The sequence below is a fragment of the Peromyscus californicus genome, unplaced genomic scaffold (genome assembly GCF_007827085.1).
Source record: "Peromyscus californicus insignis strain IS unplaced genomic scaffold, ASM782708v3 Scaffold_7__1_contigs__length_154581171, whole genome shotgun sequence".
Taxonomy (NCBI): Eukaryota; Metazoa; Chordata; class Mammalia; order Rodentia; family Cricetidae; genus Peromyscus; species Peromyscus californicus.
This window is the reverse complement of record NW_026294595.1, coordinates 131794969-131916864: the sequence shown is the minus strand read 5'-3', so window position 1 is coordinate 131916864 and position 121896 is coordinate 131794969. Positions and strand designations below refer to the sequence as shown.

General features: G+C 46.9%; 3 protein-coding genes and 1 long non-coding RNA gene across 9 annotated transcripts in view; 2 read left to right on the top strand and 2 right to left on the bottom strand.

Moving 5' to 3' along the window:
- Positions 1 to 10028: 10028 nt before the first annotated feature.
- Manbal (mannosidase beta like) lies at positions 10029 to 39568 on the bottom strand. Its single transcript, XM_052723877.1, has 3 exons — positions 39454 to 39568; positions 27286 to 27493; positions 10029 to 10883 (listed from the first exon to the last, which is right to left on the bottom strand). The coding sequence occupies exons 2-3, from the start codon at positions 27433 to 27435 to the stop codon at positions 10776 to 10778; spliced, it is 258 nt and encodes an 85-aa protein (XP_052579837.1). The 5' UTR covers positions 27436 to 27493; positions 39454 to 39568; the 3' UTR covers positions 10029 to 10775.
- A 125-nt stretch (positions 39569 to 39693) lies between these two features.
- LOC128101087 (uncharacterized) lies at positions 39694 to 58093 on the top strand. 4 transcript variants are annotated; one of them, XR_008214989.1, is made up of 4 exons: positions 39694 to 40361; positions 40761 to 40843; positions 52568 to 52884; positions 53234 to 58093. It is a non-coding gene; the product is annotated as an uncharacterized LOC128101087 (long non-coding RNA). The 4 variants fall into 4 exon arrangements; XR_008214988.1 differs by having other exon boundaries at positions 39794 to 40843; XR_008214991.1 differs by lacking the exons at positions 39694 to 40361; positions 40761 to 40843 and adding an exon at positions 49458 to 50141.
- A 16203-nt stretch (positions 58094 to 74296) lies between these two features.
- Positions 74297 to 78906, top strand: Ghrh (growth hormone releasing hormone). The gene is made up of 4 exons (XM_052722756.1): positions 74297 to 74396; positions 74662 to 74766; positions 76785 to 76904; positions 78888 to 78906. The coding sequence occupies exons 1-4, from the start codon at positions 74317 to 74319 to the stop codon at positions 78904 to 78906; spliced, it is 324 nt and encodes a 107-aa protein (XP_052578716.1). The 5' UTR covers positions 74297 to 74316.
- A 4935-nt stretch (positions 78907 to 83841) lies between these two features.
- Positions 83842 to 121896, bottom strand: part of Rpn2 (ribophorin II) — a 53009-nt gene continuing 14954 nt past the window's right edge. The window contains exons 5-18 of one of the 3 annotated variants that reach the window (XM_052724984.1): positions 118163 to 118238; positions 117037 to 117171; positions 114707 to 114883; positions 111942 to 112063; positions 109855 to 109963; positions 100777 to 100868; positions 98858 to 98972; positions 94410 to 94604; positions 93242 to 93328; positions 91591 to 91686; positions 89617 to 89692; positions 88005 to 88134; positions 86619 to 86666; positions 83842 to 84209 (exon numbers count right to left, since the gene is read on the bottom strand). In XM_052724984.1, coding sequence (XP_052580944.1) covers positions 84197 to 84209; positions 86619 to 86666; positions 88005 to 88134; positions 89617 to 89692; positions 91591 to 91686; positions 93242 to 93328; positions 94410 to 94604; positions 98858 to 98972; positions 100777 to 100868; positions 109855 to 109963; positions 111942 to 112063; positions 114707 to 114883; positions 117037 to 117171; positions 118163 to 118238 — 1471 coding nt within the window. In that variant the 3' untranslated portion in view covers positions 83842 to 84196. The remainder of the gene's footprint in view (positions 84210 to 86618; positions 86667 to 88004; positions 88135 to 89616; positions 89693 to 91590; positions 91687 to 93241; positions 93329 to 94409; positions 94605 to 98857; positions 98973 to 100776; positions 100869 to 109854; positions 109964 to 111941; positions 112064 to 114706; positions 114884 to 117036; positions 117172 to 118162; positions 118239 to 121896) is intronic. The other 2 variants (XM_052724985.1, XM_052724987.1) reach the window with 2 other exon arrangements.

The window sequence follows — 121896 nt, the reverse complement described above, 5'->3', positions numbered from 1 at the left end:
GGTTCTGCCTCCCGAGTGCTGGGATTAAAGGCGTGCGCCACCACCGCCCGGCCGGAACTACTTGTTTTAAATAGGATAAATAATGAAATTTTTTTGTCTGAGTTTATCAAATGTTACTGGACTGGACATTGTTAATATATATTAATGGAGTTTTTATCTGAATCTGTCAAATGTTAATGGACTAGACATCGTTAATATAATTCTTGACTGTATATATTGTATATACTTATTGGATATAGTTTTTCTTGTATTAGTTATAAGCTTTTTTAAATGTTAGACAAAAAAGGGGAAATGTGGTGGTATTGTGTTCCCCAAAATATTGTGCACCCTAATAAACTTATCTGGGGTCAAAGAACAGAACAGCCACTAGATACAGAGGCTAGAAAATGGTGGCACTCACACCTTTAATCCTAGCACTCGAGAAGCAGAAATCCCTCTGAATCTCTGAGTTCAAGGCCACATTGGAAACAGCCAGGCATGGTGACACACGCCTTTAATCCCAAGAAATGAGCCTTTAATCCCAGGGAGTGATGGCAAAAACAGAAAGATATATAAGGCATGAGGAACAGAAACTAGAAGCTTTTGGCTGGTTAAGCTTTTAGGCTTTTGAGCAGCACAGTTCAGCTGAGACCCATTCGGATGAGGACACAGAGGCTTCCAGTCTGAGGAAACAGGATCAGCTGAGGAACTGGTGAGGTGAGGTAGCTGTGGCTTGTTCTGCTTCTCTGATCTTCCAGCATTCATCCCAATACCTGGCTCCGGATTTGTTTTTGTTAATAAGACTCTTTAAGATTCATGCTACAGAGAAGTGCTTAATGGGCACACATTTTTTCTTTCTTTCCTTTTTTTTTTTTTTTTTTTTTTTGGTTTTTCAAGACAGGGTTTCTATGTGTAGCTTTGGTTGTCCTGGAACTCAATCTGTGGACCAGGCTGGCCTCGAACTCAGAGATCACCCTGCCTCTGTCTCCTAAATGCTGGGATTAAAGGTGTGTGCCACTACGGCCTGGGAATAAACTGTCTCTTAAGTAGCTGTTTTCATGGTATTATATCACAGCAAGGAGACAGGTAACTAAAACATCAAATTGAAATCTTAAACTTTGACCCAAACTTCCTGTTCTTCAGCCCTTTTTTGCTCCTCCCCCTTAGCATATACCTCCATCTCACACCCAGAATATTTTACTTACTTTTCCTTCCATGTGCTCCAAGTAGAACATGAGCTCTTGGAAGAAAGGATGGGGCTGGTGAGACGGCTCAACTGGTAGAGTGTTTGCTGTGCCAGCGTGAGGACCCAAGTTCAACCCCAGCACCCACACTGGGGGAAAAAGAGCCAGAAACACCTGTAACTCCATGGCTGGGGAAGTGGGGACCAAGGGAGAGGGGTTGGGGATGAATCTCCAAGCGGGCTCGAAAGAAGATGGCTTCGCACATTTGGGGTATGAGCAAGAGTGGAAGGTGTCCCACCCCGACAACACACCGTAGTGACTAAGGCTCTGAGGTGCAGGCGTTTATGCTCATGACTTCGCTGTGTTGTCACAGTAACACTATGAGGTTGCAATGTGATCACCTCCTCCATTTCACAGATAAGGACGTGGAGATGCCTGTCATTGAGCTTAGGTTCCAAAAACCTGGTGCCCACTCTCTCCATGCTGCTGTTCTCTTCCCTTTTCCTGGAATTATCCAGGAGGGCTTCTGCTGGGGGAGAGGAAAGGCTCAGAAAAGTCCAGGCAGGCCTTGGACTCACTATGTAGCTAAGGATGACCTTGGACTTTTGATCTTGCCTCTATCTCCAAGGTGCTAAGATTACAGTCCTAGGCCACCAAACCATGCCTGGTTTTAGGATTTTTTTTTTCATTTCTTAACTTATTGAGGATGTAGCGGGAATCTTAAAAGGTCTTATTAATAAAAAACAAACCTGGAGCCAGGTATTGGGGTGAATGCTGGAAGATCAGAGAAGCAGAACAAGCCACAGTTCCTCAGCTGGTCTTGTTTCCTCAGACTGGAAACCTCTGAGTCCTCATCCTGAATGAATCTCAGCTGAACTGCTGCTAGAAGCCTGAAAGCTTAACCAGCCAAAATGCTTCTAGTTTCTGGTCCTCACACCTTATATACCTTTCTACTTTCTGCCATCACTCCCTGGGATTAAAGGCTCACTTCTTGGGATTAAAGGTGTGTGTCACCATGCCTGGCTGTTTCCAATGTGGCATTGAACTCACAGAGATCCAGAGGGATTTCTACCTCTGGAATGCTAGGATTAAAGGTGTAAGTGCCACCATTTTCTAGCCTTTGTATCTAGTGGCTGTTCTGTCTCTGACCCCAGATAAATTTATTAGGGTGCACAATATTTTGGGGAATACAATACCACCACAGAGGTCAAATTCACATACCATAAAATTAAGCATCTTAAAGTGTACAACCTGGCATTATTGTGTATAGCCACTGCCTCTGTCTAGCGTCTCAAGGAAAGGATGGTTTATTTTGGCTCACAGGTTCAAAGGTACAGACCATTATGACAGAGATATCATGGCAGATGAAGCTTGAAGCATCTGTTCATATTGCATCCACAATCAGGAAGCAGAGAAGGATGAATGCACGATGCTAATCAGATCCTAACAGGGAATGGTGCCACCCACAGTGGGCAGGTCTTTCCTCCTCAATTAATGCAATCAAGACAATTCCCAGCAGCCGTGCCCAGAAGCACATCTCTCAGGTGACTCTAGAATAATGGTTTTCAATCTTCCTAATGTTGTGACCCTTCAAAACAGTTCCTCATGTTGTGGTGACCCCCAACCAGAAAATTATTTTTGTTACTTCATAACTGTAATTTTGCTATAGTTATGAACCGTAATCTAAATATTTGATATGTGGCCCCTGTGAAAGGGTCATTTGACAACCCCCAAAGGGGTCACAACCCACAGGTTGAGAACTATTGTTCTAGAACCTGTCAGGTTGAAAATTCATGGTGAGAAAGGAATACACCTCACTTCCTTTAGGCTACAAGCAACCAAAACCTAGTGTTTCAAAGTCCTTAAGATTAAGGGTCCAAAATGGGTCTCCCTGGATGAAAATCAAGATGTTGGTTTTCACCATGAAGAACTTCCTCTATAGGGTGCCGGGAATTCTCTACCTCATCTTATGACTTCCACAGTCAGCCCACATTCCTTGCTCATGACTCCAACTTCTGCTTCTGGGTCATACCCTCTCTGATTTCAACTTTCCTTTCTCCCTCTTTTTCTTATACCCTTGTGATTACACTGGGCCACTTGGATATTCTAGAATAACTCCCCATACTCAAATCCTTAACTTGATTATACCTGCACTCCCACCCCCTGGCCCAGGCTTGGGGATTAGAACACAGATATCCTTGGGGCGCCATATCTAAAGGGACATGGGGCTGAAGAGGCTTGAGCTGGGCTTGCCTGGCATCTCGGAAGATGGAAAGCCATAAAAATGGAGGAGAGTTGGGGAGAGGAGGTGATGTGCCTCTTGCAGCCTCTGTAGGTTCCACTGAGAACTTTGGCCGTTCCCTGAGTGAGACGGGAGTAGGTGAGAGACATGATCTCACTAGTTTTTGTTTGTTTTTAACTCTCACATTTATTTATTTATTCATTCATTCATTCATTCATTCATTCGTGTGGAGGGGACAGGCACATACATGGTGGAAGTCAGAGGACAACTTGCTGGAGTTGGTTCTCCCTTTCCACCATGTGTTTCCCAAGGATCAAATTCAGGTTAGCCTCGGAGCCAAGCACCTTTGCCTGATGAACCATCTTGCTGGCCCAATCTCACAATGAGGAGGCTGCTCAGTACCCAGGCTGAGATGATGGTAGACCAGACTTCAACAGTGGCAGGAAGAGGTGAGATTTTTGAGTTGCAGGGAGATACTTCAGGATCAACAGAGAGGGGCAAATCAAAGATGACGCCAAGGTTTTTTTCAGATGTTTGGCTCATTAGGATATAGCTTTTTGCTAGTATAGCATGTGTTTACCATGCACAAAGCTTTTGAGTTCAAATCCTGGCAACTCTTGCTCCCCCCCCCAAAAAAAACACTTTCTGTATTGGTATGTTTTCTAGTACTATAACAAAATACCCAAGGCAGGCTACTTTAAGAAGAAAAGAAGTTTATTTAGCTCACATTTTGGAAACTGAAAATCTGGGATTGGGAGATGTAGAGGGAATCTTAGAAGGTCTTATTAATAAAATCAAACCCAGGCAGGTATTGGGGTGAAATGCTGGATAGTCAGAGAGACAGAACAAGCCACAGCTATCTCACCTCGTTGATCCTCAGCTGGTCTTGTTTCCTCAGACTGGAAGCCTCTGAGTCCTCATCCAGAATGAATCTCAGCTGAACTGTGTTGCTCCAAAGCCTGAAAGCTTAACCAGCCAAATGCTGAAGCAGCCAAATGCTTCTAGTTTCTGGTCCTCACACCTTATAAACCTTTCTGCTTTCTACTACCACTCCCTGGGATTAAAGGCTTGCTTTCTGAGATTAAAGGCGTGAGTTACCATGCCTGGCTGTTTCCAATGTGGCCTTGAACTCACAGAGATCCAGAGGGATTTCTGTCTCTGGAATGCTAGGATTAAAGGTGTGAGTGCCACCATTTTCTAGCCTTTGTATTCAGTGGCTGTTCTGTTCTCTGACCCCAGATAAGTTTATTAGGGTGCACAATATTTTGGGGAACACAATACCACCACAGGGAGGAATAGCTCTTGCAGCCCTTGTGGGTTCTGGAAAGAAAAATTGGCCTTTATTCCAGTAAGATGGAGTGAATGAGAGATACAATCTCTCCGTTTGGCCTTTGCATAGTGCTAATAGCTGGTAACGTCATGGCAGGAGCATACTTAGGAACAGTGGGATCACCTCAATGGATATGAGGCCAGAGAGGGCTTCAGGGAACCGGCTTATGCTTTTCTAACTTGTTTCCATGACAGTTCATGAGACCAACATTCCCTTATGAGGGTGATGCCCCCCAAGGCCAGAGCAAGCTCCCATTTGGCCCATATGCTAAAGGGAGTTTCCATCACATCCCACACCACCATACCAGGTACCAGGCTTCCACTACAGGAGGCCTTAGGAGACAAGCCACACACAAGCCACAGGATCCTTGAAGGCTCGAAGAGAGATTTCCCATGTTCATGGACTGGAAGAATTAACAATACTGTTAAAATGTCCACACTAGCCAATGCGCCCTAGAGATTTAGTGTAATCCCTTCCAAAATTATTTTTTCACAGAAATATAAAAAAGCATAATGTCTTCAGAAAGAACAAAGCCAGATGCGCAAGTAAAGCCAGATGCACACCCATTTCAAGCTGAACGACAAGGGTATAATAAGCAAAATGGGATGCTACGGGTATAAAACCAAACACATGAGCAGGAGAACAGAATGCGAGCCCAGAAATAAACCCAAGCTCATGTTGTCGATTAATCTTCTACAAGGGCACCAAAAATGCACAGTGGGAAATGAATCTCTCTGCAATCCATGGTGTGGAGAGAGCAACATGCGAAGAAGTGAAACTGGACCCTCGCCTTACATGATATACAAATTTGATCTCAAAGTAGATTCATTTTGGTTATGTGTATGCGTGTGTGTCTGTGTGTGGGTATATGCATGTGAGTGCAGGTGCCCTCAGGGGCCAGAAGACAGCATCTAGATCCTCTGCAGCTGGGGTTGACAGCTGTCTGACATGGGTGTTGGGGACTGAGCTCAGGTCACTAAGCCCATCTCTCTAGCCCATTAAAACAGGTTCCAGACTGAGACATAAGACCTGACAAAGGGAAACTTCGAGAAGGAGGAAAGTCCCTAGACATTAACCTTGGCCACCGGTGTTTGTTTGAGACAGAATCTCACTACGTAGCCTTGGCTGGCCTGGAACTCAGTGTGTAGACCAGGCTGGCCTCAAATTCAGAGATCTGCCTGCCCCCAGCTCCTGAGTTAAAGGTGTGCACCGCCACGCCTGGCTTTTCTCCTCTTTTCTTTTTTGGAAAGGACACTAAAAGCACATGGTGCAGAGACAAAATAAACAGGTTCAACCTAATCAAACTAAAGGTTCATGAGAAAGGAAACAAGACGGAAAGTCACTCTACATGAGGGAAGAAAAGAGTGGCAAGTAATACTTAACACAGGGTTAACGTCTAAAACAGTATGCATACAACCCAGTAGCAAAAAAGCCAATTCGTCTGACTTAATAAACAGCTCAATGACCCGAACAGACACTTTTCCAAAGATGGTCTCCACATGGCCAACTGGCATGTTCAAAGTCCTCAACTCCCGTCATCAGGGAAGTATAAACAAGACCAGGAGCTGTCACCTTGCACTTGTTAGGATGGCTGTCTCAAGGAAAAGCTAAGTGTTGGCCTAAGTGTTGGCAAGCACACGGAAGAGTTAGAACCCTGGTGCCCGTCAGCAGGAATGTAAATTAAAAATTTTTAAAAAGGCTCAAGAAGTTAAAAATAATCTAGGCATGGTGGCACACATCTTTAATCACAGCACTCAGAAGCCAGAGGCAAGAAGATCTCTGTGAATTTGAGGCCAGCCTGATCAACATAGTGAATGAGTTCCAGGACAGCCAGGACTGCACAGTGAGACCCTGTCTCAAAGAAAGAGAGAGGGGGCTATATAAACAATAGAATAACTCATTTTAACAAAAAGACAGGCATTGTGGTGCGTGACTATAACTCCAGCATTCAGGAGGTTGAGGGAGGAGAAAGGGAGGAAGAAAGGAAGGATTTAGCCATTTGCAACAACAGAAAGGGTACTGGAGGATGATGCACTAAATGACATCGGCAGACATAGGATACTATGACCTCCCTTGTCAAACTTAAAATCAGAGAGCCTTTAATTCCAGCATTCAAGAGGCAGAGGTAGGCAGATCTCTGTGAGTTCGAGGCCAGCCTGGTCTACAGATTGAGTTCCAGGATTGTTACACAGAGACACCCTGTCTCGTAAAACCACAGAGAGAGAGAGAGAGAGAGAGAGAGAGAGAGAGAGAGAGAGAGAGAGAGAGAGAGAGAGAGAGCGCTCTCATATTGCTCCTCTGCTCTGGAAATCCCAGGTAACTCAGGAAAGCTGGAGCCTAGACAAGAGCTCAGGGAGCAGGTGTCAGGCAGAAGGTGGAGGCTGGAGCATCTCCAGGGCTCTCTGATTAATGGGAACCAGGGACCTAGGAAAGATGGTCAGAAGCCACCAGAGCCTGATGCTGCCATCTCTTCCACAGTATAGACGGGAGGAGAGTATTGTTGTGGGAATTCATTCTGCTCAGCCAATGGCTTTGAGGTAACAAGCCTCAGGGTATGGTCTTGTCTGAGTATGTGACTACTTAAGAGCAGAGAGGAGGGTCGTGCAAGCTCGCTTGGGGGTGAGGACTGGGTCAGGCAGTGTGAAACCACAGGTGGCTGGTCCCCTTCTCCCCTGAGCAGAACAACAGGACTCTGCAACTGAATCAGTGGCAGCTTCTCATCTCTATTGTGAGTATATTTTATTAATCTCACCTGTTAATAAACCTGATTTTACCCAAGAATTCTGTCCCACATTATCTGGCTCCCAACATGGGGCTTGAACCCATGACCCTGAGATCAAGAGTCTCAAGTTTTACCAACTGAGCTAGCCAGGCTAGCTTACACCACTATAGTCAGAACTTTGGATAAGCTTTACCCATTACTCTGAGACTGGCTACAAATGTTACAGCTAGTCCTCATGAGAATTAATCATTGTTTTATTTTTTTACAGGATCCCACAGAGATACCATCACCCCCTAGATAGCAAGAAGCAATTCTAAGAAAAACAATGCCCCCTCTCCCAACAGGTTTTTGATTTTTGTCAGGGTTATGGATAATGGTCATCTGTAAGGGATTGGTTATAAGTTGTTATAGGGTTGGGGGTGGGACAATAAAGTTTAGAATGAGGAATCTCTTTTGGAATAGAAAAAAGGGGGATAGACAGGCGGATCTCTGTGAGTTGGAGGCCAGCCTGGTCTACAGAGCGAGATCCAGGTTGGGCACCAAAACTACACAGAGAAACCCTGTCTCAAAAACAAAACAACAGCCGGGTGGTGGTGGCGCACGCCTTTAATCCCAGCACTCGGGAGGCAGAGCCAGGCGGATCTCTGTGAGTTCGAGGCCAGCCTGGGCTACCAAGTGAGTTCCAGGAAAGGTGCAAAGCTACACAGAGAAACCCTGTCTCGAAAAACCAAAAAACAAAACAAAACAAAACAAAACAAAACAAAACAACAAAAACCCCACAAGATTTAGATTCCTCAGGATAGGATAGCTATTGGAGTATCTCTGTAACTTGCCAATTACCTTTGGCCTGGACATTTAATTTGTGTTTCTTGTCTGTTGTTGTTTTTTTTTTTTTTTTTTTTTTTTTTGGTTTTTCGAGACAGGGTTTCTCTGTGTAGCTTTGCGCCTCTCCTGGAACTCACTCTGTAGCCCAGGCTGGCCTCGAACTCACAGAGATCCGCCTGGCTCTGCCTCCCGAGTGCTGGGATTAAAGGCGTGCGCCACCACCGCCCGGCGTCTGTTGTTGTTCTTATTGGTTGTAGTTCCATTTTTGTTTATGTTATTACCTTTTCTTCTAGATAATACTTTATAATTGTTCTTATTGTATATAGCTTTGTGTTGGGATTTGAACCCTTTTATTTAGACAAAAAAGGAGAAGTAGGAATTAGTTCCGTTCAGCCAATGGTTTTGAGGTAACAAGCCTCAGGGTGTGGTCTTGTCTGAATATGTGACGGGTTAAGAGCAGAGGGAGAAGGGCTGTGTGCTCTCTTGGGGGTCAGGAGACATGAGGGAGCTTGTGGTTGGTTCCCATATCCCGAGCAGAACGGCAGGACTCGGCAACTGAATCAGTGTTGTGAGTGTACTTCATTAATCTCACCTGTTAACCTGCTTTACCCAAGAATTCTGTCCCACATTGTGGTATGGAGAAAGCACATACCCTGCCACCTAGGATGGTCTCTGGAGCACCTTTGAGGCAACCTAAGGAGTTGGACCCTAAGGTGGAATTGTTCCTGGGAGGTGGATGTTCTCTCCCTCAGGGGACACATCTACAGTGGCCTGGCCCCACACCCACCCTAACCCCCAGCTCTCAACTCCCGCCTGTGGCCAGCTCCTCACTTGCACTCTGACAGGCATCTGGGCTGCCCCTGGGTCTGAGATGGGGCCCCTGTCTTGGGCTCCCATAGAACCCGCTATGACTTACTGAATGTCAGTCTCCCACGAGGCCAGGTGCACCCGAGGCTTCCACAAAGGCCCCTTGTTTCTGCGGCCTGAGATCTATGGGTTTGAGAGGTGACTGTCGAGCAGAAGCCTTCAGCGGAAGCCCTCGCTTGTCTGCACAAGGTGGCTCTTTGCCAAGCAGAATCACTGAACTTCCTGAGACCTGAGGTTCTGGGAGGCCTTGTCAAGCCCCTCTGCACAGCAGAGCACCTGCCCTAGTAACACTAAATACCACACCAGGATAAACGCCTGCTAAATTGCATAGCCAGGATCCTGGGCTTGGGATCCTGTTCTACTGTCGAGTTTCAAGTGGCCTGGACTAGCACTTGAAATGGACAGGTGCCTGTACCTAAGTCCCTTAGCACCCCCCCCCCCCATGACTCTTGGGAAAGGGTCTGGCAAGTGAATGAGCCTGTTGTTCTGACTTTGTGGTGTTTGGGGTTTTCTGGGCAGCTGACTCAGGGCATGTGATCAGAGCTGCCTGGAGTCTTGAGGCTTTCTACCATATTGTATTGTATTTCTCACATCCCTAAGGGCAAGCATGGTCCTCTCGCTGTGCTGTAGGAACCTATGGAGTGAGAGGGGCCTGGGCCCTGTGGAAACTAACTCAGGTGTTCCCAATGACTAAAGACATCATAGAGCCACTGACTGGACCCTTTCTGAAACCCTGTTCCAGAGCGGGTTGGCCTGGAGGGCTTTGACCACAGCTGCCCATTCTGCCCACACTGCCCCATTTCTATGGGGACAGTGTTCCCCTCATTCTCAGGAGAGAAACCCAGGCTGTCCCTTCCCCTCCTCAGCAACAACACAGGCTCAGCATGCAAGACAGTTTATTGGCTTTACTTCACATAATTTTTCTTCGTTGGTCAGGGAATGAAAAATGCGGGGGTGACAGGTCAGAGTCAAAGGCACTTTGAATGTTAGAACGGGTGAAAAGTGGTTGTCTGGAAATGACAAGTCCATTTCAAAGGCTTACGAAGTCTGTGCCCAGGAAATCTGGCCTCATTCGGCTACCACCTTCCCGTGCAGGTACCACCGGGCCAGGCCTTCTGCTGTCCTGCCGTCCCCCAACATCTTCAGGACCTGGCTGCTGCAGTGAGTGGGCTGAACACACGTGAAGTTCTGTGCATACAAAAGTCACACACACACACACACACACACACACACACACACACACACACACAAATGTGACACAAGTAATGGGAGAGGGTGTGCTTGTAGCCTTAGGTAACAATTCCACACTGCGGTGTGACTCCTCTGGTCCGAAGACCACTGGACCGAGGACTAACATGAATAATTGGCTCTGTGAGCCTGACCTGACTTCGAAACCCTCCAGGACAGAGTTTGCTCTCGGAGAGTCTCTGTGTACCAGAGTGATGGAAGAGGAAGTGGTGGTCTGAACAGCTGGAGCCTAGGGACTGATCCCTGTGGTCAGAGGGAGTTTCAATCTTCTCAGACCTCGAGCCAAGGACAGAGACAGTCCGTGAGAGGAAACAGGATGCTGGCTCCCAGGAGGGCTGCCCCCAAGGCCAAGGCCACGGGCTCCTCAGGCCTCTGCTTCTACCGCTTCTTCTTCGTCTCCTTCTTCGGCCTCTTGTTGATGGAAGGCACGGCAGCCTTGGGCTTCTTCGGCACCTCTGCACTTCTGGGCTCGGACTGCTCGGCCTCCTGTGTGGTGATTTTTAAAAAGACAGAGTCATATTTAGAGAAATCCACCTTGACCAACGGGATTCTGTCAACTGAAGCATGGCACAGAAACACAAGGGAAGGATTTTTACCCAGACTAGATTCTGGACGTGCACAGCACCAGGTGGCATCCGGGCTCCTTTACCTCCCAGTTCAGTGGTCTATGGGCCCCTCAGTCCCATGTCTCATGTATAAGCTGGGAACAGTGACAGGCACCTGGGGGAGGTGAAGTCACAGGAGCACCAGCAGGGTTGGTGGCACCCAGTGGCTGTCAGGATGCCTCATGCTAGGAAGCATTAGTGAGGGTCGGCTGTGGGGAGGCTGCTATGGCTGACACTCCTGGAGATTGCTCTCCTCCCCCTAGTCAGCCACGGAACTTGGGCTGGGGGTGGGGCGAGCAGCTGGCAGGTGGGCTACCACTACACTGTGTTCTGCAGAGTCTGGCAGGGTACCCCGGGGAGGGCAGAGGCAGCCTCGGGCCAGAACCCCAGATTCTCAGCAACTGGGACAGTTCCATTCTGTCTGTTTCATACCCTGTGATGATGCCCTTGTAAGATTTGGCTGAAACAAAGGTTTTGCTGCTGAAAAGAAAAAAATAAGTTCAAAGTCACAGATCTAGGTCTGGCTCTCACTGTGCAGACAAAGAAAGTGAGCCCCAGGAAGGGGCAGGCCTGCCCCGGGCTACTGCGCTTGTACCAGAGCAGAATCAGGAATGCTCCTATCTGGTGTTCTTGTATCTCCTTTGGTGATAACAAGCCTGTGTGGTAGCCCAAAGGACCCCAGAAGCAGGTTAGCTGAGGGGATGACAGCCACGGCCTGGGCTTTGTCTGCAAGCTGTACTTGGTATGCAGTGTTTATTCTCAAAAATCCAGGGAGGGTGGGGGGTGGGGTGGGGGGTGTGGCATGGTGGCTCGGCAGGCGAGGGTACAGCAGTGATCTGGGTTTCATCTCCAGGTCCCACACAGTTCAAAGACAGAACTGACTCCTAAAACTGTTGTCCTCTGACCTCCAAAAATGTACCGTGGCATGTATCCCCCGCAAAACAAACCAACAAACAAGTAAATGTGATAAAAAATAATCCATGCCAGGCTGGTGAGCTGGCTCCGTGAGGAAAAGCACTTGGCATGCAGTTCAAGTTCAAGGCCCTCCATGAAGGTGAAAGGAACTAACTCTGCAACTGTCCTCTTGACATCCACACACACACTTGGCACCTGTGCACCTACACACACACACATACACACACACACACACTCTCTCTCTCACACACACACACACACACACACACACACACACACACACTCTCTCTCTCTCTCTCACACACACACACACACACACACATCATGCACAAAAACACACAACTGAATGACTTCCCACGAAATCTGGACTCCCAGCTTCTCTTGGATACTTTATACACACAGTGACGGTAGCTGTGTCCCCTCGTGGTGGCAATGGCTCAAGAGCACTGTCCTTGTATTCACAGACCACACCCCAAGGTGCCAGCACACCCCAGGGTACAAGGTCTTACTGTGTAGCCTTGGCTGGTCTGGAATTCAATATGGGGAAAGTTGCTGTTTGTGTGTTTTACCCCCTTGGTCTATTTTTTTAATTTTGTGAGATTTATTAATTTTATTATGTGTTTTGTGTGTATGTATGTCTATACACACATGTGTGCTTGGTGCCCCAGGAGGTCAGAAAAGATTGTTGGATCTCCTGGAACTGGAGCTACAGATGGCTGTGAGCCACCATGTGAGCGCTGGGAATGGAACCCAGGTCCTTTGAAGAGAAGCAAGTGCTCTTAACTGATGAGATATCGCTCCAGCCCCCAGCCTCCTTGATCTTAAGTTAAAACAGAAAAATTAAAAAGCAGACTAAGGCCCCATCCTTGCTCTGGAAGACAAAGAGGATCCTCTTGAATGAAATAGGTGCAGTAAAGAAACCAAAATAGCCGCTACGTGTGGAAAAGGGAAGGTTTATTCCAAACCGCCAAGGCTGTCTGTCTCTCAGTGATTTCTTCGGACCAGACATCTACTTGTTGCAGAGGTGCTTAGCGTGCATTCATGTGTGCTCCCCGTGGGGTGCTGCAGAAGGTCAGTACATCCAGCCACTGGAGGGGAGCCTCATTTCCTGGCAAGAAGGCCAAGGTTCTGACCCTGGGAACTTGCAGGCAAGGTACAGGGAAGCACAGGGGGCAGTCACAGTGTGATCGGGTCCTCAGGTCCTACAGGGGTAGTTTCCACTCTAGGCTGACAGGAGTGACTCAACAAGTGAGTGATTTCATTTCTCTTCAGATGTGTGCGGCTAGGAAAAGCCAGGGAGGAGCGGACTATAGACCCGACAGCCTCACCTTGAAGTGACTGAGGGAAAAAAGAAGCCTCCATTGCCCGGAGTTTCCGGGCCTGTGGATACAATTCCATCGATAATGGAGTGTCGATCGAACAGCTCACCAGGCCAGAAAACTGCTGCTCCCATCAGGCCCAGGTCATGGGATCTGTGCAGAGGCAAGGGAGAGGCACTGAGCGCGCACTCTGCCCTGTGCGGCTCGATGCGGCTGTGCGCCTGTAAACTGGGACAGTGTCACTCAGCACTCTCATTCTTCCCTTGCAAACAGTCAGGGGAAGAAAAGCACCAAGCTCTGCTCGGACCCCGCCTGGGAACTGTCTCATCTGACCTGCCAGGAGCTCTCCTCTTTCTATGGCTCAGCTAGACTAAGGCTGCACAGAACAGGGACCAGGTCAGCCTCACACTGGAGCTCTGGCCCTTCCCTGAGGCATGGAGGTGAGCAAGGCAGTGGCCCGAGAAGAGGACAAGACACCAGATGAAATGGGGGGTGGGGGGAAGCTGTCCACAAGGGCTCAACTGCGCCAAAGACACGGCATCTCAGATGCGTGGCAGGCAAGTAGAACTGTGATAGGAAAATCAGTCTGGGAGGGGTGGCTGGGAGACAGCTGAGCTAGTAAAGCACTTGGTGTCCAAGTGTAAGGACCTGAGTTCAGATCCCCGGTAACCATGTAAAAAGTGGGGTGTGGCAGCACACAGCTAGTATCTTAGCATTAGAGAGGCAGAGACCAGATGCCTGGGGCTTGAGTACATACACACACACACACACACACACACACACACACACACACACACACACACACAAGCCCCAGAAGCTCATTCTAGAAACTCTTTGGCAGGACTTTACAGGTCCTTCCCATTGGTTAGTCTGGCACACACTTGCAGCCTGGTGCTTGTGGGAGCATGATGATGCCCTCACCCTGCTCACCACACAGCACTCTCAGGAACAGATCATTAAGTAAAGCACACCTGCCCCCCAAGCCAACTACAAGCTCCTCCCAAGCTGCAACCACATGGCAGCAGAACCAGAGCTGGCTGTTAGTCTGTCCCTGGATGCCAGGACTGGGCATGTGCTTGTTCAAGTTAACTATCCAGTTATGGTGGCCCTGATGGGTGTGGAAACTCAAGGCCCTCTACAGAACTTTGCACAGAGCTCTCTGGGCCATTCTCCCAGAGCTCAGGGAAGGGTTTTCAGGTCTCCGAACACCGCAGGCTTCAGGCTGGAAGTGGCATCTCCGTGGGCGGCACATTAAATGCCACCACACTCACTATCTATTCTGGTAAGTTGCCCAGGAAAGCACGTGGTCAAGTAGAGCCGCCAGGGAATTTATAAAGTGAACACAGCAGAGACATGGCTCTGGGCTGTAAATCCTGGACGACGGGAATGCTGATAGCAACTATCCTCCCCACACATCACAGGGCCTGAGAAGGAAGTCAGTACCCCTGGGAAAGGCAGGATCTGGAGACAGATGGCTCCAGAGACTCACAGCGTCCAAGTCTGCTACGCCTCACTGTCCTCTGTGGGGAAGCTATCTGCTGAGTCTTCACTAACACCACAGACCTGGACAGACACACAAGCCAGCAGAGATGCCTACCCTCCAGGTGCTGGCAGCTAGCTGGCTGCTGAGATGACCGCTCAGCCAGCATCTAAACCATGAACTCACGGGGAGCTAGCTACCAGATGCACTCTTACTACCCACTACATGAGTCACGCAACAATGCAAATACCCACTCACGTAGGGCCAACTGGATCGACATTCTGTGCAGAAGCTGATCCAAAAGGCCTGGGAGGCAAGCTCAGGCCAGATGAGGCAGAGGAGCAGCCACCCACACTTCCTCATTACTCCTTTTCTCTTTCTTTTTTTCTTCCTTCCTTCCTTCCTTCCTTCCTCCCTCCCTCCCTCCCTCCCTCCCTCCCTCCCTCCCTCCCTCCCTTCCTTTCTTTTGTTTGTTTTTCAAGACAGGGTTTCTCTGTGTAACAGCTCTGGCTGTCCTGGAACTTGCTCTGTAGCCCAGGCTGGCCTTGAACTCACAGAGATCCACCTGCCTCTGCCTCCTGAGTGCTGGGGTTAAAGGGTATGAGCCACCGCCTTCCAGCTTTCTTTTCTTTCCTTTCCTTTCCTTTAAGACAAGGTCTCGCCGGGCAGTGGTGGCGCACGCCTTTAATACCAGCACTCGGGAGGCAGAGGCAGGCGGATTATGTGAGTTCGAGGCCAGCCTGTTCTACAAAGTGAGATCCAGGAAAGGCGCAAAACTACACAGAGAAACCCTGTTTCAAAAAACCAAACCAAACCCCCCCCCCAAAAAAAAAGACAGGGTCTCATTATGGAGCCTTGGCTGGTCTGGAATTTGCCATGTAGATCAGGCTAGCCTCGAACTCACAGTATCCACTCCTCTTCCTTGAGAGGGCAGGGATTAAAGGTGTGCACAAGCATGCCTGCCTCACTACACTTGGTTGCTGCCTCTCACCTAGGAAAACCTACCCAGTGAGGCCCAAAGTCAGCTCTGCCGGAACTCTTTGAGGAGGGCTGCCTGGGCTCGGCAGAGCTGACTGCAAGAGCTGCAAGCCGAGCCTGCCTGCCTCCAGTTTCGGAGGTAGCAGATTTTACGTGAGCTCCCCAGGACTCCATTTTTTGCAGGAATAGACCTCCCCTCTTCGCAGCTCCCACCCACGGACCACTGCTGTCCCCAGCGGGCCAGCCATACAGTTCCTTCTCAAGGCCTTTGAACTTGACCAAGCAGGAAGGCAGCCTCCATGGGATGCTGCAGCTGAAGGAGAGAAAGCCTGGGAGCTGTCATCTCACCACAGGGTCAGGGAGCAGAGGAAGCAGGCCCTATTGAGGGCCATGAAGACAAGAGGGGGCCAGAGGGGAGGCAGAGGACACCTTAGGAGTCCTGGGTTCCCAGCCAAGCAGCAACTACATCTCAGTCTCTCTACAGTACATAGAAACTTCAAGCAGCGTAAGTAGCTGGGGCCAAGTTCAGGCCTTTCTGGAATCTTTCCCTGCAGAGCCCAGTAACTTCTTAGGTTTCAAGTGAGCATGTTAAGTCAAAGCGAGTTCAAGGCCAGTCAGGGCTACAGGAGTAGACCCAGTTTCAAGACCGTGACTCCCACTCACACAGAGAACTAGAAGAGATCATCTGCCTCTGCTCCCTGAGTGCTGTGACTAAAGGCGTGTACCAACCACTATGTACAGCCTAAATCTTATTAACGTTATTTACTATGGGTGTGTACATGTGTGGGTATAGTGTGGCGGTCGGGGAAACTTTACGGAGTCAGTTCTCTTCTCTTCTCTTCTGCCACCGCGTGGGTTCTGGGACTGAAGAAGTCATCAGGCTTGGGGCCTTTGTCCCTGAGCCGTGTCACCAGTCCCCAGGATCCTTTTTATCATTCCCCCCATACAACCACACTTGGCTTGAGAGACAAGTGTATTTGCTGTCTTGTCTAAGGACCTGCTATCTCACAGTTTAGAATCCAGCCTACAAGAAAATACTTGGGTTGTGTGGCCGTGGCCTTGGCCTTAGGGGCAAATAAATGTTTTCTCAGGTCTCAGCTTAATGAGGTGTCAATGAGAAAGCCTTCCATCTGGCTTAGAATTCAAGAGACTTGGCTTATGTTGGCCAGTGGGCTCTTGTTCTCCTCTGAAAAGGAAGGGGGTGGGGTGGGAAGCATTTATGTGTTCTTTTTTTTCTTCTCTGATTAACCCCCAAAGAGCTTTCAAATAATCTGCTAAGTATTGAAGCACTGAAGTCATAAACCAGTTGCAAGAAATCAGCTTACTGGAACAAGAGGAAAGACATTCTTTTGCTTTTCAAAGGCTTTCCCATCATCTGAAGCCAAAAATATTATCTTCTGACCCAAAAAGCTACTAATAAACCTTGTTTCCATATGCCAACCAAGAGGATAGTTTTGCCCTAAGCAGACCAGCAAAGAGCAGCATTGTTCTCTGGGTCCCTTATCCCACTTCTGGCCCTCTGCCGCCTCCCTTGCATCCTCTGCAACCAAGCAAGCCCTTCCCTGCTGCCCTCAGGCCGTAAGGAGGCTCTACAAGCTGTCCCCACTTTCCCAGGCTCCCTTCCTCCCTAACCTCCCTTGTCCTCTACTTAAAGCCCCTTCTTCCCCTTAGGGCTGTTAGGAGTGGGGGCGGGGGGGGGGGGGCTGTCTCATGGCAACATACAGAAGAAAGTTGTAGCAGAATCCCTAGTCCCAGGGGCCATGTGCTGGCCTAAGGCAGTAAGTGGGTTCATAGCACTTTTTTTTTTTTTTTTTTTTTTTTTTTTTTTTTGGTTTTTTCGAGACAGGGTTTCTCTGTGTAGCTTTGCGCCTTTCCTGGAACTCGCTTTGGAGACCAGGCTGGCCTCGAACTCACAGAGATCCGCCTGGCTCTGCCTCCCGAGTGCTGGGATTAAAGGCGTGCGCCACCACCGCCCAGCGGGTTCATAGCACTTTATCATCATCATCACCACCACTACCATCATCATCATCGCTACTGAACCAATGAAAAGATTTTGGTTGGTTTTGTTTAAAATTTTTTTAAGATTTTTTTTTCTTAATATTTTCATTGATTATTTGGGAATTTCACATAATATACTCGGATCACTCTTACTTCCCAGGTCCACCCCCTACTCGTGGCCTCCCCCTCCCCCCAAAAAAAGAAATTGAAAAAAAAGAAAGTCCAGTTTGCGTTGTCGATACAGTTACTGGAGCACGGTTAAATTTCCGGTGGCCAGCCCCCACAAAGAAAAGTGAGTCCTTCCCCTCCCCACCAGTAGCTAGCTATTGTTGAGAGCTCACTTCAGCATCCCCATCACAATTTCTAAGAGTTCTCTTCAATGGCTTCCTGTCTGGGTTGTTACTTTTTTGGGGAATGGGGGTTGTCATAGAAACCTTCCATGTCTCTCTTTCTCAACTGTGAGTCTGCAGTCATTGATGCCACTGCAGAAGCTTTCCTGTCCTTTATACTTACCAGGAGCATGGATCATGGACTTCCACATGGTGACATCATGGACCACAGATATCTATCTACCTGGCCCCCAGTGTCAGCATGTACCATGGACCTCAGCATGGTCTCCGGTGGCAGACTGACCCACGGACATCAACATGACTTCAGGTGGCAGCCCTGACCACGTACATCTGTGTGGCCTTTGCTAGTAACACAGGCTACGGACATCAACACAGCCTCCAGCTGTAGCAGGTCCATGGCCCCTGGTGGCAGCCTGGACCACAGACATCTCCATGACCTTCAGTGGTAACACTGGCCATGAACACAACAGGATCACGGACTCAGATATGGCACCTGGTGGTAGCATGGACCACAGACATCAATCAACATGGCCTCCAGCAGTAGCTCAGGCCTCAGACATTAACATGGTTCAGCCTCTCTCCTCTGAGTATGTATTGCTTTATTCCGCCATCTTCCCACCTCTATCAAAAATTCATTCTTTGCAGTGGCATTGGAAACTGTAGCACGTCACTCACATACACACACACATACACACATTTGCCCATATAGCCCTACATGCAAATACTCATTGCCATGAGTCATTGGACTGGCTCGAGGCCTCTGGTCTCTGAAGCACCACAAATACTGGACCATTTTCGAGACTTCTTCAATCACAGTCATGCTTTGGGTTTTCATTTTTGGTGGTGATGATGTGCTCCCAGATCTAGTTCTGCAGCACCAGCTCCTCCTCGAGGTCCAGAAGCTTGTAAATGGAGTAGGAGTTGGGGTTGACTGACTTGAAGCATTAATCTGGGCCTGGATAGCTGCAGAGTTGGTCAGGCCACCAGGCTCTTCAGGTGCATCTATTTTATTTTTATTTTTTTTTTAGTTTTTCAAGATAGGGTTTCTTTGTGTAGCCTTGGCTATTCTAGAACCAGCTTTGTAGACCTGGCCTTGAACTCATAGGGATCTGTCTGCCTCTGCCTCCCGAGTGCTGGAATTTATGTCGTGCACCACCACCCGGCTTAAAGATGTATTTATTTTATTTTATGTGTATGAGTGATTTGTTTCCTTGCCTGTATATATACGATGTACATGCCTGGTAACTACAGAGATGGGACGTCAGGCCAGAAGAGGTTTTGGGATCCCCTGGAACTGGAGTTACAGATGACTGTGAACCACCACATGAGTGCTGGGAACCAAACCCAGGTCCTCTGTAAGAGCAACAAATGCTTTTAACAGCTAAACCATCTCTCCAACTTTAGTCTTTTGTTGTTTAAGATTTATTTTGTTTGTATTTATGTGTATGTGTGTTTACGTGGGTACCTACAGAGGCCAGAAGAGGGGGTTGGATCCTCTGAAGCCGGAGTTACAAGTGTTGTGAGCTGCCACTGTGGCTGCTGGGAAGCAGGCTTAGGTGCTCTGTGAGAGCAGGAGGCACTCTTGACTGGGCCATCTCTCCAGGCCCCTGGCAAGCTGTACTCATTGTTTTTAAGGTAAAAAGGGCAAATACAGTGGTACACCCTTTCAATCCCAGCACTTGGGAGACAGAGGTGAACAGATCTCTGTGAGTTTGAGGACAGTCTGGTCTACAGAGAGAGTTCCAGTCCAGCTAAAACTGGGGCCAATGGGATGGATCAGCAGGTAAAAGGACTGGCCACCAAACCTGTCGACCCGAGTTTGATCCCTGGAATCCACAGGGCACAAAGAACTGACCCATGCAAGTTGTCCTCTGATTCCACACATGTACACACGCATTCACAAAGATTGCTAAAATAGTCCTGCATGGCAGCCCTTGGGAAACTGAGGCAGGAAGGCTATTATTCTAAGTTTTGGGCCAGCCTGGGCTACAATGTGAAATCTTCTTTCAGTAAAACAAAGCTAATACAGTAAACTTCGGGTAGGAAGGTAGCTCCCCTGTGTTCCTTCCCTCTAAACTACAAAAAATAAAAAAATAAATAATTTTAAAAATTGCTGCAATGTATTTATATTTTAAAAGATGGAGGTAAATTAAGTCTTCCTGCTTGTTGGGGGAGTTAAGAGGCATATACTTAAAAAATTTTTTCTACCCGTTTTTTAGGAGGCATGTATTAAAATTTTTAAATTACATCTATTGATTTACTATGGGGGAGGGGCACAGTGAACAGGTGTGAAGGCCAGAGAGAAACTTGCATTTGATTGGGGGAGACTTACTTCGGAGCCCTTAGTTAGCTCCTTGCCTCAGAGGCCCTTAACCTGCTGTGGTCCTTCCCTGCAAGCCTTGGGACTGAGGAGGCTCACTTCAAAGGTTAAGAACAATGAGCGGAACATGGCTTCCCCTCCCGGCTCTCCAAATAAAACAATGGTCATCACCTCCCTCCCTGGAGACTCAGCAGCAACTAGAGACAGACAAAGTTTGTTACTATTAGACCCAACGGCATGCCCTGTCTGAGGACTGGGGCCAGGGATTGTTTTTAAAGTATGATGTGACTATGGGTGGAAAGTCCAATGGTGAGTGACATCCACAAACCACAAGAACACACGACAGACAAAACCACCGGAGGCCACGAGCCTGTCTGTGCTGGAGCCCCTCAACGCTCTGCCCTTTTTCTTGTTTGTGTATGTGTGCATGAGTCTGTGTTCATGGTGTATGTGGTACACGCATCATGTGTACGTACGGAGACTAAAGGAAGACATCGAACCTGGGGCTTGCTACTTTCAGCTAGGTTGGTGGCCAACAAGCCCTAGTACTCTGCCTGTCTTACCTACCCCAGTGCTGGGGTCACATGCACTTAGCCATGTGGATGCTAAGGACCCAAACTTAGGTCCTTCCTCATGCTGTACAGCCAGCCCTTTATCCACTGAGCCGTTTCCATATCCCCTGCTTCAGACAGTGTCTATGCAGCTCAGAATGGTCCTGAATTTACTGTGTAGCTGCCTTAGTTGGGTTTCTATTGCTTTGAAGAGACACCATGACCACAGCAACTCTGGTTTTTTGTTTGTTTGTTTTGTGGTGTTTTTTGGTTTTTTGGTTTTTTGAGAAAGGGTTTCTCCCTGTAGTTTTGGTGCCTGTCCTGGATCTCACTCTGTAGACCAGGCTGGCCTGGAATTCACAGAGATCTACCTGGCTCTGCCTCTCGAGTGCTGGGATTAAAGGTGTGCGCCACTACTGCCTGGCCACAGCAACTCTTGTAAGGAAAACATTCAATTGAGGTGGTGGCTCACAGTTCCAAGGTTCAGTCCATTATTATCATGACGGGGAGCACGGCAGCGTGCAGGCAGACATGGTGCTGGAGCTGAGAGTGCTACATCTTACAGGCAACAGGAAGTTGACTGAGACACTGGGTGGTATCCTGCGCATAGAAAACCTCAAAGCCCACCCCCACAGTGACACACTCCCTCCAATAAGGCCATACCTGTTCCAACAAAGCCACACCTCCCAATAGTGCCATTGCCTATGAGATTATGGGGCCAATTACATTCAAACTAGCACAGTAGCCTAAGCTAGCCCCAAACTCACAAGTGCTGGGACTACAGGTGTGTGCCGCAGGGCCTCTTAGCCCTCTCCTCATCTCCCTTCAGGATCTTGTTGGGGAGACTTCATCCTCTCACATGGCTTCAATGTCATCTTCCACATGCCCTAATGTCAGTCAACTGTTTGCCCACAGCCTTCTCCTCCTGCAGACACGCAAACCCACCTGCTGACTTGGGACAGACAGACCACCCAGATGCCTTAAAGGCACCTTTAAAAATATATATGTATATTTAAAGGTACACACACACACACATATATATATATATATATATATATATATATATATATACATGTGTAATTTACTTTTATTTTATGTGCATTGGCATTTGCCTGCATGTATGTCTATGTGAGAGTATTAGAAGCCCTGGAACTGGACTTACAGACAGTTGTGAGCTGCCATGTGGGTGCTGGGAATTGAACCCTGGGTCCTCTGGAAGCATAGTCAGTGCTCTTAACCACTCAGCCATCTCTCCAGCCCCTTAAGGGCACTTTTTAAAAACTTAAAACCTGGCATGTTCCCTCCCCTGGCCCCATGTCACACCTGTTCCTTTGACTTGGCTCCCCAATGCGTCAGTACCCATCACCCTCTCCAGGACATCAGCAGGAGCTTCAGAACACAGCATGCCCCAAGACGTACAGTCTCCAGAACGTACTGTGCATTGTTAAAAAAGTCTGGTGTAGTGGCACATACCTTTAATGCCAGCACTTAGGAAACAGAGGCAGGTGGGTCTCTGTGAGTGTGAGGCCAGCCTGGTCTACATACAGTGAGTTCCAGCCAGCCAGGGCTGCATAGTGAGACTTTATGGGGGGAAAAATCCAGGAAGAAAAATAAAAAGAAGGTGCAAAACTATGTTTATGACTATGTGCTGGCTTAGTAACTCAGAGGAAGGACTATAATTACATATACATATACATTACCACACACAAGCAGTTTGGTTTTAAAAAACAATAATGAATCAAAATGATAAAGATGAATCTTAGTAATAAAAATGACTTCCTATGGGAGCAAGAGGGGACTGGTAGGGGCATAATGAGATTAAAGGAAACTTCTATGAATGTACCTTACTATAGAGTTTGGAAATGTTATATATAAATGTTTCGTAAGATTTCAAAAACAAATTAAACTAAAAAGAAAAGTTCCTAGAAATTAGAAACCAAGTTGTAGCAAATGTGCCCAATGTCTTCCAGAGTGGAGCGACACACAGAGAGCACTGTGCCGGCTGCCTCTCCCTCAGGAACACAACCTGAGCCCCCCCCCACCTCCCTCAGGAACACAACCTGAGCCCCCCCCCCTCCCCCGCATCTCCCTCAGGAACACAACCTGAGCCCCCCTCCCCCGCATCTCCCTCAGGAACACAACCTGAGGCCCCCCCATCTCCCTCAGGAACACAATCTGAGCCCCCCTGCATCTCCCTCAGGAACACAACCTGAGGCCCCCCTCAACATCTCCCTCAGGAACACAACCTGAGGCCCCCCCCCAACATCTCCCTCAGGAACACAACCTGAGGCCAAAACAAACCCTCACATTTCCGCCTGAGTTCCAGGTTAGTAGTAGGAATCAAACACTGTAGGTATGTAGAATAAAGTAACGTAAAACACAATGGCGTCTTTCCAGAATCTGCTGGCACCGCTTGCCCCTACTGGCACTGGCACCTCTAACAACTCCCCTCACTCCCACAGCTCCTGAGAGTGCACTTTGCCTAACCAGTCAAGCAATCTGGCTTATGCTGGACACCTGCTTTTCCAGAAGCCTGGAACTTGGGTATACAGTAGTAAGCCAGTGTTTATGTGACCCCAGTAAAAAGCCTTGTGGGCCGGGGCTATAGCTCATGGGTAGAACGCTTGCTTCTCAGTACGTGAAACCCTAGATCCAATGCCCAATACTGTCACAGAAACAGAAAACTGTTAGCTTTCAGTGGCTGTGTTTACAGACTGGGGATGCTGCTCCTCTGGGAGAGTGCTTGCCTAGTATGCAGGAGGCCCTGGGTTTAGTCCCAACACCCCATAAACCAAGTGTGGCAGTGCATATCTGAAATCACATTACTAGGGATCCAGAGGCAGAAAGATCAGGAATGTAAGGCCAACCTCTGCTACATGAGACTGTCTCAAACAAAAACGTCCCAAACTCACCGCACGCACGCACGCACGCACGCACGCACGCACGCACGCACGCACGCGCTGCACACAGTCTCTATGGAGTTCCTGGCTGGACAATGCTTCATGACCTATTGACTCCTTGCTACTCGAGTTGGACACATCTGTGCAGCTCCAGTGGGGGCATTTTTGGACTTGGGTCAGTTTTCCTCCCTCCAGCTTTATCCCATGCCTTTTCTATGTCCTGTCACTGTGGTTACCACAGCTGTGAGGCCTCCTAGTTCATCACTGACCCTAAATTGGCCTTGGTGACCTCCAACATAGCAGGACAGAACAAATTAGTCATTTTGTTAATCTCTCTAGGGAATAAGACTGCCAGTATAAACCAAAGATACACGCTTAAAGCTGGCAAGATGGTTCAGTGGGTAAAGGCACTTGCAGCCAAGCTTGACAACCTAAGTTCAATCCCAGGGACCTTCACAGTGGAAGGAAAAACCCAACTCCTAAAGGTTGTTTGTTCTCTGACCTCTATGCACACATTGGCACACGCACACACTCACACATATACACACACAATAAATAAATGTAAAAAAAAAGTCTTAAGATACAATTGTACCTCACAAGGAAAAACACCAGCGTCTTCAGTTTGAATTCTAAACACCAGTGTGAATTCCAGTTCTTTGTCCACCGAGACAGGGTCTCACCGAGTGCAAACGGGCCTACAGTCTACTAGAGCCTAGCCTGCCCTCCAATTTACAGCAGCTGCTTGCTTTAGCTTCAGGTGCTGTAATGAGAGGTGTGAGCCACGATACCTGGCGCAAGTGCTTTCCCGAAAATCTCAGCGTGGCTGGGTGTGCTGGCACACCCTGGGCACACATCACAGTGCACGTACGGCTGAGGTGGGAGAAGAGTGGGTTCAAGGACAGACTGGCCTTCAAAGCAAGACCCTATCTCAAGTAACAAAACAAAGAAACAAAAACCAGGACGGTGGGAAGGCTCATGGCATAAAGGTTACCTACTACCAAGACTGCCAAACGGAGTTCTATCCCTGGAACCCACATGGTGGAAGAAGAGAACCAACTCCCAAATGTTGCTCTTTGACCTCCACACAAGCGCCCTCTCTTTCTCTCTCTCTCTGTCTCTCTCTCTCTCTCTCTCTCTCACACACACACACACACACTCTCCCAACAAACAAATACATATATAAACGTAATTTAGAAATTAAAAACAGGGGCTAGAGAGATGGCTCAGTAGCTAAGAGTACTTGTTGCTACTGCAGAGGACCTGGGTTCAATTCCCAGGACAGTCCATTGTGAACTGCCAGGGGATCCAACAGGCATGCACATGTTCATATACATATATGCAGGCAAAATATTCATACATATAAAGTAAAACCAAAAAAAAATTAAAAAAAAAACCTAGTCAAAACATCAAATAGAGGGCTGGTGTCTTAGTTAGAATTTTTATTGGTGTGAAGAGACACCATGACCACGGCAACTCTTACAAAGAAAACATGTAATTGTCGGGGGTGGAGCTCGTTTATAGTTTAGAGGTTCAGTCCATTATCATCATGGCAGGGAGCATGGCGACATGCAGGCAGACATGGTCCTGGAGGAGTAGCTGAGAGTCCTACATCTTTCAGGCAACAGGAAGTCAACTGAGAGTCACACTGAGGGAAGCTTGAGCAAAAGAGACCTCAAAGCCCATTTTCTTTCAAACCACCACAGCAATGGGATAGCTCAGTAGTTAAGAGTACTCAGTGTTCTTCCAAGAGGCCCTGGGTTCAGTTCCCAGCATCCACAAACTCCCTGAACTGCAGCTGGCAGTACAGAGGGGAATAATGAGTCTCAGCAGTGACCAGCAGTGGATGCTGCAGCCATTTAGGACAAAGAGTTCAGACTCAGGGAAGACCATCTGAACTTATGATGATCTCCCAATGCACAGGAGCCAGACACCATGATCCTGCTGACACCAACCACAACTGTAAAAACTGCGGGTCCAAAGCACCAGTTATGACAGGTACACCAAATAATAGAATGAATAGCCTTGGGTGCCTATATGGAACTTCCTGTGGGAACAGTGGCCACATAAAGAAGCAATCAGCCAAATCCTGGAATGTGTAAGTCACAGATGATAAAAACTTGCTTTCTCCAACAAATCAATGACAGAAGAAAATGGGGGTGTTGTACGAGAGTGGGTGGAAGAAGGGTGTTGCAGAATAAAGACATTCTTAGAGCAAAAGTCAAACCCAAAGCCAAGGTGATCATGTCACCCTCTGGGCCCCGCCCACACCTCTGGCTGCACCTCTCCGCCAGTCCCCTGGGTTCCAGCCACAGTCATCTCTGAGGTCCTGGACTAGCCCAGTGCTCCGGCTCCCTGCAGCACCTCCCCTGCCCTGGAACGCTATCCTCCCACCCTTCCTACTGCTCACCCTGTCTCCGCAGCAGGGACAGCCCAGTATGATTGGGTCCCTGCTCCTAGTTACTCACTCATATTCTACCTTGTGCTTCTCATGGAAGCAAAAAAATTTTTTTTTCATTTTTTTTCTGAGACAGGATTTCTTTGTGTAGCTCTGGCTGTCCTGGAACTCACTCTGTAGACCAGGCTGGCCTCACACTCACAGAGATCTGCCTGCCTCTGCCTTCTGAGTGCTGAAATTAAAGGTGTGCGCTACCACTGCCAGGCTCATGAAAGCAAATTTATTGCTTTTCTTTCCCAACTTTGGGAGACAGGATCTTACTATACAGCCCAGGCTGGCCTTGAATTCACAACCCTCTTGCCTTGCTCTCTTAAGTGCTGGGACTACAGGCATGCATCAGTAAGAACTGCTTTATATCTGTATCCCTCCCAAAGACAAGAAGCTCTTTGAAGGCAGAGGTCACGTTTTTTAGCAGTCTGACATGCAGCAGGAGCTAATAGAAGTCTTACCAGAAGCCAAGGGTGATGGCTCACACCTGTAGTCTCAGGAGGCTGAAGCAGAGAGGCTGCCTCAAGCCTAAAGCCAGCTAGACTCTGTCTCAAAATAAAATAAAAAGCTTAATAGAAATCTACCATTCAGGACTCACAGAGATACTGAGTTTGGGGCCAACCCTAGGTTATACAGTAAGACGCTGCCTCAAAAAATAAGTCAATATAAAAAAGACCTGAACACTGGGTAGCAGTGGCACATGCCTTTAATCCAAGCACTCAGGAGGCAGAACCGGGCGGATCTCTGTGAGTTCGAGGCCAGCTTGGTCTACAAAGCGAGATCCAAGACCAAAACTACACAGAGAAACCCTGTCTTGTTAAACCAAAAAAAAAAAAAAAGAAAAAAAAAAAAAGACCTGAACAACTGAAGGGCTGATCACCTGGTCCCATCCATCAGGTAGGAATCCAGGGACCATGCTAACTTGATAAGGGCCAGCACAGTCCCTGCTGCTCTTGGTTGTGGTGATAACTGCTGGGACAAGAACCTAGCCTGCCATTCAGAAAGCTGAGATCCCAGGGAAGGACTCACCGCCTCATGGGACTTGGGAATAGGCACGATGATGGCCAAGACACAGATGAGCTGGAAGATGGCTCCCAGGAAGAGCCCATACCGCAGTAGGTTCTCCAGGAAGGTGGGCTCTGGCACCTCAGGAGGCGAGAAGTCCAGGTCAGAGGCCATGGTACAAGTCACCACTGCCAGGAGCCTCTTGAGAGTCGTCCTTCTCCAGAACGAAGTTCTAAATGAAAAGAATGAATGTCTGTCTCAGTTCAGGTTTCTATTGCTGTGAAGAGACACCATAACCACGGCAACTTTATAAAAGAAAACATTCAACTGTGGTGGCTCGCTTACAGTTCAGAGGTTCAGTCCATTACTGTCATGGTGGGAAGCAAGGCAGCATGCAGGCAGACATGGTGCTGGAGAAGGAGCTGAAAGTTCTACATCTAGACTCATAGGCAACTGGAAGTGGTCTGAGACACTGGGCAGTATCTTGAACATATATGAGACCGCAAAGCCCAACTCCACAGTGATACACTTCTTCCAACAAGACCATACCTACTCCAACAAGGCCACACCTCCTAATAGTGCCACTCCCTTTGGGGGCCATTTTCTTTCAAACCACCACAGCCAGGTTTCCTCCCCCCCCCCCCACCCCCGAGATAGAGTTTTCTGTGTAACAGCTCTGGCTGTCCTGGAACTCACTATGTAGACCAGCCTGGCCTCAAACTCACAGAGATCCATCTGCCTCCGCCTCCAAAGTGCTGGGATTGAAGGTGTGCACCACCACCCAGGCTGGTTGCTGTTATTTTGAGAGAGGATCTGCCTGTGGAACACAGTCTGCTCACACTTTTAAGGAAACCTTCCTGCCTCAGTCTCCCACATGCTGGCATGCAGAGGTGTGCACTACCATGCCCAGCTCTAAACTACAAGTTTGAATGGAGAGGCAAAGAGGACATATGAAAACCTAGCCCACACAAGAAAGCTGGTAGATAGGTAACAGGTGGCCGGCCAGTCAGGCCTTAGCCCACCTCTCCTCTCGCCAGCCCTATCCCATTCTTTTCTCCACCCCCTCTGTCTCTGTCTCTCTGTCTTTGTCTGTTTGTCTGTCTGTCTGTCTGTCTCTCTCTCTCTCTCTCTCTCTCTCTCTCTCTCTCTCTCTCTCTCTCTCTCTCTCTCTCTTTGGTTTTTTGAGACAGGGTTTCTCTATATAACAGCTCTGGCTATCCTGGAACTTGCTCTGTAGACCAGACTGGCCTCGAACTCAGAGACCTTCCTGTCTCTGTGAGTGCTGGGACTAAAGGTGTGCACCACTGCCGCCTGGCCCCCATCCCATTCTTAATGCCTTGGTAAAGCTGGAAGAACTGCCTGTGGCTCTCCAAGAGTACCTGAGTCTTTCAAACCCTGAGCCCTCTAGGAAGCTTCCATCTGCCCAGAACAGCCTTCCCACCGTGACTGCTATTCAAAGCCCTACTCTACGACCAGGCCTGAGTGCAAGGGTCACCCTCCCCATCATGTCTTTCGTGTTACCCCTCTCCCTCGCTTCTTCATCATTGCCCCTCCAGGTGGCCTCCTTCTGCCGCCCCAACAATGAAGAGACAAATGTGGCCTCAGGTGTACCTGAGTGACAGCCTTCGCGCTTTCAGAGAGAGATCTGGGCCATGCCATGCAATCTCCAGCTAACTCTGAGCCACCTAATATGGTGCTCGTGGGCCACAAGTGGCCCCCAAATGCAGCTGGTCTGAATTGAAGTGAATGTTAAATTAAATCAGACCTAACTTCAAGACTTAATATGAAAGAATGTAAAATATCTCATTAGTAATGTTTTATGTTGATTATATGCTGAAATGGCATATTGTTAAATTATTAAAATTAAGTTAATTGAAAAAGAAAGTTGAAGAACTTATTTTATGAAGTCAAAACTTACTAGAAAGCTAAGGCAGTCAAAACAGAGAGCTACTGACATTGGAACAGACATCCAGACCAATGGAATAGCGAGCTTCAAATAAGCACATATAGGAGGGGACGGCTTTTAAGCAAATGGTGCTAGGAAATCGAGTATCCACACACAAAAACAAACAAGAGAGGCTGGGCGGTCCCCTGTACCCCACACACAGATTAGTTCAAATTGACCCGAGATCAAAGTATGAGTCCAAACTATAAAACTGCTAGAAGTCGTAAGGGAAATCTCTACAATACTGGATTTGGCAATGATTTCTCGGAAGTGACATCAAAAGCACAAACAACAAAAGAAAGAAGTCAATTAGACTCCACATAAAATCAAAACCTTTTGTTTAGAGGACATTTCTCAGAGAGTGAAAGACAGCCCAGAGAATGGAGGAAGACATTTGTGACTCACTCATATGGTAAAGGTCTAGGTCGGACAGACAAAGAACTTCCACAAGGCAACAATAAAACAGAGCCACAAAGTGGGTCCGGGAGAGAGGGCACCTCTCAGCTGGCTAGGGCAACTGCCACCAACTCTGACAACCTGAACTTGAAGAAGAGAGCAGACTCCCCAAAGCTGTCTTTTGACCATCACATATGTGCTGTAGCAAGTGTGTCTCTGTCCCCTAAAACTAAGTGAGAAAGTAAATAAAGGGGGAGCACGGGAAGCAGTCAGTTCAAGTCTGTAATCCCAGTACTCAGCTAGAAGATGAGTTCTAGGCCAGCCTGTGCTACCAAAACAGCAAGTTCAAAGCCAGCATGAGCACATAATGAGATTCAGTCTCAAAAACAGGAGGGTGGGGTTGGTGAGGTGGCTCAGCAGGTAAAGACACCTGAGGCCAAGCCTGAAGGCCTGAGCTTGATCTAGGATCAACATGGTGGAAGCCCAGAATCAGCTCTCACAAGTTGTACACACACACACACACACACAGAGGGGTGGGGGCGTGGGGGAGTGGGATTCTAAAATGTAAAAGGAGTATATAAAATGGACAGGTGAACACCAAGCATCAGTGGAAATGTGGAGAAACTGGAAGCTGTGAGCACTGCTATCTTAGTTATTGTTCTATTGCTGTGAAGAGACACCATGACTAAGGTGATTCTTATCAAAGAAAGCATTTAACTGGGGACTTGCTTACATTTTCAGAAGGTTAGTCCATGATCATCATGGCAGCAAGCAGACAGGCATGGCGCTGGAGCAGGAGCTGAGAGCTTTACACCCTGATCCTGATCCACAGGCAGCATACAGAGAGAGTGTGCCTAGTGTGGGTTTATGAAACTTCAAAGCCAATCTCACAGTGACACACCTCCTCCAAGGCCACACCTCCAAATCCTTCTCAAACAATTCACCAGTTGGGGACCACGCTTTCAAACACATGAGCCTATGGAGGTCATTCTCATTCACACCGCCACAGCTGCTGATGGGAGCATAAAGCTGGTACAGCAGCTGTGGCAACCAGTTTCTGCGTAGGTTGTGGAGTTTTTGTCTAAGAAGGTAAAGAAGTTCCAGAAGTAGTGGTAATAGTGGCACAACACAGCCAATGACACTGAACTTCTTCTCAGAAATGGTAAATGTTGAGCTACATTTAAAGGCACACATCTATAAATCCAGGACTTGGGAGGTGGATGCAGGAAAATCACAAGTTCAAAGTCAGCCTGGGCTGCATGAGACCATCTCCAAAAAGGCTAACTCTATGGTATATTTTAATACAAAACAAAATTTCACCTGTTTTTCTTCTTTTCTGTTTATTTACTTACTTATTTCATTTTACTTTTTTTGGACTCAGGTTCTCATGTAGCCCAGGCTGGCCTTGATGATCTCACTGCCTTCAACCCAAGTACTGAGATTACAGGTCTATACCATCATGCCTGGCTTACTTGCTTTGTATGCTTTAAATGTAAGTAGCTGAACATACGTTATACAGTTCTGTAGACTAGCCCTGCCCACCACAGCCTATCCAGAGACTAGCCCTGCCACCACAGGCTGTCCACATGATCTTCTCCATCTTAGCCCTGCTGTTCCTCTACTTTAAATGATGTTTCCAACATGATAAATAACTGAAGGATTATAAAATGGCCCACTATGTAAAAACGGAGTTTTTACACAATGATTATTGTTTCCCCTTCAACCTGGTCACTCTGGAAGGCCATGTGCTTGGCCAGCAAAACAGCCAATTTTCGCATCAGTTCAGCTTACTCCAGAAGCCTTTCCAAGCCTGAGCAACCCCCTCACTCACTGTCCCTGGCCCCATCCTTAGAGCTGTCAGATCTCCCTCCTCCCGAGACTTCTGGAAAGAGCCCAATGTTGTCTGGTTCCAACTATGGTGAATCAGGTGGGGCCTGGTGCTCAGGGATACCATCTTTGGTCATGTACAAGGTGCGAGGCACAGACAACCGGCAGACTGCTTGGAGCAGCTCCTAAGCTGGCCCTGAAGCGAATTCCAAGGCAGCCCAGCACAACTCCTGGAGGAACTGCCAGGCTCTCCAGAGCACCAGCCCTAGTGCCAAGGCTGAAGAAAGCTGTACTCCTCCAGTGGCACCTCATAAACTTAGTGCCCTTGACCACACTTCATGCTCAAGACTATGAGAAGTCTACCGAGGGCATCGATCCTCAGACTTACCATTATTGTGAGGGTTACAGGTACTATGATAGACAGGGCTAGGCATCAGGAAGCTGGAAGTGCACAGAGCATGACTATGGACATCTAGTACACTGTGGCTGATCCCTTGACTTCTTAGAGAGCTGATGTCATTTTGAGCCATCAACAAATGTGCCCAAAGCCATATCTACTTAGGCTTTTTTTTTCTTTAGTGGCCACCAGGCCAACATGTAACAAGAGTCATAAAACTGATGATATCCTTTGTCTGAATAACTTACTTCCTAGAATTTAGATTAAGGAAACAATTAAAAAGGAAAGGCCCCCAGGTACAAAGCGGTCTTGGCAGCACCATTCCTAACACTGGAAGGCAGGAAGCAACATCAGTGTCCAGCAGGAAGGGGGCTGGTGTTGGAGGATGGACACAGTGGGGCTTCACTGAAAGGACAGCACGCCGGCACATAAACACTGTGATCAAGCCAGGGGAGGTTTGGCAATGCCATACTAAGATATCAACAGAGCGACTGCAGCCCTGTATAAACGAATTTCACTGGCTGAAGACCAAAGGCAGACACTTGCAAAGTATCACTGTGGACAGATAGATGCCATTCTGGTGTGTCATGGAGCTTCCTCTCTAGTGAGTACTTACAGACATGGAGAGTGGGATGTCAGAGCTGAAAATCTGAAAACCCAGAGGAGAAGGCATGGCATGCTATTTTGTGTGAGTGGTCAGGGAAGAGCTAAGAAAGTGACATTTCTGACAAGGACTGAGGATGCAAGCCCCTGGACTCAATCCCCAGCACACATGCACGCACCAAAAAGGAAAGCAGAGAATGTTATTTAACCACCTACTAGAATATTCTAAAATGGAAGACTAGTTAGGGCAAAGTTCTCAAGACAGGAATATCCTCCAAGGTGAGCAGGAGAGCGAGCAAGCTGGGCAGGGCCATGTGGACCATTAAAAGGGCTTTGGCTCTCACTCTGAGTGGAAATGAAGCCATTATAAGGTGCTTGTCAAAGAAATCACATACTGCCTCTGGCTGCTGTATAGAGATCAGACTAGAGAACAAGAGTACAAATAGTTACAATAATATCAGTACGCTCACAAGAAGTGCTCATGACAGGCAGGAGCCACAGAGGTGATAATTCTGAAGTTACGACGTACTCTGAAGAGAGAAACAACAGTACTGATGGGAAAATTATGAATGAAGTTCAAATACTTGGAGGGGAAAGTGCTCAGCTTAACACTGTAAACAGAAAATGTTAAGCCCTGAAGGTCAAAACCCACTAGAAAGAGCCACATCACAATGTACACAAACGGTTTTCAGTGTTGAGAACGGAACACAGGGGGCCATTCTGAGTCTGATGTGTCTTAAACACTGAGGAGGTGGTGAGAACGAGGTCCAGGCAAGAGAGACTCTGAAAACGAGAGGCGTCTCTAAAACAAAGGCTGAAGGAGCCGCATAGGCACCTCGCACCAGCTGCCAGAAGCTGCTCTCCAGGCTGGGCATGGTGGCACTTTAATCCCAGCACTCAGGAGGCAGAGGCAGCCTGATCTCTGAGTTCAAGGCCAGCCTGGTCCACAGAGTGAGTTCCAGGATAGCTAGGGCTACACAGAGAAACCCTGTCTTGAAAACCAAACACAAACAAAAAAGCTGTTTTCTACCTGGTCCAGTTGGGAAGCCAGCGCACACATACCAGGACTGACTATAAGTGAATAGATGGGGGAATGTCTCAGTTAGGGTTTCTATTACTGTAAAAAAAACCACCATGACCACAGCAACTCTCAAAACGAAAACATTTAATTGGGGTGGGCTCACTTACAGTTTCAGAGGTTCAGTCCATTACCATCATGCTGGCACAGGACCGCTTGCAGGCGGACATGGTACTGGAGAGGTAGCTGAGAGTCCTACATCTTGCAGGCAATAGGAAGTCGACTGAGACACTGTGTGGTATCCTGAGCACAGGAAACCTCAAAGCCCACCCCCACAGTGACACACTTCCCCCAAGACAATACCCACTCCAACAAAGCCACATCTCCTAGTAGGGTCACTATGAGATTATGGGGGCCAATTACATTCAAACTACCACAGGGAAATTGGGTTTGCTGCAGTGGGGAGGAGGTTCCAGATAAGAGAAGGAGGCTACAATCATTCACAGGATAATAAACAAGGATGAGAGACATAGTGTACTTAATATAGACATTTACAGAAATATTTATAGCCATATATACACATATATATCATACTCTGGCCACTGAGAAAACACAGAAACAAGAATGCCCCAGGAGCAATGAGCACACCTGTGTCCACATCTTGGTTTCTGGGCTTCCATAAAAGAAACCAGGACTCCTTAAGGAAGTGGTTAATTTCTAAGCAGGAATAAACAGGATGAGCCTGGGGCAGAAAGCATGCAAGTGCTTTAAAAAACAAAAAAGCAAAGCCAAACACTGCCAGGATTGAATTGTCAAGAGTAGGGATTCAGCAGCCCAAGTTGGGACACAAGAACAAGAGGCCCGGGTATAAAATACTGATACAAAGAGACAACCGGCAGAGAACAGACACATCTTTCATATGAACTGCAGCAGTGACGCAGCCTCTCCGCCTGTGTGTGAAGCATGTACTTCCACAATCCCAATGGGGGCCGTGCACATAACCACTTTCTTCTACAAGGACAGTGTCAAAGCCGAGCGGGAGTAACTCTGGAGTTACCTGACCACTCCCTGAAGCCAAGAGGCCCTGGACAGTATCAACAGTGACACTCACACCCACAGCAGGCCCCTCTGGGGGCCTTCCTTCTCAAAGCCTGTGACTCAGTCTGCTCACAAGAAAAAGAGACACATCTCAAGCAGGAGGTTCTTCTGCAGAATAACTGACAGACTAGTAATCCTCAAAACTATCAGGGTCATCTACAACAGGAACGTTCTGAGAAACTGCTGTGGCCAGTAAGAGAAGCCTGTGGAGACAGGCTCTCTGGATGCACTGTGTTATCCTGGATAGAGTACAGAGGAAGGACTTTAGGAAGAAACTGGAAATCTGAACAAAGCAGGGATTCCAGTTAATGGTGATGTACTGTTACTGGTTCATTAATTATGGTAAATGTTCTATCTGGAAACTCAATAGTGTATCAAAATAGCCATAAACCTAAAATTTGGGGGGAGGGGGTTTAAGATTTATTTTTGCATACGAGTGCTCTATTTCCATGTATGCCTGCATGACAGAAGAGGGCATCGGATCCCGTTATAAAAGGTTGTGAGCCACCATATGGTTTTGGGAATTGAACTCAGGACCTCTGGAAGAACAGCCAGTGCTTGTAACTGCTGAGCTATCTCTCCAGCCTCCCTCCACACTCCAAAGTTGTTTTTAAATAGTTTTGAGCCAGTCTCGTGTATCCTAGGCTGGCCTTGAACTCACTATGTATCAAGGGTGATCCTGAACTCTGGCCCTCTCTCTCACTCTACCTCCCCAGAACTGGCATTACAGGTATGAACCATCAGTCACCATTTATGCAGTGCTGAGGATTGAACCCAGACAGATCTTCATGCACGTTAGGAAAGCACTTTCATTTGCACTACATCCCCAGCCCCTCAAATACTTCTAAACCAACAACATTTCAAAATAACTACAGGCACTCATAGAGATCGCAAGACGTATCAAGTACTAACTCTGAAAACACAGATTCCAAAATTGCTAGAGGTTTCACATCTCCCAACTGTTCCCGGGTGCTGTACATACTCTGGGCAGGGATTCCTGCCTCCTAATGAGGGAGTTTTCCAAAGCTGTTCTGAGAATTCAACTAAAAAGAGGCAGGGGAATAGAAAAGTGTCAGTAGATACTTCCTTATAGCAATCATGACAAATTCTCAAGAACTGCTCAAAATTGGGTAAAAATCTTGTCTGATGGAAAGCTAAGCTGCCTCCTAAAGGGAGTCAGTAGTTGGTGGCCTGAAACTGATGTGCAGCCATCTTGCAAAATATAATTGCTGATCCATTTATTGTCATTTAAAAGTATGAGATACCAGAGTTGTTCTTTCTTATCCAGTGGATGCCTGAGACCATGCTCATATTGAACCCTAAATACGTTGTTTTCCTCTCTACACGTACCTGTGATAAAGGCTACAGATGAGGCCAGAGAGAGAGAGTAACAATGATAACGAATATGCTGCAACAAAACTCATTAAATCTGGCCTTTGGCTCTAGGTTCTTTAAACAAATGAATTACATCTATTATTATTAGTGAGTGGGGAGAACCCTGTGTGGCAGGCAGGCAGGAGACAACTCTCGGAAGTCAGTTCTCTCCTACCATGTGAGTCCCAAGGATCAAACACAGGTTGTGATGAATGGATGACACAATGCCTATATGGTGAAATAAGGTGTGGTGGGTTAGGTGGGTGTTGTGATGCAGCATTAGGCTGCCTCTGACTTTCTGACAAGCTACAGTTAGGTTGGGAACGGCTGGGTGTCAGGAGCAGAGGGTAACGGTGGCTGGGGACCTGTGACAGCTGACGACTTTTTCTTCTCTTTTGTGTTTTTCCAGACAGGGTCTCTCTGTGTAGCCCTAGCTGTGCTGGAACTCGCCCTGTAGTCCAGGCTGGCCTCGAACTCACAGAGAGCCATCTGCTTCTGCCTCCCGAGTGCTGGGATTAAAGGCATGTGCCACTGCTACCTTGCTACCTAGCATTTTTTTTTTTTTTTTTTTAATAAGCACTGTAACTACCATGGCTGGAAAAGGAAATACTCTATGTGTTTGTGACAGAGTCTCACTAGCCTGGCTAGCCTGGAGTTCGCCAAGTAGATCTCCATGGCCTTGAACTAACAGAGCTCCACCTGATTCTGCTTCCCTAGTGCTGTGATTAAAGACATGCGCCACCACATCTGGTGAAAGGCAGGTGATACTTCCCTAGGGATCTCATGCTGGGAAACGAGAAAGATGAAGCTCTGGTGCCAGTCAGGAGAGAAACTTGCCCAGAAAGAATTTCAGAGTTTACAAAGCATCAGACGACCTTGCAGGGCAGACTGGAGCAAGGGCAGTGGTGGATCATGGCTGAAGGGACCGCATCCTGACCAGGACTGCTTAGCTATGCACACCTCTACCCCTCTAGTTACGCCTAAACCTCATGTCAGCGTTCCAGGGAGGGACTGGAAATCAGAGGATCCTTTATTTGTTCTTTTTCCCAATATGGGCACACTGAATCATCTCCTCTTACTGCTTCTCACTGTGAGTTGTTTCATAAATTGAAATATTGGGGACCAGTGGCCAAATCTCCCTTGTTCGCACTGTCAGAGGCCAGACTTTGGCCCTAAAAACTCCAGTTAATAAAAACCTTTCAAAAAGACAATGCAGTTGCCAAGTATGGTGGCACATGCCTTTTGTCCCCACACGAGGGAGGCAGGCAGATCTCTGTGAGTTTGAAACCAGTCTGGTCTACGTAGTGAGTTCCAGGCCAGCCAGAACTACACAGTGAAGCCCTGTCTAAAAATAAATGAAATGTTTAATGGCATATCAATCTGAAGTTGTCTGTTAATTCATCAATAATGTTTGCAGGGGCTACAGTCCTTAAGCAATCCCATGGATGACTTTAATGTTGTTTCATCAAGGATCATAATCCATAAGCTTATTCTTCAGGGCATGTAGAATTTGAAACACATTGACAAAATTTGATAATGTCCACACGGCTGGCTCTGCTTCATCGTCCTCTTCCATCACAGAAAAGCAGACATCTTCCACTTCCCCCCTCGCTGGCACTTAGCAACGGCCTTCCGTGTGTCCTGCTTCTGCTGGGTATGTGGGAATGTGGCAGAGGCTTCACTGGCAGCTACAGCCTCCATGGAGAGCTTTTCAGAACAAACCGTTCCTAACCCTGCGTAGCCAATCCTTACTCCCAGGAAGTGGCTTTGCGCTCTTGTTTCAGGGCATGCCCAGCTGAAGCCTCCACACAGGCATAAAGGTCTGACATATGGCATCTTGTCCAGTAGAAGACCATTCTTGTTTCTACTCACAATGTAATGGCCTCTCTACCCTAAGTAAACACTTACTAGGCACTGTGGCTGTAACCTTGGCAACATGAGGTACAAAAACAAAACTACCACTTATTTATTTAGATTTCAGAAAAGTTCTCAGGCAGCCAAGAACAGGACTGACTATAGGAGTGCTCTACCACACGGCTCTTAGGATGCTCTGGAAAAAACCCACCGCTTCCTGCATGCTGGGTAAACCCTCTCCCAACTAAGCTACACACCAGCCCTGGTTTTTAATTTTTTAAATACTTATTTTCAGTTCTGAGTAGCTGCCTGTGTCTGCCTGTTTTGTGCACACGCCCCAGAAGCCCAGAAGCATTGGACACTACGGAGCTGGTTGGGAGCTGCCTGATGTGAAGGCTGGATCTGCCTGATGTGAAGGCTGGATCTAACGGAAATCCGTTCCTCTGGGAGAGCAGCAGGGGCCCTTGACCACTGAGCCAGCTCTCCAACCCTAACGTGTTTGTTTTTACACAAGTCTGGCAATCGAGCCCAGGCTGACTTCGAACTCACTTCCCTTCTACCTCCTGCCTCAAATGCTGGGATTGGAGGGCTGCAACACCATAGTCGACACAAACTCTTCTTCGTAATTTCACAGATACAAGATTTGCTCTTGTAGGGCAGCGGTGGCGCACGCCTTTAATCCCAGCACTCAGGAGACAGAGGCAGGTGGATCTCCGTGAGTTCGAGGCCAGCCTGGTCTATGGAATGAGTTCCAGGACAGCCAGAGCTACACAGGGAAACCCTGTATCAGAAAACAAACAAAAACCAACAACAATAAAAGACTTGTTCTTACTGAAGATTTTAGCAACTTTAGCCTTTGGGTTTATTTTATTTACTTTATGCCAAGCATCTTTTTACCTAACATTAGCACTTTTTGGTTTTGCCAAAGCAAAACCGAAAAGCTAGCATTTCTACTCTCGTGCTGATTACATAGGGTTACTTGGCACAGTCAGCTGTTCGAAGTAACTAATGAGTGGGTAGCATACATGCAGGGATCCTACCAGCACGATGATGGACGTGCAAAGCAGGAAGGGGCCAAACTTCATCGTGCTGCTCTTTCTTAGGAGGCCGGGAAGAGCAGTACCGGGGATTGAACACGGGACCGGGTAAGCACTCTACCACTGACTTCTTCAACACGCTACTCAAAACACACAATTTCAAAGCCACGGGCTGTTTGTTTCTGCAGTCTTCCGCTTACTATTTTCAGGCTACGGGTAAATGAAACCGCAAGCAAGGGGGAGGCCACTGCATCACCTTCCCTTTCTTTTCCAGAGTTTTCTCTCAAGCACGGACCGTGCGCCTAGGCACTTTCACATGTATGGTCTCTTCATCCTCTGCACAGGCCTCTGTGCCCCTTTGCGGAGGCGGAAACAAGGAAGGGAAAACGCGAGGTGTCCGGGGCTACACAGCAGGGCGGGGCACACCCGGGATGCCATGGCGGCTCCGCCGGGCGGAGGGCAGCCTGGGCCCTGGCCTTGAAGACCCCGAGCTCTGACCCAGGCGAGGACCCCCGTCTCCTCGGCACGCAGACTGCCCATCCCAAGTTAACTTTCCTCCGCGGCCCGGGGAAGCCGCTGTGGCCTGCAGCTCCGCCCCGACCCCGCCCGCCGGCCGGCCGGCCACCGGCACCTCAATACCTACCTCCAGTACCGCCGCTCCGCTGCGCCGGAAGTGTTTCCTCGAGACCCGGAAGCGATGCGCCCAAAGCTGCCTCAGGTTCCGCTCTGCCGGCTTTACTGGGGCTACCGGTTCGTCGCCCTCATCCTGACGCCTTAACGATTTTTTGTTTGATTTGAGACGGAGCTCACAGTGTAGCCCTGACTGGCCTCGAACTTGGAGCAATCTTCCTGTCTGATTACAGACTGTCTCCACATTATTTAGAAATGAGTTCTAAGTCTGAGCTAGAAACCTACAATATAAGGGTTTATATATTTATAAATCCTTTTATAATGTAAGGTTTATATATATATATATATATATATATATATATATATCATATCATATATAATATAAGGTTTATAATATAAGGAAGACAGATTCATGTGCTATAATTCAGACAAAAAGAAATCACCATAATAAATTTAAAAGCGGCCACTGAACATCACTGCTCCCATGGAATTTATAGTCAGAGAGGGAAAATCAAGTATGGATATGGAATTCATAATGCGATAAGTGTTTGAAAGGCAAATAACAGAGTATTGGAGTAAATGAGCCGGGTGTGTGTACGTATCCAGTTTAGACAGAGGGTGGTAGCCGGCCTCCACAATAGGCAGTGATGTTAGTGGTGCCTGACAGCCATGCCTTTTATAGTCTCCTCTTACGCTGAATGGGGCTGACAAGTGTGACTCATAGTATATTGGGGAAATACAGAGCTTGAGTTCCAAAGTCAGAAAAACACTGTGACTTCCTCTTTGCTCTCTCTTGATCACTCATGGGAAATCCCACATAGTGAGGTTCACATGGGCAGTTACCAAGCCTCCGGTCAATAACTAACTCAGCATGGCAGTCAAATGGATTAACTATCTCCAGAGTTCATCCTCCAGTCCCAGGTCAGCTGACTGCGGTTCTGACCCTAAATCTTTTAATTGTGTGTGGGGTGTGTAGGTGTGGGTGGGTGGGTATGGGTGTGGCATATGCACACATGTGCGTGCACCTATGCAGACTGAGACCAGAGGCGTGTATCAGCAGGTGTCCAGCTGTATTACATTCCACGTTATTCCCTTGAGAAAGGGAAGCCCCAGGATCCTGTTTCCACTCTGCCTTGGCACTGGGGGTAAAGGTGTATGTGTGACCGCACCTGGCTTTGTACTTGGGTACTTGCGATTCAAACTCATATCTTTATGCTTGCTCAGCGAGCCCTCTTACCCACTGAGTCATCCCCAGCCCCGAAATCAATTGTGTAGATGGATTTCTGGGTTGTTGTTGTTTTTTTCCGTTTTCTTTTCCAGCGTCAAGGATGAAAGCTCAAGCATACTGCTCCAAATCCCTGCTGCTGTAACTTCCTCCCAATGACAGACTATAATCTCAAACTGTGAGTCAAAACGAACTCCCTAAGTTGCTTTTGTCAAAGTATTTTATCACAGCAATAAGAAGTGACTAGGGGCTGGAGAGGTGATGGCTCAGTGGTTGAGAGCACTTGCTGCTCTTGCGGAGGACCTGGGTTCGGTTCCCAGCCCCCACATCGTGGCACAAAATCTTGTATAACTCCATTTCCAAGGGGTCAGAAGCTTTCTTCTGGCCTGTATATAAAGAAAAGGGAATGTTTCTGAAATACAGAGAGAGCCCCAGCCTGGTTACTTGATGAAACAAGTCTTAAATATATATAAAGGAAAACTAAACAAAAAAGAAAGAAAAGTAGCTAATACAGAGATGGAGCTGAGGTCTGAAGGGAACAAATCTTTAACACAGGACTTGTCCTAAAGGGGTCAGTATGAAGCCTGGATAAGGACAGCAGTTTTGTTTTGGGGGTGTTTTTTGTTTGTTTGTTTTTGAGACAGGGTCTCACTATGTCACCCTAGCTGGACCGGAACTCTTTACATAGACCAGGTGGCTTTGAACTCACAGAGATATGTCCAAAGATATATTGGAACCAACCTTCACTACTATTTGGAGACAAGATCTTTTTGCAGGGGAAGGGTGCAGTGAACTTTATTGATGGTATCAATAGAATAGGGCTCCCTAAGCCCCTCCTCTCCTTCCAAGGGTCTGGGATAGAAACTCAGTGTTGGGGCCGAGTTGGAACAGGGCATCCTCAGCAGCCAAGGTCCTCTCCCTCTCCTGCTCTTGCTGGGATGACTGGTCCAGGGTTTCTTATTCCATGGAGGCCCTGAGGTCCACCACCCTGTTTCTTTATTCATTGTCATACCAGAAAATGAGCTTTACCAAGTTGTGGAGACAGGATCATTATAAAAGTATATCAGCTGGACATAGTGGTTCACACATGTAATCTCAGCACTTGGGAGCCTGTAGCAGGAGGGTTATCATGTGTTTGAGGCTGGGCTACAAGATGAGACAATGTCTTTAAAAAAAAAAAGAGCTAGGTTTGGTCGCGCACACCTTTAATCCCAGCACTTTGGAGGCAGAGGCAGGAGGATCTCTATGAGTTCCAAGCCAGCCTGATCTACATAACAATTTCCAGGACAGCCAGGACTAAATAAAGTGAACATGTCTCAAACCAGCAAACAAAAAAGAAGACCAAGGAGATAGCTTATTCTGTCAAAGTGCTACTGCACATGTCTGGTAACCTGAGGCCAATCCCTAGAACCCACATAAAAGTGGACAGAGAAAACTTACTCCACAAAGTTGTCCTCTGACCTCCACATGTGTGCCATAGCATGTGTGCCTTCCTGCCCACGTCATGCACACACACATATACACACACACACACACACACACACATACAATAATATATTTTTTTAATAATTTATTTTATATGTATTGGTGTTTTGCATGCATATGTGTCTGTGTGATAGTGTTGGATCCCCTGGAATTGGAGTTTCAGTCAGCTGTGAGCTGCCATGTGAGTGCTGGGAATTGAACCCAGGTCCTCTGGAAGAACAGCCAGTGCTCTTAACTGCTGAGACACCTTTCTAGTCCAATAATAAATATTTTTAAGAGAAAAAGAGTGCTTGACAATGGTGGCGCACACCTTTAACCCCAGCACTCAGGATGCAGAGGCAGGAGAATCTCTGTGAGTTCAATGCCACCTAGTCTACAAAGTGAGTTCTAGGATAGGCTCCAAAGCTACATAGAGAAACCTTGTCGAGAGAGAGAGAGAGAGAGAGAGAGAGAGAGAGAGAGAGAGAGAGAGAGAGAAGGAGGAGCTCAACTGGATAAATGTTAAAAATCTAGTCTAAAAAATCTAGTTTATACCTATGAACACCTGATTTTTGACAAAGAAGCCAAAATTGTACAATGGAAAAAAGAAAGCATCTTCAACCAACGGTGCTGGCATAACTGGATACCAACATGTAGACGGCTAGAAATAGATCCATATCTGTCACTGTGCACAAAACTCAAGTCCAAGTGGATCAAGGACCTCAACATAAATCCAGCTACTCTGAACCTGCTAGAAGAGAAATAGGAAGTAGCCTTGAACGCATTGGCATAGGAGATCACTTCCTAAATATAACACCAGAAGCACAGACACTGAGAGCAACAATTAATAAATGGGACCTCCTGAAACTGAGAAGCTTCTGTAAGGCAAAGGACATGGTCAGTAAGACAAAACGGCAGCCTACAGAATGGCAAAAGGTCTTCATCAATCCCACATCTGAGAGAGGGCTGATCTCCAAAATACATAAAGAACTCAAGAAACTAGACATCAAAAATACCAAATAATTCAATTAAAAAATGGAGTACAGATCTAAACAGAGAATTCTCAACAGAAGAATCTCAAATGGCTGAAAGACATTGAAGGAATTGCTCAACATCCTTAATCATCAGGGAAATGCAAATCAAAACAACTCTGAGATACCATCTTACATCTGTCAGAATGGCTAAGATCAAAAACACTGATGACAGCTTATGTTGGAGAGGATGTGGAGCAAGCGAAACATTCCTCCACTGCTGGTGGGAATGCGAACTCATATAGCCACTTTGTAAATTAGTATGATGGTTTCTCAGAAAATTGGGAATAAATCTACCTCAACACCCAGTGATACCACTCGGGAATATACCCAAAGGATGCTCAGTCAATCATACCACAAGGACACATGTTCATCCATGTTCATAGCAGCATTATTCCTACTAGCCAGAACCTGGAAACGACCTCGATGCCCCTCAACCAAAGAATGGATAATAAAAATGTGGTTCATTTACACAATAGAATATTCCTCTCAGTGGCAAAAAACCAATGACATCATGAAATTTGCAGGCAAATGGATGAACTAGAAAAAAATCATCTTGAGTGAGGTAACACAGACCCAGAAAGACAAATATGGTATGTCCTCATTCATAAGTGGATAGTAGATGTAAAGCAAAGGATAACTGGGCTACAAACCACAGCCCTAGAGAAACTATGTAACAAGGAGAACCCTAAGAGGAATACATGGATTACCCTGGGAAGGGGAAATAGATGAGATCTCCTGGGTATACTGGGGTCGGGTGGAGGGGGTACAGGGGAGGGGCTGGGGGATAGGAACATGAGGGATTGGGATGGTTGAGTTGGGGGAGGGACAGAGAGTGAGAGCAACAAAAGAAACATCTTGATAGAGGGGGCCATTAGGGGGTTAGGAAGAAACCTGGTACCAGGGGAAATCCTAGGAATCCATAAGGATAACCCCAGCTAAGACTCCTAGCAATAGTGGAGAGGGTCCTAGAACTGGCCTTCTTCTGTAATCAGATTGGTGACTACCCTAATTGTCATCATAGAACCTTCATCCAGTAACTGATGGAAGCAGATGCAGAGATCCACAGCCAAGCATTGGGCTGAGCTCCAGGAGTCCTGTTGAAGAGAGGGAGGAGAAATGGTACAAGCCAGGGGCATTAAGTTCATGACAGGGAAAGCCACAGAGACAGCTGACCCGAGTTCATGGGAGCTCACGGACTTTAGACAGACAGGCCTGCATGGGACCGACCTGGGCTCTCTGCATGTGGGTGACAGTTGTGTAACTTAGTCTGTTTGTGGGGTCCCTAGCAGTGGGACCAGGATCTGTCCCTGGCGCATGAACTCGCTTTGTAGAACCCATTCCCTGTGGTGGGATGCCTCGCTCAGCCTTGATGCAGGGGGGAGGAGCTTAGTCCTGTCTCAACTGGATATGCCATGCGATGTTGACTCCCATGGGAAGCCTTACCTTTTCTGAAGAGTGGATGGGGAGGGGGGGCGTGTAGAAAGGAGGTGGAGGGAGGGGACGGGAGGAGAGTGGCGGGGGTGGAGGGTGGAACTGTGGTTGGTATGTAAAATAAATTTTAAAAGTTCAATCATACCACAAAGATACATGCTCAACTATGTTCATAGCAGCATTATTCGTAATAGCTAGAACCTGGAAACAACCTAGATACCCGTCAACTGAAGAATGGATGAAGAAAATGTGGTACATATACACAATGGAGTACTACTCAGCAGAGAAAAACAATGACAGCATGAAACTTGCAGGCAAATGGATGGAACTAGAAAATATCATCCTGAGTGAGGTTACCCAAACCCAGAAGGACAAACATGGTATGTACTCACTCATAAGTGGAGACTAGATTGTAGCTAGAGTTTTCCTGCCTGGCCCACAGTCAGGACAAATCTTTGTCACCCGCCAGTCCCACAGCCATTCAGACCCAACCAAGTAAACACAGAGACTTATATTGTTTACAAACTGTATGGCCGTGGCAGGCTTCTTGCTAACTGTTCTTATAGCTTAAATTAATCCATTTCCATTAATCTACACCTTGCCACATGGCTCGTGGCTTACTGGTATCTTCACATGCTGCTTGTCCTGGTGGTGGCTGGCAGTGTCTCTCTCAGCCTTCCACTTCCAAGTTTTATTCTCCTCCTTGTCCCGCCTATACTTCCTGCCTGGCCACTGGCCAATCAGTGATTTATTTATTGACCAATCAGCAACACACTTGACATACAGACCATCCCACAGCACTAGATATAAAGCAAAGGACAATCAGACTGCAACCCACAGAACCAGGGAGGCTACATAGCCGGGGAGACCCTAGGATGACTGTGGCTTATAATAAGTTTTGGTTTTACTCAATTACTGGACAAGCCTCAGTGAAACATTTCACTATTAGGATAAGAATTTGTACTGTATCAAGCTGATAATAGAAAAATAAATAAATTTTAAAAAGTGAAAAAAATTAATATTTTTTTTTTTTAAATCTAGTCTAAGGGCTGGAGAGATGGCTCAGCGGTTAAGAGCACTGACTGCTCTTCCAGAGGTCTTGAGTTCAATTCCCAGCAACCACATGGTGGCTCACAACCATCTGTAATGAGATCTGGCGCCCTCTTCTGACCTGCAGGCAAACATGCTGTACACATAATAAATAAATCTTTTAAAAAAAAAAATGTAGTCTAAAAAGAAGGAGTTTGGCCGGGCGGTGGTGGTGCACGCCTTTAATCCCAGCACACGGGAGGCAGAGGCAGGCGGATCTCTGTGAGTTCAAGGCCAGCCTGGTCTACAGAGCGAGATCCAGGTAAAGGCGCAAAGCTACACAGAGAAACCCTGTCTCGAAAAAAAACAAAGAAACAAAAAAACAAAAAAAAAAAAAAGGAGTTTGGACACCTTCTTTTTACACCCATGAGGATGTCACGTGAAGAGGAAGGCAAGCATAGAGGGATGCTCCTATAGGTCAGGAAACACCAAAATTCCCCCCCATCGAGCCATGGGGGGCTGAGACAGCCATGGAACAGGTTTCTCAAGCCTTCAGAAGTGCCACCAGACTACTTGGTTTCAGACTCCTAGTGTGTGACATGTGCAGTGTTTTGGCAGCCCAGGCCTAGCATGCTAACATAGGTATACAGTGCTTTGAAACTTGTTACTCTCTGTCTCCAAATGTAAAACGATCCCCAGTGTGGCTGCTGCAGGCACAGCTACTTCCTTCCTCTCTGGAAGTGCCTAGAGGATTCCTGCTGAATTTAGCTTCTCCCCACGCCCTGCATGGCTCTATTAGCAGGTAGCTAATAGTTCTGTGGCAGGTTTGTCTCTAACCGTGTCTGTACCGTCTCACATGGCTCCACACCGGACAGGGTAAGTATTGCACTAATTTTTTTGTTTGTGTGTGGTTTTATATATAATGGATGCATGTGTGTGCATGTGTGTGTGTGCAGGTGCATGCTTCTGTGTGTGCATGTGGAGCCCAGGGGTCAATGTTGAGTGTCTTCCTCTATTGCTCTCCACCTCTTTCAGACAGGGTTTCTCACTGAACATGGAGTCCACCATTTTGGCTAGAATGTCTGGCTAATGAAGCCCAGGATCAACCTGTGCTAGGATTATAGATGCAAGCCACCATGCTGAGCTTTTTCCATGGGTGCTGGGGATTGGAACTCAAGTTCTCATGCTCATACAGGAAGTACTTTACTCAGCCATCGTCTCCCAGCCCTTCACCCGCTGTCTACTATGTTTTTACTACATACCAAGTACTTTGCACTAGTCTGTATCCTACCCTGCTAAAGGGTAAGTATTATTTCCACTTAGGGGTGAAGGAAGCTAAGCCTGGGAAAGTCAAGTAACCCCCTCAAGGCCTCAGAGAGACTGCATTAACCAATGAACAACCTGGCCAGCCTGTTCAAGACAGACAGATGCTACAGATGTGAGTGCTCTAAGAGTTCGAGGAGCAGCAGAGACTGAAGCAAGGCAGCTTTCTGTGGGTCCCGGATGATCGGTGTCATGGTTAGCATCAGCTGAGTCACCTGAGACATGGGGCCCTCAACTGAAGAGTTGCTGAGATCAGACTGGCCTATGGCCATGTCTAAGGCGTTTTCTTAACTGCTAATTGATGCCAGAGGGCCCAGCGCACGGTGGGCAGTGTCACCTCTAGGCAGGTAGCTGGGCAAGCCAGAGGGTAAGCCAGTAAGCAGTGTTCCTTCACAGTTCCAGCCTCTTGGGTTCCTGCCCCGGCTTTCCTGAATGATAAAGTAAACCCTTTCCTCCCCGAGTGTTTTCCTACAGCAACAGTGACAAAGGAGGACAATGCTGTACTTTGGTACGAAATGTGTCCCAGAGCCTGATGTATTGATGAACTGGGGGAGGGGAGGTTGGAGAAGTGAGTGCATTTTAAGGTCTGTAACTTTATCATCAATGGATTAATCCCTTGAGTAACATTATTAATTATTGTGTATTGTAACGATGGTGATTGAGAGAGAGGCAGTGAAAAGTAGGACATGGCTCAGTCGGAAAAGTGCTTGCCATACAAACAAAAGACCCGAGTGTAATCACCAGAACTCACATAAAATGTGGGCGTGCTGGTGTGTAATCCCAGTGCTGGGATGCAGAGGCAGGCAGAGCTCTGAGGCTCGATGGCCAGACAGCCTAGCCTACTTTACCAGCCAGTGAGAGACCTGGTCTTAAAAACCACGTGGAGCTGGTCCCTATGGCGGGGGTAGAGTGCTCACTCTTCATCAGGCATGGTGACACAGGCCTTTAATCCCAGAACTCAAGAGGCAGAGGCAGGCAGAGCTCCGTGACCTCAAAGCCAGCCTGGTCAACACAGCAAATTCCAGACCAGCAAGGGCCACGCATAGTGAGACACCGTCTCACAAACAAAACACACTAGATGGAAAGTTCCTGAGAAATGACAGCCAGTTTTCCCTCCGGCCTCCACCTGCACACACACAAATACACGTTCCCCAACACATATGCACACACACAAATCTGCATCCGTGCACACGAAGCAGGAGGTAGAGCCTTGGTGGATGACGTTGGCACTGGAGTAAGTCCTTGAGGGAATCTTGTCCGGGCCTCTTTCCACCTTGCTTCCTGCCTGGCTGCCATGATTGAACAGCTCTGCTCCTCCATGCTCTTCCCACCAGAGGGACTGAAACTTTGAAACCATGCGCAAAACAAATCCTTCCTCCCTTTAAGTCAGGTATTCTGTCGTGGTGATGAACGAGAACAAGGGGGCCAGTGAGATGGTTCAGCGGGTAGATGCACATGCTGCACAAGCTTGGAGACATGAGCTCAGTCTGTGGACTGAATCCACAGTAGAACCAACTCAAAAAAAACAAAGCTGTCCTCTGACTTACACACACACACACACACACACACACACACACACACACACACACACCATTAGAAGTAACTAATGCATTGGATACAGGGAAAGGAAAATGGTTGTGGATAGAAGGGTGTGTTTTCACATGCCAGTCTTTACCATTGTTGGTCCCCACGCCTGGGATGGAGGCAGCATAGAAAGACAGCTCAGATTAAGGGGACAGCAGGCGAGGAAAGGGTCTCTATACCCTGGACTCTTGCCAACTGCATCAAGAATTCCAGTACTAGTATCAAAATTTGCTGTGAAAGTTGCCTACGAAGAGACGGAATTCCTTTTATACAGTGATATTTCAAAAAATGTTAAAATAGCAATGACCCATACTAAAAGCTTGAGTGTATGTGACCAAATGTGGCCTTTCTCCTTTTCCACTTGAAAGCTTACAATGTTCTAGGTATCTCATAAGCAAGACTATAAACTCTATTTACAGTAAAAAACAAAACAAGCAAGGTGGTGGAGCATGCCTTTAATCCCAGCACTTGGGAGGCAGAGGCAGGCAGAGTTCAAGACCAGACTGGTGTACAGAGCAAGTTCCAGGAGAGTCAGGGCTATACAGAGAAACCCTGTTTCAAACAAACAAACAAACAAACAAATAAAAACGAAATGGCTTAACTCCCTTGTACAAATTCTGTGACCCATGGTTTTACTTTATTAGATTGTAACCCTTTCCAAGGAAGCCTAGGAACCATCCTATGATCTCATTTATCAAGAATGAGGGAAATGGCCGGGCGGTGGTGGTGCACGCCTTTAATCCCAGCACTCAGGAGGCAGAGGCAGGTGGATCTCTGTGAGTTCGAGGCCAGCCTGGGCTACCAAGTGAGTCCCAGGAAAGGCGCAAAGCTACACAGAGAAACCCTGTCTCGAAAAACCAAAAAAAAAAAAAAAAAAAAAGAATGAGGGAAATGGAGAAAAAAAAACATACTTGAGAAACCTTTTGAACAATGTAATTTTAGAAACCACTAGAATAATGTATATGGAACTGCTGAGACACTGGAGCCCATGCCTTTACTTGGGTGTACATTTTTCCTAGTCCCCTCTATATTAATCCCCGTGCTTAAATCTGTATTAAAACCTCTTCCTAATAAACTCCAACTCTGCCTCACCCAGGCTTATCCTGAAATTCTTTTCTGCAGGGGAGTTAAGAACCCCAGTTTCACCTGAGTAGAGGCCTCTGAAAAGTACTCCTCCGGCTAGTGCAGGTGGCCGCGTGGAGCTGCCTCTCTGGCCCAGACTTCACTGCTGAGGACAGAATGTTCTCTTCTTTTTGCAAGGCACACTCATTCTCATCTTTCAGGGCTCAGACCAAATGTCAACGTCTCTGAAAAGGCCTTGCTGATTGTCCCCTGTAGCTGACTGTGCTTCCTAAAGACGGTTACAGAAACGTCCCTGAGTGTTTCCTCTGCTTTGAACAGTGGACTTCTGTGCAAGAGGTACCGTGTCAAAGTCAGGCACAGCACTTAACCATCCTGAAAGTCAACCACCACGTAAAAAGTGTGCCTATCCCGGAGGCCACGCAGCTGCCAGCATCCAGCATCAGACCCGGAAGTGAAGAAACCATCCATGGGGTGAAGAGATGGGTTCATGAGAAAGCAGCAGCAGGCAGTGTGAAGTGTAGAGTCCAGGTGGGCATAGTGCTTGCTGTGCATTTTCTTTGACTTTACAATCAACCCAAATTGGAGATTTTCTTCCTCCTTCTCCTTCTCCTCCTTCCCACAAGACAGGGTTTCTCTGTGTACCCTTGGGACTCTGTGTATCCTGGAACTCACTCTGTAGACTAGGCTGGCCCTGAACTCAGAGATCTGCCTGCTTCTGCCTCCCAAGTGCTGGGATTATAGGCTTGCAATACCACCACCCAGCTGAAAATTGGAGATTTTCTTTCTTTCTTTCTTTTTTTTTTTTTTTTTTTTGTTGTTGTTGTTTTCGAGACAGGGTTTCTCTGTGTAGTTTTAGTGCCTGTCCTGAATCTTGCTCTGTAGACCAGGCTGGCCTCAAACTCACAGAGATCTGCCTGGCTCTGCCTCCTGAGTGTTAGGATTAAAGGCGTGAGCCACCACTGCCCAGCGAGATTTTCATTATATTATTTTGTTCCTTTTCTCCTTAAACCATACGTTTTTATTTGTCTTTGCCCCCACTTGCTCCTTTTCATTGTGGATCTGCGTACATGTGACAGTAACAACCATGTGACGGTCAATATGGGGCTGTCTTGGAATTGCTCCTTTTCACTGTGGATCTGCGTACGCGTGACAGTAACAACCATGTGACAGTCAATATGGGGCTGTCTTGGAATTGCTTCTGCCAACAACATTCATCTAAAACTCTCCAAATTCGCCTCCAGCAGATTTTGTAGGATACGGGCAAAAACTAGCCACAGTTCTTTGCCAAATATCACCAGAATGGTTTCTATGACAACTGCTAGTATTGTTCACCTCTGTAACCTCGTGAGCTGGGCCTCAGCACAGCTGTCTTCCATGCTCCTACTAGGATGGCCCATTAAGCCCTCCTTAAAAATGTCCAGTCCCAATAGGGCATGATGGTGCATGCCTTTAATCCCTCTGAAGGCAGAGGCAGGTGGATCTCTGTGAGTTGGAGGCCAGCCTGGTCTACAAGGCAAGTTCCAAGACAGCCAGGGCTACACAGAGAAAGCTTGTCTCAAAAAAAAAAAAAAAAAGTAAATCACTTCTCTAGTCCAAAGTTTCAAAGTGTTCCATATTCCTCTAAACAAAAACATGGTCTGGTCTACCACAACAACTCCCCATTCCAACTTCTGTCTTAGTTAGTGTTTCTGTTGCTGTGAGAGACACCATGACCACAGCAACTCTTATAAAGAAAACATTTAATTGGGGCTGGCTTAGAGGTTCAGAGGTTCAGTCCATTTGTCATGTCGTGTAGGCAGACATGGTGCTGGAGAGGTGGCTGAGAGCTCTACCAGTTGAGAGCAGGCAGCGGGAAAAGAGAGTGATACTGGGCCTGGCTTGAGCTTCTGAAACCTCAAAGCCCACCCCTAATCACACACTTCCTCCAAGAAGGCCACACCTCCAACAATGCCACTCCCTATGAGTCTATGAGAACCATTTTCATTTACATCCTGATCCACAAACAGCAGGCAGAGAGAGTGTGGTAGTTTGAAAGAAAATGGCCCCCAAAGGGAGTGGCACTATTAGGGGGTGTTGCCTTGTTGGAGTAGGTGTGATCTTCTTGGAGGAAGTGCGTCACTGTGGAGGCAGACTTTGAGGTCTCGTATGTGTTCAAGTCATGCCCAGTGAGACAGTCCACTTCCTGTGGCCGGCATATCAACATGTAGCAGTTCCTTCTCAAGCACCATATCTACCTGCACATCTGCCATGCTCCCTGGAATGATGAAAATGGACTGAACCTCTGAAACTGTAAGCCACCACCTCAATTAAATATCCTTTATAAGAGTTGCTGTGGTTATGGTGTCTCTTTCACAGCAACAGAAACTCTAAGACAGAGAGGGAGATTATACCTGGCAAGAGCTTTTGAAACCTCAACGCCCACCTCCAGTGACACACCTCCTCCATCAAGGTCACTCCCACTCCAACAAGGTCACACCTCCTAATCCTTCCCAGATACTTCCACTAATTGGAGAGCAAGTGTTCAAACATATGAGTCCACAGGGGCCATTCTCATTCAAACCACCACACTCTCCCAAGAAAATCAAAACACCCTGGCCATTCTGAAATTCAAAAAGGTTTCAGCAAAAGTGCAATGGCAAAAATTGCCAGACACTGGGCAAGACATTGCCAGGGTGGACAGAAGTGATAACCATATCAATAAGTAGCACATTAGGGTTTCTTACGTTAGCATACAAAGTAGTGCGTTTCATCATGGCATCCTCATTCATATATGTCATTATATTTTATGTCCATTCATCCCTCTGCCTAGCTCTTTCCAGCCCCCTCCCCCAAATAATCCTTTATTTTAATGCCACATGTATTTTCTCTTTTTCCTCTCTCTTTCTTTCATCCTTCCTTCTCTCTCCCTCCTCCCCTCCCTCCCTCCCTCCTTCATTTTGTTTTTCTTAAGACAGGGCCTGTGCTGCCCCGACCAGCCTCAAATTTTCAATCTTCCGGCCTCAGTGTCACCAGAACAGCACAGTATTTTGAGTTTTGTACAAGAAGTGTTTGCAGATCCAGGAGAAACATCAGACACACTTGGAAGCCATAGGACGCTTTCCAGGAGAGGCGAATGTCAACCTCTCAGCAGAGCGCACCGCATCGTAGAAAGGCAGATCCAGACCAGGGCTCCCCATCCCAGTCTCCTGTCCCCCCATCCGGAACTTTGACTCTCTGGAGCACCTCCATCATGGAAGCCGCATAAGTTTCATGGGCACCACACCAGCATCTGGTTAGTATTAATTACTTCCGCATTTATTAAGTGCCCCATTAACCTTGGCTCTGACAGCACTGCCAGCTCCCCGGGTTAAATCCACACTAAATATTCAATTATACACAGCACAAGCAAGCTCACATTTGGCAGGGATTAGCTCACTTGTCCTGCAAAGTCACTTTTCCAGTTGAATAACAACGGTGCCTTTTAACTGTGTAGTGTTTTCCTCTTGAGGGACTTCTGTAGCGGGACCACCTCCCAGAGGGGGACAGAAACTGGGTACCATCATCTCTGTTGCGTAGTTGATGAAGTCAGTGAAGGGAGCTGGCCCTCTCACCACATACCCTGAAATCCACTCTTCCTCCAGGGTCCAGCTCACATTATCTTGGCCTTGAAGCTTTCTCCAGGCCCACATGGGACTCTCCAGGCAGTGCCTGCCACTGAGGGAAGCAGAGAGCCCTGAGTTCTGGCTGAGAGCAACGGCTGAGCCCTCACCACTGACCACCTCAGCAGCGATGGGCCTGTGACTTGCATTTGCTCATGTGAACCCCCCACCAATGCTGATGAAACCGAGGCAGAGAGGTTGAATGGCGGTGAATCTAGCTGTAAATTGTTGCATCCTGAATACGAGGTGGCCCCTCAAAAGGTTCACGTGGCGGGGAGTGTGGAGAGATGACTCAGTAGTTAATTGCACTTGTTGGTCTTACAGAGGATCCAGGTTCAGTTCCCAGCACCCACAGAGCAGCTCACAACTGTCTGTAATTCCAGTTGCAAGGGATCTGGCATCCTCTTCTGACTTCTGTGAGCACCAGGGATGCAATGGTGGAGATACATACATGCAGACAAAACACTCAAACACATAAATAAACCTTAAAACAAAAAGGTTCGTGAGTTGAAGACTTGTTTCCCGATGTGTTTGAGTTCAGAACTGGGTTTTGGAGAATTAATTAAATCCTGATGGCATCTCCATTGATGGATTCATAATTTGATGATGCTATGGGGGGCGGGGGACGAGATAGAGCCTACTTGAAAGAAGTAGATAACTGGGAGGAGCATGGTGGGAGGAGCCCGGTAGGAGCAGACCTGATGGGAGTAGGCTGGGAAAGAAATTTGTCTCTAGCGGCTTCCTGTACCTCACCATGCTTTCCTGCCTGTCAGGTGAGCAGCTACACTCCACCACACCCTGTCTGTGGTGATGCCGGCCCAGAGCAATGGAGCCAAGCAATCGTGGATCAAAATCTCTAAAGCTGTGAGTCAAAATGAGTCCTCTTTTAGACTGTTTCTCTCTGGCATCTGTCACAGCGACATTCTGACTAACACAACATTAATCACTGTTGTAGCCAGGGTGCAGAGGCAGGACTTTGAGCTCCTTGGCTAAACCACAAACAAGCCTGCAATTCCTTCATTCAATAGACATTTGTCGAGTGCATACTTATTTTTAATTTTTTTATATTATTTTATGTGTATGAATGTCTTGCCTGTATGTATGTAGGTACACCACACATGTGTGCCTAGTGTCCTCAGAGGTCAGAAGAAGGCATTGGGTCTCCTGGAACTGGAGTTACAAACTGTTGTGGTAGGTGCTGGGAACTGAACCCAGGTCTTCTGCAAGAGCAGCCAGTGCTCTTGACCACCGAGCCACCTCTTCAGGTGGGAGCACCTACCCCTACAGTCAGCACTTGCTAGGGAAGCAGTGAGGAAATGTGGACCCCACCTTAACAAATTATCATCCAGCAAGGAAGACAGATTTAAAGTTCCGACACCAAAGATTATTTATCACATACACAGTAGTGTTAACAGAATTTTATGTGTATGTGTCTGCACATGTGGAGGTCAGAGGTCAACTTTTGGTGCGGTTTTTCAGACACCATCTGTTTTGTTTGTTTTTAAGTGATAGAAACAGAGGCAGATTATTTTGGTCTCATTTACCTATTTACTCATTTTAATCTTAGTGTTTGTGTGTCTATGTGTACATTCATGTGTGTGTGAACACGGGTGTGCACATGTGGAGGTCGGACATCAGCCTCAGGTGTCAGGCCTCGATTTCCCCTGTGTTTGAGACAGATCTCTTGGTGGCTACTGCGTAAACCAGGTCAGGTGGCCCACAGGCTTCCAGGGACAGTCCAGTCTCTGTCTCCTTTCTCAGTACAGGAGCACTAGAATGACAAGCCTCATCCTGCCTTCAGTGGGGTCTGGGGATGCAAACTCAGGTTCTCATGCTTGCAGAGCCAGCAAGTGAGTTACCCACTGAGTCACCCTCACAGCCCCAGAGAGTTTACTAAAGGGATGGGTGCTCCCCAGGACAGGAGTGATCTGAACATTGACAGCATCGAGACTGAAAACCTACCTTGTTTTATATAAGACAGGTCTCTCAGTGGGACCTGGGACTTGCCAGTTAGGACAGACTGGCTGTCCGGCAGGCCCCAGGGACCTACCCGCCTCCACCTCTCCTTCACTCAGATTGCAAACAGCCTACTTAGGCTTTCATGGTAAGAACTCTATCGAGTCAGGTAAGACAATGATAGGAAGAAAAGTCGGATCTCTGGATGGTTTTTTTTTTTTCAATTTGGGGATCAGTAACTCTTCCCTTATTTTTATATTTTGTAGCTAAGCAATGCAGGAGGATGCCTACATGTTCACAGGGCACTTCTTTCTCTGAGTCACAGATTTCCCAGCTATAAAAATGGGAACAAAAAATAGCAATAACAGCCAGGCGTGGTGGCACATGCCTTTAATCCCAACACTTAGGAGGGAGGCAAAAGCAGGTGGATCTCTGTGAGTTCGAGGCCAGCATGGTCTACAGAGTGAGTTCCAGGACAGTCAGGACTACACTGAGGGACCTAGGCTCAAAAAGCAACAAAAGCCTGAAGCAACTCAAACCGTCACCCACAGGGGGCGTTAGAAAGATGACGGTTCATCTATGCTGTGGACTACGCAGCATTTTAAACGCATGGGGCAGGCCAAGCGTGGTGATGCACGCTTGCAATGCCAACTGAGGAAGGAGAATTTTGAGTTTGAGACCAGCTTGGACTACATACTGAGAATCTGTCTAAACAAAACAAAACATAAACCAGAAAGCAGGAGGCAGTTTGGAATGCTGGAGAAGGATCCTTAAGGCAAAATAAAGGAAAGGAGGCAGGCCCCCGAGGTAAAGGAGTACTGCGCGATGCACACAGATGTCCAGCAAGGATGTGCAAGAAACAGAGAATGGGTCTCTCCAGGAAGGAAGCCAGCACCTACAGCCTGGAGGAGGCTCCCCGGGGTTGGTTGGTTTGTTTAGAGGGAGTCTGGCCACATAGCCAGTCTGGTCCTCCTGCTTCAACTTCGCCTGTGCTGAGGTTACAGATGCCATCACACCCAGCTCAAGACTTAATCCATTTGTTTCTTTTGTTCTCTTCTACTTCTGTTTTGAAAAGGCAGAGTCTCATGCAGCCCAGGCCAACTGAGGCTAGCCTTGAATTCTGTCTCTACTTCCCAAGTGCTGAGATTACAGGCATATGCCACATATTTAATGTGTCATTTTGTACCTTTGGGTTTTATATTGTATTCATGTATGTTCCTGGAAGATATATATTAATCAGTCTAAGAAAAATGTAAATATTTTAAAATTTTAATGCTCGTGTGCAAGGTGTCCATGGAGACCAGAAGAGGATGTCAGATCCCTTGGAGCTGGAGTTACAGGCAGTATGAGCCCCCTCCCCCGACAAGGGTGCCGAGAAATGAACTTGGGTTCTCTGGAAGCATTAAGTGCTGCTAGTCTCTCCAGCCCAAGAAAATTTGCATATAACATTTAGGCGAGAGAAAAAAAAATTCAGTCGCTCTCCCTGTTCCCATTAGCCTCCTGAACAATGATATTGTTATTTTCAAAGGAGAGGTTGCATACATCAGCCTTGGGAGGATCTAGAAGGATTAGAACATGTGTTGCTTACAGTGAGATGACAGAGGACTAAGAGGCCAAGCAGGAAACAGAGAAAAGAGGAGGGAGCGTCAGGAGAAACAAAGAGCCTCTGCCTACATACAATGACCTCCGAATAAGAAATCCGCAATTACTTTAGTGCCCCTGAGACCCCGAGCTCCTTGCACTGCCTGCTTCTTTGTTACCAGCTGCCAGGTTGTCATGGTAATGGAATAACCTATGATAAGCTTATTTTCAATTCTGAAAACATTTTAAATAAAAGCAAATACCAGTAATCTGCAGACGAGCTGCAGTGAGAGAAAGGTCCATGGGAGAGAAAGCATCAGGGTGGCCTTTCCAGGGCGGACACCTGGCTTAAAGCTAGTGGAGTGAGCAGAGAGCGGAGGGTCAGAAACCTGGACAGGCATCTGAAGTGCCAGAGGCGAGTCTGGTCATCACTTCCTGCTCCAGCAGGTCGGATGCGTGTGGTGCTTTGACGCAGTTCCCAGCAAGTGCACAGAGTGCCGGTTGGGGCCACATTTGAAAAACCACTGTGGTAATGGCTCTGCCCTGGGCTCTGTGAGTGCTGTGCTCCAGCCTCCGCTCACCCTAGACACATCTACCCCTCTCTATGGGTCTCCTCTATCACCAAGTGGCACAACGTCCTAACATCCTTACAAGAGTTATGGGGCAGACACCTTCGGGGCCAACGGCTTTTCAGGGCAGCTTCCAAAGCAGAGGTCTATGCCTCGTGTAGATGAGAGGATGGGAAGACTGGCCAGTGCCTAGCTGTTCTTGCTAGAACTCCTTCATTCAGCTGGCTCGTCGGGCCGTAGGGATGGCCAACATGGACCACTGGGCCAGAGAGAAGGTGATTGTTCATTATGAGTATAATTAAGGAGGGGCCAGAGCTGGCTGGACTTGGAAGAGACAGAAGTTGTCTTCAGGAACCACAGTTGACCTCAGAAATTGATGTGAGGGCCAACAGGTTCAAAAGCCAACCCCATCCAACACACACAGTTTTCTGAATAGAAACAGAGTTGAGCCTCAGCACTAGCGACTGAGGCAGGAGGATCACTACAAATTTCAGGTCAGCGATACCTGAGCTTAAAACAAAACTGAACATCAACAACAACAAATGCCAGGGTTGATGATGTGGCTCAGTTTGAAAGAGCACAAGGCCCTGGGTTCCACCTCTGGCACCACATAAGCCCAGCATAGTGGAGCACATCTGTAATTCTAATACTGGGATGCGGTGGGGCAGAAGCACAAATATCAGAAGTTCAAGGTCACCTTTGGCACAAAGCAAGTTTAAGGTCAGCCAGGGCTACATGAGACCCTGTTTTGTTTTGTTTTTTTTTTAAAAAAATAGAAATTAAAAAATAAAATTAAATAAAATTTTTAATTTTTAAGAAGAGACAAATACAGAAAGAGTTATTATGGTGGTGAGCACAGCTTTGTTTTTTTTTTTTTTGTTTTTTGTTTTAAATTCATTTATTTACTATGTATACAGCATATGTGACTGCAGGCCAGAAGAGGGCACCAGATCTCATTACAGATGGTTGTGAGCCACTATATGGTTGCTGGGAATTGAACTCAGGACCTCTGGAAGAGCAGTCAGTGCTCCCAACCTCTGAGCCATCTCTCCAGCCCGCTTTGTTTTGTTTTTAAGGGTCTGAAATACAATGGTTTGTTGGAAACAGGTATGCAGGTAAGAATAAGCAGTGTGCATGGAGGTCTGAGCAGAGGCTGGCCAGGGGCAAAGAGCTGCCTTCCTGAAGAGGACTGGATGGGCAGAGACCTGGTGATGGAGATAACAAGACCCACTGGGGAAACTGGAAACAGAAGCGGGCTCAGCTGGAGCTGAGGGCCGGCACGCCTCCTCTCTCCAGATGCTGCAGCCTGTCAGAAACAGAACTCTGGAAAGGGCTTCTCTTCCGCCCCAGGACAGAGTCTGTTCTGTTTCTTGCCTACTCTGTCTGGCTCCCTTCCAACACCAGTTCTTAAGGCTCTGGTCAAATGTAATTCCACAGGCCCCTATCCCAGGATCCAGAAACAGGACAGCAACATCCGGCATCTTCTGCCAGCCTCTCCTCTAGCGCCATCTCAGTCCCCAATCCCTGGCAGCCACCCATCAAATCCTTTCCCCGCCATGATGTGTGTGTGACAGAGGACACTGGACAGTCATTCTAGCTGATTTGTACAATTTGTTTCCTGGGCTTTGGGCAACCCACTCCATCTCCAGATGGCTGTGAGCGGCTTCCAAGCGCCATGCCTTCCTAACCACCTCTCAGGAGCTCCCTGAGGGATGCCTTACATTCTCTTTCCAGGGGTTAGCACAGTACAACCCTGGATGTTTCCGAAGCACGAACCAACCTAATAAGCACAGGCATCTCCATGGCATCCTTCATCTAGCTTATTGAAGCGTTCTGCAGATGCAAAGGAACATCGAACCAAATCCCGAGAACACTTTCTGAACCCCAGGAGTCATGCACCATTTTATTAGGTAGTTTATTGGCGCAGCAAACTGGGAGTCTGGCACCCTCCGTTCACAAACCAGTTCAGAGATAGGATCTAACCTGCCCAAGGTTGAAGAGTAAGTTCATAGATGATCTGAACTTAGAAACTAAGCCTGCTGGCCCTGTGGAGGGACAGAGTCCTCACTGATCAGTTAATAGGAATGCACAGACCTCTGAGGAGCAGCCATTTAACTAACTGCCTGGACCTATGAAATGCTTGGAACTGCATAGCCTGGGTGGTAAACAAGCCCGTCAATCTGTTTTGTGCATTTAGTTGCAATTCCTCATTTGTTATTTTTATCTGATTGGTTTCACTTTAGACCTGGTTCCCATTTCTCATTTATGACTAAAGGCCCTTGGGTGAGGAAAAGGGAAGTCGAGGAGTGTTCTCTTTCATACTCTGCAAATGTTTCTATACCTCCTTTCCCCTCCCCCTCCTTTTAAAATAACATTTTCTTCCCAGGGCCCGACAAGCTCCTAAAATCCCCTGCCTTTCCAATCTCCTTGCCTCGGCTGTAATTATCTTGGGAGAATTTAAATTCCTTATCATGGGTTTGTGACAGAGCCAGCTTAAGTACAGACAGCCTAGCTCCATTCTGAGTCTTGTCAAACTGCCCTCAATAGGTTTCTTTAATAGGAATTATTGTTAGATTTTTTTTTTTTAAGGGCGATAATGGGATTGTGACTATGGTAAAGAAAGAACCCTTATCTTTTTTTTTTTTTTTTTTGAGATACATACTGAAATATTTACCAGTGAAATGATACAAAGTCGGGGATTTGCTTCCAAACAGTCTGGTGGGGGAAGTGTGAACTATACTGGCTCACTGAAGTTGCTAACCTCCAATGGCTCTCTCTCACAATTAAAATGTTTTTTTCTAGTGCTGGGGATAGAAGCCAGGATGTCATGCGTGCTCTGTAGGGTTCTGCCAGTAAGCTATTTGCCCACCCCTCTTGCAGGGACCTACCTCTTTGCTTCCTCCCCTTTACCCTCTCACTCCCCCTCTCCCCCCCCCCCCCCCCCCACACACACACCCAGGCTTTGAACTGTTCTATTGTGAATTCGGGGATGGGATTTGCCTCTGGGAGATTCAGCAGAGGAAACAATGTGAGAGCTAAAGCCAAGGATGCTTGGGTTCAAGACCGAGCGTCCACCTCCACGGTCTCAGGGCCTGTACACGAGTCGCTTGCTCCTCTGGGTCCCAGTGACCTCGTCTGCAAAGGGAAAACAAGGCCGGCAGAAAGGGGCTTGCTTTCCTACTAGGGTCTTTGCTTCGTTTGACTCATTATTAGTGGTGTGTGTGGAGGTCAGCGGGCAACTTTGCGGGCATGGTTCTCTCCTTCCACCTTATGTGGCCACCCAGGGATTGAACTCAGGTGGCCAGACTTGCATGGCAAGGGCCTTTACCTGCTGAGCCATCTCACTGGCCTGGACTCTCTTTTGCTACTTCTGCTTCACCCACCTTGAAGGTGGATGTCAACTCCTCAAGGTCTCCCCCAACTCCTGTGCCCTTCAAGGAAGGAAGGGAGTTCTGAGCTCTGGAGCAGATTTGACCACCTGCTCTCCAGGGCTTCTTGGAGGTCTTAAGACATTCCAAGCACAACACGTACACATTGGAGCTTGCCATGCCCCTCTTACCCTGATCCCACAAGAATCCTGACCCTCTCTCCAGTCATCCCAGAGACCCATTTCAGCATCCCTTCCCTTCCCTTCCCTTCCCTTCCCTTCCCTTCCCTTCCCTTCCCTTCCCTTCCCTCCCCTCCCCTCCCCTCCCCTCCCCTCCCCTCCCCTCCCCTCCCCTCCCCTCCCCTCCCCTCCCCTCCCCTCCCCTCCCCTCCCTTCCCCTCCCCTCCCCTCCCCTTACCTGGCTGCCCTAGGCCATGCTCATCTTCCAGATCCTCCCTTAGGTACCTCCCACTGCCGTACTGACTCAAGCCCTGGGTTCACTGGCCTGGGCTTCCTGACTGGATTCTCTTCCTTCAGGCTGCTAACAGTGTTCTCCCTCCCAAACCATCCCTCCAGGCCTTGAAAACTTCAATGGCCTCTTTCCATGGAGAACCCGAAAGGACTAAATTCCTTAGTGTGGCGTTTGATACCCTGCATAGCTTGGTCTATATCATCTGCATTTCCTGCTGGTAAAGCCATGGACCCAGGTTCATATCAAAGTAAGTTAGGGCCTTAACTAAGGCCCCAGAATCCTAGGTCCTACCCCAAACAGTTGAATTGGGAATCACTCAATATCAGAAGCACACAGAGGACCTGAGGACACGGGGCTCAATTGTCAATTAGCTGTGTAAGTTTGAGGAGCAGAGCTCAGAGGCCCAGAATCTATGCTTAAAGATGAGCATAGAAGCATGCCTGTAACCCCGGTGTTGGAGAGACAAAGGTAGAAGGACCCTGGGGCTTGCTGACCAGTCAGTCCAATGGAATTAGTGAGCTCCAGGTTCTGTGAGAGAATGTCTTGGAAAATAAAGTGAGAGCCTAGAGAGATGGCTCAGCAATTAAGAGCCCTTGTTCCTCTTGCAGAGGACTTGGGTTCAGTTCCTACCCAGCACCTGCATTGGTTCTCAGCCATGTGTAACTAACTCCAGGGGATCCAATGCCCTTTTCTGGCCTCCACAGGTACATGCACACACGTGGTATGCATACATACACCCAGGCACATAGGCATACACATAAAAAAAATATATTTTTTGAGACAGGGTCTCTCTACATAGCCCTTGCTATCCAAGAACTCACTCTGTAGACCAGGCTGACCCGAAACTCATAAAGATCCGCCTGCCTCTGCCTCCCCAGTGCTGGGACTAAAGGCGTGCGCCACCACTGCCCCTCTATAGCTTCTTAAGCCTATATTTTAAAAAGTAAAAGTGAAGTAGTGATTGAGGAAAATACCTGATGTTGACCTCTGGCTTTTGCCTTTGCACACATGTGTACATGCTTCTGCAACACACAGGAACCACTACACACATATATACGTGCATCTACACACACAGGAACCTCTACACACACAAACGCATGCATCTGCAACACACAGGAACATCTACACACACACACACACACACACACACGCACACGCACACGCACACGCACACGCGCGCGCACACGCACACACACACACACACACTCCATTCACAAAAGATCTGAGGACCCTCCCTTCAGCCACAGTAGATGTCATGCCCCGGGCTTTCGCTCGTGCTGGACTGATTTCTGGCTTTTCTTTGAGACCTGCTGTCAATGTCGTGTCCTTCACAAAGGCCTTTGTGCCGGCTGACAGAGGGAGCCTGCGCCTGCTCTGCTCCACCAGCACCTGAACACACTTCTGTCATAGACGGCGCCATCACCCTGGGAGCAATTTTCTGCTTGCCTTCCTGTCTAGAGCGACATCTCCACCAGAGCAAGCCCCGGAACACCAGAGCCCCTCCGCAGAGCACAGAGCACAGAGCAGTGCTCCATAAACACCAGTTCATTTGATTGTGTCTTATTCTTTCTTGGTTCCTGACCACCAAGCATGGTGCTTAGCCCCGGTGGGTACTGTCTGATGGGAAGATTATCGAAGAATGGATGAAAGCATGAAGGGGAGACGAAACACACCCATCAGCCAGTGCTGACTTCTCGTTGATCCGCATTCTGGAATGCCTGTTTATATGAGAGACCGTCACCAACCCGAGGGAGCTGTAAACTGGGTCAGAATCTGGGTCTACGGGCTCTAGGTTTCACAAAATCACTACATCAAAAAACGTTCTGATGTTAATCAGAAAAGTCACTCTTTTCAAACTTTTTATGACATTTATTGAAGTCAGGGAAAAGTTGTGGGCGTCGGTTCTCTCCTTCTACCTTGTGGATCCGGGATCAAACTCCGGTCGTCAGGTTTGACAGTAAATGTGTGTGAAAGGCACAGAGTCATCTTCCCTCACAGCACCCATCGTGAACCGTGGGGAAGTCTCACTTACCACATTCAGCGGAGGCCTGGCAGGACCTACAGAGACCCCCACTGGCACCGCTCCATGGGAAATCTGCTATTTGTTGTGGGCCTGGAGAAAAATCAGCCTAAGGTGCTGCAGCTGGTCACACAGTTCTAGCGTGGAAGACAAACGCCTGCTCTGACTCAGGCCCCACTCGCTGTCCGTGTGAGACTGGACACACCATCCCACATCTCCAGTATTCAGCTTCTTCTGGCCGGCAGCGGAAGCTCTAGGTGTTCCTAATCCAGGTTGCTGAGTGGTAAAGTCACGTATGCTGTGTGACCAGCAGGCATGTGTCACCACCCTGTGCAGTAACTCAGGACAACTGGAGTCCAGTAAATGGCAGCTCGCTGCTGGCCCCCGGGGTGGGTAGGGTTAGAGCAGCAAGCTGGGTCCCAGCTATGAGTTCAGGTTTCTGGAATTTAGCAGCAGAGCCACTGGGGAGCCAGGTGTGAATGGGCTGACCTTGGACTAAATGACCGGGAGTGAGGGAAAGTTGGGCGGCTGGGAGATTGAGGCTCTGAGGGGAAATGCGAACGAACACCTTGCTTCTGGTGGTTGGTGCTGGGTGGGCTACTGGATCTCTTAACTGAAGTGGAATCCCAGAGGGGGAATGAGGCCATATTGTAGCCTCATTGTGTCATGGGAAACTGGGAACTGGAGACTCAGACGGGGCTTTGAATTTTGCCTGTGATTGGAAAATAATTAACTTCCTCTTTGTGTCTGCAGGACCCACTGCCACTAAGACGTGCTAACCCCGAGACTGCCGTGAGCAGTGATTCCAAGAGAAGCCCCCTCCTACTGATGCATGCTCTTGTTCCTGAGGTGTGCTGAGAGCTGTAGCTGATATACTCGGGTCCTGAGGCAGGACCGAGGGTGATACCTAGGCTCCCAAAAGTGGAAACACAGCTAAGAACCTAGGCATGAATTGGGAAGAGAAAGATTAGGGGGCTTGGGTGGCAGAGTGAGGATGAGTGGCACAGCAGATCCAACCTGAACCTGCTTTGTTAGTCCTGGGATTTCACAGGGAACAAAGCCCTTCATAGGGAACAAGGGGCCTCTGGCATTGGAAACACAGCCTGACACCACCAAAGACTAGGGAACAGCGCCACCTGCTGGCTGGTTGCAGCTTTAACCCCCCTCCCCAGGCAGAACCGGGGCGCTTTTAGAGAGTCCATCCCACGTACCTAATGTCTTAGCACCCTGGAATAAAGATTTTAGCGACCCATGGTGAGCCTGAGATTCTGCTCTTTTACCAAACCCTCCTCTCCACCGATACACCTGCTATACGGACCATACTCTGATTAGAAAGCTTTGGAGACTCAATGACGGATCAGCTTTTGTCCCCAGCATCTGGAGAGGCTTAGAGAAAGAAAGCATTCCTCCCCCCGCCCCCCACGTATAAAATCCTCCAATCCCAGGTGGACCGGGCAGGGAGAGATGGGTCCAAGGCCTTCAGCAGGGTGAGGCAGCTGAGGTAGGGAAGCATCCCCATGGCATGATGTTTCATTAACGCTACTCACCCTATAGCCTGCCTGGTGGACATCCACAGTTCATAGTCCACACGCCACAGGCTGAGATATTCCAAGCAAGGAGAATGTTGGAACTGCTGCTTAAGGGGGGCAGCATTTCCAAGTAACCCAGAGGTGTTACACGCCACCCCCATCCCTTCCCTCCTCTGGCTTACTCCATTATTGAGACCGAAACCTATTGAACTTACTGCCCAGTGCGTTGGAGGCAAGTGCCACATCACTGGCTACATCTCCAGTCTCACCCCACCCCAGCCCTTTAAACTTTTTATTTTGAGAATTAACTAGGCTGGCCTTGAGTTCACTTTGTAGCCCCCAGGTGGCCCTTGATTTTGTGATCTTTCTACGTCCATCCACTGGGAAGCTGGGGTTAGAGGTCAACAACACTAGGCAAGGCTTGACTTCACCTCTTCACTGAGAGCTTGTCAAGCGACCTCCTTGGAGAAGAACTTCAGAGTCACCACCCAGTCAGAAGCGTGTCTGTCTGTTCAGGAAGAACCACACAGACCAGGAGAGAGGACCAACCGGCCTAGTTTACAGAAAAAGAACCTAAGGCTCAGAGAAGTCACGTGACTCTGTCTGGGGGCCACCCAGAAAGGCCACAGCAGCCAACACAGAGGACCTGGCTCCAACAACGCACATGTGCGCCCACGTGACACTTGCCGCTGCTGACTCCATAAACAGACCCCAGAGGGCAAGAGGGTCAACGGAATTGGGAAGTCTAGGGTCTGGGCCTCCCCTTCTGCACAGTGGTCTGGGGCAGGCTGGGAAGGCTTCCATTCTTCAGGAAAGACATGAAAGCGGTGTTTACAAAGCTGGATCTGAGGCTCGCAGATAGGCCCCCTTTGTTGACGGGCTCCCTCTCCCCATCTCCCACACCCAGCTTTCCGCAGCCTCCTCTTTGAATGGCTGGCTCTCACACACTGGAAATTTGCAACACAAATGTGCAGTCTGTCCCCCTCTCAGCCCAGCCACACTGCCCCAACCTTTGGGGTCCTTTTAGAGCCTGCCTCTCTCTCGGGTGCTTTCTTTTTTTCAGCTCAAGCCCAGGGACCCTAGACACAGCCGAGATCACTAATTAAGGCTGGGTTAAAAGCGAATCTTGGGAAAGAGCCAGTCCTGGGGGAGGCCAGCCAGAGCAGAGTGGTGGGAATCGGAGGTGGAGGCTGGATTTTTTATTCTCAGGACTTTCTGGCTTTCTCTCTCCATCTTCTTAGTGGGCTGAGGAGCAAGCAAAGCTTGTCAACAAAATGGCTCCCAGCTCCCCTAACCATGCTGCCTGGCTTGCTGAGCTCAGGGCCAGCTATAAACTACATCTGCCTGTCTCCACTTCCTCACTAGGGAGTTGGGTGCCATGATCCCCACTGTTCAAGTGTAGTCACTGGGATGCCGAGAGATTAAGTGCCTTACCCAGGTTCACACATGGGGCAGAACGCTTTTTCATCTAAATCCACTGGCTACCCAAGCCAGTGTGCCTGTTTTGGGCTCCTTTCCTGTCCTGTCTTTGAAGTGCTTCTAGTTTAAAGTGACCCTCCCTTTCCCCCAATTCTTGAGCACGTTTGTGTGCTTTTTGGAATTGAAGCTCCTCCCCACAGTCCTCTGAAGGCACCAGTGAAGACAAGAGCTGGGCCCCCCTGCTTCTCAAGGCCCAGATGCAGAGCAGAGACAGAGGCCCATACGTTCCCATAATGGCAGAAATGAGACCCTGGCCCTCAGGACAGCTAATCCAGACAGCGCTGTAGCCTCTAAGGGGGCTGCCTCAGGATTGAGATTAAAAGTGTGCGCTGAGCCTCTAGGCATGATGGGAATTTGTAAGAGAAGGAGATAGGTGCTCACCTAAGAACTGGCCAGACAGTGCTCCTCACCCTGGAGGGAGTGTAAAGGGACCAACTCAGCTCTGGAGGAGAGTTAGGCAGTCCCCCTCCCCCACCTCTTCTTCCACGATCCTTTTTGCGTGTATGACTTGTGTGTACACACCTTTGTGTGTTTAAGCCAGCAGGCATGTGTCACAGTGAACCTGTGGCAGTCAGAGGACAACCTCTGGGAATCGGTTCTGCCCTTCCACCGTGGCCTCCAGGGACAGAACCCAGGTTCTTGTACAGCAAGCACTTTGGCTCTCTGAGCCATTTCATCCTTGGAAGCTTTTAAAATATTCAAAATGTCCTCTTATTACGCAGTCCGGCAGTTCTGTTTCTAGAGACCTCAAGAGCGATGGATGTATCCATTCTCACTAAACCTTACAAAGATTCGCAGCAGTGTGTTTTAAAACTACAATTTAATTTTCTTATTTTTGTGCGTGAGCACCCTTTGCATGCAGGGCCTGTGGAGGCCAGAAGAGGGCGTTGGATGCCGCGGGGCTAGAGTTACAGAGGCTTGTGAGTCCCATGTCCACGCTGGAGACCAAACAGGAGGCCCCTGGAAGAGCAACCAGCGCTCTTGACCACTAAGACGTCTCTCTCCAGCTCTGTAGAGTGATTTTTTTTTTTTTGTTTTGTTTTGTTTTGTTTTGAGACAGGGTTTCTCTTTGTAGCCTGGGCTAATCCTGGATCTCACTCTGTAGACCAGGCTGGCCTCGAACTCACAGAGATCCACCTGCCTCTGCCGCCCAAAGTGCTGGGATTAAAAGCATGTGCCACCACCACCTGGCCTGTAGAGTGATTCTTAATATATAGCCTCCAGCTAACGAACTTAAACGTCCCTCATGGTGAGTGGATAAGCAAGCTGTCATACGTCCATACAACAGAAGAAAAAGGACCAAACTATTGATGCGTGGATCCCCATGTGTCTGTCTCAGTGACACGCTGGGGAATACCTGTCATATACTTCAGTACATAGGAATTCTCAGCAAAGAAAAAGACAGGAAGCAGATGGGTTCTGCCTGGGGCCGTGGGAGGGAATGGCGAATGGGTGGAAGGGGTGTGGTTTGAAGTAAGTAAACTCTGAGACAGGGCTGTGGTAATGGCGGCACAGCTGTATATACTTATGAAATCCCTAAAGGACTGAAAATCTGTAATAACTGAGTGGGGTGCGGTAGCTCAATGGTAGAGCACCTGCTTAGCTTCCACAAAGCCCTGACTGGGATTTCCAGAACGACAAGGAAAAAGAGCAAAGTGGTCCTTGTGATATGCTAGCTAGCTTCAGTGTTGGGGGCAGGGGGCGGGGAACCCTGGGAAGCCCTCAGTTTGGTGTGGGGCTCTGCATTTGAAAGTCTGAGCACGGATACCTGATGGGTTCTGATTGGCTCACTGGGTCTCTGTTGCCTCTTCTTCAAATGCTGAGCTCCCAACAGGCAGAGCTCACTCTGTGCCACACCTCTACCTTATACACGATCACAGTGCTTACTCAGGAGTTGAGCCCAGCAACCAGTTCCACGGGAGGAAACGGAGGTCAGGCATTCGTGGGGCCTAGCACGGCTGGGGTCACACTTGGATTCTCATCGCTTCCCCAATCAGCTCTATGAGCCTTGCGTCTGCACCCAGGCCAGAGTCTGGCCACTCAGAAGGCCCAGCTCTCCAGGGCCCCTCTTATCTTTACAGCAATATTCTCACACCTCCCACCTGCCCAGGAGCCCATTGCCCTGAGGATCCCAACAGCCCCAACTGTCCCAACCACCTGTCTGTGGCCAGGACCTATCAGCCCATTTATTGGTTTTGGTTTTGTGTTTTGGTACTTATTTTAAACTTATCGTCTCAGTCTTTATTCTTGAAGCTGTGGCCTGACCTGACCACTCCGTGCAGATGTGGTCAGCAGGGTGACGTGTCCCTTAGCCCTCATCTGTGTGGGGGAACATCTTATGTTTGCTGTATGCAGGAACATGGCTCAGTGAAGGCTAGGAGGTTCTCAGAAAGTGCTTGCTTCAAACTGAACCACAGAGGTGCTCGGGAGCGGGGAGAGATGTCTCCACTTCCCTGTCTTCCTTCAGAGCAGCACAATTGTGTGTGTGTGTGTGTGTGTTTGTGCACGTGCACACATGCATGTGTATGTGTGGTGCATGTGTGCATGTGCTTGTGTATATGTATGTGTATGTGTGCATGCATATATATGTGTGTGTGCATTGGTATGTGTGCATGTGAGTGTACGTGTGTGTATACAGGGTGGTGGTAGGGTTAATGTGTGTGTGGAAGCCGGAGGTTACTATTGAGTATCTTCCTCAATCTCTCACTGCCTTATTTTTTGAGAAAAGGAACTCACTGACATGGCTTGATTGGCTGGCCAGAAGCTCCAAGGATCCTGCCATCTCCATTCCTAGGCCTGGGACTGCATGTGCTTGCTTCTTCTTGTCATGTTTTGTATGCGGGGATCCAAACTCAGGTCCTCATGTTCACATCACAAGCCCTTGAGGAACTAACTGTCTCTACCCCACCTGCTTTTGAGCAGGAGCCTTGCTGTGTTGCCCAAGCTGGCCTAGAACTCCTGGACTCAAGTAAATTCTCTTGCCTCAGCTTCCTAAGAAGTTGGCCCTGCAGGCACACCCCCCCAATACTCAGTTAGGCCCATTTACGAATCTATTTTGTAGACTATGGTTAGGTAGATTTCCAATGAAAAGAAACTTTTGCCAAGTTTGAGAGCTGTCAATCACAGGTATAGACACTGAGGCCTGGTGGGTAGAGGGAGCTTGGAAAGGTCACTGAGGTTGTGACTGACAGACAAGGAAGAGGAGGCAGGTCTCTGACCTCTGTGTGGAGCTCTCTTGATGAGTCCACAGAGCTGCACGGGAAACCAGGGCTTCTGCCTCAGACACTTCTATGCTGTTCTTGAGGAATCTTAGCTACAGGCTAGAAAAGTCTGGAAACATCACAGTTCTCCCAAGGTCTCCATCTCTTTTCTCTCCCTTCACACCTTTCTGAGGCAGCTGCCGTGCTGGGCTGTCTTGACACATGACAGAGGTTGCTTCAGGGGTTGGCTGTCGAAATTTGCTTGTGGACGGCAGCAGCTGGTGTAAATCAAACACGGGGAAATTCTGATAATTGGAAGACAAGGGAGACAGCGAACCATTTTCCTCACTGAGAAAAAAAAAAAACACTTATTGTTAAGACTGTCTACTCGAAAGTGAAATCAAGTTATGTGTGGACAAAACAGAATTATATGAATTTGAAAAGGCACAGTTTTTGGAAGAATGAACAAAGACATGACATTGTTGTAAATATAATTACTAGAGTCTCAGTATTATTCACTATTTTTTTCAGAATAATCATTCACCATTAGATTATGTTCACCCCCTCAAAGACAGAGGGAAAGTTTGGTATGGGCCTTAATTTGTGGGGGACAAAAACCACTTTTCCCCATTAGAGATAGTCTGTTTGGTGCTAAAAAGGGTGCATTAGTTGACTTGTGCGTAATTGACTCTCTGACGCGGACAACACTTAGGAAAATTAAGGTATAAATGTGAGAGCTCAGCAGTGGCTGGAGCAGATGCCTGAGGTCAGTGGGACCCGAGCAGTGCCTCAGACTGAGAGGGACACCTGTCACATTGGAGGTGAGAGGGGGTGGCTCTGGGGGGAGGGCTGGGTAGGGGCAAGAAATATTGACATGTCACCAACCAACAGAAACCAAGTCAAATGGCCCCTGGCCGGTCTCTGTGTCCATGGACCGGTGAGGACATGCAGTAGCCGCTCTGAGTGTAGTGGCCCCTCAGCAGAGACTCTGGAACGTGCTTTTGGTGGCTGGTGCCATGTAGGGACTGTGGTGACAGGCAGGAAGAAATGTTGGGGGGTTGGTGGAGGCGAGGGAGGTGTTGGGGGCTCCTTCCAGGGTGTGGGTGTGAGGCAGGCTTCTGGGTTGAGATGAGAGCTGGCTGGATTCTCCTGTCAATGACAGGACTCAGCCGTGCATCCGAAAGCGGTCCAATTGCTGTAGAAATCAATGCGGCTCATCGATCACCCAGAACCAACTCAGTATAATTGCCTGGAAATTGATAACATTTTGCTTTCTCCCTCGATTGCGGCCATGCTCCTTGCTCTAATTTTCAGTTACAATTATTGGGTTTTGGAGGCTTCTATGACCCCATGCCTGACCCCTACTCCTTACTTGAATAGACCTGAAATACTTATTATGATCATCATTATTATTGTTTTCCACCATAAACTGCCTCAAATCCTTCTTTGATTTGCCCATGTTTCCTCATTAAAAACTTCGATTTTGTGTGGGGTGTCGGCAGTGTTAGAGCTTTGCCTAGGATGTGCAAAGCCCTGGGTTCTGTCTCCCGCACCACAAAAAATGCTCAGCCTCAGATTTCCTGGCACTTGAAGTGTTCTTGGTCAAATGGCTTCAGAACTGAGTCTCGATGCTTTGCAGTTCTCAGCTGCAAAGGGGACATTTAACGAGGTAGAAGACCCCTGGAAGTTTTTGCAGATATGTGGACACTTGAGACATGACTTGTTACTTGTCACAGATGTGTGTCTGTAGAATTCTTGTGGTGCTTGTGGCAGGAGGCTGGCAAAGGTGTCGACTGATGAGAGTTGATGCCCGTTCTCCTAATACCCAAGACCTCACCTGTGTCCAGTCCCAGAATTAACATGCCCGAGATCTAGAGTACCTTAAATGTCATTAAGGGCAACTGGGTTTGGGCCACTTTGTCACATGGGACACAGGGGGGACAGCTATTTCATAGTCTCTGTTCCTTTTTTTTTTTTTTTTTGGCTTTTTGAAACAAGGTTTCTCTGTGTAACCCTGGCTGTCCTGGATCTCACTCTATAGACCAGGCTGGCCTCAAACTCACAGAGATCCTCCTGCCTCTCCCTCTCAAGTGCTAGGATTAAAGGCGTGCGCCACCACTCCTGGCCCAAATGGCTCTTGCTGTTCCGGTCTTCGTTCACTGGGGTTGGGCAGCCCTATGCAATAGCTTTGCAGAGCTGGGGTTGTTGCAGAATCGGCACTTATCCCTGGGGCAAAAGGCAAGCACGGATGCTCCTGCTTGACCAGGCTGTGCAGGGACCGAACCTTATTATGAATGAATGGCATCTTGCTGGAATTACGAAAACTGCTCCCCCAAAGCCTGCCCTCTGACGAGGGTTACTTTCAAATCCTTGACACCACTGGGTGTGCCCAGGGAGGTGCCAATCAAGCAAGCGTTCCTGTTTGTTCCTCTTTTGAGTCCTGGGAGGCCCCATGACACGGAGCGAAAGCTTTCCATTTTTGCTTTCAGAACCCTTTCCCACGTGCAGGTGACCCATCCTGAAGGCCCCATGAACAGGGAGAATTGTGAATAGGGTATTGTATCTGAGAAATCGCCCTGTGAGCAGGAGGAAGTCTGTTGGCCTGGGAAGTAAGGGCCTGTTCTGAAGCGCCCACTTGAGCTATTTTGGTGGAGGACCACGTGAAAAATCCTCCCTCGTCCTTGGGCTCTGGTGTTGGAATGAGGATGACAGTGCCTGCTCTGGAGTGGGTGTGAGGAAGCTCGAGGTGGGGACAGTGGGGTTTTGGTGGGGGCTGGGGTCTCCTTTTGAACTCTAGGGAGCAGGGGAGGAGGCAGAGGAAAGCTTAGGTCAAGAGTAGGGCCCCAACTTCATGCCAGAGGGCTTCTGATTATGGGAGTAAAGAGTCATTTGGGTCAGCCTGGCATAGTGGTGCACACCTTTAATCTCAGCAGAGGCAAACAGATCTCCGTGAGTTTGAAGCCAGCCTGGTCTACAGAGTGAGTTCCAGGACAGCCAGGGCTACACAGAGAAACCCTGTCTCAAAAAACCAGAAAGAGATAGAGAGAGAGACACACACAGAGAGACAGAGACAGAGAGACCAGGGGACTGGAGATGAGAAGGAAGAAAGTGAAAAGCAATGTGTTGTGGAGAGAGGCAGGAAATGCAGTGGTTTGTAGTCAAGGGGACCCCCCCCCCCCCCCCCCCCGCAGCGCCTTATGTCCAAAGCTTGTTCCCTGTTTGGAAAGTCCCACTTCTGGAGAGGCCCAGCCCAGCTGGAAAAGGAATGCCCCGACGTGATATATGAGGAAGACAGGGAGTGTAGATACTTGGCCCAAGAAATGAGGCCTAAGTCATATGAAAATGTACCTGAGAGGCCTGGTGTGGAGTGAGGGGCCTGGGACCACAGTGAACAGTTCCCATGAATGCTTTCCGGGACCTAAGGCACCCCTGACCAGAGAAGGCCAGAATCTGCAGAAGGGGCCTGTTGCCTTAAGAGAAGTGAGCCCAGGCAAGCATGGTGGACTGGGTTAGTGCTGGCCCTGCCTGCAGAAATCAGCCCTCAGTGGGACTAGGGAGAGAGAGGAATCATGGGAAAGGAGGGGCGCCGCCTTTCAGGGACCAGTCAGATCCTCCAGAGCAGACATTCTGCTGAGAAGACCCAGCTCCTAGCTGGCCAGTGGCTCCATACCAGGGCAGGCCAGAGCTGACAGGTGCATCCTCTTGAGCTGAGGCAGCTCTCCCCCTAATTGCAGAGCATGGTGTTAACAGGCCCCAGTTAAGGGTAATTATGAAGTCGGTGGGGAAGATTCTGGCACCTCACACTTGTCGCTCTCCTCCCCACTTTCAGAACGTTGTGTAACGCAGCAATTCTGCCAGGTGCGGTGGCACATGTCTGTAATTCCAGCTTTCAGGAAGCTGAGGCAGGAGGATTATGAGTTAGAAGTCAGCCTGGGCAACACAGTGAATTCCAGGCAAACCTTGGCTACATTTCTAGATGCTGTGTCATACCCTACCTCCAAAATGGAAGCTTCTGGAACAGGAAGTTTCTGTCTTTGCTCCAACTCCACACAATGAAGCAGCATGAATCTATCCTCTGAATGAAATAAGTGTCAGGTGACTACAACAAGAATTTCTAGAGAGTTCCTTATGTGTTTCTTCTCACATGACCTGATAATTATGGTTATTATCTCCATTTTGTGGCTGGGGAGACTGAGGTTCAGATGGGTTAAGCCACTTGTAATGGGGAGCTCGGCAGTGAGGGCAGAACCAGGATTTGAGGTCAGATTTATCTACGAGCATGGTACCCTCTGACCCCTGTGTCAGTCAGCCAGGGGATGATGCTCTCTCCTGAGTGCGTGCGTGCGTGCGTGCGTGAGTGTGTGTGTGTGTGTGTGTGTATGTGTGTTGTGTGTATGTGTGTGTTGTGTATACGTGTGTGTATGTGTTGTGTATGTGTGTGTTGTGTGTGTATGTGTGTGTGTATGTGTGTGTGGTGTGTGTGTATGTGTGTGTATGTGTGTGCGTGTATGTGTGTATGTGTGTGTTGTGTGTGTATGTGTGTGTGTATGTGTGTGTGTTGTGTGTATGTGTGTGTTGTGTGTACGTGTGTGTATGTGTGTGTATGTGTGTGTGTGTTCCCCTCACACTTTCCAGGAGAGGCAGTTTCACTATGTTAACTGATTTTCTGCTCAGCCTAATGAGGTGACTAGTGTGGCTTCATCCCAGGTAGGGAAGCCAGAGCTGAGGACTGACTGTGTTGAACTTGAAGCCAGGTGTGTCTGATTTCCAACGCCCCACAGCCAAAGGATGAGGACCAGGGCTTGTCACAGAGTGGTGTCCAGGGGGACACTGTGGCTATGTCTGATCGTTCCCTCCTGATCTTCTTTGCAGGTCCCAGCCAGGGGTGAAGGATGCCACTCTGGGTGTTCTTTGTGATTCTCACCCTCACCAGTGGCTCCCACTGCTCACCGACCCCTTCGCTGCCCTCCAGGTAAGCAGCCAGGATTCCTGCACCTCTGAGACCTCTCTATAGCAGACGATGCTAACAGGACCCACCAGCCGTTTCTTCACAGTGCCCACGGTTCATCTCGGGCAGGCACCAGGCATGGCGCCCCAGAGGTCATGCAGCTGGGCTCGGAGTCTCTCTGGGAGTGAGGAGAACCCAGAACAACAGAGGGAGGCCTGTACCGAGATGTGGTGTAGCTCACACTGTCCTCTCATTTGGCCCCATCCTGACCTCTGACCCTTTTGCACAGGATGAGGCGATACGCAGATGCCATCTTCACCAACAGCTACAGGAAAGTTCTGGGCCAGCTGTCTGCCCGCAAACTGCTCCAGGACATCATGAGCAGGCAGCAGGGGTAAGCAGACATTCTAGTAGCTCCTTCTGAAGTCACCTCTGCACTAGAGCTGCGAAGGCCTGATGCAGGAGATAGGGACCAAGCTTCGTTGGTTCCCTGACACAGTATATATTGGTGGTTCTCAACCTTCCTAATGCCACAACCCTTTAATATAGTTCCTCATGTGGTAGTGACCCCCAACCATACAATTATTTTGTTGCTACTTCATAACTATAATTTTGCTGCTGTTATGAATGGTAATGTAAATATCTGATATTCACAACCCACAGATTGAGAACCGCTGGTATATATCCTTTCTGGATTTTGCATTGGTCAGACCTCCACTTACCTCTATACCTTCCGTGTGTCTCTCCCTGTCCTTGGCTCCTGAAGTGACAATGTTCCTATTTGATCGGGGCTCCAGTCCAGAAACAAAGACTAGGCATGGGGACATGTGCTTACACGAGGACTCCACTGCCAGGGCAGCCTCTCTAAGTTTCTTTCAGATCTTTGAGACCACCTGTCATTACCTCACTGGACAGACCCATCTGTCATCTCTAAAGGACACACAAAGAATGGCCGAGCAAAGATCCAAACAACCTCACTTTGTAGTTTTTGTTTGGAAAACCCTTCAAATGTACAAAAATGTCATGGGAATGGAGCTAGCATATGCTGCTTTTGCAGAGGACCTGAGTTCAATTCCCAGCACCCACGTGAAGGCTGACCCCTCCAGTCCCAGGGGATCCCTCCCATGCCCTCTTCTGGCCTCCACAGGCACCAGACATACATGTAGGCAAAAACAAAAAAACAAAACAAACAAACAAAACCTCAACAACCTCAACAACAAAACCCATACAAATAAAAACAAATAATTACAAAATTTAAAGCTACAGCTGTACTCTTATAGCCAACAGCTCCTAACATTTTATCATTTTCCCTAGATCAACCACACACACACACACACACACACACACACACACACACACACACACACACACACCCCTGGACACATGTACATTTACCACAATGGTCTCATCTTTGCTGAGCCATTTTTTAATTTCTTATTTCTTTTGATGCAGGGTCTTCTACAGCTTAGGCTGGCCTAAGCTCGATATGTATTTGAGGATGACTTGCTTCCGAGCCTCCTGCTTTCGCCTCCTGAATGCTGGGATTGCAGGCCTGCACATTACAATTATGACCTATGACCCCGATGCACTTAGGTCTCCTAACATCTAACAAGCAACACCCCCTCCTGTCCTCAATGTCACTGTCACTCACAACACAGATTCAAATTTCATCAGTTGTCCCAACAGATTCTTTATAATTATTTCTTCTCTGACCCGGGACCCGGTGTAGGATCACAGACTCCATTCAGCCATCATCATACCTCTTTTCCTCATCGTTAGGTTTATTTTGTGTGTATGATTGTTTTGTTCTCATGTATGTCTGTGTACCATGTACATGCCAGGTGCCCCCGGAGGGCACTGGGTTCCCTGAATCTGGAGTTACAGATGGCTGTGAGGCACCATGTGGATGCTGGGAATCAAACCTGGGTCCTCTGCACGAGGCGCTCTTAACTGCTGAGGCATCTCTCCAGCCCTTCGCATATCTTTAAGTTTAATCTGGAAGATGCCTGATTTTCTTGACTCTGACAGCTTTGACTAGTAAATGTCATTGCTTCCTAGACTGCCCTTCACAGTGAATTGATCCCAGGTACCTTCATAATTAGTACCTGCTGTGGCCTTCTCAACCATGGTATCAGAACTGCTGCACAATGGGTTGTCCTGCTACTGGTGGACAATACATTCGGCCACTTGTTTAATGTGCTTTCTACAAGATTAGCAGTGGGGAGGGTTTTGCGGTGGTATGAATACGCACGCTGTATTTTTCACTGCCATGCCTACCGTTGCCCAGATGTTGCTGAATGTAAGTGGGTTTCCTAAGAATTCTCATCAGATACTGGAATAGCAAAGGACTACATCCTTGACTGGACATCCTACCCAATGGCAACCTCACCTGTTCTCCTTTCGAACCCACAGGGAGAGGAACCAGGAACCAGGAACCAGGGTACGGCTTGGCCGGCAGGTGGACAGCATGTGGGCAGACCACAGGCAGATGGCGCTGGAGAGCCTCTTGGTAGCCCTGCTGCAGAAGCACAGGTGACAGGGGTGGGGGTGTGGGGGGAGGTGGGGGTGGGAGGTGGGGGTGGGGGGGTGTTGGGGGGGTGTGCACCACAGGTGAGGGGGGCAGGGGGGAGGCAGAGAGAGATTGCTCTAGGGACTTTAGAGATTTTCTTCCCTCTGGGTTTTCAAGAAAAGCAAAGAATTGCCTTCTCTTCACAGGGCCTAAAGCCCCACCCCCACCCCCCAGGCCTCAGGGACAGGGAGAGATATGTGTGAGCAGACTGCATGATGGCCACTGCAGTGTGTCCAGTGCAGAACAGGAGGCCAGGCTCAGTGTGTCTTGAAATGTTATCAGTGCTTCTGGTATGGGTCTCAGACCCTGTTTTAACAGGTGTCCCAAGGAATTGCATTGTGGGTGATGTGAAGGGTACACCATGGATTCCCTGTGAAGTCCATGAACCTACAATGCCCAAGACAGGCCAGTTCTCCCATACCCAGTGGCTGACCAGAGCAGGCCAAACACCGTCATGAGAGGCCGAGCTGGTCATGATGGTCCTTCCCCATCTCACTGGTCCTCACATTTTCACTGGAGTTTCCCCTTTTACAGAAGAGAAAAGTGAAGCTAAGAAGCAGGATCGAGGAGACTAGCCAGTCCAGGCTTGCTTTGTATACCTTGGGATATCTTCCCATAAGACTCCAGCTTCCAAAGAATGGCATAATGGTCCAGAAAGAAACGCTGTATTCTACAGCCTGGCTGTAAACTGGGCACATACACTTGTGGTACAATTCTGTCAGGTGCTCCCGCACCAGCCTATGAAACAAACTCAGTTCCTTCAGAGCTGTCCATGCACTCCCTCACCTTCCTTCTAACCTAATTAGACAGTCAGAGCTCACCAGCTTCACCATCAGGCAGATGATCAGGGTTTAGGGGGTGGGAACCAGACTGGAGGCAGGGTGCCGGCCTGGATCCCAGGCCTGGTTCTGGATCTCTCTGTCCTCAATTTCCTCCTCTACAAAAGGACCAGGTGAACTCTGATGCCTTCTAAGGGCTCAAAGGCTAGAACTGTGGGAGTATTGTTTCTAAGAACTCCATTCAGTGCCTTTCACCAGGTAATCTCCCTCTGGAGTCCAAAGGAAGAAGTCTACAGGCCTTTGTTTCCCTCCAAACATTACAGGGGACCCAAGAGAAGTGGAGCTTGGTGCCTTATGCCTGTTACCCCAGTATTTGGGAGGTTAAGATAGGAAGATTAAGAGTTCAAGGCCAGGGCTGGAGAGATGGCTCAGCAGTTAAGAGCAGCACTAGCTTCTCTTCCAGAGGTCCTGCGTTCACTTCCCAGCACCCACATGGCAGTTCACAACCATCTATAACTGTAGTCCCATGGGATCTGATGCTCTCTTCTGATTTGCAGACATACATGCAGATAAAACACCCAGGTACATAAAATACATGCCTAAGTAAATAAATCTTTAAAACAAAAAGTTCAAGGCCAGCTGGGCTACCTAGTAAGTTCCAGGCCAGCCTAAGCTATAGTATGAGACCCACCCACCTCTGCTATCCTTCCTGACAGGAAGCTGCCATTCGGTTTAGCCATTTTTTTTAGCTTTCGTAGTAGCCGTCCAGCAAATGCTGTGTGTGAAGACTGGGGCTAGGGCTCAGCTGTGTTCAGATCAGGGGTAGCCTCTTCTCATGGAGTCTGTATCTCACAGAGACAGTGAGGATTCCCACCTGTTCTTAGGAGGTTGCTTGTTCAACCTGTGACCAACAGAAAGGTTTGTAGGGAGTGGCGCATGTTTGTCTGGGAAGAAGCTGGTCTTGTCTAAGGGTCGGAAGTGGTCTCATCATAAGGGATGTGACCAGCCCAGGGTCTCAGTGGCAGCTGTTAGCAGGGTAGGGGCTAAGAGTGGGATTTACATTTCTGCAGCCATGAGCATCTTTCCCGTGTCTGCCCCCTGCCTCTGGGAACTCAGTTCTGCTCCTGCTTACTAGAGTCTAGACTGAGTGTCTCTTTCTTTCTACAGCAGGGATTCCCAAGGATGAAGCCTTCAGTGGAGGTCTGAGCCACCCGTACACAAACACAACTGGACCCAACTGCTTCTACTTCAGTTCTGACCTCCCCTTCCTCTGTAAATGCAATAAAATCCCCATCCTGATCTGCAGTTCAATTTCCTCTACGGTCAATCTGATTTTTTTTCTTAACATGGTTTATATGGCTACCTTTCCCGGGGCAGCATCACAAAGAATAAGGACACAAATCAGCTGGAGCCAGAGAGCCAGCTCAGTTGGTCAAGTTACTGCTGTGCAAGCAAGCGTGAGGACATGAGTTCAGGTCCCAGCACCACATAAAAGCCAGGCACAGGAGTAGTCTCAGTGTGTGTGTGTGGGGGGGGGTGGAAGGGTGGGGGAATCAAGAAAGATGGATCCCCGAGGCTCACTGGCCAATCAGTTTGGTCTAGTCTGTGAGTCCCAGGACCCAGTGAGAGACAATGTCTCAGAAAACAGGTGACTGTCCTTGGCTACACAGTAAATTCCAGGTCAGTATGGGATACTTACCACACTGTCTCAAAAAAAAAAAAAAAAAAAAAAAAAAAAAAAAAAAAAAAAAAAGATAAATGAAAATAAAAATCCATTTTATTGTAAGTAAGCCTTAAAAATTGACAACCGTAGCCGGGTGGCGGTGGTGGTGAACACCTTTAATCCCAGTACTTGAGAGACAGAGGCAGGAGGATATCTCTGTGAGTTCAAGGCCAGCCTGGTCTACAGAGTGAGTTCCAGGACAGCCAGGGTTACACAGAGAAACCCTGTCTTGAAAAACAAAACCAGAAACAAACAAAAAAGACAACTGAGAAGCCTAGACGATGGGATGTCTGGAATGATTGATTAAAAGTGTAAAAATAACCACAGCATTTAAAATTGGATGGGACTTCTACCTCTTGGTTTTCCCAGCCAGCCTGGTTCACTGGCAGCAGGAAAGGGAAGCACTTGACCTCAGTCCTGGGAAGCCTGCAGCCAGGGCCCCAGCACCAGGGCTATGAAAGACCACCTGCTCCACGCTCCCACCCCCCAGCCTGGGCAAGCAACGCCAAGCGTGGGAAAGGCGCTGTAGGAAGCCATTGGGGGCGGGTGGAGGGGGCAGTAACAATGGGAAACAAAAGCCCCTCCAGAGGAGAAGGCTAGCCCAGAAGGGCAGGCTGAGAGGCAGGGGGCGGGGAACCTGCCAAGGTCTGGGACAAAGGAGGAGCTGGCCTGAATGGGAGACCCACACCCCCTCCTTCCTCCTTCCCGGCCCCACCTGCTCATCTCTTTCCCTGCCCTGTCCCAACAAACACAAAAACTCGGGGCTCTCTCAACTTTCAATTAGTTTTTCAAATGAAATAATGACCGCTGAGAACCGAGGCTATTTGTGGGTTTTGAGGTGAATGCAATTACAGAGGGCAAAACCATCGCAGCAACCCTGGGCTTTAGCTCCATCAGCAGAGACACCAATGACTGCTTAAAAGCCTCAGCTCCTCCCCACAGAGGAGCTGGGAGCTCCCCACTCCCGAGGGGGCCCTACTTAAGACTGGGAGCCATTTTTATTGCACTAAAGATGTTTTCTAATCAATGGAGAACTTGTCCCTTTCATGTTCGTATTAACTTGGAGTTCGCAGGGAGACTCCCCCATTGCTCCCTACAACTGCCCTTTGGAGGGGGCAGGGCTGCACTTACTGGCAGGCTGCCTGCCAACTGGTGCCAGGCCACACACCCAGGAGGCAGCAAAGCTGGGGACTGGCGGCTGTGGGGAGGGGCATGTTCTTTGTGGCTCTAAGACTCCAGGCCCCTCAGAACTGCGAGCTGGGACATCAAGTGACTTAAACTATCAGGCACAGGTAGACTTTGAACAAACTGCTCAGTGGGCTTCTGTTAACAGGTCCAGGGTGTCCTCATCATGGCACAGGTGCTCTTGATTTATGACGGGGACACACCTGATTGAAACCTGGGAAACCACCAGAAAGTAAAAAATAGTGAAGGGTTGTGCCTGGTGGTTCATTTTATAATCCAATACTAGGGAGGCTGAGGCAGGAGGGTCATGAGCTCCAGGTCAGCTTGGGCTACATAGTGGGGACCCCTCCCACCCCCCGCCACCGCCCCTTGGTTTTTCGAGGCAGGGTTTCTGTGTAGCCCTGACTGTCCTGGAACTCACTCAGTAGACCAGGCTGGCCTCAAACTCAGAAAGCCACCTGCCCTCCTGAGTGCTGAGATTAAAGGTGTGCATCACCGCCCAGCTCATATCTTGTCTCAACAAACATTTCATAGTCCTAACTTAGCTAGGGAGATGATTCAGTCGTAAAACAGCAGGGCTCCAGTTAGATCCCCAGTGCCTACAAAAATGCCAGGCATGGTGCCCAACCCTTACAATCCCACTGTTGGGTATGAGCTAGGCAGATCTCTGGGGCTTGGTGGCCAGTCAAGCCCACTTGGCCAGCTTGAAATTAAAGTAGTTGTGAGCTGCCCCATGTGGATGCTGGAAACTGAATTTGAGAGTCCTCTGCAAGAGCAGTATGTGCTCTTAATTACCATCAAAATCCAGGTTTTTGAAATATAAAATCTCTCAGAAAACAATTTGTGTGTCTGTGAATGTGTGTGCATGGGGTGAGCTTCAGGTGTGTATCTGTGAATGTGTGTGTGTGTGTGGGATGAGCTTCAGGTGTGTGTCTGTGAATGTGTGTACATGGGGTGAGCTTCAGGGGTGTGTGTGTGTGTGTGTGTGTGTGTGCATGGGGTGAGCTTCAGGTGTGTGTGTGTGTGTGTGTGTGTGTGTGCATGGGGTGAGCTTCAGGTGTGTCTGAATGTGTGTGCATGGGGTGAGCTTCAGGTGTGTGTGTGTGTGTGCATGGGGTGAGCTTCAGGTGTCTGTGAGTGTGTGCATGGGGTGAGCTTCAGGTGTGTGTGTGTGTGTGTGCATGGGGTGAGCTTCAGGTGTGTGTGTGTGAATGTGTGTGCATGGGGTGAGCTTCAGGTGTGTGTCTGTGTGTGTGCATGGGGTGAGCTTCATGTGTGTGTGTGTGTGTGTGTGTGTGTGCATGGGGTGAGCTTCATGTGTGTGTGTCTGACTGTGTGTGTGTGCATGGGGTGAGCTTCATGTGTGTGCATGTGTGTGTGCATGGGGTGAGCTTCAGGTGTGCATGTGTGTGCATGGGGTGAGCTTTCAGGTGTGTGTGTGTGTGTGTGTGCATGGGGTGAGCTTCAGGTGTGTCTGTGAGTGTGTGCATGGGGGTCAAAGGTCAGTTTCAGGTATGTGTGTGCATGGGGGTCAGGGGTCAGCTTCAGGTATGTGTGTGTATGGGGGTAAGGGGTCAGCTTCAGGTATGTGTGTGCATGGGGGTCGGGGTCAGCTTCAAGTATGTGTGTGCATGGGGGTCAGGGGTCAGCTTCAGGTATGTGTGTGCATGGGGGTCGGGGTCAGCTTCAAGTATGTGTGTGCATGGGGGTCAGGGGTCAGCTTCAGGTATGTGTGTGCATGGGGGTCAGGGGTCATCTACCTTGTTTTTGAGACCGCCTCTTGTTGGCCTGGGGCTCACCGACGGTGGTAGCTCTGGGGATTTGCCTGTCTTCTGCTTCTCCAGGGTTGAGATTACAAGCATACTCATCATTTAGCCATGGGTACCGGGGTCAAACTCAGGTCTCCACACACTGAGCTATCCTCCTAGCCCAAATGTCTCAATTTTTAAATGTTGGCATCTAGTTCAACTATTAACTACCACGGATAAAACAAAATACTTACAGGTCACTGGTTTGCAGCCTTTGGGAGAGGTGAGGCCTCCAACTGCAGAATTTCAGATAGAACTATCCTAGAGTTCTGGGTTCTTCTTTCTCTTCCCGGACCAAACTCCAATTCCCTTACCACAGCAAAATCTAGCTAGCCTAGAAAGCAATCTCTGTACCCCAAATTTAACAAAGATTCTAAGATATAGCTCCATCTAGTCTGGATCTCATAGTCTGCCTGCCTCAGCCTGAGTGGATTACAAATGGGTGCCACCATGCAACGTATTGCGTTTCAATAGAATTACAGACAATGGGCCAAGTTTTAGTCATACACATTTGTTCTTAAATATTACTATTATTTGTGTGTGTATGAGAAATCAGTTCTCTTCTACCTGTTGAGGCAGGGTTTCTCTGTGTACTCCAGGCTAGCTGTTCCAGCAGCTTCCAGGCAAGTTTCCTGTCTGCCTCCTATCTCCCTACAGGAGTGCTGGGATAACAGATGTTTACCCAAGTGGTCAGTGATATGGTTTGAATTAGAGTTCCTCCAAAATCATGTTGAAAGAAATCCACAATGCACTGCATTTAAAGGTGGGACGATTTACACAGTGTATGAATTATTACCTTTATTCAAGGGCCTGGGGGAACTAGCTAGCTGCTTTTGTCATTCTGTCCCTTCTGTTATTGGGAACACTGAAACAGCACCAATATCATCCAGAGGGGAGTGTCTCTCTCACTGCATACCAAATGTTCCAGGGCCTTCTGAGTTCTAGTACCCAGAACTGTAAGATCTATCCATCTACCTATCTTATTATTTATAAATTATTTATCTAACTATTTTAGTTTATAAATTATCTTTCTGTTTATAAATTATCTGTTTTACTGTTTCTAAATTACCTACCTACTTCATGTTATTTTGTCACAGAATGAATGTACTGAGGCAGTCAGCTTTCTTTTTTGAGACAATTCCAACACTTCTCTACATGCCAAACCCAAACATTCAAAGAAAAAGTCTAGAGCGGGTCCTTGTGACTGAACACCAAGGACCTGTAAATACAAGTGTGGCTCCTATGAAGAGCTCACTGCTGGAGCAGGAAGGACACAGGCTTTTCTAGGCCACTCTCAGTCCTGCTAAGAAAGAGTGAGAAAGACCAATCGAAGACTGCTGAGGCACTAATAACCCAGCCCCAGCTTCGCCCTCACATTATACACTCAAGGCTCTGGGGACGGGAATAAACTCTCAATGAGACCTTTATTCCTATCATCATTCTCTTTATTCCAAAGTAGATGAATTACAGACTTCAACTTTTCAAATGTAACCTCTGGGTAGTCTGGGATATTCACAGCATCTTGCCAGACATCATGACAAAGGGACAGACAATCTGGGCCCAAACATATCTGCTCTGTAAAACAGAAAGTGAAAAACAAGTAAAAGTGTAACCACATCTCAACTTTTTTCTTTTTAAATAACAGATTTTTTTCATTTTCTGTTTTGTTTCCCCTCATTCCTCTTTTCACACTATGAATGGTCTTCACTCCTTGTTAAAGAATCATTTCCGTTTTCAGGGTCGTCAACCTTCTTCTGGAACTAGTGTGCTGTTCTGGAAGAAAATGAACACAGACACAGTCACTGATGGTTTTTGCCAACGGTTTTGGTTCCTAGTGGGACAAGAGGGAGACCGAGTGGTTCTCCCACTGGAAGATGTTACTGACAAGGGGACAGCCCTGATTCTACTGGCTCCATTTATATATGCCCCATCTCACTTCAAAAAATAACTGGAGCCCATGATGGCTTGACAACCATGAGTCAGCCCCGACACTAAGGAAGGAGCATGTGGAAGTACAGATGAGGTAATTCCAGGCACACCCTCACAGTACAGGCCGAGAGACGGAGGAAGGTTAACCTGCCAGTGCGGACTCAGAACCTAACCTAGTACAGAATGGGTCCGGAAAACGGCACTTGGCTCACGAAAACCGTTACTTTTCGTTTGTCTTCTTTTCATTTCTTTCTTTGATGTATAGTTGGTTAGGTGGTTGGTTTGTTTTGTTTTTGAGGTAAGGTCTTGTTATGTAGCTCATGCTGGCCCCAAACTTGTGATCCTGCCTCAGCCTCCTGAGTGCTGGGATGTGCACTTCTCAGATGAGAGGAGCATCTCTCTGCCACTCTTTCTCACCTTCCCCTGACTCTAGGAGCTGTGGAAGCAGCAGAAGAGAAACTGATACCCCAAAGAGAATGCAGCCAGGTGGCAGCAGCAAGCACACGGCAAGCAGAAGCAGAGCTCTACGTCCTCAGCGGGCAGTGGGCAGTCACGGTGAGGACTGGAGCGATGATGTCGGTCTCGGAATGGCAGGCTGCAAACGGACTGCCAAAGTGGTGCCCAGGAGGGCACACAGGCACAGTGCTGGGTCCTGAGGACCAGAGTGTGTGCTTCTAATTCCTTACCAATGCTCAGAGATTCCTAACATCAGGGTGCGTGCCTGGCAACGGATACTGCCACAACCATGCTGCAAGGACAGCAAAGGTATGAAACGAGGTGGCGGAATCAGCAACCCTAGACCTTGGCCAAGAACCGAGACCATCCACTATACCCACTCAAACCAACATGTGGCCTCAGTTGGCAGCACTGAGCCACAGGGGGTAAGCCTGCACACTTGGTCCCAGCCCTACATGTCCCAAAGGCTCCAACAGTCAAGACTCAGGCAGCAGGAGGGTCAGAGAAAGAATGAAAGAACTCAACAAGCTGCAAAGGACTAGTTCCGAAGGCAAACACTTCAGACAGAGCAATTCAAATTTCGGGCAAAACTGAAGGAGTAAGGCCAGGACCTAAGGTGGTGGGAGGGATAGCCTGCACAAGTACAGGGGAGCCTCAGACTGCGATGAGTCTCTTACTGAGGCGCTAGTCACATGGCTACATGCTTATTTTTGTTTGTTTATTCATTATTTATTTAGACAAAGGGTCTCCTATAGCCCAGGAGATATTAAACTCCTCATCCTCCTGCCTCTGCCTTCAAATGCTGGGATTATAGGTGTAAGCTACCACGTCTGGTACTATACATCGCTTAAACCTAGAAAAACAAACAAAAACCAACCTCCTAAAAAAATGCCATTTTCTCTCCGTGTTAAGGACAAGGTCACTCAGCTTCTCCACACTGCACTGAGCAAGCCCTAAAGCCTGTTTTTGTTGACTTTTCCTATTTTCTGAGGACTAGAACTTTTCTGAGGAGCAGGTGTGCTGGGGTTTGCTTTCTGTCTTTGGAAGGGAGAGCTATTTCTAAGGCAAGGGATGAAAGGAGACATGGTGTGAAAATTAAAATACCTCTGTCCTACCTGTGCTGTAAGACAGAGGTCAGCCAATTACACCACAGGCCCAGTCCAGCCCACCTCCGGGCTAGGGAGATGAGGAGTTGGAACATACCGGACAGAAGCCTAACCCAGCATGGCCTCCCCCAGAATTTCTCCCGGGCCCCTCATCTACAGGAGCAGAGCCATTAAGCAGCACCCTGCCTTTGCTCTGGAGCTCGCTCACTTTTCCTCCCCAACAAGAGCCCTCAGGAGGAGGACAGCTGTGTGCTACGCCCTGAGCTCCAGGCACAATTCTGCTGTTGGCTTTGATCCATGGTCATCAGTCACTCACAACTGAATCTCACCAAATCACATCGTTCGGCCAAGTAGAGATTAGTGTTTTGGAAAGGCCTAGACGTAGTGACAAGGTGTGCCAGGAGTTGCCATGGGACCACTGTTTAGTGAATCTATGTAGTCTGGGTTGATGAGGCCCTTGTCAAGAAGCCCAGGTTAGACTTGTCTTATCCACCAGTAATCTATGGGGAAGTTGCCCTGGTCCAGTCACAACCTCAACCAGCAAGCTGTAAAATGGCCTCAGAATTCACTCTGGGGTAGGGAATGGTGGGAGGAATGAGTGGGCTGAATCCAGGACAGTAGCTAGCATGCATGAAGTGGGCAAGGTGGGAAGGGGAGCCTGCATCTGGGACGAGTCGCCCTTTGTCTTTACCGTAGTGTCCTATATTTTGCCAATCTACTGCTCTGCTCTGCAGCGATCCTGCCAAAGGAAAGAGGGTTTGAGAGTCAAGAAAGGACAGAGAGAGAGACAAGCGAGGACACACGGTAAACCCGACCACAGCTCCTGTCAAGGCTGGTCCTCTTCCCAGGCAGCACAGGCTGTGAGACTTGTGAAGGGGACTGAGGGGTGGGGGAGCCACTGGGCCTCGAAAGAGTCATGACTCTTCCCAGCAAGTGCATAAGAGTCGGGGTTCACAGCAGGAAGGCTTGCTGCATGGACTCTATAGGGAATGGCTTCCTCACACTGCTCTCCCCATGACTTTGCTGGGCTTGTGGACAATTTCCAGAGAAGAAAAAGTTAGCCAAGCCCAGCTTTCTGCTCCTTGGGACCCAGACTGGTTGCTGCAAGGGAACAATGTTCTGCTGGGGAAAAACCACCACGCCCTGGCCTTTTCTATATGCAACGCACAGTGGCAGGAGAGTTAAGCAGCTACTGGGGGCACCGAGGGCAGCTCTGATGGGACTGAGACTGGCACAGGAATTCGGGAATGTTTGCACAGGAGCTCACAGTGAGGCACTCCAAAGCTCACAATGAGACCCCCACCCTGCCCAGTCATCACTGGTCTCCTTGATAACACCCTTTTGGATCAAACAGATCTAACTGGCAGCGTGTTTAAGGGCATGCTACTGAGTTCCATTCTGCCAGCCTAAGTCCCAGAGGGGAAAAGCAGGCTGCGTCAGAAAATGATTTCTTTCAAAGGTGAAAGCAATTCTGACCTTTTCTTATTGGCCTTTGCGTGGCTGAAATCAGTCAGGTTCTAATAAAGTCAAATCAATGAGAAACACCTATGTGACATTTAAATTTGCCTCCAATTCTGTTCTGAAAGTCAAGCTGCCACCACATCAAGGTCTGAACATTTGTTTGCCTCTCAGGCTGTCTGACTCCTGGGTAGCAGTGTGGGCCTTTGAGTGGATGCTCCTGCTGGGAGCTGCTGCCAAGCTTACACAACTGTCGAGGGGCAGAACACAAACCTATGGGTAGGAGGAAGAGCTCTGGCACCATCCAGAGCCCCAGTGGTGCCACGGTGGGGGCATAGGAGGAGGGCAGGGCAAGAGGGCTTTCCACCACGTATCTAACACACTTTAGTCAACATAATGCAGTTCTTCCCCCTTTCCTAATGTGTAGGACACTGTGACTTTAACATCTACAACTAGTCACTAAGGTTACTTTCCTCTTTAAAAGACCTGCTTATGGCTTCTCTAACAGGCTGGATGGCTATCATTCAGCCACATAGCTTTATGTCTCAGAGCTAGGCTGGCAGTGCCCACACAGACATCTCTTATCCCACCCTGGAGCTTGGTCCATCCCCAGCCTCACCTCTTGACTGCCTGCTGGGCCAACATTCGATTGCCAGCCAGAAATGTCACAGTGCCCAGGACAGCCAGGTACTTCAGGGTCTGGAACATGTTGAGCTGAGTCCAGTACACATACATGAGCCCCAGCATTGCTACAAGAAGTGTCATGACATCCAATTAGACAAAGCAGTGACAACAGGAGGTGAGGAAGGAGCAGGGCCTGTGTGTCAGAAAGGTCAGTTTTCCTAGGCAGCTTTTATCTCAACTGCAGAAAGTAGATGACTCAATAGATTTGTTCTTCAGCCTTGTTTACCAAGAAATCTAGAGTAAAAAATGGACTAAAGTACTACCGCTCTCCCATCTACAGGCCTATTCCTGTCTACTCTCTGCTTCCTTCATGCAGAGCTATGTCTTTATAATATTTGAGATAATTTTATGTTTCAAATTTTTAATAAAAACATTCAGGACATGAGTCATTTCCTTTTCATTAGAACTATACCAAGAATGATTTGCCACTGTGGCTAGGATGTGAGCAGGGAGGCCTGGGAAGCTCAGTGGAAAGGGCTCAGTAAGACCCAGACACTGAGAGTCCTGGGTTTTGTACAAGCTCCATCCTTACCAGCTTGTAGTTTCTTGAAGACCAAATTCTCTTACCATCAAATGGATCATAGTTCCAGCCCCAGTCACCTCCATCAGGGTTGAACAATGAGAATCAATGAGGAAACACATACAAAAGCACCCTGGCATGAAAGTCAGGGTTCTAAATCCATTTCTCTTCAGGTCTTGCTCCTAGCCTGACCCAGGAAGGCTGTCACTCAAGTCCAGTAACTAAGTGGGGAAGAAAGGTCATTGTGCCAGTTCTGCCCAGGATGACAGACGAACTACCACAGAGGTGCTTAAGCACTTTTGAGGTCATGGACCACTGTGAGAATCTGATCAAAGTTACAGACTCCCTTTCCTCAGAAAAATACAGATGCACATTTGCCTGGAATGTCAAGAGGTCCTATGGACCCCTGGAGTAGCCATGTACTGTGGATGCAGAGATGGTGACTCCTTGGAGAGGCAAAGGAATTAAAATACTGAACTTTCCAGTGAGATGCAAAGGCTTGGAAATGCTTAATGATCTGGGAATTCACTGCCCTGTTATGTTTTGGTTGTTTAGAGTCTGCATCCTCCAAAGAACAATGGAGGACAGTGTGTCTGATGGAGGAAGGGACTGTTTTCTATTACTGTCCAGAGAGAGCCGCCAACAAATGTGAGGATCGATGTGGTGGGGAAAGATAACCTTTGGAAACTGTATTAAATGCTCTTCATCCAGGAAGATGGCTCAGTGTAAAGACACGCTAAGTGAGTAATCTCTGGAAATGAACAGGGCTATTAAATGAGGGTAAATGGTTTGCCACAGCCCCTCCAGTACAATGAGGCCCAACAGAGTGGCAGTTGCTCTCAGCTGATGGGCCAAACAGGTTTATCATCATCATATTAACTGTCCTAAAAGGCCAGGAGGAAGAGGGAAATGTTATGCTATTAAGCCATTATGGTTAATAGGTTGTGGACCTACTTAACAGAGCTTTTTTGTGGGCAGGCAAAATGTCAGAGGAGGTTAAATGGAATTAGCCGCCTGGGGCACTTACCAGCATGTCCCAGGTGAAAGATAATCGTGCTAGGAGCAAAAGTGAAGTTGGAGATATTGGCACCAATCCGGATCCACTGAATGATGGAGAAATAAATGAAGATTAGACTGTGAAAGAGTTCTACTACAACATGAAATGGTTCTACATGGTGCCAGCATTGATCCAATGGCGAGCACCAGAGCTTCAAAGTTCACACACACTACAGAGACAGGGATTTTCCCAGACGACAAGCACCCTATTCTGAGTCCTCAAGAACTGCCCCTTCTTCCTTCTGAAAGGCAGCAGAGGAGCTGCTCTCAACTGGGCTTGGGTAGCTCAAACCTGAGCATCATTTTCCAACCATGGCAAACTCTTCTATAGGCAAGACCATGGAGCCCAAAGGTCAGAAGGTACATTAATGAGGATGTGACTGCCACTTCCACTAGGTTCTGCAGGGCTGGTACCATGAGCTACAGGCAGCAGGAACATGCTCTCATGTTGGACTCTGTGCCTTTTGAAACTCTCTCACCCCACTACAAGACCACCCCCTCCCCAGGTCTGTTTATGAAAGCTTGTGGCACACTTTCTAGATTTAATCACTCCTCTTTGATGAAAAATCAACCAGTTAATTCATTATTTTATTTATTTATTTATTTATTTATTTATTTACTTACTTACTTATTTATTTATTTATTGGTTTTTTGAGACAGGGTTTCTCTATGTAGCTTTGCGCCTTTTCCTGGAACTCACTTGGTAGCCCAGGCTGGCCTCGAACTCACAGAGATCCGCCTGGCTCTGCCTCCCGAGTGCTGGGATTAAAGGCGTGCGCCACCACTGCCCGGCTAAACCAGTTAATTTAAAACATAGGTAATCTGCCAAAAATAATATCTAAAATTTTGTTTTTTGTTTGGCAAAATTCTCTGAACTTTGAGGTTATGTACCTATGTTTATGATTTTCAGAGAAAGAAAGGAAAAATTTAAATTGGTTAAAATACATAAATTGAGTCTGGTGTGATAGTGCATGTATTTAATCCCAGCACTCTGGAGGCAGAGACAGGTGATCTCTGTGAGTTCAAGGCCAGTCTGGTCTACACAGCCAGTTCCAAGACAGTCTTAAAAAAAAAAAAAAAAAGTGTACCAGGTGTAGTGGTGCGCACCTTTAATCCCAGCACTAGACAGACAGAGGCAGAGGGATCTCTGAGTTACAGGTCAGTTTGGTCTATAGATCAAGTTCCAGGACAGCAAGGGCTATACAGAGAAACCTTGTCTCAAAAAAACCAAACCAAACATACATGTATGTATATGTGTATATGTGTATGTATATACATAACACACACACACAAATAAACATTACTATTAAAATTAGGAATTTCTTTCCTTTACAACCTCCAAGTCTCCTCCTCAGAGGTGACTAACATTAATACAGTTTTAAAAACTTTTCCACACGAGGATTACACTAAACGTACTCACCTACCTCCTTGCCCGCCTCTTTCTGTAACACCTGCTGGCATCAGTGTACAGACCTGTCATTCTGCTAACTGGCACACCGTTCCATTGTGTGGGCAGACTAATTAACACTGCTTCTAAGTGGACTTTCAGTTCATTCCGGTTTCATGCTCCCAGGAGATCTGGAATGCATAGCTTGTTCTCCATTCTTAAAGCTATCAACACTGGCCTCGATTTTTCCTTTTCTCCACACTTGATCTCATCTGAACACTCCCCCAGAGGACCTCAGACTGTACACTTCTGTCACTGTCAGAAGCTGCTGGAATTTTCTCAGGCTCCCTTCTTAATGGATGGGTTGATTTGGCTTCCCCCCTACCCCCACAGTGGGGAATTCTGGTTATTCTAAAACTTTCTGACTATTAGTCCAAGTCACAGCTGCTGGACCCCTCCAGAGCTGTACTCAGGCCAGAGCACAAAGACTCTTTTGGAATGGCTCCATCTGTCTTCCTAGAGCCAGACCCACTGCCCATGCTAATCACAGTGACTCACCAGCGCAAAGAGCAGGAGCAAGGGCGAGAGAATGAGGGCTGTGAACGTGTTGGACACCACCGTGGGGGGCCTCTTCTCAGGCTCTCGGAACAGGTGCTGCCAAGAGAAGACACACCAGCAAGTTTCAGAATGTGCCCTTCTCAGCAGGGGCTGCCTGTGTACCAGAGACCAAATGCCAACCACTGTGGAGAGGAAATGTCTCCTAGAGGTTAAGCCTTTTGCTGGTCTCTCTTCCTAGGGCACTATTTTGGTTCCAGACAGTATATATATGGCCAGCCTTTCTACCTCAAAGAATCACTGCCATTTAGAGGCTGGAGAATGCAGACCACCAAGGGCCACCCAGCTTGTGTCAAAAAGGAGGTTCAGGCCTAGGGATGGTTTGGATGTTATACTCAAGGACTCTGGACTTCAAAACACTTCTGGATTCCTAGGTTACGGTACTTGGTCAACTAACAGTAACTCCACCCCCACTTTAAAATTTAACAGGGCCTCATTAACAGACGGTCCACCCTTACCTCACTCTTTTATTCCCAGCCATGGTTCAGATGGAATGAACAGACCTCCCTCATCAGCTCTGCTTAACGTCTAGAGTTAAACCAGAAAGCTGGCTAGCACACCTCTGAGACTCGTTTCATCTGTTCCTGAGCAATCAGTGAACTCTGAGCAGCTCACCTCAACAGCATGAGCTAGCAAAGTAGCAATGATCTACCTAGGTCCAAACAGATGTTTGGCCATGAGACTAATGGCATGTTACTCTTTGCCTCAGTTTTTAGGTAAAGAGATGGGAGTAGGGAGAGCCACAATCACTCTACTAGGCTTGTAAAAGATCCTGTGAGGAACAAGTGGTCTTAATACTGTGTACTCCTATCTTTTCAAATATCTGTCCTTCTGTATAGAAACTATGGCCTCTTTTCCAGTTGCCAAGGACCAGCCAACACAGCTCTGTGAGAAGGCAGCTCTGCCTGAGGCTCCAGTCCCTACATTTTCACCTTGGCTCCTCTCTTGCTGACACGCTCTTAAGGGATTGCCAACGCTGTCTATAGTGGCTGCTGCCACCTGCTCCACCCAGGAGATCACCCAGCCTCCCTCACTGTCAGCCAATATTGCTTTGTGACTATATTTTGCATTCCTAAACAGTACCATGGACCATGACAAAGATTTAGAATGAACTCTTCTACCCCTCCCTTGGGCGCCTGTCCTTTATTTTGTTGGTCGGAACTTAGGATCCTCCTGCCTCCGCCCGCTGATGCTGGGATTACAGGTCTGGGCCCCACACCTGGCTATCGTCCATTATTCTAGCAGTGAAATGAGAAAGGAGCCTGTGTTTTCACACTTGACACCCACTCACAAGTGGGCTCCATGCTGCTACTATGACTGAATCTCACAACTGCGGAGCGGTCCACCGAGGGACCCACCTCAAGTCCTTGACAACTGTGTGTTTATTCTATGAGGGCTTTAGAGATACTTCAGAGATTTAGCTGAAAGAGGGGACCGCTAACTTGCCCCACCCACCTTCCAGAGAGGCCAAGTTCACACCATAAAGCACCATGCAAACAGGCCAAAGGGCCAGAGCCACAGCCCAGAAGTTCGCTGCTCTCTCCCTGGCTCTACCTCAACTCTGGGCTGAGTGGACAACATCTTTGGAATATACCTGAATTTCCTGCTTTGGGGTAAAAAGGTTCTGGGACAGGACGGTGGAGGGAGCTTCTTCTTCAGGGAACTTGATAACCACATCAGCCTGAAAAACAAGAATAGTTTTTAGAGGCACAGCATGAGAAGAGGGCGAAAGCCATGATTGAAAATGCTCTCCACGGTCCAGGCACTTCTCATCCATTAGCTGACAATCAGAGGCAGTGAAAATCTCAAGAACAAACCTAGCATTTGCCCGAAGTGCCTTTTAGAGCAAGGATTCCAATTTCCCAGGACTATAGTGGGAAAGCCCACAGAGCTGCTTAATACGAAAACCCCAGCAGGTGTACCGGTGGCTACAGCTATAATCAGAAATAGCCAAGTGTCCCGGGAAGTGTGATTTAAGCACATAAAAAATGAAAATGCATTTTTGTACAAAAGTTTCTTCGAGTCCGCTCCATGAAGAAATATGGTCTTGGCCTTTGAGATCTGTTATAGCCTGGGGAAGAAGAGGGCAGTGAGTGAGAAGAAAGAAATCTTGAAAATAGCAGGAAAAAAGGCCCCTCATCAAGCATGAAGACCAGCCTATCTGACTGCTATATCTGCCGTCTGCCATTTTCCCATCCCATCACTTCCTGCTCCTCTACCAAACTCAAGACTCAGAAAAACAGAAGTCTTCATCATCTCCCTGAGAGCACACCAAGTTTCTCTGGAAGCTGCTCCTCAACGTGTGCTCCCAGATGCTATTCCAGGAAGCCCTGTGATGCCTCAATTCCTTGCTCCAAAGCTGTCTTACAATGTTTCTGTCTTCAGAACTATCAAAACAGCAAGGCCCGTGAGGGCAGAGCCGTGTAACCTGTAATATAATCTGTAACTCCTGGACATTATTTATTAGCATTCTGCTCATCTACAATTCATCACTCACTGCCCTCTTCTTCCCCAGGCTATAACAGATCTCAAAGGCCAAGACCATATTTCTTCATTTATGTATCCTCCACAGTGCCTTGATGTAATAAGAAAACCTCTTTCCAATAGAATATTATAGAAGTTCATGGAACGTGTATATTTCATTCATTTGATCAATACTTATTAAGCATGCACTAGATGCTAAGCCACAGTGTATGACCCTCTGTACAGCAGAACACAGGGCCTCACAGCAACCCTCACCTCCACACCTATCACACACATACCACGTTCCAGAGGATTGGGTTCTTCAAAGTGGCATCTCCGATGATTAAGTAGAGTGTGTAGGTGCCAGAGGCAGAGTCAAACTCAATCTTTCTTTCAGAGGTATCCAGTTCAAACTTATACACATTCTTGTTATCCGGCTCCGCAACAAACACCACTTCCTGGCCAGTCTTCTGGTTATGAAGTCGAACAAATGTCTAGAGAGAAGAAGACCACCACCTTCCATCTGACCATCTCAGAACTCCCAGTGGGCCCAACATTGAATCAACCAGGAACAGAGAGAGCTACTCTTCTGTCATAGTGAGAGCTCTGACCTGCTCCTGAGACGGGGGAGCAGCCATCCCACCCTAGTTCCTACCCCGGAGACAACTTTTTGCTTGAACAAGGAGAGAGACTGAACTTAGGAGTCCAGCCAGTGCTCTGAGACCGGGAGGCTGAAGGCCCGGTTTGTGATCATGTGCCCTCGGCTGATGCAGTCTCTTCCTGCCACTTTGCTGCCCAATTAACTTCTTCAGCAGAGGGTGAAGAGCAGGCAGACGAGGCGGCACCGCAAGAGGCTCACTAGAATTTCCTAGTGTTTCCAGTTCAAGATGCAGCAGTGGATGCTCTGCTGTCGATAACGAGGCAGAGTTCTAATGGAACGGAGCAGCCTGGCGTCACAGAGCCTGGCCCTGAAGACAGTGACATGGCCCCATTACTTAGGAGCTGAGTAAATTACTTAACCTTCCTGTGCCCTGACTTCTCTATCTTTAAGGCAAAAACATCAACTTCTTGGAGTTGCATTCATGTGAAAAAGATTTGTAGTAATGTATGCAAAGCATGTAGTGCCGTGCTGGGGAGTAAGAGTCACCCAACAACTAAGCAACGGCAGCTACCCAGCCTTAGCACAGTGGGTCTGGGTTTCATCAGTTAGGGTACAAGAAACTAGGGTCTTGTGCCAACATTTGTTAGAACTGCCCCAAAATTTAATATCCACGCAAGGCTTTCCTTTCAAGGGCTTCAAGACAAAGAATTCAACGAGACAAGTGGTTGGCTACAATTTACAGGTTTTAAGGCAAGAGCATTAAACGAGTTGTCATAGTGACACAGCGAGACCTGGACCTAGGCACAAAGCAGAAATCTCATCTTTGATTCCAACATCAGATTATTGAAGGAAGGGGAGGCCACAGTGCAGAGCATCCTGACTACAGCAACCAGCCTTGTCCAGGGTGGGCAGAGGATGCCTGCCTTCCACCCATACTGCCACACTCATCTTCAAGATGTCAAATCTATGGGAGAGGCCACTGAATCACAGACATAGACAGAACCTGGGAAAATCCAGACACAGCCTCGTTTTCATACATTTTCTTGCCCTACTCCTAGCCCTCCCAATTTAGTCTTCTGATTTCTCTTCATTTTCTTCCTGGTGCTATGTGGTTGGCAAATGTCCTTCTAGGAGAAAACTAGGAAATGCTGACAGGTTGAGGTTCTTTTCTTTTTTGGTTTTTTTCAAGACAGGGTTTCTCTGTGTAGCCCTGGCTATCCTGGAACTTGCTAAGTAAATCAGGCTAGCCTAGAACTCAAAGATCAGCCTGCCTCTGCCCCCCAAGTCCAGAGATTAAAGGTATGCACCACCACTACTCAGCAGGAGAGGCTAAAGTTCTTAAGTCAGTATGGGCACAGGCCCTGGCTAAGCTGCCTGGAGTTTGGGGGTGAAGAAGGGGACAAACAACAGCCAGGACAGTGGCCCCAGGGCACAGGTACAGCACCTACAGCCACAAGAAACAGGGTCTGCAGGTAAACCCACTTCGGTGGTCCACCAGTTCTTGCTAACCTATCAGTGCAGTGCACCAAACAAAGCCCATTTTGACCATGGTTTTCAGCACTCAAAATATTTACCTAAGTTCCCTCTGCACAATAACCATGTATGTGACAGAGTCAAGAACAGCTCTTGCGGACTGAGAGGGACAAGAGAGACAGGAAGCTGGGGAGGACAAGGGGATTCCTGGGGAAATGGTTTTTCTTTTAAGCTCTTTTTAAAAATCTTCTTTGTTGTGAGGGAGAATGATATATGAGTGGGGATGCACGGCACCATGTGTTTGGGAGTCAGAGGTCAACTTTGTGCAGTCATTTTTCTTCCAGATTTACATGAGTTCTGGGATGGACCTCAACTTGACAGGCTGATGTACAAGAGCCTCTACCCACTGAGCCAGCTCACTGTCCCTCCTCTAAGTCCTGAGTTTAAATTCTAAGCACTGTGAAATTTTTTACATTAAAAAACATACTTTTTTGGTTTTGGTTTTTCAAAACAAGTTTTTGGTTTTTCTCTATGTAGCTCTGGCTGTTTTAGAACTCACAGAGATCCATCTGCTTCTGCATCCCAAGTGCTGGGATTAAAGGCATGTGCTACTACTACCCCGCTAAAAGTACATGGTCTTTAACAAGGCTTCGTACACCATAGTGGAAGAACAACCTCTACCACCACATGGATGCAGCAGAGCTAACAGAATATGGGAGAAAAGCCAATATTTACCAACGGGAAGACGGGGTTGGAAAGATGGGTAAAGCGTTGATGCGAAAGCAAGAGGATTGGAATTCAGATCCCCGGAACCCTCGGGAAAGCCAGACGGGCATGGCGATCTACCTGTAATCCTAGCAGGAAATTCCTAGAGTGAGCCAGCTAGGCAAAGCAGCTGAAGCAGCGAGCTCTAGGTTTGGTGAGAGACCCTGCCTCAATATATCAAGTGGAGAGTAATAGAGGAAGACACTCAACCCCAATCTTGAGCCTCCACATGTACCTGCATACACATGTGAGCACACACACCCACACCCACACATCCGTACATACATAGAAGAGGGGAGTGGAATGACCAAGTTCCGGGATTACAAATAAAATTAGAAGTACTTAAACAATATGAAGGGATGGCTCAATGGTTACATGCACATGGGGGCTTACATTGGTCTGTAATCATTGTTTTAGGCAATCTGATGCTCTCTTCTAGCCTCCACAGGCATCAGGCACATGCAGTGTACAAACAAACATGAAGGCAAAATACTTATACATATAAAACTTAAAAGAAAATAAATTAAAATACATAATGAGTTCTGTTTTTATAATGTAAAATAGGCATAAATTTGAAAAGGTATTTTTCAGAGTCCCACAATAGAAAATTTACTTTGGCAAGAACAAAAAGAGTTTTTTTTTTTTTTTTCTTTTTTGACTAAGTTTTCCATTTTTTCAAAATTGTTTCAAGACAGACAGTGGTGGCATACGTGTTTGATCCCAACATTTGGGAAACAAAGGCAGGCGGATCTCAGTTCCACGACAGCCAGGGATATACAGAGAAATTCTGTCTTGGAAACAAACAAAACCCCCTCCCCCCAAAAAAAATTGTTTCAAAGTATTATGATTTTTTTTTTTTTTTTGGTTTTTCGAGACAGGGTTTCTCTGTGTAGCTTTGCGCCTTTCCTGGAACTCGCTTTGGAGACCAGGCTGGCCTTGAACTCACAGAGATCCGCCTGGCTCTGCCTCCCGAGTGCTGGGATTAAAGGCGTGCGCCACCACCGCCCGGCCAAAGTATTACATTTTTTTTTTTTTTTTTTTTAAAGATTTATTTATCAATTATGTATACAATGTTCTGCCTGCGTGTACGATCGCAGGCCAGAAGAGGGCACCAGATCTCATTATAGATGGTTGTGAGCCACCATGTGGTTGCTGGGAATTGAACTCAGGACCTCTGGAAGAACAGCCGGTGCTCTTAACCGCTGAGCCATCTCTCCAGCCCCAAGTATTACTTTTTTAAAACCCTCTCAAGTGTTAATCTGCCTTAAATACATCTTGTAAATAACACTTTTTAAAATTTATTTCATTTTCTGTATTTAAGTGTTTTGCCTGTGACTAAGAAAGCAAACCACCTGAGTGCCTGTAGCTGTGGAGACTTGAAGGGGGTGCTGGAGCTTCTGGAACTGGAGTTACAGACAGTTTAACAGCCATGTGTAAGTGCAAGGAGCTAGACCCCGCTTCTCTCCCCAGTCTCCACCCCCACTCTTTTGGGACTTAGTGCTCTATCACTAGGCTCAATCCCGGCCCTTTTCTGCCTTTTATTTTAAAACTGTCTCACGAATCTGCCAGGCTTGTCTTGAACTCACTTGATGGCCTAGGAAAGCCTTGAACTTATCCTCCTGCCTCAGCTAACCCAAGCTGCTAGTAATGATTATAGGTCTGAGCCACTGAATTCGGCTAATCTTTCTTTCTTTCTTTCTTTTTTTTAAAGGCATGTTTACTTTAGTTAATGGGTCACAATCACTACAAAGGGAGTTGTGTGTCACGTGAGACAAGCTGAGAGATTGTCAGGGTGCAGTCAGGTTCTGAAAGCAGGAATGTAGTATTTGCTAGCATCTGTGTCAGAGTATCACTGTTCTGGTGACATTTGATTTCTGGACAGAAGAACAGCAGGGGCCTCTTCCTGACCTGGTGAGGGGTGAGCTCTGCACCAGTGTTCACGTCTACCAACTGGAAGAACAGGGCGAAGTTCTGATGGCTGTCCGCGATGAAGGTACCCTTGGCTTTGGCTGGGTAGGTCACCCTGAAAGAGATATTATATAGTCAGACTTCTGATGGGGTCTCCCTGTCTAAGTACAGGCATTTATTGCCCAACTGTCCCTGTCTCATTTTACCACTTCCATGGAATGTACAGAAATATCTGTGGCCTAGAGGCAAAGTCGATCAATAAAGCCGGAGTGAAGAGGTGTTTTCTTATCGTTTCCTTTTTATGGTGCTGGAGCTAGAACTCACAAGGTAGACCAGAAAGTTAGACCAGACCACTAAACTACAATCTCAGCTTCAGGCCAGGACTGAGAAAAGCAGAGAAAACTTTAATCGGGGTCTGGGGAAAATGCTCTGTGAGAATGTGCACCTCCAGGCCTTCCTTCAACAATCCATGCTCTCAACTGGCCCAGCTCAGGTGCAGGAGCCTGTGTGCACCGCTGCAGGGCTGGCAGGATGCAGAGGGACAGCCATGATTGATGCCAGCAGCAGTGAGGTTCATAGATGAGCAGGGCGGGGGTGTGAGCAAAGGAAAGAAAGGGATGTTGAGCTCTCTCTATTTTATGATTTGTTTCCTGGGCTGTTTCAATTTATTTTTCTGCCATGAAATTGGGTTTTAAAAAGTCATTTTCTTGAAAGGTAGACTTACTTGATGAGGAAAGCTGTTTTGTCCATAGCTATCCCCTGGGACTGAAGAGAAAGACAGCCAAGGGAGCAACAAGCCAAACGGGTCCAGAGCTCACACCTGGCTTTGTTTTATACTCTCGGTTTATATTTACTCATCAAAACCAACTCCACAGAGAATTAACTTTGCAAACCACCCTTACAGACATTATTTTAGTGCATTCTCAAATAGTGCTCGTATCTCCACTGTCACTATGGCAACAACCAAGTAAGGAACAGAAAGTCCAGCTCTACATGACTTACAAGGAGTGAGTCTGGCTTAAAGCATTCCCTGCCTTCAAAATAGCTTCAGGGTTCATCTATCTGCCTCTATAGCCACTCCATGGAAGTGAAGCTGAGATCTGAACCACATCTGAGATATAGACAAGCTCCTCCCCACTCCTTCCCCCAAATCGGGATCTAGGTGATGCCGACAAATGGTCTTCAGCAGGCATCCCAGCCAACTCTGATCAAATGTTAACGGCTAGTGCTCACTTCGGCACCATGTGTACTAAAAACTGGTCACATACACAGAGAGAGAGAGATTAGCATGGCACAAGATGACACGACACACATGCCTAGGCTAAAAAACGTTAATGGTTACCTAGGAGGTTGCATTAAAAAAACAAAAACCAAAAGAAAAAAAAGGACCCTGAGCTATGCCTCGGTTCAGCAGGGGCAAGCACTGTGGCCCATTAGTGGTGCTTTCTGTGGGTACGGAAGGGAAACGGGAGTCTCAGAGCAAGGTCTAAACTTTTCCAAGTTTTTTCCATTGGCCACAGTTTCCATGAGGCCATACCAAGAACTAATTCAGGAATCTGATGATAGGATGGCAGTAAAATACAAATGAATCCACTGTTTGCTTTTTTGAGACTGACTCCTTACTAGAAACAAATGTTATTTGAACTAAATAATGTGAATGACACAGTGGACTCCAGATTTAGAGTCTGAGGTAACAAGAGCTGGCTCATGAACTAAACACTAGTACAAACAATCTCCAAGTCTGCTTACATGTTCACCAGAATAGAGCAATACCACTGGAATTGCAGTCTCTTGAATTTAGGATAGGGTGGGGTCACTGCCTCCAAGGAAATGCTGCCTGGAGGGGCACAGGGCCTAGTTTTGTTCTTTCCAGCTCTGAATCCTGAGGCTCCCCAGTGCCTATGTGGCATCCCACTTACCGGGTAGTTTTGGGTGCAATGCTCTGATCCTTATCCACAGTAGAAAGGTCAACATTTGTGATGCCAACTTCAGTGGAAATCTTGACTCTAAGCTACAGCAAAACATAGAAGACATTCATCAAGTCAACTGGTGGGTATGAGAGGAGCTACTACGTACATCCAAAGTCTGTATGTGAGTGTGGGTGGGTGCATGGGTGCATGCATGTGCGTGTGATGGAATCCAGGATCTCCTGCATTGGTAGGTAAGGACCACCACTGAGTTATATCCACAGACCAACATTTTCTTCTTCCTTTCTTTCTTTTTAAGACAGTTTCATGTGGCCTGGGCTAGCCTTGAACTGTGTAGTCAAGGATGACCTTGCACTTGTGACCTTTCTGCTTCCACCTCCTAAATGCCTGAAGTAGAAGGGTACGCCACCACATTTGGTTTAATGTGGACTGAGGCTAGGGTTTTCTGCAAAAATGGCAAGTGCTCTACCAGCTGAGTGAATAAAGGCAGGAAAAGAATTCTAGGATAAAAGTCTTCAAGACCATAGTACAAGCAACCTACCAGGCCAGATGGCATTTCTCACCACTCCCATCCTGAGCCCTAAAAGGTGAGACCTTGGCTACTGTGTCTACCTCACTTCTCTGGCTTTGGGATATATTTTAAAAGGAGTAAAAAGGGAGTAAGGATTAAAAAAAAAAAAATCTTTTAAAATGTGTCCTTTAGCATAAAAAATGGGTGGTTGGTGGCACATGCCTTTAATCCTAGCACTGGGGGGGGGGGGGGGGGGGGGGAGGCAGGCGGATCTCTGTGAGTTCAAGGCCAGCCTAGTCTATACAGTTCTAGGACAGCCAGGGCTACATGGAGAAACCCTATCATGGAAAAAAAACAAATAAATTAATTAATAAGGGAGAATTCCTTACACAGTAATGTTTAAATAATTCATGCTAGTAAGTACTACCAACAGCAAAGATTTAGTATTTACTCAGCGAAAGGCACTGGCTTTGCAAAGCCACGTCAATCTGCACAACAGGGAGGTAGTGCTGTTTCAGATGAGGAAATCATCATGCTCAGGCACTAAAAATCCACGCGCTGAGCTTCCTCACCATTGGCCTCTGGCCTCCTATCAATACTTCATCTGTGCCACGGAGTAACCCTTTCCACAAAGATAGAAGAGGCCATGGTAGCTCTCCATACTGTTCATCAAGCAGTTCCCATTCTCTACTGTACATGTGTCAGCACACTATGGCTTCTGTCACCTTTGGAGTCTAAGAGGGCACATGGTTTACTCTGACCAATGAAATGTGAGCAGAAGTGGACTGTATTGTCTCTTTGTGGAAGCCTTAAGAATCATGGACACAGACAATGTCCAGACACAGGCTTGCTCCTTTAGGCAAGCTTCCTGAGTAAGGATGAAATGAAGCAGGGTGTCCAACTAACTCTCTAAAGACACCTGTCATAGGCAAAAAAGAAACCTTGGTTGTTTTAAGTCAGAGAGATCTGGAGTCTGTTCTAAGTATAAGCCAGACCATACATACTGGCTCTTCCTTTATAAACATTTCCAAAAAGAGGAGCTAGCTAATGCCAGGAAATAAGAAAATTTAAAATTAGGTCAAAATAAATGTAAATATCCAAAAGAGAGAGAAAACACGTTAAAAAGTCTATTCATTGGAGATATTCCAGTTAAAAATCTAAGTCTGAATGTGTAAAATATGCAAACCCAAAGCACATTTATGTGCAAACGTATCTGTGAGCCTTCCAAACATGACAGGCTTTGAGTGTAACTCAGAGAAATCCTAGGCAAGTCCAGCGGTTTCATCTAAGTGTCAGGGTCAAGCAATAGAGAGTGGTCTGCGCAAATAACGAAAGAAGAACCTTGACATTTTCCACGATGATGCCACATCAAGGTATGACAGCAGCAAACTAAAGCCGAAAAAGGAAAAACCAAAGTAATCCTTCTTAGTAGTCTTCTCTCCTGCTTCAATAAAAACTGTTGTGTGACAGCAACCTCAGTTATCTGGCTGAATAGAGTCTCCTCTTTTCTTAAGAAAACTTCTGAATGGGAAAGATTTATCAGAAGCTGTGGGACATTACCTCTTCTTGTGTATACACAGCCATTTACTGGTAGAACTGTATCTGGCATCACTGCCTGGCAATGAGCTAGGCTGGGTAGTTATGGCAGCAGAGGAAGGAGACGCAGGCCATCAGCTGGAACAGGCAAGCCATGGAAAGAACCAAAAGCCTCCACATACCTCACCGCTCACAGGGTTCAGAACTAGAGCAAGCTTTCCTATATGCAGTCAGGCCCAGAGAAGTTCTTGGCAATTTCTTCAAAACAAGGTTTCTCTGTGTAACAGCCCTGGCTGTCTGGGAACTCGCTCTGTAGACCAGGCTGGCCTCCAACTCTGAGATCCGCCTGCCTCTGCTTCCCGAGTGCTGGGATTAAAGGCATATGACACCATCTTGCGGCAAATAATATACCTCTTTTTATCAAATGATCCCTCCACTGCCCATAAAAAAGAACATGTTTAGTTGTTCCCCACCTCAACTATTACTTTTTAAAAAAGTTATTTTGCCAGGTGGTGAGTTTGAGGACAGCCTAACCTATAGAGTGAGTTCCAGGACAGCCAGGGCTACATAAAGAAACCCTGTTTCAAAAAACAAAACAAGGGTTGGGGATTTAGCTCAGTGGTAGAGCGCTTGCCTAGCAAGCCCAAGGCCCTGGGTTCGACCCTCAGCTCAAAAAAAAAAAAAAAAAAAAAAAAAACCCAAAAAAAACAAAAAACAAAAAATAAAAACAAAAACTAACCAACCAAATAAAAAGATTTATTTTTATCATTTTAAATTATGTGTATGTGTCTGAATGTGGGTGTGTACACATGAGTACAGGTGTCTGTGGAGGACAGAGACATCAGATTCCCTGGAGCTGGAGTTACAGGCAGCTGTGAACTGTCTTATGTGGGTGCTGGGAACTGAACTCAGGTCTTCTGGAAGAGAAGCAGGTACTCTTAACCACTGAGCCATGTCTCCAGCTTCATCTTTTACTTTTTCTTAGCATCCAAGAAACTATTAGTGATAGTTTTCTTAAGAAGGACTGAATTGAGAGAATGGGGAAGGGAGTAAGACTCATTCATTTTCGAATTTTTCTGTACTTCAAAAACAAGCACATATTTCACATGTATATGTAACTCCTGTGTTTAAAATACTAGGATAATCTGGACAATGTGGGTCATATACAGTCTTTTTGTTTGTTTTTGTTTTTCCAACACAGGGTTTCTCTGTGTAGCCCTGGTTGTCCTGAACTTGCTCTGTAGACCAGGCTGGCCTTGAACTCAGAGATCCACCTGTCTCTGCCTCCTGAGTGATGGATTAAAAGCATGCACCACCACCGTCCAGCTCTATACACATTATTTTTAAATTTAAAATAAAAAAATTTCCCAAAATTTTGATCATATTTTTTCCCTTCTCCCAACTCTTCCCAGATCCTCTCCACCTCCCTACCCACCCAACTTCCTGTTGTTTCTCTCTCTCAAAACAAGCAGAAACAGAAACAAAACAAAAAGACATGAAAATGGAAGGGGGACAGACTTGTAGGGAAGAGTTGACAAGGATGGGAGGGGACTAAGAGGGTGGGGGGCAAACGTACTAAGAATGCAGTATATACATATATGAAATTGTCAAAGGGTAAACTGAAAAATAAAGCATCACCCAATAAATCTATTCAAAACAATTATTTTACTCTCAGCAGACAGATAAATGGATGTTTAAGGATCATACAAGGCTCTTCAGAGTATCCAGAACATAGCAATAAGGAAGTCACCACATTTCTTAACCATGAGTAGTAACATAGCCATCAACGCCTGCTCATTGAGATCCCACTGAACGTCTATTTGGAGGAGCCACCACGAGCATTCCCAGACTATATGGACACATGGAATGCACGCAAGGGCAAACTAGTGAACTTGAGTAATTTTGGTTTGTTTTCCTATTTTAGAAAGTTGCCAAATAACAAGCTCCCTTGCTTCACAGAAACACTGCAGGGTTGTTAGCGAGCAGAGAGCAGTTTAAAACAAATCTTTTTGCTTCTAAAATCTCACTACAAATGAAACTCTGGAAACACTCAAAAGAAAAGCATTTCATGCCATTCTTTTACAGCAAACTGTACAATAAAGACCATAGCTTTCTCAGGCTTGCTTTAAGTGTTTGGTGTAGGGTCCCTGTTGGTTAGCTCTCCCTTCAAACCAGAGCCGTGGGGTCAGTCTCAAACAGGAAAGGGGCTGTGTGCCACTGTAATGCAGCTGGGCCCACTTTACACAGGAGCAAACTTTGGTTGTTTGCACTGTATACCACATACATCTCTCCAAATGTTCCAACACCAGGAAATGTGGTCTTTCTGCTGAGAGTAGGAACTTCCCGTTTGGCTTATTACTGTCAAAAATGATAGTGCATTAGGGGCAATTAATGCTAATGAGAGCTTCCAAAGCCCATGCTTCCCCTGACAGCCAGTCCAATGTCAATGGTGCTATTACAAACTTCTACACAAAACCACCACTAATGCATGCTGACCAATGTCGGCATCTCTAAAGGGGGGAAAACAGGACTTGCTGACCTGCTCTGAGGCTTTAAATATGACTATTACTGAAATTACACAGTCAAGCTGCACATATAGCAAAAGAAATCAAAGCACATGTACACACATACAAATGGACACACACCAAGTTCCCACGTGATAAAGTGGGAGAGAAGTTTTTTCCTGCTTATGCCATCCCTGGGAAGCAGAAGGACAAATAAATGGCCTCAATAAGGGATGAAGGGCTGACGATTGCTGCATGAACAGCTATTAGACAATTCTGCTATTTTGTGCTCAGTTTTTCCAACAACTACAAAAACACTTGGACAAACACCAGACCTGACATTACAAGAAGCCAAGCTGTTATAATAACCCATAGGGTAGTACAGGTATACAAACAAAAACAGATCAATAGGATGAATTTTGGGTCCAAAAATTAACCCTTAAGTTTATGGCCAATTGAGTTCTGAGAATGTCAAGAAAATTCAATGGGCAAAGAATAGTCTGACACAACAGTGCTGGACATCTGGGTGTCCATATCCAGAGAAAAGAGGTTAGGCATGCACAAAAGAGATCCATGACCTCAGTTTAAAAACTTCTGGAATTATAAAACTCATATTAAGAAACATTTCTATGATCTTAATTTAAGAAATTATTTCTTTAACAGTATCTAAATCAAAAGTAACAAAATAGAACATAGATAAATAAATTAAAATATTTTGCATTTAAAAAGCTAGTATCAAGAAAATATGAAGACAGCTTAAAGACTGGGAGAAAATATCTGCAAATCATGCATCTGAGAAGGGAATTATAGGCAAAGATCTATAAAGAACTCTTCTAAATCAAACATTTAAAAGAGAAACAAATGGAAATAAGCGGTACTGAGGTGGAGGTGGGGACTGGAGAGAAGGCTCTGCACTTAAGAGCCCCAGCTCTTGCAGAGCACCTGGGCTTGATTACTAGCACCTACATCTCACTCACTGACAACCATCCCTAGCTCCAGTTTCTGGGGATCCAATGCCCTCGTCTGGACTCCGTGGGTACCAGACATACTTGGTGCACTTAGCTAAATGCAGGCAAAACACTAATATACATAAAAACAATCTTTGAAACAAAGAGGGTGGGAAATAAAGACAAAATCCCTTATAGAGTCTCATTAGGTAGCCCAGGCTAGCTTTGAAGTCATGATCCTCCTGCCTCTACCTCCTGAGCAGCATAAGTCAGCACACCTGGCTTAAAGGTTTTTTTTTTTTTTTTGTCTTAAATCAATAAGCAAAGGATCTACATAGACATTTCTTCCAGGAAGATATACAAATACAGCCGGCAATGGTGGTACATGCCTTTAATTCTAGCACTCAGGAGGCAGAGGCAGGTGGGTCTCTGTGAGCTGTGAGTTCAAGGCCAGCCTGGTCTACAGAGTGAGTTCCAGGACAGCTAGGGCTACACAGAGAAATCCTGCCTCAAAAAAACAAACCAAACCAAACTGAACAAAAAAATGATGGCAAGGATGCAGAGAAACTACAACCTTCAACCAAAGCTGGATGGAATGGGACATAGTGCGCCTGCTCTGATCCTCCAAGTTAGGCATGGAGCTACCATGTAACCTAGCAGTTCTATTCCTAAACAAACAGAGAACAAATGTTTCAACAGAAACTTACACATGAGTGTTTACAGCAGCATTATTTATAAGAGCCAAAAAGTGGAAATACCCAGGCTCAGCATATGTGAGGCCCTGGACTCGATGATCCCTAACATGCACAAACACAGTATAAAGTACAAGTATCAAATATAAATAAACAACATGTTTGTCAGACACAGAAATAAATGAAGTACTTAAACATGCTAAATCACAGATAATTCTAAAAATACTGCACTAAGTGAGAAAGAATCCAAAGGCAGAAGTTAACATAATGTGTGATTGCAACCATATGAGCATCCTGAAGAGGCCGACCACAGAAAAAGTCATGTGTGGATGCCGGGCTGAAGCAGGAGAGACAGGAGAATGTGTGGATGCTGGGGCTGTGGCAGGGGAGAAGGAGAGCAGCTGCTAATGAAGAAGTCTGACTTTTAGAATAATAAGTGTTCCAGAATAGGCAGGAGTGATGGTTATAGTTAAACAACCCTAAATATACCAAGAATATCTAATTACATACTTTCAATGAGTAAATTTCATGAGATTAAGTTACATCTCAATAAAGTCACAGAGAGAGAGCACGAGAGTGCACACACCAAGGCTCACCTTTGCAGATTACTGCACAGCAGCCTTTTCTAAGCACCCTAGAAGGAAAAACATTCCTTTTCTTCTTCTAAGTGGTCTAAGATAGAAACTAAACACTGGCTGATTAAGATTTGGCTTCTACCACATGAAGTTCCTAGCCCAAAGAAAAGGCAACACATGTAGAAAACAATGGTGATATAATGTGCTTGGTGCAATTACCAAGAGGATATAAATACTAGAGCAAGAACAAAATTAAAGTATATTGAAGCTATCAGGAGAAAAGTGCCCTGAATACTGCTGGAAGAAAACATTAGAGGACTTTTTTTTTTCTTTGAGGTACTATAAGAATTTTTCTTAAAAAACAACAACAACAACAACAAAAAACTAATTATGCTGGGCAGCGGTGACTCACGCTTTTAATCCCAGCACTTGGGAGGCAGAGCCAGGCGGATCTCTGTGAGTTCAAGGCCAGCCTGGTCTACAGAGTGAGATCCAGGACAGGTACCAAAGCTACACAAAGAAACCCTGTCTCGAAAAACCAAAAAGAGAGAGAAAACCAAAAAACCAAAAAAAAAAAAAACCCCAACTAATTACATTTATTTATTTGTGTGTGTGTATGAGTATGGATGTGCATGCCATGGCAAATATGTGGAGATCACAAGACAACTTGTGGGAATTGATTGGCTTCTTCCATCACTCCACCATTTTGCCAGCCTTACGACTTTAAAAGATCTAAAAAGCAGGACTAGGGAGATGGCTCACTGGGAAGAGCCTCAGCACAGTAAGCAGGAGGACCTGAGTCTGACTCCTCACAGTCCCCAGATAAGAGCCTGGTACGGAGGTACGGATCTGTGTACCAGCACTGGGTGTGTGTGTGTGTGTGTGTGTGTGTGTGTGTGTGTGTGTGTGTGTGTGTGTGTCACACGCACACACATGCAGAGACAGGTGGATTCTGGGAAACCTAGTAGACAGTCAGGCAGCCAGCCAGCCAGCCAAAAAGCCAAGCTCCAGATTCAGTGAGAGACACTGCCTTAAATGACAGAGATGGAGAGTGATAAAGACACTTAATGTGGACTTCTGGTCTCTATACATACACATACATGTGAGCACACCTGCATACAGTGTACACATGTGCAGGAACCAAACACACACTACAAAAAAAAATCCCACCCCATAATCTAGAAAAAAGCTTTAAAATATGCATGCATCAAGAGGCCATAAAATAATTCTGAGAAGAAACCTGAAGCTCACAACTAAGGCTTAGTGTCTAGAACATACACTACTCTTGAAAGCCAGTAAGGGAAGAAGGCTAATAAACAACCAGCAACAGACGGACGATTCATACGGAGGAAACAGAGCTGCCCAATGACCACGAGGACAGTGCTCAACTTCACAACGCATCAGAGAAAACATCACATGGCACTACAACACACCATATCATAACAATGGGTAATGCTGATGCTGGTGAGACATCAGAGTGGGATGTGCAGGTGCTGGAGAATGACTAGAAATGAAAACGAAGGACAGGAAGAGCCTCAAGTGTGACCTAGCCATGGAGCTAGAAAGCCATTTCCAAGACACAGACTGAGAAAGCCGAGGCTGCGAGGAAAGTAAGAATTCTCTCTATAATGTGTTATGCTGCAAATAAGGTCTCTTAAAGGAAACTGATGAAAAAGAATCTGGAATTGAAAAGTTCAAGATACACAGTAAATTAATTTCTACCCAAACTATGTCCTCCTGAGTCGATCAGATCAGCTGTCTCGTGCCCCAAAGGTCAGACATGAGGCAGTGACTGGAGTTCCAGAAAACATCTTCCTTTCTGCCAAACTTCAAACCAAGATCTAACCGGTAAGGAGGGCCTGCTTTTGAAAAGGTCAAACCTTCTGGCTGCCTATTCTTTTTATTAAAAGAAAATGTCAAAGGTGTCTAGCATATCTTCAAAGGCAAAATTAGGATGGCAGGAAATCAAAATCAGTGACTGCAAGATCCTAACATATGGTCAAATAAACATCCGTAACACACTACAAGCCCACTATATAAACTACATTGTACAAATAAATGGAGGGGAAAGGCAGGTTCTTTTTCTTACAGTAGAATTCCAATAAATAAATGTAGGTGGAATGAAAGAAAGAAAATCGAAACAGTGTGTGGCCCTCACTTAAAATCCCAGAACAGAGGCAGAGGCGGGAGGTTCAAAAGGTCAAGGTCACCTTAGCCTGGGCACAAAAGACGTCACTATACACCAGATAACTGAGGCACCGGATACACGAATGCGGCAATAAGGACGACGAGAAAAGCACCTACCTCTACAGTGTTTGCCATGTAACGGCTGTCACCGTCAACTCGCACGGAGAAGTCATAGTAGCCACTGGACAGTTTCACGTTCTTGAAGTTGAGTTCAAAAACATCCCTGCTGGGAATGACAGCAAAGTTAGCAAGAACTCAGGAGAAGTCCTAAATGTATCACATTGGCTACAAAGTATCTCCTTGCTACAGTCCAGGGCCACTCCCCTCCTTGCTGCCTTCCTGTACCACTGAGCAGCCTCCAGCTCAGCCACAAGTGAGTGTGGAAATGTAAAAGCCATCCAGGATAACCCATCTCCTAGTGTACAGTGTTCTTTGCTTCCCTCCTGGGCCTCAAAGTCCAGCCTGTAGTGCCTTCCTATAATGGAAGAATGGTCTGCCAGTCTGACTCCAATCACTCTGTGGTCATTCATTTTCTCCGTGTGGGGGCAGAATCTAGCACCCAGGGCATGCCGCACAGTGCTCTACCACTGAGCCTCAGTTAGGCTGATCAACAAAACTACTCAAGAAAATAGTCTAAATGTTCAAAGATGTTGGTGGAGGGGAGTCGAGCTGTGTGTAATTTTTTGATATTCTGTTTTTGAATTTATCAAAAAGCATGTTATTTTTATTTTACAAATTAATAATCCTCTATTTCAAACAGAAAAAAGGTGGAGAGTCCCTATAATCATGTAGAAAGATTCCAATGACTTTTACTGTTGCACCAGACTGTCTCCTCTAGAGACAAGTTTGCTGTGGGATGTTCTGTATGTCAAGTGTGTTGCTGATTGGTCAATAAATAAATCACTGATTGGCCAGTGGCCAGGCAGGAAGTATAGGCAGGACAAGGAGGAGAATAAAGCTGGGAAGTGGAAGGCTGAGTCAGAGAGACACTGCCAGCCGCCAAGATGACAAACAGCATGTGAAGATGCCGGTAAGCCACGAGCCACGTGGCAAGGTATAGATTTATAGAAATGGATTAATTTAAGCTGTAAGAACAGTTAGCAAGAAGCCTGCCATGGCCATACAGTTTGTAAGCAATATAAGTCTCTGTGTTTACTTGGTTGGGTCTGAGGCTGTGGGACTGGCAGGTGAGAGAGATTTGTCCTGACTGTGGGCCAGGCAGGAAAACTTTAGCAACACAAGTTCACTTGATGATTTGATGTCTAGTGGAGAATCCTTGACCACTGTGGAAAAAATACATTCTCTCCAATATTCCAACCTCTATATGGCAGTAACTCACTGATACTAAATAAGGTTTTATATAGAAACCAAGACTTAATTTTTGAGAAATACACATATCAAGAATAGTCATTAAAATTATTGGAGACAAATATTTAATCCCACTGGGCAACTGTTCATGACACACAGTTACAGACTCTCATTCAGTTTTTAAAATGTACCTATGGGGCTGAAGAGGTGACTTAGTGGTTGAGAGCACTTGTTGCTCATGCAGGGGACCTGGGTTCAATCCCCAGCACCCACATGGCAGCTCACAACCATCTGTAACTCCTGTTCCAGGGGATCTGATGCCCTCTTCTGACCTCTGTGGGCACCAGGTACACATGTAGTACACACATACACACACAGTAAAGCACACATACACACAGAATAAAATGAATTAATCTAAAAAGAATTTAAATAATAAAATGTACTTAGACTCATAGCCAAAAGACTATAAAATATGGCAGTAGTTATCTCTTAGGTAGTAGAATTATGAATGACTTATGTTTTCTGATTTTTCTAAAATGTAGTATTCATATATCAGACAAAAATAATATTAAATTTAAAAGTAGGAACATAATGACAAGACAGATCCCACTAGAGAAATAAGGACAGAAAATTAGAAAGGGCAAATGGCTGGTTTTAGAAATCTCTAACACTCTCCTCTAGGATTGATCACATTAGGCAAATGTGGTTTATGACCCTATGAATCTGTTTTGGTTTTCTGAGACAGGGTTTCTCTGGCTAACAGCCCTGGCTGCCCTGGAATTCTCTTTGTAGACCAGGCTGGCCTAACCCCTATGAATCAGTTACACTGGTTGAAAGTTAACTGTCAAAAGCACAGAGCTTGGTGGCCTGCACAGATCTTCATGTCCCAGACTTACCCTGCTAGTGTGAAGGGCATCTTCTGCAGGACAGTAGCAGCTCTGGAAGCCACCGACTTAGCATGCTCCAGCTTAACTGCAGCTTGAGTCAGAGGCTGAGACAAAACATTGCTGACTTGTAACTAGAAAGTCAAACAAAACAAACCACAAGTGAATAGAACAAAGACCAAGGCAGTGGGAATTTGGTCGCTGGGGCACTTTATCTACGGGAAACCAGCTCTGCAGAACAAGCACCTTTCTTCAGTGATGTGCACTGACTTTGGTCTGCTGCCTACCAGAGACCAACTATGACAACAGGACAGATTGTAGAATGTTACAGCTGGGGATGAGCCTACAGATGAGCCTGTCGAACCACCTCAGAGGAGAAACAAGAGACTGTATATATGATTTGTGTGTGAGTGTGGCTGGTTCTAATTATGTATTTTCACAGTACAGGGCCTTGTGTGTGCTAGGCAAGACCTCTACCCCTGAGCTAGATCCCCAGACTCTAAGTTGCCCAGGTTGGTCTTAAATCCATGGCTCAGGCAAGCTTTGAACTTGGGATCCTCCTGTCAGAGCTTCCCAAGATTACAGGCTTGTGTTACTAGCTTTTACAGCTGTATTTTCTTTTTATTTAAGAGACAGTGTCTTTCTATGTAACTCAGTCTGCTCTGGAACATGGAATACTCCTTCCTGAGCCTGGCAAATGCTGAGATGATAGGTGTATATCACCATACTCATTTTATTGTTTCTTGTTTTTGAACCCTTGTCCTATCAACTCTACTATAGTATCTTAAAACAAAAAACCCCACCAAAATTATGAGTAAGAAAAATACGCCGGGGGAAGGATTGGGAGTAGTTTATTTACTGTGTTTGTGCCTGTGTGCCTGCCTATGTGCATGTGCAGGTGTGTGTGCAGGTGCAGGAACCCGAACTTAGGTCCTCATGCCTGCAGAGCAAATATTCTTATCCAATGAGCCACTTTTATAGACCCAGTCAGTACCTATCATTTTTGAAAATCTACCATATGCTAAATACTAGGCCTCCTACCAACTGTCTAAAGCAGACAGTACAGTCCCTAATTTATAGATAAAGAAAGTGAGAATGTGGGAAATTAAGGAGGTTATGGACCACCAGAGGTCACCAGGTCAGTTAAAGGGTAAGGCCGGGATTCAACATTCCAGTGCTGAGTGTACATGTATGTATGCAGCTTCAGAGCCAATACTTTCGCCACTGTGCTCTCTTAATCCACCTTAACTCAGAGAATTATGTTAATGAGGTAATTTCTCAGCCTGCTCTTAGTTGGAAAGACACAATTTGTACTGAGGGAGACAGACAATTTTGGAATATGGGGCACCTTCTCAGAAGGTTATCAAAGTCAAACTTATGGACAGATGGACCAACACTGACATAAACAGAATGCTGAATACAGAGATCTGAGTTGATCAGTGGTTTACAAACACCAGCAAGTGCTTCATTTGAGATGAAACTTCTAGGTATACTTAAGATTTGTTCATTTGCTCTGTACGAAGGCTTAACACAAAAGTCTATGTTCAGTGCTGTGTGTAGGAGGACCATGAGTGGAGGGGGCTACTCAATTAGCAACAAGGAGGAAGAAGCAAATAATTAACAATGAACCAGAGGCATCAGAATTATGTGGGAATTAAAAGTTGTCTTAAGACAATCTGTCTGGGGGCTGGAGAGATGGCTCAGTGGTTAAGAGCACTGGCTGCTCTTCCAGAGGGCCTGGGTCAAGCCACAGCACCCACATGGTGGTTCACAACCATCTGAAACTCAAGTTCCAGGGGATCGGATACCCCCTCTGAGGTGTCTGAGGAGTCAGGCACCAGGCATTCAAGTAGTTCACAGACATATATGAAGGCAAAACACCCACATATACAAAATAATTAAACAAAACAACGTATCTGGACTGTTTTGGCACTGGGAAATAGATTTTATTACTACTTTTTTTTTTCATGTGTGAAGATAATGATCCAATCCATTCCTCTCTACCTTGGAGTTACAGATATATCAGAAATTCACTGTATTTAACTTACTTAGGGTTTTGTGGTACTGGGGATTTAGTTCTACACCAGACAAATGCTCTACCCCTGATCTATATCTCTAGCTCCAGAAATTGATTTTAGGAACAAGACTCTACACCTGGAGCGATGGACCAGACTGCAATTTTCTTGCTCTTGATTTACTGGAAGCTCATGCTATTTATAATTTTCAAGGAAAAAATTTTTTTCTTCTTTTTATTCTTTTAAAAGACTTATTTTTGTTTTATGAATGTTTGCCTGCATGTACATATGTGTAACATATGATTGCCTGGTGCTCACAGAAGCTAGAAGAGGACATCAAATCCCCGGGGAATGGAGTTAGAGGTGGGTGTGAGCTGCCAGGTGTGCACTGGAAAATAAACTCAAGTTCTGCAAGAGCAGCAAGTGCTCTTCATCATGGAGCCATCTCTTCAGTCCCTCTTCTTCTGTTTTTTTTTTTTTTTTTTCCTCTCCTGAGACAAGGTTTCTCTGTGTAGCCCTGGCTGTCCTCAAACTCACTCTGCCTCCAGAATGCTGGCATGAAAGGTGTGTGTCACCCCCTCCCCCGCGCCTTACTTCTTTTTAGTAGCTTCGGAAGCATTTGTGCCTGGGTCCCCTGTGGTCATGTCCCCATGTGAATTTATTGGTATATCCTCATGGAGGCTATAACTGGCTCTAGACCACATACCAAAGTCTTGGACTAGAAATAGCACGAGAATGGCAATCTTGGACAGGGAGTCATACCCGCAGGATAGCCTGTTCGTGAGTGTCAGAAGCAGAGCCCTCGGGCACAACCACCACTGGTATGTGGTAGCGATTCTGGGACAATGCAGCAGCAGCAGAGGCCACACTGAAAGCTTCTGAGAGTGACTCAAAGTTCTTCTTGCTGAAGATTGTGTTCATTAGCTGAATGACCTGATCCTGAGAGCAGAGGGAAAGACAGCTCAGCTCCCCTGTGCAGGAATTAAAGGGCCTCCCAACCCCACACCATTCCTGTATGTCAGTCTATACAGCATTAATTCAAATGGCGGACTAGGGGGAACAAAATGCTGCATTTAAACTTAAAATTTGAGTTTGATAATTTTTAATTCAATCTCCTATTATAAACAGAAATTTACTCATTTATTTGTTAATCTTTTAATGACAGGTTAGTACACAAATGCAAACTACCCAGCTAACTACCGCAGATGAAAGTGGAGGCTAAAATTTCTGTAACAGTAATCAACTGTTAAATACCAGGCCTTGATAGTTGCTTCGCATGCACAACCTCAAATCATGACAAGCCTTGACAGACTGACGGCTACAAACACTTTCTAAATAAGGAAACTGAGGCATGATAAATAAACACAAGTTATAGCACGAAGGGATGGAGTTAGGAAAGGAAGGAAAAACTTGTTTGTTCCGAAGCCCTGCCACAGAAATTCTGTTCTTTCCTAATTCCCACAACCCTTTCAGCTAAACGATCTTCCTTCCTAACCTCTCTTTGAATAATAAAATAGGCCAATTTTGTATTCATAAGGGCAAAATTATGGTCAAAGTGTGTACTAGAAAGAAACTAAAATCTAAGTCTCCATTAAGAACCCGTGGGCTGCATAAAGGAGAAAAATGAAAAGCAATTTTAAAACAAGTGGCCCTAAAAGGCCTGATTACAATTCTGGAGGTTGTTTGCTTAAGAGGAAACATTTTCTACTTCAATCAGTTTTGTTCTTTAAAATCTACCATCTAACAAGAAAGCTCCCTTCTTCCTGACAGTGTTATTCACAGTCGACATGAAATAATTTTCTGTAATTGTACCAATTACATTTTTCCATCAGTAGGCTATTGACATGTTAAAATGGGTGACTATTCACCAGAATTGCTATGTCAAAAGCAGTGACAGCAAAATTACTCTAGCCAAATACCTGGTTAGTAACAGCTTGGGACTAAAACAAGAAAAAGTTTAAGTTGTATATATGTAGAGTCAGCAGTCCATCTATGTCAAGGCATACAGAAACCCCCAAACAATTTATACCAGAAGACCCTGCATTCCTTAGTGTTCACCCCGACCAAAGTGCAAAGGGAGCCTGATAGTTCTAGTACTCCTATGCTGAGGAAGAAGGAATGGACACAGTGAGAGTGCAGGGACATGAACAAATGATGAGAAAACTAATTCTAGCTACCCAAGATAGATGCTATTTGCTGGTTACATAAAGACATTTGCATAATGCAAAAAAAATGAGTTTAGCTTTAGATTCAAACCCTTCCTCTAAAAATCTAAGTATCAGAACTTGTATTTTAAGTATTTTAGACCAAAGGTTGGTAACCTCACATACAAGGGACAGAGAGGTTCTACTTAAAAATATTTATCACACAGATTTTAATTAAACCGTTCAGGCTAAGAAGCTCTTCTTAAGAACAACTCCCCCACCCCCCACCCCCCCCAAACAAAATCCATTCTTAGCAGTATCTGGAGGACACATACGCTTCTCAGGGAAACAGCAGGAAGACTACATCCAGCAGCTGAGATATCTGAATTAGCTGTTGCTGAGGATGAAGGGGAGAGGGGAGAACAGGCAATTCTGAAGTTCAGGGTGCTTCCTGGAGAGAGGTTCTCTGGGGGCCAGTAAAGAGGGAAGCACACAGGAGACAGGCAGAAAGGGCTGTCAGGAGGGTGATAGACTTGACCTTGCCCCTATTTAATGGCATGCAGGTGCCTCATGTACACAGGTGCCTGTCACACCAACTATCAGCTTCTAAGTACAGGCATTATACCTTTCTACTTCTCATTCTTTTTTTTTGGTTTTTCGAGACAGGGTTTCTCTGTGTAGCTTTGCGCCTTTCCTGGGACTCACTTGGTAGCCCAGGCTGGCCTCGAACTCACAGAGATCCGCCTGGCTCTGCCTCCCGAGTGCTGGGATTACAGGCGTGCGCCACCACCGCCCGGCTCTACTTCTCATTCTTAAAACCTACCCTAAATCATGAATAACAACACCCTGAGGTATGATCTGAATAGCCTTCTCTGGAGATAGCTCTCCTTGAAAGATAAACTCAACAATGCCTTTGAGTTACACGCTGGAGAAGCATTAGACAGGCACCTCCTTTATGGATGGTTCAGTCCCCACATGGTCCATGAGCTTGTAGGTGGCAGCAACAAACAATGCTGTGGTTTCCAGGCCTTCCTCGAACTGGAGATACACGCCCCCTAGTTCATCCAGTCGAGCAACAAGGTCCTGTCATGAAGAAATGGAGGCACACTGGGACACAGAGATCGCAGAAATGAGATACAAAAAGTACAGTCACCCCAGAGCTGGCCTTTCTGAGAAATCTCACTAAACCCGAAGACCACCATAACCACTTAGTACTTTCTATAGAAGGGCAGACAGGCAGTCTCCAGCAGCTCTGGTAGCATGCTTCCCATAGTCCCCTGCACTCCTGCCAAAGTCTAAGAGCCAGGGCACTGATGCAGCCATCAGTTTGGGCAGAACAGTGATCCGGGCTGCAGTGTTGCCAGGCAGCATCACAACGGAGATGGCGCTGTGGCCTCCCACTTGGATAGTACCTACAATCACAGCACTTCTCATCAGTCAATGCTCTACAAGACAAGAACCCGCTGCTCTTCTGGGGAGCAGAATGAGGCAGTTTCTGTGCCTGTGAAGCACACAGCAACAACACTGCCAGAGCTGCCCATCATCACTGCTATATAGATAGCTCTTGAGAGTGTCCCAAGGAACAGAATATCCTGGGAACAGGACTGAGCAATAGTAAAAACGGCAGTGAGCCAGGGATGGCAGTACACATTAAAATCCTAGCTCAGGAAGATGCCGCCAAATTTAAGACCAATATGGTTTACAGAATGAGACTCTCAACCAAAAGCCCCACCCACAGTATCCACTTAACAGGTAGCGAGTTAATATATGCAGGCTCTTTTAACCTTACTGACTCCCACACCTTACCTACAATTACAAAGCCGTAAGTGGCAGAGAGAAGCATTTGAGTTTTAGATTTGTTGGTTCCATAACTTATGGCCATTACTAGCCTAACAAATATTCTCTAGGACATACTGCTTAAATACAAAGAACCCAAGCGTGTTGGACTTCACAGCCATGGATATAAAAGATACAAAGCCTGTTACAAGAAACCAGTCCTGTCTACTTGCAAGAGTGTCTTAAAGGGTGTCAAAGACAGGAGCTCCGAGACTCATGTGGAGAAACAGACTTATACCTCAATCTCTTCCACGATGTTCCTCAGGTCAGCTTGTTGTGATAGGTGGGATGCTGTCTGCAGAGCCTGGACTGTTCTGGAAGGTAAAGAATAAAGCACTGACACTAAGATTTAGTTAACGGTATAGAAACATGCCTGAAGGCATTCTCTACCTTGTACAGGATATTATGCTAGGCTGAAATCGGCTGCTTGTCAACTGTCTATCTTTCTTACTCCAGACTAAAGAAGGATCGTGTGATCTACTCAAGACTAAAGAAGTACTGTGAGATCTACGTTTGTAAATTGGGCAGAAATTGGAGCAACTTTTCTAAAACTAGACTAAAGCACATAAGGAAAAGATTCGGCAACCATGTGCTCAACAGTCCCCACTTATGCCGCCAGCTTCCTACTGCAAGATCTACAAGTGACACTCCCTCCGGCATTCAGGAGAGAGAAGGGACAGATTTAGTCTTATTTTCTTTTAATCATTTATTTAGTATTCTATATATAAAACCTTATGAATACATGTATAATATATACTTAATTCTTATGAACAATTACTTTATACTATTAAAATGATATTCAATTTAAAAAATTTTATTATTTAATTTTGGGAGATGGGTCTTACATAGCCCAGGCTGGCCTCAAACCTGTTGATGAACCTTAAACTCCTAGTCTTCCTGCCTCTACTTTCCGAGTGCTGGGATCACAGGTGTATACCCCCATACTTGCTCTATGTAGTGCTAGGAACTGAACCCAGGACCTCATGCATGCTATGAAAGCATTCTATCACTACAACTCAACTCTCAAGCAGTATTCTACCAACTAAGCTATATACCAAGCCCCTTAATCTCAAAATTCAAAATAAAGTGAATTCAGTGGCACTTATTACAGTCACAATGTCCAACCACTGTCTCTGTTTATATGCAGCAGAACATTTCCATGAGTTCCAAATAAAGTTCCAGGGCATTAAGCAGTTCCTCTGCATGGTGGAGCGCCCCCCCCCCCCCCCCCCCCCCCCCCCGGCCCAGTAACATACTTCTATAGATTTATCTGTTCTGGATACTCTCACAACACATGACTTGTTGGGAAGGTCCTGAGCATCAGGTCCAGGTCTTGTGTACACCAAGTAAGCGTTCTACCACTGGTATGATATCGTCCCTAATATATGACTTTTTCTTTTCTTTTCTTTCTTTCTTTTTTTTTTTTTTTTTTGGTTTTTCGAGACAGGGTTTCTCTGTGTAGTTTTGGTGCCTGTCCTGGAACTCACCCTGTAGACCAGGCTGGCTTCAAACTCACAGAGATCCATCTGGTTCTGCCTCCCAAGTACTGGGATTAAAGGCGTGCACCACCGCCACCTGGCAATATGACCTTTTAATTTTAGCTCATCTACAGTGTGGCATGTATCAGCATTTTATTCTCTGTTTTACTCATATATTTTTATTATTTTAAGAGTATATTCTATAAGAGAAACATTTTGCTGGGGGTGTTGGCACACACTTTTAATCCCAGCACTCAGGAGACATAGGCAGGCAGATTTCTGTGAGTTAGAGGCAGCCTGGTCTACAGAAGGAGTTTCAGGACAGCAGAACTATATAGAGACACTTGGTCACACACAAAAAAATTTTTTCCCCTCTGACTTCCCCATGTGTACCACAGGGCATGTGCCTGCCTCTACACACACACACACACACCCCTACCTAAATAACAACAACAACATATTTTAAGGTGGAACATGACACTTTTACACACGTAATTTTTTTTATTAGATTTTTTTCTGTTAATGCAGATAGTCTGGATGGAGAGCACAGATATTTCTCTGGGTAAAATGAGGGAAGCTGAGGCCCCCTGGTGGTCAAATGTTCTGCTGCTCAGGCAAAGAATTGAATAATTCCTAAGAGATGCCTGAGTCTTTGTGTAAACCACTACTGATCAAGTCATTGTCAGCGAATGTAGAGGAAGACTCTGTCTACTTATGTTGAGATCATAACAATTTAGATTCCCTCCATGGAAAGCTAATTCTATTAAGATGACAAGTTGGAAGACAGAAGAGTCACAATTGAAGGAGAGAAGACCCATGAGGTTTTTTTTTTTTGGTTTTTCGAGACAGGGTTTCTCTGTGTAGCTTTGCGCCTCTCCTGGAACTCACTTGGTAGCCCAGGCTGGCCTCGAACTCACAGAGATCCGCCTGCCTCTGCCTCCCGAGTGCTGGGATTACAGGCGTGCGCCACCACCGCCCGGCGCCCCATGAGTTTTTAATGACTCCTCCAGGACACTTGTCATTGTAACGCACTTGAGAAAATGAAACCTGAATTTCCAAACAAAACAAAAATTCCCCCATCTGCCCAAAATAAATGCCAGCTCAGAAACTGCTGCTCAGACTGTCAAGAAGAACTTTTCAGTTAAGACATCATTTTTCTCTTCTTCGGAGCAACTGCATGTCATGCTGCACTGATCTCAAAAGTTTCACAACGAAGTCAATCACTTAGTGTTAGAAAAGTTCTGTCACTGGCTTCATTGCTTATCCCCAGTTAGCAATAACTTCTTTCTAGAATACTACGCTCTACCACAGAGAAAGCCAACTCTGTCTTGTTCATATACAGCAGATAATTCAAAGAACTCAGCTATCAAAGATCTTGGTTCAGATGGTTCATTCCGACTGACACTTTTTACTTTTCAAGACTAACTTATGAACATACACTCCTTAGAACAACTCCACTCACACACAAAGGTCCATCGCAGACAGTCCTAATTTACACCAGCCCTTACTGATTTGGTCAAATTAGCTTCATTAAAATTAAAAGCATCCTGCCAGTCTAACCTTTAGGATAACCCTTCGAGAAGGCCACGTTCAGGTGTGGGAGCATCTGAGGCTGCAGGGAAGAGGAAGCAATAAGCTCGCTGCACAGAGGTACTACACAGACAAGACAGACTGACACAGTGCTATCTGACTGACAGCATATGCCCTTTTCTCAAACCACACACAAGTATAATGTCAGTCTTCATTAACTCTTTATTTGGCACATCCACTGTGTCAGACTCAGGAGCCATGTAAGCACAGCAACTTAGGCTCTAATACAGAAATTATTACAGTCCTACCAAGGAAGCATCTCGCTCCTCAAGAACAAAACGCTGTATGTCCAAGGACAGGCACAGTGCTAGGCTCTGCACATCTACCATCTCTACACTCAGCCCACGTTGTAAAGATTGTTGGCCTCATTGTGCAGATGAAACTCAAAGACATTATTAACTTGTCCAGAGTCCCACAGCAAGAAGGGAACATACCCTGGGCTCAAAGCCAAGTGTGTCTGATTCCAAAGCAGCTTACCTTTCCTTGTGCTTCTTCCTATTGTGAGGTGTTTCTTTTCTTTCTTTTGAGACAGGGTCTCACCATGTAACTCTAGTTGGCCTAGACTCACTGAGATCTGCCTGCCTCTACCTCATCTCCCAAGTGCCCCCCCTTAAGAAGGTAGCATGATGGTGATATGACATTATGTGGTGCTAACTGGGGATGCAATCCACTAAAAGGGAGTATGAACAGAGACAAAAGCAAGTGGTCTGCCAGGCATGGTGGTGCACTTTTAATTCTACCACTCTGAAGGCAGAAGCAGGCAGATCTCTGTGAGTTAAATGCCAGCCTGGTCTACACAGTGAGTTCCAGGATGGCCAGGATTATGAAGAGACCCTGTTTCAAAAATCAAAAAACAAAAACAAACAAAAAAAACCCCAAGCAGCCTAAAATAAAAGATTTCTAA

Coding starts and splice junctions, on each gene's coding strand:
- Ghrh (XM_052722756.1), top strand. CDS start 74,317: ATGCCACTCTGGGTGTTCTTTGTGATTCTCACCCTCACCAGTGGCTCC. Junction 74,397..74,661: donor ACCCCTTCGCTGCCCTCCAG/GTAAGCAGCCAG, acceptor CCTTTTGCACAG/GATGAGGCGATACGCAGATG. Junction 74,767..76,784: donor ATCATGAGCAGGCAGCAGGG/GTAAGCAGACAT, acceptor TCGAACCCACAG/GGAGAGGAACCAGGAACCAG.
- Manbal (XM_052723877.1), bottom strand. CDS start 27,435: ATGGCCTCTGACCTGGACTTCTCGCCTCCTGAGGTGCCAGAGCCCACC. Junction 10,884..27,285: donor TTCCCAAGTCCCATGAGGCG/GTGAGTCCTTCC, acceptor ATCACCACACAG/GAGGCCGAGCAGTCCGAGCC.